This window comes from Musca autumnalis, unplaced genomic scaffold (genome assembly GCF_047663935.1).
Source record: "Musca autumnalis isolate F117 unplaced genomic scaffold, ASM4766393v1 scaffold_2, whole genome shotgun sequence".
In the NCBI taxonomy this organism is placed as follows: domain Eukaryota; kingdom Metazoa; phylum Arthropoda; class Insecta; order Diptera; family Muscidae; genus Musca; species Musca autumnalis.
The window spans coordinates 37475676-37619601 of NW_027411755.1; the positions used below are offsets into that span (position 1 = coordinate 37475676).

The 143926-nt window shown below is 38.4% G+C and overlaps 5 protein-coding genes and 1 long non-coding RNA gene across 11 annotated transcripts in view; 3 read left to right on the top strand and 3 right to left on the bottom strand.

Annotated features, from left to right (window-relative positions):
* Positions 1–16013, bottom strand: part of LOC141392215 (protein dissatisfaction-like) — an 85998-nt gene extending 69985 nt beyond the window's left edge. The window contains exons 1-2 of the mRNA XM_073965169.1: positions 15998–16013; positions 2934–3014 (exon numbers count right to left, since the gene is read on the bottom strand). Of these exons, the coding sequence (XP_073821270.1) occupies positions 2934–3014; positions 15998–16013 (97 nt within the window). The remainder of the gene's footprint in view (positions 1–2933; positions 3015–15997) is intronic.
* A 61016-nt stretch (positions 16014–77029) lies between these two features.
* On the bottom strand, positions 77030–118414 carry LOC141393924 (uncharacterized). Its single transcript, XM_073967554.1, has 11 exons — positions 118308–118414; positions 117215–117497; positions 81848–83325; positions 81711–81785; positions 81531–81641; positions 81204–81464; positions 80232–81149; positions 79596–80171; positions 79270–79540; positions 77520–79213; positions 77030–77450 (listed from the first exon to the last, which is right to left on the bottom strand). Exons 2-11 carry the CDS (start codon positions 117390–117392, stop codon positions 77307–77309), a joined length of 5706 nt encoding a protein of 1901 aa, XP_073823655.1. The 5' UTR covers positions 117393–117497; positions 118308–118414; the 3' UTR covers positions 77030–77306.
* A 12157-nt stretch (positions 118415–130571) lies between these two features.
* LOC141393925 (uncharacterized) lies at positions 130572–135874 on the top strand. 6 transcript variants are annotated; one of them, XR_012410212.1, is made up of 5 exons: positions 130572–130731; positions 130805–130896; positions 131217–132245; positions 132390–132810; positions 135593–135874. XR_012410212.1 is itself a non-coding variant. In XM_073967556.1 (5 exons), the coding sequence occupies exons 3-5, from the start codon at positions 131917–131919 to the stop codon at positions 135601–135603; spliced, it is 540 nt and encodes a 179-aa protein (XP_073823657.1). In that variant the 5' UTR covers positions 130604–130731; positions 130805–130896; positions 131217–131916; the 3' UTR covers positions 135604–135874. The 6 variants fall into 6 exon arrangements, 3 of the variants coding, with proteins under 3 accessions (XP_073823658.1, XP_073823656.1, XP_073823657.1); XR_012410213.1 differs by lacking the exon at positions 135593–135874 and adding an exon at positions 135292–135423; XR_012410214.1 differs by lacking the exon at positions 135593–135874 and adding an exon at positions 135292–135423 and having other exon boundaries at positions 130597–130731; positions 131217–132024.
* A 606-nt stretch (positions 135875–136480) lies between these two features.
* On the top strand, positions 136481–137389 carry Pfdn1 (prefoldin subunit 1). Its single transcript, XM_073967558.1, has 4 exons — positions 136481–136579; positions 136659–136707; positions 136802–136944; positions 137012–137389. The coding sequence occupies exons 2-4, from the start codon at positions 136678–136680 to the stop codon at positions 137214–137216; spliced, it is 378 nt and encodes a 125-aa protein (XP_073823659.1). The 5' UTR covers positions 136481–136579; positions 136659–136677; the 3' UTR covers positions 137217–137389.
* Positions 137390–138563: 1174 nt separating this feature from the next.
* LOC141392713 (protein-lysine N-methyltransferase CG9154) lies at positions 138564–140097 on the bottom strand. Its single transcript, XM_073965598.1, has 3 exons — positions 139604–140097; positions 139376–139535; positions 138564–138947 (listed from the first exon to the last, which is right to left on the bottom strand). Exons 1-3 carry the CDS (start codon positions 139745–139747, stop codon positions 138586–138588), a joined length of 666 nt encoding a protein of 221 aa, XP_073821699.1. The 5' UTR covers positions 139748–140097; the 3' UTR covers positions 138564–138585.
* A 1310-nt stretch (positions 140098–141407) lies between these two features.
* On the top strand, positions 141408–143221 carry LOC141392714 (uncharacterized). The gene is made up of 3 exons (XR_012409859.1): positions 141408–141526; positions 141599–141713; positions 141771–143221. It is a non-coding gene; the product is annotated as an uncharacterized lncRNA (long non-coding RNA).
* The last annotated feature ends 705 nt before the right edge of the window (positions 143222–143926 follow it).

Below are 143926 nucleotides of genomic sequence, written 5' to 3' on the forward strand. Positions count from 1 at the left end.
GGATTTTTAAAGAATAATTTATTAGAGACTATCCATGGGCGTGGATTTTTAAAGAATATTTTTTCAGAGACTATCTATGGGCGTGGATTTTTAAAGAATAATTCTTTAGAGACTATCCATGGGCGTGAATTTTTAAAGAATATTTTTTCAGTGACTATCCATGGGCGTGGATTTTTAAAGAATATTTTTTTCAGAGACTATCTATGGGCGTGGATTTTTAAAGAATATTTTTTTCAGAGACTATCTATGGGCGTGGATTTTTAAAGAATATTTTTTTCAGAGACTATTTATGGGCGTGGATTTTTAAAGAATATTTTTTCAGAGACTATTTATGGGCGTGGATTTTTAAAGAATATTTTTTCAGAGACTATTTATGGGCGTGGATTTTTAAAGAATATTTTTTCAGAGACTATTTATGGGCGTGGATTTTTAAAGAATATTTTTTCAGAGACTATTTATGGGCGTGGATTTTTAAAGAATATTTTTTTCAGATTGCGTTGGCTAGGCCATATCATAAGAATGAGCGATGATGGCCCCGCTAAAAAGGTGTATAAACACGGACCGCTTGGCGGTGCACGCAGAATTGGCAGGCCAAGGAATAGATGGCGCAAACAAGTGGATGATGAGATGAAAAGGCGCGGTATTCCAGAAAGCGTAGAAACAAATAGATAGAATTGGAGATCTTTTCTTAGTTCGGCCTATAGAACAAATGTTCTGTAATGGGCCAGCTAAGTAAGTAAGTAAGTAAGTATTTTTTTCAGAGACTATCTATGGGCGTTGATTTTTAAAGAATATTTTTTTTCAGAGACTATCTATGGGCGTGGATTTTTAAAGAATATTTTTTTCAGAGACTATCTATGGGGGTGGATTTTTAAAGAATAATTTTTTAGAGACTATCCATGGGCGTGGATTTATAAAGAATAATTTTTTAGAGACTATCCATGGGCGTGGATTTTTAAAGAATAATTTTTTAGAGACTATCCATGGGCGTGGATTTTTAAAGAATAATTTTTTAGAAACTATCCATGTGCGTGGATTTTTAAAGAATATTTTTTTAGAAACTACCCATGGGCGTGGATTTTTAAAGAATAATTTATTAGAGACTATCCATGGGCGTGGATTTTTAAAGAATAATTTTTTAGAGACTATCCATGGGCGTGGATTTTTAAAGAATAATTTTTTAGAAACTATCCATGTGCGTGGATTTTTAAAGAATATTTTTTTCAGACACTATCTATGAGCGTGGATTTTTTAAAGAATATTTTTTTCAGGACTATCTATGTGCGTGGATTTTTAAAGAATATTTTTTTCAGAGACTATCTATGGGCGTTGATTTTTAAAGAATATTTTTTTTCAGAGACTATCTATGGGCGTGGATTTTTAAAGAATATTTTTTTCAGAGACTATCTATGGGGGTGGATTTTTAAAGACTATTTTTTTCAGAGACTATCTATGGGCGTGGATTTTTAAAGAATATTTTTTTCAGAGACTATCTATGAGCGTGGATTTTTAAAGAATATTTTTTTCAGAGACTATCTATGGGCGTGGATTTTTAAAGAATATTTTTCAGAGACTATCTATGGGCGTGGATTTTTAAAGAATATTTTTTCAGAGACTATCTATGGGCGTGGATTTTTAAAGAATATTTTTTTCAGAGACTATTTATGGGCGTGGATTTTTAAAGAATATTTTTTTCAGAGACTATCTATGGGCGTGGATTTTTAAAGAATATTTTTTTCAGAGACTATCTATGGGCTTGGATTTTTAAAGAATATTTTTTTCAGAGACTATCTCTGGGCGTGGATTTTTAAAGAATATTTTTTCTGAGACTATCTATGGGCGTGGATTTTTAAAGAATATTTTTTTCTGAGACTATCTATGGGCGTGGATTTTTAAAGAATATTTTTTTCTGAGACTATCTATGGGCGTGGATTTTTAAAGAATATTTTTTTCTGAGACTATCTATGGGCGTGGATTTTTAAAGAATATTTTTTTCAGTGACTATCCATGGGCGTGGATTTTTAAAGCATATTTTTTTCAGAGACTATCTATGGGCGTGGATTTTTAAAGAATATTTTTTTTCAGAGACTATCTATGGGCGTGGCTATTTAAAGAATTTTTTTTTTCGGAGACTATCTATGGGCGTGGCTATTTAAAGAATATTTTTTCAGTGACTACCCATGGCCGTGGATTTTTAAAGAATATTTTTTCAGTGACTATCCATGGGCGTGTTTTTTTTAAAGAATATTTTTTCAGAGACTACCCATGGGCGTGGATTTTTAAGGAATAGTTTTTCAGAGACTTTTTTTCAGAGTATTCCATGGGCCTGGATCTTTAAAGAACGTTTTTCAGAGTCTATCCATGAGCGTGAATTTTTAATTAATAGTTTTTCAGAGACTATCCATGGGCATGGATTTTTATAGAATATTTTTAGTGACTATCCATGGGCGTGGATTTTTATAGAATATTTTTTCAGAGACTATCTATGAGCGTGGATTTATATAAAATATTTTTTCAATGACTATCTATGAGCGTGGATTTGTATAAAATATTTTTTCAATGACTATCTAAGATGTGGATTTTTACAGAATATTTTTTCAGTGACTATCCATGGGCATGGATTTCTAAAAAATATTTTTTCAGTGACTATCCATGGGCGTGGATTTTTAAAGAACATTTTTTTCACTAACTATCCATGGGTGTGGATTTTTAAAGTATATTTTTTCAGTGACTATGCATGTGCGTGAATTTTTAAGGAATTCTTTTTTTCAGCGACTATCAATGGACATGGATTTTTAAATATTTTTTTACTCACATTAGCCAATGAAGACGGGTTTGATTTGGCATTTAGTCTACCAAAGCCAGTGCAGAAAATTTCAGCTCACCTCTTTTACTTCTTCAACGAATACCTTATATGTAAAAGACCAACTTACCATCACAACTGTATATACCATAATGTTTGCCGGAACTGCGATCACCGCACACCTTACAGGGTATATCCAGAAGGCGATCACCTAGAAAATAAAAGAAAAAGAAAAGTCACAAAGATTGTCAAATGTAAATCAAAAGGGACACTAAAAATGTCCTTTGGCAATTTTGTTAAAAGAGTAAACAAAGTCATCAATATCTGCTATCCATTGGAAACCCCTTCGGAAGAGACCGAAGGAGTTAGATTTCATCACGTATTCTTTACCATTTATTTTTACTAATCCATGACAAATTGGTGAGCACGTAAATTCATTTTATTTTTAAAATCTACAAAATTCCTCTATAAACAGTCCGACAATGACGCTGATGTCCTCGTGCCTCCTGACACTTGTCAAAACAACAGCCACAGCAACAGGAAGACCAACAGAAAAATCTTTCACGAAAAATATTTTCGCTTAACAATGTATTAGTGACAATTGACATATTGTTTTTTGGGTGTTAGGAGAACCACTGTTATTGTTGTTGTTGTTGACATGAACCCCTTAACCTTAAACCTCGAAGGCATGCCTGCTAATCAATGACGCGTGCCATAAATTTTCACACCCTGTAAGTGGTTTGGCAATTATGTTGAGGAGGGGTGAAGAAGTGTGTGCACAATTATCCAATATTTGTTGAAATTTACACACAGAGACTTGGCTTAAAAAAGGTACCCTTTTGGTGGTTGGTGTTGCTAGTGATATATAAGGAGTTTGAGTGTGTGTACGAACCTTTGCCTTTTTGCAGTTTTGTTTAGTTTAGAATTTGTTTTTCATTGGTCCTTTTATATTTTTCTAACCTTAGACAGGTTTTCAAGTGGACCCTGTACATTTTGCACACTTTAACACATTCTCCCTCCCCTCCATGATTACCTCACATTGTGGCTTATAATTTTTCTGTGTATGATGGGTGACCTTTTTGTTATAGTTATTTGTTGTTGTAATAGTTTCCTCTCCTTTGTCATCTTTGTTGTTTTTTTCTAAAACAAAAAAAAACTTTTTGATATCTCCTTTGTTTATCTTTTTAAAATAAACTTTGTTGGTGTTTTTGTTTTGTTTGGAACGTGTTGCTGTCCTCATTTCTTTGTGTGAGAAATCCTGATTTTAATATTCCTCACATTCAGATTTTGTTTCTTGTTGTTATTTTTATGATTTTAAAATAAACATAAGGACACATTTTTCCAAATTTTGTTAACAACGCTGCAGGTTTATTTAAAAATTCGAAATTATTTTAAAATCTCAGAGTTTTCAGTGGTCTATTCTCGCCGTGTGGGAAAAGGTAAATGACAATTTCTCATGACATTGTGAGTGTTCTTATTGCACGAAATCGAAGCACAAAAAGTGTTAAGTGTTAACCAAGGCGAATTTGCACCATGGTGTTAATTTTTATACTCTCCACCATGGAAAATTATGAACTAAAATTAAATAAATTGGCATATTTCTGACCGCTGAGAATCCTTATCCTGAACGGCATTAACATGGCAAAGTGCAGGATTTATCTTGGTCCCTCTCTCATCTCAAGTGGACACTGACCTCCCCGTGGTGTCACCTGGGGAGCTGCCTTTAACACTGGTTAAAGGTAGTGAGCTAACATGTGCCGCTCGTTCATCCAGGAAATACGATGGAACGGGAAAGGCGTCACAACAACACCTAAAGGTGACGCACTGAATTATAGCTGTCATGACATAAACCATGAGTTTGGTTGCGGATTTGTAGTTGGTCGGAGGTTAAAACACCTGGTCTCCAGCTTCACATCCGTGAATGAAATACAATTCGAATAAAAGCAAAATTCTTCAACATCAGCTTTATTTGCACTCATGCTCCCACTGAAGACAAGGACGAACAGACCAAAGATATATTTTATGAGTGCTTAAAAGAAACATATGACCGTTGTCCTGCCCATGACATTAAAATTATTCTAGGCGATTTTAATGCCAAAATTGGACAGGAAAATATCTTTGGCCCAACAGTCGGAAAATTCAGCCTCCACAATGAAACATCTGACAATGGCATGAGGCTGATAGACTTCGCAGCGGCAAAAAAAACATGGTAGTTAGCAGCACCCGATTTAAACATCTCGACATCCATAAGGGCACCTGGCTGTCTCAAGATCAGAAAACAAGAAATCAAATTGATCACGTTGTTATAGATGGAAGACATTCGTCGAGCGTGTTGGATGTGCGCTCGTTCCGAGTCTCGGACCACTACCTAGTTGCAGTAGAGGTACGCACCCGGTTAAACGTAGCAAACAAAGTACGAACAGACAAAAGTTAGACATCGGTAAGCTGCAATCACAACAGAATGCCACAGCATATTCCACTCAACTACCCCAATTGCTTAATCAAAGCACTCCTCATCCCGATAACATATGTATCAGCGCAATGGCAAAGTATTGCACACTCCCTGCAAGCAGCCGTAAAATCCATACATGGATACCAGAGACCTCCACCAAGGAATCCATGGTATGACCAGGAGTGTCGTGCTGCTACCGAAGAGAAAAATTCGACATATAGGGCTACTTTACAATCCGTAGCAACGCGTAGCGCACGAGAGAGGTATCGGGAGAAAAGGAGAGAGGAGGAACGTCTTTTCCGCAGGAAAAATAGAGAGATATAAAAGCTGGAGTGTGAACAAATCGAGATGTACAGGAGACAGAATGAAGTCCGAAAATTCTACCAAAGAGTGAAACATCAAACTGATGGCTTGGGATTCCCAAGTTGGCAACTGGCACATCCTCTTGTAGAGATCAGCAAGGTAATCTGGTAACTGATGCAGATAGTGTGCTAAGGATATGGAAAGAGCATTTTTCCAAGCTGTTGGTATTCAATAATAGCGAAGTCGACGAAGATGCCACAGATCCAATCCCAGAAGATGGTATTGAATGTATACCACCCGGCCAAGATGAGGTAAAGACAGCAATAAACCGTCTGAAGAATAATAAGGCAGCAGGAGCCGATGGCATACCAGCCGAGCTGTTCAAAACCTAAGGCGAGACGCTGATAAGTTGTATGCATCAGCTAGTTAGCTCCATCTGGCAGGAAGAACGCGTACCCGACTGTTGGAACCTGTGCAACCTGTGTCCCGTCCACAAGAAAAGAGATAAGACTGTATGCTACAGGGGCATAAGTCTTCTCCCTATCGCCTACAAGATAGTGTCAAGGATATTGTGCGAGCGACTAAAGCCCATGGTCAACGAAATCATTGGACCATGCCAATACGGCTTTAGACCTGGCAAGTCCACCATTGACCAGATATTTACCTTGCGGCAAATCCTAGAGTAGACCCAAGAGATGCAGATCGACACCTACCATCTGTCGTTTATAAAGCAGCCTTCGATAGCCCTCTACGTTCAAAGGTATTCCAAGCCATGTCTGAATTTGATATCGCAGCAAAACTCATCGGCTTTGTAAAATGACTCTAACTGAAACAATATCTTCAGTTAAAATAGAAAATAACCCCTCCGAAGAGTTTTGTACCAAAAGAGGTTTCAGGCAAGGAGACAGCCTTTCGTGTGATCTCTTCAACATCCTGCTGGAAAAGGTTATATGAGCGGCAAACGTCAAAAGAAGTGGCACAATCTACACCAATAGCCACATGTTACTTGCTTATGCTGATGATATAGACGTCATGGGTCGATCAGTAAAAGAAGTGCTAAAGTGGGCCTGGCGGTAAACGGCGGGAAGACAAAGTTGATGGTGTCGACGCGCAATGCGTCCATGGAGATCGGACCAACTGTTGACGTTGGTTCCTATAATTTTGAGGTAGTAAAAGTCTTCGTCTACCTCGGCACCGCCGTAAACACAACTAACGACATCAGTTTTGAAATAAAAAGAAGAATTGTATTGGCTAAGAATTGTATTTAAAAACAAAGCCAAATCTCGTCAAACAAAAATAACGCTTTACAAAACACTAATACTACCCGTACTTGCGCAAGCAGACATGGCTGTGCTTGGTGTGTTTGAGAGAAAAATTCTTCGAAAGATCTACGGACCAATTTGCGTTGACGGTGAATATCGACGTCGCTTGAACCACGAGCTGTATCTGCTATACAAAGACATGAATATAGTTAAACGTATCGAGATGCAACGATTGCGTTGGCTAGGCCATATCATGAGAATGAGCGATGATGAACCCGCTAAAAAGCGTATGAATACATGCCACATGGCAGTGCACGCAGAATCGGCAGGCCTAAGCTTCGATGGAGCATACAAGTGGATGAAGAAATGAAAAGGCGCGGTATTCCAAAAAGTCAAGCGAAAAACAGAGAGGAATGGAGATCTTTTCTTAGTTCTGTCTATGGAACAAATGTTCTGTAATGGGCCAACTAACTAAGTAAGTAAGTCACGAAATTTTGCACGAGGTAAGAGTTTAGGTTGAAGAAAATGCCTATAATTTTGCATGATGATCTGATATTATTTAGCGGTTGACATACACTATTACTTTTGAAATGAAAAAGTATACAAATTTTATTTTTGGTTCATATTTTCATTCCTGGAGGACATATACCGGCAAAGTAGCCTACATATGAAATAATAACTACTGACCTTTCCCCTGATGCAAATTGCAATAATGTGTCTGCTAGATAACGCACCTACTGCCTGGTATATAATGTGTTTGTGTAGAGAACCACAATTTCCTCCCATGCTACAAATTGTCTCGATCATGACAGAGAAATTTTCAGTTTAGTTGTCAAATTGGATTTTTATACAAATATTGCAACATGGGGTCGCCTCACCACCTATTTTATACCTCAGGATTTAGGATAAAGGGGATACAAACAAAATACGACCAAATATGTGTCTCATCGAAATATTGGTTTTAGACCCCAAGTATATTTGGGCGAAATTCGTTTCAGACAATTTGGAGTCTATTTAGCGCTGTCCGTTCATCTGTCTCTCTCAATGTCTAACTGGCTGGTGCGCACGATAACTCTCGAACGGATCTACCGAGTAGAACCAAACAACGTAATATTTTGCCCAAACTTTGTTTACGTTCGAATGTAGGCTATGTCGGCCCACAACTTTCCCAAATAAGTTCAAAATTGTTTTCGAAAAATTGTGTGTACGATAACTGGCGAACTGAGCAATCGATTTGCTCCAAACTTTCCATATATTATTATTCCTTCCAGATATAGATCGGATAAGACTATATCGGTCCTTAGGGTACCTCCCACACAAAATTCGGAAAGGGAAATTTAAGAGTTCTCTCGAATCGTTTTGAATTTTTTCAGCAGATTGTACTTGCGCCGCAAATCCGCAAGATAACTCTCAAGGGGATTTTCTGATTGGTCGAAACTTTACACATCGTACTATTTCATCCACTCATGTGTCAGGTCGGAATATGGACTATATCGGTCCGTCCTTCGAGGATCTCCCACAAAAAATTTGGGAAAAATGCAGTTTGAGGACCCGTATCGGATCTATTTGATCATTATTTTCTTTTTTTTGAAGAAGAATGCTCTTTTTATGGTCCCTGTTCTGGTCCCTTTCGCGGGGTAAGTCATGCTTCCTGAGATTATAGTCCAGAAGTTCCAAAATCCCCTGCCGGCTCCAACTAAAATTACAAATCTGAAAAAATAATTCTCAAACTTTTCCAAAACTCAGAAGTTAGCTTACTAAAATTGATTTGGTATAGCCCCATATTACGATACCTACAGATTCCACGTATTTTGAAGCAAATTCGTGTTACAAACTAAATATATTTTTAGAGGCTGAAGGTATATCACCGTTAGCGCAGCTGACTTATACTATCTTCTTTACTGTATAATTGAACATGAATAATTTTGGGATTTAAAAATTTGTTTGCATGCATGTTTTTGAATTTCTATTCATTGTTAGTTATTTCTACCGGTATAAAATATATTTTTGATATCACAATATATGCCCACAATGAACTATTTTCGAAGCATATGTGAGGTACAAGTGCACCATTTTTGGACGATAGATCTTTAATAAACCCAATTATAAAATATACCAAATTTCATGGTATATATATTTATTCATTTTAGGTGTATTCCAAAAAGGAACCTGATATTAAAAGACAATTTAAAGATGTAGCAGGAGGGGTCATTGGCCGAGTCCGAACGGCGTGTCTTACGACACCACTTGTAGAGAAGTTTTTCATGGCTTAAATACTCAGGAAATGTCGCCGGCATTACTGAGGGGGAATTTTGCCACCGTTAAAAATTTGATGTTGCTTAGCCTGGGATTCGAACCGCAGACCTTCTGAGTGCAAGGCGGACGTGCTAACCATTGCACCTCGGTGGCCCCATGCTTCATCAAATTTGGAAGAACATAAGAAACAGGTTTGTTTCTTATTTGAGCGATTGAAAACTTACGGTCATACCATAAATTCCTCTAAGAGAGAATTTCGTAAGTCAGAACTAAGATTTCTTTGATATTTTGTAACAGCGGAAGGACTGCTTCCAAACCCAGACCACTGCAAAGTGATCAAAAACTATATATGTATTACCCGAAACGGTTTTAGATGTAAGCCTATTTCTTCATCTTATCAATTTCTATCGTCGATTTATACCAAACGCTGCCGAAGCACAAGCGGCTCTTCATGAAGTTATGAAGGGCCAAACAACAAAAAAAGAACGGCAAATGAATGATTTAATGAACTCATGAATGCATTTGAAGAGTGCAAAAATCAACTTGCAAATGCTATAGTTCTCTTCTATCCTGTCCAGGGTGCATCTATGTATCTTTGGGTCGATGCATCTGTCTTTGGTATGGGTGCGGTTATTCAACATTATGTCAATAATAAATGGTTAACTCTCGAATTTTATTCCAAAAAATTTCTTGAAACCCATCACAGGTATAGCAGGTGCCTATTCCAAACTGAAAAATTTTCAATATTTTCTTAAAAGTCAATCAATTTCATTTTACTCCGTCCATCAACTTCTTTCTTTTACATTTCTAAAAAAATCTGAAAAAGCATCGCCAATACAATTGCGGCAAATAGACTACATTAATCAGAATACCACGGACATCCGATTCGATTGATTTCATGCCCAGATTCGATATGATTGCAATGCTTTATTCATTTAAGAGGTTATCCCTAGTTGTGCAGACCAAAAAGCCAATTTTTCATAAATTTTTTCCAAAGAAACTACCAATATTTTTAAATAGTTCTTTCTTTCATCTCAAAAAGCACATTTTATACAACTTCTGAAATTTTTGTTGTTGAAAAATATTGCATAGTTTTGTGGTAAATGGTTAACTGCGAAACCCCTTTTTTGTAAAAGCGTTTTGCGGTGCCAACGAAGCTGGTAAATGACTAAAGGGCCAAGTTCGACCTAATTCAAATGTGATTCTGAGGTCTTTAAGGTCTGAAGTCATATCTGATAAAAGACTAAAGACCAAGTTCGACCTAATAAAAAAATTTCAGAATCACATTTGAATAAGATCGAACTTGGTCGTTAGTCATTTACCAGATATGACTTAAGCAAGAATGCAAATCTGAACAATTAGTTTCCTTTCGTTTATGAAGAAGACTAAATACCAAATTCCAGAAATTTCACTAAAAGAATGTGGGTAACTTTCAAAATACCGAAATTCGGAAAGTACCGTTCTATGGGCGCTATACGAAGGCGTGGATCTGTACGGAAAAATTTCAGCCATTTCGGTGGAATATTGAAGCAACAACCTTCAAAATACCACAAATCGGGAAGTGCAGTTCTATGGGGTCAATATGAGGCCACAACCTTTAAAATACCGAAAATTGGGATGTGCCATTCTATGGGGGCAATATGAAGGCGTAAACTATACCGACAAATTTCATATGGAATGTTGTGTACCCAAATGAAAACTAAATACCAAAATCTCAACAATTTCGGAGGAATATTGAGTCCACAACCTTCAAAATACCGAAAATCGGGAGGTACAGTTCTATGGGGCCTATATGAAGCCGTGGATCTATACCGACAAATTTCATATGAATAGTTTTATAACTCAACTGAAGACATAATACCAAATTTCAGCCATTTCGGTGGATTATTGTGACCACAACCTTAAAAATACCGAAAATCTGGTGGTACCGTTCTATGGGGACTACATGAAGGCGTGGAGCTATACCAACAAATTTCTGGGGGAAAGTTTTATACCCCCAACGAAGACTAAGTACCAAATTTTAGCCAATTTCGGTGTGATAATGAGGCTAAAACCATCAAAATACCAAAAATCGGCTGGTACCGTTCTATATCAAAACGTGGACCGATATAGCCCATTTACAATACCAAACATCCAAGGAGTAATAGAAACTTATATAACAAATTACAAAGCTCTATCTTAAAAATTTCGAGCTATATCTTGATTTAAACAGACGGACGGACAGACGGACATTGTTATATCGACTTAGAATTTCACCCTGATCAAGAATATATATACTTTATGGGGTCTCCGATGAATATTTCGATGTGTTTCAATCGGAGTGACAAATTTAAAAAACTTAGAGTTTTTTGTCCAAAAATCGGGCAAACATTTTTTAAACAAGTAAACAAGTATCAGTCGGCTTTGCCGATAGAGATATACTCTCAGCCCATATATATTTTTTCAAAAATAAAAAAAGTATGTATTTTTGTCGGTTCATACGCCCAAAATTTGAATAGGATTAAAGCTAAAAGGAATTGCGGGGATATCGATAGATAGGGCTTTTTTACCATACTAGCCTACGAAAAACACAATATCGCTGTAAAAAGGGCCACTAGGAAAACCTTCGGTAAAAATGCCCAAATGATGCAGATGCAAGTTTGAACATAAATTAAGTTTCGACAATATTTAGAGATCCAAAGTTTAGACTACGTCTATGAGATATCGCGCGTACCATTTTAGCGAATATTTTCGAATTTTTGTGAGGGAGGTACCGAAAGGAGTGGACCTATACGCACCACCTTCGAATTTCATCTAATATTCGAAGAAATATTACAATATCCAAAGTGTGGACGAACGCAGTATTCGGTTCGAGCTCTCCAGCCACTACGTATGGAGCCATAGGGGTTTTTTACAACTTTCGGGCTGTTTTCTCAAGAAGTATGGACTTGCCCCTGTAAAAACTTATACTGTCGTAATTGAGGCCGCGAATTCAAAATGCTTCAACAAAAATCAAAGTGATTCGAGAGCAGGTCTTTAAGTGAATTTATCCGAAATTTTGTGTGGGAAGGAGTGGAAAGTATCAGTCAGCTGACGGAACCAAAAAAAAACACAAAACCAAACCAAACACAATAATTATGCCATTATCTCAATACTTCACTTACTCCGAAAAAAAATGTACCATTGTAAATGAGGCCGGTCGAACAACCTACTGAAAAAAGAATCAAAACTATGCTAAAGAAGCTCTTAAACTTCACTTTATGCGAATTTTGTGTGGGAGGTATCCGAAGGAGTGGACGGATACAGTCCATATTCCAACCTGATACATGACTGGATGAAATAATACAATGTGCAAAGTCTGCACCAATCAGAAACTTCCTGCGAGAATTATCTTGCGTATTTTCCATTTTGGTTGGTGCCGTCAGGGTTTCTTGGAGCTTTTAGGACAATATCTCAGGAGGTGCGGTCTTGCGCATGAAACAAATTGTACCGTCGTAAAGGGAGCCGCAAGGACAAGTTACTGAAAAAAATTCAACACGATCCGAGGGGAGCTCTTAAACTTTACTTTATGCGAATTTTGTGTGGAAGGTACCCGAAGGAGTGGACCGATATAGTCCATATTCCAAGCTGATGTATGACTGGATGAAATAATACGATGTGCAAAGTTTGCAAAAATCAGAAAATCTCTGCGAGAAGTATCATGCGGATTTGCCATTTTGGTTGGTGCAGTCAAGATTTCTTGGAGCTTTTAGGACAATATCTCAGGGAGTATGGACTTGCGCAAGAAAAAAATTGTACAGACGTAAAGGGAGCCGCAAGAAAACTTACTGAAAAAAATTCAAAACGATCCGAGGGGAGCTCTTAAACTTCAGTTTTTCCGAATTTTGTGTGGGAGATACCCGAAGGAGTGGACGGATACAGTCCATATACCAACCTGATACATGACTGGATGAAATAATACGATGTGCAAAGTCTGCACCAATCAGAAACTTCCTGCGAGAAGTATCATACGGATTTGCCATTTTGGTTGGTGCCGTCAGGGTTTCTTGTAACTTTTAGGCCAATATCTCAGGCAGTATGGCATTGCGCATGAAACAAATTGTACCGTCGTAGAGGGAGCCGCAAGGAAAACTTACTGAAAAAAAATTAAAAAAGTATCGAGAGGAGCTCTTAAATTTCACTTTATCCGAATTTTGTGTGGGAGGTATCAGAAGGAATGGACGGATACAGTCCATATTGACTGGATGAAATAATACGTTGTGCAAAGTTTGCAACAATCAGAAAATCTGTGCGAGAATTATATTGTGGATTTGCCATTTTGGTTGGTGCCGTCAGGGTTTCGCGGAGCTTTCAGGACATATCTCAGGAAGTGTGGACTTGCGCAAGAAAAAAAATGTACCGTAAAGGGAGCCGCAAGGACAAGTTACTGAAAAAAATTCAAAACGATCGGAGGGGAACTCTTGAACTTCACTTTATGCGAATTTTGTGTGGGAGGTATCCGAAGGAGTGGACCGGTATAGTCCATATTCGAACCTATGCACAGTGCGAAATTTGGGAAGTTTAGTGGAACTTTAAGGGATTTTCAAAGTACATGAAATTAATAAAACTTTTATTGAATTCGTTAGCTAAGTACTCCACTGCAAATGGTCCATACTCAGTTTGCCGATTTACTTCACGAAACGACTTAAAAATGCACTTAAAGTTGCACTTTTGTTTTTTATTTTTTTTTTTTTGTAAGAAATGTATTTTTGATTCATTAAAAAAATGGAGTGGCGCGGACAAATGGTAAGTCAGTATGCCATGATTTATTTTTCTTAATATTTTACAAAATAATTATGATATTTTACACTTAAAAAAAATGCAAAAAACCCTTATTGTTTTCGTGCAATTTTAGTCGGAAAGAAGTAATTTTTTGAAGTTTTCAAAATTGTATTTTTTTATTTTCCGTGGTCATTTCAAAGGTGAATTACGTACATTCACGTGTTAAGATATATATAATCTGAAATATTGGATTCTCCTCTGTTCGCAAAGCTATAAAACTGGTGCGGTATCGCGCGGTCTTTGGAGATATTCAAGATTTTCTAAAAAGACTTCGGGTATTTCATTCAGTTGCATTTTCCAAAAGTGGAAGGTAAACGCGACAATGAACGCCATTGTTGACTGTGTTTTGAAGAAATGGACTCACTAATTCTAACAATGATAATTTCTGTAAAATTAAGAAACCTCTCGCAATTTTTCGTAGTTTTGACCTCTAAATGTTGGTGATTTACATATAGTGCAACATTTTTAGATGCTGCGTTGCAAATACCAAAATACGTTAAAAATTGTAATGCAGTGCAGACCTGAACTTGATCTGAAAGACATTATTAACAAAATTAATGGTGCAGATCTGCTGAATGGACCAATAAACATTGCAGATACAAATGAAAACAAAAAAATATTGACATTTTACTCCTTAATAGATGTGTAGGGTTGTGGGGCTTCACCCAGAAGTGGACCTATGTTGACAGCTTTTGTGTGAGGAGGTTTTTTATTCGCTAACATCTTAAAATTTACATTTGCATCAAAATCGGCTGCAATTTTTGTCTTTAACCTTTAAAATACCCAATATGAGGGAACCCGGCATGTGGGGGCTATTCCAAAACGCGAACCTATATTGAAAATATTTTGTACATAAGTTTTCTATCCGCTGAAAACCCAATATACCAATTTGCATCAAAATCGATTGAAAAATGAATGTAAAACGTAAAAACGGCAGCCACCGTTACATGAGCGCTACAGGAAACCGCGGGTCTATGTGGCCCAATTTGAACCCCACACTGTCCACTAATAAAATAAATATTTGTGCAAAATTTTAGGAATCTACACCTTTTCCTTTAAAAGTTATTAGTAAAGTTCCGCTAAAGTGCTCATATTTTGCAGTGTGCTATGGAACGAATAATACGATGTGCAAAATTTGGACCAAATCGATTGCTCCCTTCGAGAGTTATCGTTCACACCATTTTACAGACAAATTTTGAACTTTTGTGCGGGTGGTACCCGAGGGAATGCACCGATATGGCCCATCTTCGAACTTAAACTAAGTTTGGGCAAAATATTACGATACCCAAAATTTGGTTTGAATAGGTTGATCCGTTCGAGAGTTATCGTGCGCACCAGTCAGACAGACGGACGGACATGGCTAAATCGACTCCAAATTGTCTGAAACGAATTTCGTCCAAACATACTTGGCGTCTAAAACCGTTATTTCGATGAGGCACATTTTTGGTCGTTTGAAAGTGTATATACTCTAAAAGCTAAGGGTATAGAACGGGGCGTTATTTCCTAAATATTGTTTAAATTCTGCTCACGACACATCTGGTAGAGAATTTTTACAGACCGACAAATGCATGCCAGTAATTGCTTTTGTCTCGCATGGGAATCGAACTCAAGCATTCATTCACTATGCAAGGAGAGCATGCTAAATTGGCTTCCCAATTTTGAACTGTCCAGTTCAGCCGGCAGAAAAGAAAGTTTATCACGACATGGCCATGTGTTTGAGCGTTACGTTGTAGTCCGTCGGGATGGACAATATCAGCCTTGACTGGTTACCCGATATTTGGTAAGATTTGTAAAAAAAAGTTTCTGAATTTTGTCTGTTAACACAAATTATTGTCAATTCTTCACAGAAAACTTGTAAATATTTGCAGGAAAAATGTCTTTCAGAAACAAAATGGATAGCAAACAAGGTCAGCTAATAATAAGAAAGCGTTTTATAATAATATTTTCACGCTTCGTCATATTCGTTAAAAAATCTTTGCGCCACTATGTTGCTATGTTTAGGATATTTCCGGGAGGAATAGTTGTTATTTCCTCCGTAGCTCCCATAAAACTTTTCACAAAAAATTCTTTGAACGTATAAAAAATCCCGACGGCAGTTATTTTTGTTCTGCCAATACCTACCACTTCCGGTGCCCATCTTTCGCTGATGGAAATATTTAAAACTTAGGGTATCCAGGATGTATGATTTTTTGTTCAATTTTATACTTTAGGTTTAACAATTTCTGCAACACTTGGACAATTTTTTTCACAATCAATAATTTATATTTATTTTTCCAAATTTTTCAAAATTTTAAAACTATTATTTTTTATTAATTCCAGATTTTTTGTTTAATTTTTAAAAATATTTTTTGTATAATTTTTTAGGAATTTTTTCACTTCTTTGATTTTTTCTCTTAAATTTTTAACTTTGTTGCACATCAAATCCCGCGGAGAAGTTAATTTTTTTATCCGATTTTCGATGTTAACGTTACGATTTGCAAATAACAACAGACTTCGATGGAACCTGCAACCGTCACAGATTCCGAAACAGTGCCAAACCGGAGAAGAACAATTTTTTTTTTTGAATATCCGTTTCAAATGTGTGTTTCTTTCAATCGTTTTGTTGTTTTGCAAAGCTCATTCACTCACTGACTAAATGGTCCACAGTCGGTGATGAAGAGGACTACCACGTTGAGATGTTGGCTGACGGAGTGGCTAGATGGCTTTGGCCAAACAATGCTGCCTGCTAAGCGACTATTTGACAGCAGAAGTAGAGCAGAAAAAACAACAACAAGGATGAAAACTTGGATGTTGGATAGATCTTTGAAATTAGTTACGAAGGAAACAACAACAACAAATTTGATATAAAGCCAAACCCACACCACCCTCATCCAGTGTGGAAACCACCACCTATCTTGGCTCACTAACTAACCAAAGCCACCCAATCCAATTACCAACAGCTTTGCAACAATGTTAGTAAGCAACACCATCACCACCACTACAACCACAACAGACTACAAGAGGGCAGCACACACAGGGACACACGGCATCTCAGCTATTCAACGGAATTCAAAATCACGAAAAAAATAAACAAAAAAGTCGACAATTTTCCAAAAGCCACTAAATACATTGATGAGTGAACCGCGTAAGAGAGAGATCGGGGTGGAGGGTCAAAATCCCTTAACTTTTTCCACAAAAATCCCACCCATGCGACGACAGTCAGCAGTTAGCAAAGCGCACCCTTAACAACTTTACGACCTTTGCAGTTGTTTTTTTCTTCTTTGCTGCTGCTACTGCAAGCCTTACAAGCTATTCATGTGTATGTGAGGATTCTCCTTGCTTCATTCAGCCAACCGGAAAACGCCTTCTTTTTTTTTGCAAAACTCACACACCAATATCCTCGCACACACACATATTTACACCCCCACACAGACTGTCTTTTTTTTCGCTCTGCCACCAAAAACCGATTACAACAAATCAAACTTCCGGCCGCACTTACATAACCTCTCTTCTGATCTCAAGAGCTGTAGCCACAATAACAAAGCGACTTGTGAACAGAGAATGAAAATCATGGCTGTGTTTTTAATACAGACACCAAATTCAAGCACACACACACATACTCGCACTCACATATACCCTTAACGACTTTGTTGAAAATGATGGCTTTTAGACAGAAATTCACCACAAAATGTCAAGCATACAGAAGAAGCAAGCAAAAGCTAGAGTAAATGTCATTTCACTTTGGATGTTATCTGTCCCCCACACCCCCCAAACTCGTTGGGAAGGAAGGCTTAAAACAAACAGGCAGACGCCAGCACACCAATATTGAGGAGGGCAATAATAGATTATCATTAAGGTACAGTGGTTTCAGGTGATTTTAAATAAGACCAGGAATCATCAGGGTTTTCTATGAAAGAAAGAATCAAAACTAGGATAACCGGAATCTGGAGAAGCGTGCCTACAGGTCCTTAATAACTTTAAACATAACGAATTTAGTATTCTTTCAAGCAAACCTCAAACAAAGTCATGACTAGCTCACTGATGTTAATGGGAACCAAGTAAAAGAGATGATCAACTTCTCATTCACTTCCTGATTTACACTTTTATATCTGTGACCCAATCAGTCACTTCAAGAGGAATACTTGGATTATTTGAATAATGATACATACTAAGAAAAGCTTGTTGTTGTAACAGTGTTTATTATTATGTTTGTATGTGTATCTCCAGTTCAAGGAAAGTGGCTGCTTCGATGGGATGTAACCACAGATCCACTGGAGTTAGATAAGTAGGTTTGGCGGGGCGGTTGAAAAGGTATTTTGTGTCGTACGGGCCCATGCCGTATACTGAGCAGATGTCTTGCGCGGCGCGATCGATTTCCGCCAAATAAGAATTTAGGCGACTGCAATATCCCGAGCGCATCTGACGCTCCTCAGCCGCGATAGATGGGGGATGTACTCCGAGGCTAAGGACTTGAGGACCTTGTTCCTGCTCTTCAGTTTGTCGCGTGCGCGGACAACTTGAAAGTAGTTTCGATGGTGACCCTCAAAATTTTGGGGCAGTTTATGGTCGGAATTCTGCTACCGTCGACCGATTCAATTCTCTTCCAAACTGCGCTGTCCATGTGGTGAACAGAGTGGCTGTAGATTTTGTGGCGGAAATCTGCATATTCCTTGCATGGAAAAAGGTTGTAAGATCGGTTAAATAGGAGTTCAGTATCTTACAGATGCCATCAGGGTCGTGCAATCACCCACATACGTTACGATCTCGATGCCGTCTGGAGAGGGCGGAATACAGGAGAGGTAGAGGTTAAACAGTTCCAGAGATATCACCTAACCTTGGGGAACTCCCTGTTTCACTCTACGGGGTCTGGATTTCTTGTTCCTGAATTCCTCGTACGACTAGCGTCCACACAAATGGTTGGCTATCCAACGTTTCAAGCTTGGCCGGCTTGACCTTGGGGAACAACCTGTTTTACTCTACGGGGTTTGGATTTCTTGTTCCTGAATTCCATGTACGACTGGCGTCCACACAAATAGTTGGCTATCCAACGTTTCAAGCTTGGTCGGAGGGTTGTCTGCTCAATGTCCTCAAACAGCGTGGAGTGCCTGACAGTATCAAAGGCTTTTGATAAGTCAAGCGCCACCATCACTGTTCTATCACAAGGCGGTCTCTGGTTGAGTCCTTGACAAATATATGTGGAGATAGCGTGGAGCGCTGTTGCCGTGGTGTGCTGCTTACGGAATCCATGCTGGTAGCTATTCCTGATACTGGGGAGGACTAAGGCCTCAAGGTTCTTTGCTACGGGCGACAAAAGCGAAATCGGCCTATACGATTCACTTTAGCTGGCATCCTTGCCTGGCTTACGTAGCGGGACCACCCTGCCCATTTTCCAGACTTCAAAAACAATGAGTGTGGCTAGCGACAGGTTGAGAACTTTAGTGAGATACTCCACTCCCGTCCCATCCAGCTGCTTCAGCATTACCATGGAGACTCCATCAGGGCCCAACGCTTTGGATGATTTAGCTTTCCTGATGGCATTCGCAACATCATCCATTGTAAACTGTGGTGGTTCATCCTCGGCAGGAAGAGATCTGGTGCGACGTAATACTTTACTCTTCATCCTGTCACTCTCGGGGTGCACGAATAACTGTCGATTGTAATAACTTCCGCACCTTTTCGGGTCAGTCAACGTAACGTCGCCAAACGTGACTAAGGTCCTATCTTTCATCCTTCCAGTGTACGAGAGTGACTTAACCGTTGCCCACAATTAACTTATTCCGGCTCCAATGTTGCAACTCTTCAGATGATTTAACCACTTGTACCGCCTATGTTCGCCGACTCTGGAGCCATTGGGGTTGACTCGACGAAGTTCATCACGCTCATTTGCTAATCCCGTCGCCTCTGCTGGGAAGTTTGGTCTTACTTCGAGTATTCGACCAGCAGGGATATGGCGAACGGCTGCATCAGTGATGATGTCTCGGAACGTCCTTTCTGCTACCCGAATATCAGAAAGATTGGGCAGTTCTCTGAAACGGTGATTGGTAAACTCTCTGAAACTGGGCCAATCAGCTTTCCTATGTTTGACGAACGTGCGGCGTTCAGAGGTGATGAAATTGGGTGGTCTGCTAATGGAGACAATTATGGGGAGATCGTCTGATCCAAGGGAAATGACGAGTTGCCAGGTAACGTCATTTGTCAGACCAGGTGACACGATGGTTATGTCTGACGAACTGTGATACTCCCCTCTAATTCAATAAAATGAAATAAACATATTTAGCATTGACTTCATTTTTGTTCATTACGTGAGTATGAAATGATTTCATAACATGAATGAAATCCTACGTTGTATCAATGAAGTTTGTCATTGATTTTGAACCAACGTAAGGTTTCATTGCATAAATGAAGAAGTGTCATTACCACAATGAAAGTATTTCATTACATTAATGAAAAGGTTGCATTGCATCAATGAAGGAATTTAATTGCTTTAATGAAAAAGTTTCATTGCATTAACGGAAAAGTTTCATTGCATCCATGAAGGAGTTTCATTGCATTAACGAAAAAGTTTCATTGCATTAATGAACAATTTCGTTTATTTTACTTCAATGAAACTTTTTCATTTATTCAATGAAGCTCTACGTTGGTTCAAAATCAATGACAAATTTCATTGATACAACGTAGGATTTCATTCATATTACGTAACTTTTTCTTTCAGTGTAAACCCGATACGCGGCACATATTAGCTCACTACCTTTAACGGGTGTTAAAGGTAGCTACCCAGGTGACACCACTGGGAGGTCAGTGTCCACTTAAGATGCGAGAAGGACCAAGATAAATCCTGGGCTTTGCCATTTTAAAGCCGGTCAGGAGCGTTCCTTGGTATCTTTCATCCCCTACGAAGCATTGTTTTTATTAAAGCAGTTTTCAGTCTCTACTGTAGCTCGAAAACGAATAAACCGATCAGCATATATTTTTGTGGGATCATTAAGAACCTAATAGTCTTGTCCTTAAGTGAAATTATGCATTTTTAAAAAAACCAGTAAAAAAGTATCAGTCGGCTTTGCCGACAGAGATATACCCTCAGCCTGTATATATTGAAACAATTTTTTCCCAAAAAACCTATGTATTTAGGGGGTTTTAAAATTTTTGGGAATTTGAACTGACAAAAATGTTCATTAGGATTAGAGATCAAAAGTTTTGCGGAGGAGATACTAAAATAGAGGAGATACTAGGAATAGATCTACATTGACCATTATGGAAGTGGATGTCCAGCCACTACATATGGTGCCATAGGGGGTTTTTACACCCTTCCGGATGTTTGCTCAAGAAGTATGGACTTGCCCCTGAAAAAAACGTTTACCATCGTAATTGAGGCAGCGAATGCAAGCTGCTTCAACAAAAATCAAAGTGATTCGATAGCAGGTCTTAAAGTGAACTTATCCGAAATTTTGTGTGGGAGGTACCGGATGGAGTGGACCTGATCTATATCTAGTAGATATATTAGGATGTGTAAAGTATGGACCAATTCGGCCACTCCCTTCAAGAGTTACCGTATGAACAAATTTTACGAACATTTTTGAACTTTTGTGGGGGAGGTACCTGAAGAAGTGGACCGATATGGCTTATATTCAAACTTAAACTATGATTGGGCAAAATATTACTAAGGCCAAATTTTGGACCGAATCGGCAGATGCGCTCCAACCACCTCACACGGTGTCATAGGGTGTTTTTTGCAACTTTCAGGCTATTTTCTCGGGAAGTATGGACTTGCCCCTAATGAAACTTGTACCGTTGTATGGACGGCAGTGAATACAAGTTGCTAAAACAAAAATCAGAGCGGTTCGAAAGATGGCCCTAAACTCAACTTTTCCGAAATTTTGTGTGGGAGGTACCCGAAGGAGTGGGCCGATTGAGTCTATTTTAAAACATTATCTAAGTCTGGTACACATTTTACGATAGGCAAAGTATGGACTAAATCGGTTTCTCCCTTCAAGAGTTGTCGTGCGCACAAATTTTCCGAATATTTTCGATATTTTGTGGGGGAGGTACCGGAAGGAGTGGACCGATATAGCCCATCTTTGAACTTAAACTAAGTTTGGGCAAAATATTACGAAAGCCAAAATTTGAACCGAATCGGTTCATCCGTTCGAGAGTTATCGTGCGCTCCAGCCAGCCAGGCAGACGGACGGACATGGCTCAATCGACTCCAAATTGTCTGAAACACATTTCGTCCAAACATACTTGGGGTCTAAAACCATTATTTCGATGAGGCACATTTTGCCCGTATGAAAGTGTATATATACGATCAAAGTTGGTAACGAAACCCGATTTGGAATGACGATTTTTTTCTTAATCTATGTACCAAAACTCATAGATGTAGTATCAAAATTTGTTTTGATTTTTTTGAAATGGAAAAGACGATTTTAGAAATTTTTGCTGATATACCCTCGTTATAAACACCAGTCGCTTAATTTAATTGCAATGAACTCCGAGATTAGGTCGAGGATATAGTGGACTTCATATATTGAGGAAGGATCGCACCGGAAGTGGAAGTGGGCGACTTGCTTTCCTGTTGCTCCAGTCTTTGCAATACAGACTTATTTCTCTTGAGTCTGGATCTAATTTCCCGCACGTGGAATGTATGGGGTGAGTGCCAGGAGTGGTACTACCTACATCCCGCTGATTAATACTCCAGGTTATTGACCCACTATTAGCGTGCTTTATGATTGTCGAAACATACTGGTCCTCCGAGAACTTTAATGCTAATTAGAGTTGGATAATATAGTTCCTAGTTTCTTGTACTAGTTCCAAAACGTATGAGTAACATCATTTTTGGAAGAATAAATGAATTGAATTGAATGAGTAACATCATGAAATGTAACATGTGATATTAAGTATACGCAGTTTGTTTAAAGAAAAAATGTGGACCATTGGAACTGTGAAGTGAACTAGATAGTTCCATATAGTTCCTTTGGCACAACTCCAATGCTAATCATGAGTGGCGCCATTCGGTTCTAGACTATGACCGGAGGAGTATATCGCGGGATGATTATATTGATAAATCTGAGTTTTGCACTTTAATGATAACGCCCCTACCAGAATTAGCGCAGAGTGTCACTGGTCGCCATATATAAGTAAACATCACCTGTTGTGACAAATGACGTCACCTGGCAAATCGTCGTTTCTCTTTGAGAGCATCAGAGCATCTCCCAATAATCGTCTCCACCATCAGTACGCCCGACTTTATCACCTCTGAACGCCGCATATTCATAGGAAAACTAATTGACCTAATTTCAGAGAGTTCGTCAATAATCGTTTCATAGATGTTCCCAATCCTTCTTATGTTCCGGTAATTAAATTTGGACAAAATATTAGGAGATCCAAAGTTTGGACCCAATTGGTTGCCCCGTTCAAGAAATATCGTGCATACCATTTTAGGAGGCAGCGAATGCAAGTTGCTTCAACAAAAAATTAAAGTTATTCGAGAGCAGGTCTTAAAGTGTACTTATTCGAAACTTTGTGTGGGAGTTAATTTTCCGAACATTTTCGAACTTTTGTGGCGGAGGTACCTGAATGATTGGACCGATATAACCCATTTTCGTACTTAAACTAAGTTTGGACAAAATATTACCAAAGCTTAATATTGGACCGAATCGGTTGATTCGTTCAAGAGTAATCCTGCAGTTCAGCCAAACAGACGGACGGACATGGCTAAATCAAAATCCAAATTGTCTGAAACGGATTTTGTCCAAACATACTTGAGCTCTAAAACCATTATTTCGATGAGGCACATTTTGTCCGTATGAAAATGTATATACCCTCGTTAGCTTTAATGCTGGGAGTATACAAAATTGTGAAAATTGGCAGGTTCTGGAAGCTTCAGGCCAATTTCCTTCTTTGTCATCTACTACAGGCCTATACTGAGTGCAACGGCACAGTTCCGCTTTCTTGGGGACCGTTGGTCGTGATGCCCTCTTGACGTCCATGTCTTCATAAGTTTGCATCTTAGAGATCTTTCGGTGTAATTTTCTGGATTAGACTAATGCGAATTTTCCTCCTTTCCAACAGTTCATCTGAATGTAACCAAACTTCTGTAATTTTACGTTTGTCAAAGGTCTATTGATTTTGTATTATACGTCGTAAAACTATGTCATATACGTGACACTTTCTGACAGGTCATATTTGGCGCTCACATAATCATCATTGCAGGTGGGGGTGGAGGAGAGTTGGAGCGACGATTTTGTTCTCCTGTGGATATCGTGTCAGCTACTCATGTGGGAGCTTCGTCAATTGTTTTTGTTGTGTTTTCTGTTGCCGCGTTCCCTGTGTATCCTCTGTGCAGTCCGTGAGGATAGCATGTTAATTGTTGGTGGTCCCGTGCTGTATGTTTTTCGCTGTTACATTTTTAGGGTTTCTAGTCTTAGCTTGACTGCAGGCTATATTCTGGTACATCGCGCTGGCTGGATAGAAGACCTTAAATAGTCCTTCAATGGAGAGATGACATTTAACAGGTCTTCTAAGGACAACATTACATTATCAACTGGATGTCTGACCCACAGAAAGCAGAAGTGTCAGATAGGTTCTGTTCCTAACCAAGGTGGTGATTACATCCAAATGCGTGTGAGTGAATTGAAACACGCACTGCAATGAGAGGCCATTGGTAGACGCATTGCACACTGGTCCCAACATGCGACAAAAATCGAAAATTCGATATCAGCAATCTCTGCGACAATTCAGCAAATTGTCTCCCAACATATCATATTCAAGCACTGTTTTTGTAATTTATAACGGTATTTATCAAAACAGAAAAAGTTGACATTTACGTATAATCTCTCACAAACTTTAAAAACATCAGTAAGGTTGTGACTTCTTACAAGGCAAGTATCTTTCGCCACTCTCCAAATTTTTTGAATAATGTTCGAAATAGTGTTAAGTTTACAAAAAATTGGGTCCAGCTGCGTATATTTGCACTTCCGTGTGTGACATTAAAAATACTGTGAATATGCCGTATTACTGTATTCTCAGTTTCTTCATTGTTTTGTGTTTTAATTGTATGTTTTACTTTTTTTCTTTAAAGATTTAGACATTTTTATACCCTCAGCATTTATGCTAACGAAATGTGCCTCATCGAAATAATGGTTTTAGACCCCAAGTATGTTTGGACGAAATGTGTTTTAGACAATTTAGAGTCGATTGAGCAATGTCCGTCCGTCTGTCTGGCTGGCTGGAGCGCACGATAATTCTCTAACGGATCAACCGATTCGGTCCAAAATTTGGCTTTCGCAATATTTCGTCCAAACTTAGTTTAAGTTCGAAGATGGGTTATATCGGTCCACTCCTTCCGGTACCTCTCATACAAAAGTTTGAAAATGTTCGAAAAATTTGTGGGCCTGATTACTCTTGAACGGAGTAACCGATGTGGTCCATACTTTGCACATCGTGAAATTTCTACTAGACTTAGATGACGTTCCAATATGGACTCAATCGGTTCACTCCTTCGGGTACCTTCTACACAAAATTTCGGAGAAGTTCAGTTTAGGACCTGTTCTTGAATCGCTTCGTTTTTTGTTGTAGCAACTTTTATTCATTTCCCCCATACAACGGTACAAGTTTCATAAGGGGCAGGTCCATACTTCCTGAGAAAATAGCCTGAAAGGTACAAAACCATTGTGACACCGTGTGTAGTTGTTGAAGCTCAGGATAACTCTCGAAAGGATCTGCCGATTCGGTCTGTAATTTGGCCTTCGTAATATTTTGTGAAAATATAGTTTAAGTTCAAAGATAAGCCATATCGGTTCACTTCTTCAGGCACCTCCCCACAAAAGTTCAAAAATGTTCGGATAAATTGTGCGCACGATAACCCTTGAAGGGAGCGGCCGATTTGGCCCATACGTTACAAATCGTAATATATCTACCAGATATAGATCATGTCCAAATATGGACTTATTTGTCCACTCCTTCGGGTATCTCCCACACAAAATTTCGGATAAATTCACTTTAATACGTGCTCTCGAATCACTTTGATTTTTGTTGAAGCAACTTGCATTCGCAGTCTCCATTACGGCGGTAAAATCTTTGTCAGTGGCAAGTCCATACTTCTTGAGAAAACAGTCCGAAAAGTGTAAAAAATCCCTATGTCACCATATGTAGTGGCTGGAGCGCATGGCCACTCTCGAACCTTTGAGTATTATCCTAGTCCACATTTTTGTCGGTAAGTTCATACGCCCAAAATTTTGAAACTCCCCTAAATACATATGTTTTTTTTCGAGAAAAAAAGTATTTTAATTCACAGGCTGAGGGTATATCACTGTCGGCAAAGCTGATACTTTTTTTACTTGTTGTTTTGGTATCTACTTATGAGTGCAGTAAAAATATAAAGTTCGGTCGCCAAATAACAAATTACAACCAATTCGAACCGAAAATGTAAATAAAAAGTTCAAAATACCTGAAATAGGGAGGTACCGTAATATGAGGGCTATACCGAAACCTGGAGCTAAGACCACAATTTTTGGCGCAGAAGGTTTTTGATCATTGAGAACTCCAAATGACAAATTCCAACCAATTCGGGCCGAAAATATTGATAAAAATCTTCAAAATGCCTGGAATCGGGAGGTTCCGTAATATGAGGGCTATACCGAATCTGGAACTAAGACCGCATTTTTTGGCGCAGAAGGTTTTTGACATTTGTGGTTCTCAATATGCCAAACTACAGCCAATTAGGGCCGAAAATGTAGATAAAAGCTTCAAAATACCTGAAATCGGGTGGTACCGGTACATGGGGACTATAGGAAAAACTGGACCCATATTGATGATATTTTTTGGCTAAAGTATATTTTACTTATATTTAGCATATTCTGAAAAAATCAGATTGATCCAACGCACCTTCCCATACAAGTGGGAGCACTGTGCATTGTATTCTCCCCGTATAAAAGCACTTTAAGGTGGACCCTATGTTAGGTGCTCACATTAAGCGATGTCTGGACATATGTATGTCAATGTCTAAAAAATATTTCTACACTAGCAGACCCCGGTCCGCGTTGCTGACCCGTCGTAATGAGTTTTAATGACAACTTTTTATGGACTTTATGCTTAACAATTAAAAATAGGTATTTTCTACCTCACTTCTTCGGTACATTATTAAACCGAGGAGGATTTTAAATTTACCAACAGATTTTGTCTGTAATCTTTCTTTTCTCTTACGAACTGGTGGATTTTTTTGCCCATTGATGCTGTTTAGGTTTAGCGATCTAATTATAAAAGTTAAAAAAATGGTTAAGTCGAATTCTCCCACTTATTGAGACTTATATGTTTTAGTTTCTCATGGCTGATGAACCTTTGAAACTCACCATTGAAGGAAATTTATAAATATACAGTTTTTCTTGATCGGGAGCTCAAATTTATTACCATTTAGTACATTTCCTATTTCTCAATAAACCAGCGAGCCCAATTTCAGAATTTGTATGCATTTCAAAAAATTCTTATCTAAACACCAACACAAACTCTTATACAACAATTTAAAATTCCATTTATATCCCTTCATGCAACACCAAACTGGTACCAAATTTACAACTTATAATATGTATAAGTTTCAAAAATTACTTCCGTATATAGAAAACAAACTATATCCAAACCGCGATTTAGTATTTTTCGTATATATAATTTTCAAAACTTTCTCGCTATCTCCTCTATAAACGCCAACTGCTAAACTAATACCGAATTTCACAATTTCAGCTCTTCCCCTTTACACAGTAACAATTTTAACCAAATTCTGTGTCAGTTTCCTTTAATTGCTTTCATGACCATTTAGTAATTTTCGTACACTTGTTGTACGTATATCCACAACCACATTCATATCTCAACCTTACACACCAACAGCGGCTATAATAACAAATTTCCGAATTCCAGCTCTATTCATAATACAATTAATACTTTTCATATAAAAGTACGAATTTCAATTACTATCTCCAACAGTAATTCAGAATTTTTAAGGATTCACCCAAATCCAAATTGAACCAAATATAGCACTATTTAGTACTTTTCGTACCCATAATTACGAATTTCCAATCCTGCACTCCATAAGTAATCTTAATTCCAAATTTCAGGATTCCAGCTTTATCCGTTCACCCAAACTTTTCGTACCCATAAGTACGAATTTCCAAGGCTAACTCAATCCTACAGTCCAACAGTAATCTTAATTCCACTTTTCAAAATTCCAGCCCCATCCGTTCAACCAAATCCAAATTGTACCAATTTTAGCATCATTTAGTACTTTTCGTACACATAAGTATGAATTTCCAAAACTACCCCCATATCTCAATGCTACACTTCAACGGTAATCTAAATTCCAAACTTCAGGTTGTCAGCTCTATCCGTTCACCCAAATCCAAATTGTACCAAATTTAGTACCATTTAGTACTTCTCGCACACATAAGTACGAACTTCCAAAACCATTTCCTTGTAATAACACCATTTCCCAACATTTTAGCGACATCCGTTCAAAATATACAATTGGTACTAAATTTGTTAACTTTTAGTACTTATCGTACACTTATAGGTCGAAATTCCAAAAAACCCTTTGGTGCATCTTTCTAACTCTCCATCAGTGACCCTAATTCTAAATTTCAGAATTCTAGCTCTTCCCGTTTGCCTAATACAAAGTAGTACTTTAGTACTTTTCGTACCCTTTTAGGTTGAATTTCCAAAATCCCAGCCTTATTTCACCCCTACGCGCCGACAGCAAACCACAGTCAAAATTTCAGATTTCTAGCTTCAGCGTTTTCGTCTGGGCGATGATATGTCAGTCACTCACTCACTAAGCTCTTTTATATGTATAGATTTAAAAAGGAGGCGTGGGGGGAATTTTGGCTCGTAAAAAAACAGGCGTTATCGGGTATTTAGGCTCCAACAAAGTACTACACTATAGATTAATCCGTAATTATACCCTCAGCATTTATACACTTTCATACGGGCAAAATGTGCCTCATCGAAATAATGGTTTTAGACCCCAAGTATGTTTGGACGAAATGTGTTTCAGACAATTTGGAGTTGACTTAGCTATGTCCGTCCGTCTGTCTGTCTGGCTGGTTGGTGCGCACGATAACTTTCGAACAGATGAACCGATTTGGTCCAAAATTTGGCATTCGTAATATTTTGTCCAAACTTAGTTTAAGTTCGAAGATGGGTTATATCGGTCCACTCTTTCTGGTACCTCCCTCACAAAAGTTCGAAAATGTTCGGAATTTTTTTTCGCACGATAATTCTTGAAGGTTCCAATATGGACTCAATCAGTCCACGCCTTCGGGAAAGTTCAGTTTAGAACCTGCTCTCGAATCGTTTTGATTTTTGTTGTAACAACTTGTATTTACCGCCCCCATACGGCGGCACAAGTTTCATTAGGGGCAAAACCATACTTACTGAGAAAATAGCCTGAAAGGTTCAAAAAACCCCTATGACACCGTGTGTAGTGGTTGGAGCGCAAGATTACTCTCGAACGGATCTGCCAATGCGATCCAAACTTAGGCCTTCAAAATATTTTGTCCAAACTTAATTTAAGTTCGAAGATAAGCCATATCGGTTCACTCCTTCAGGTACCTCCCCCACAAAAGTTCCAAAATGTTCGGAGAAATTGTGCGCACGATTACTCCTGAAGGGAAGGACCGATTTGGTCCCTACTTTATGCATCCTAATATATCTACCAGATATAATTCAGGTTTGAATATGGACTATATTTGTCTATTCCTTCGGTTACCTCGAATAAGTTCACTTTAAGACCTGCTTTTGACTAACTTTGATTTCTGTTGAAGCAACTTACAATCGCTGTCTCAATTAAGACGGTACAAGCGGTACAAAACAGCCCGAAAGTTGTAAAAAACCCCTATGGCAACATATGTAGAAGCTGGAGAGCACAATAACTCTCGAACTGATAAACCGATTTGGTCCAAAAGTTGGCCTTCGTCATATTTTGACCAATCTTAGTTTAATTTCTAAAATGGCCCATATTGGTCCTCTTCTAAGGATACCTCCCCCACAAAAGTTCAACATTTGTGTAAAGTGCAGTTTAGGTTCTGTTCGGAGATCCTTTGGAAATTTATACCGATGATGTTCTTTGTGGTCCTGTTTACAGCCGAATCATGTTTTCCGTGGACAAGTCCATGCTTCCTGGCATACTGGCCCAACAGGTGTACGATAACCCACTGAAATGAATATGTAATGGCGCTTGCGTTGGCCAAACTGTATATTTAAACTTGTGGTAGTAAATTCAAATTTCCGTTTGGTAACTGCTATCATTCAAGCGACCTCTGTTTTTCACTTTCTTGTATGGCCAAGGTACTATGTATCAGCTAGTTGACGTTTTATTGCATTTTATTGTTATGCCAATTATTGGAAATAAAATGTCAGGAGACCACCATGCCAAGACTTCTTGTTAGCAACACGAAAACCCATCGTCCATTTTGTTAGCTGAAAGCCCTAGAGTCAACATTTAACAGTGCTAAGAAATTCTAGATCTATTTTCCTTTACTGAATTGAATAATTCTCCTTAACGTTCTTTAAAACGATTAACATTCGCGGACTAATAATTAACAAAGTCGATTAACTTTCATGAATATCATAGTTCTTTGGGGTTTTTCCCGTTTCATTACAACCAGTAAGTGAATTTTTGATTTATTCCCGGTGAACCAGTGTCAAAATCAATATCTTTCATATTATTTAGTTGGATATATTGATTGAAGAACCTTGCCGCCATATTCTACTACATAACCATAACCTGCAAGGGGAATTTCATTTTCCACCGGTTACCCTGTTTACCTTTTTCATTTTTTTGAATTTCATACATTTGGTAATTATCTTGGTTATTTCCCACATCGTTCCTATTATAAAAAAAAAACATTTCTGTACATTGGTTGTAAACTAGGTCGTTTTTGTGCCTAAGGGACGCACGTTTAGCAGGAAGAGGGAGGAAAGTTGCCCTAGTTATTGGTGTTTATGCCTGTAATCCAACATTCGATCTCTCTCAGCTGTGCTTATTGTCTTCACATCAAACCAGTGTATGTCTGTCCGCCGCAAGACAAATAATGTCATTGCACACGAAGCGCTCTGAAAGTGAATAAACCAACAAATTTTGTGCGGGAAAATTGATTCTTCACATGATCGGTGATCGAAGTTCCAGCCCTTGGCGTTTTGGTTGAGCCGGAATTCACCTAACCTTCAAATACAGTGAATGTGTCCCGAAAATCCAAGACCTAGTGAGAAAATTCCATACGATCAGTGCCAGTGAAAAGGTAATAAGGTGGAACGCCTCGAAATATTAGAAGTGGTCAATTATACTCTAATGGTTGAACCCAAATCGGTCTAAAGTAACTTAAAATCTATAATTACCTTGCAAATTCAATCTAATTTAATTTGATATAAGTTATTTTGATATAAGTTATCAGGTACCTCCCCCACAAATGTTCAAAAATTGTCGCAAAACTTGTGCGCACGATAACTCTTGCTGGGAATAACCGATTTAGTCCATACTTTGCACATCGTGTAATTTCTACCAAACTTAGATGAGGTTCCAATATGGACTCAATCGGTCCACTTTTTCGGGTACCTCCCACACAAAATTTCGGAAAAGTTCAGTTTAGGACCTGGTCTCGAATCGCTTTGATTTTTGTTTACGCAAGTTGTATTCGCTGTCCTCTATACGACGCTGTAAGTTTCATTAGGGGCAAGTCCATACTTCCTGAGAAAATAGCCTGAAAGTTACAAAAACCCTATGGCACCGTGTGTAGTTGTTGGAGCGCAAGATAACTCTCGAACGGAGCTGCCAATTCGGTCCAAAATTTGGCTTTCGTAATATTTTGTCCAAACTTAGTTCATGTTTAAATATGGATTATATCGGTCCACTCCTTCCGGTACCTCCCCCACAAAAGTTCGAAAATGTTCGGAAAATTTGTGCGTAAGAGTTATGAAGGGAGTAACCGACTTGGTCCATACTTTGCACATTATGAAATTTCTACCAGACTTAGATGAGGTTCCAATATGGACCCAATCGGTAAACTCCTTCGAGTACCTCCCACACAAAATTTCGGAAAAGTTCAGTTTAGGACCTGCTCTCGAATTGCCTCGGTTTTTATTGTAACATCTTGTATTCACTGTCCCCTATACGAAGGTAAAAGTTTCCTCAAGGGCAAGTCCATACTTCCTGAAAAAATAGCCTGAAAGTTGCAAAACAAACCCTATGACACCATGTTTATTGGTGGAAGCGCAAGATAATTCTCGAACGGAAATGCCGATTCCGGCCAAAATTTGGCCTGCGTAATATTGTTTCCAAACTTACTTTGAGTTCGTAGATAAGCCACATCGGTCCACTCCTTCAAAAATAAGTTCAAAAATATTCAGAAAAATTGTGCGCACGATAACTCTTGATGGGAGTGACCGACTTGGTCAATACTTTCCTTTAAGTACGTTTTCCGCAAAAATGTTGAACTTTAATCCTAATCAACATTTTTGTCGGTTCATACGACCAAAATGTAGAAACCCCCTAAATACATAAGTTTTTTGTGAAAAAAGTGTTTTAATTTGCACAGGCTGAGGGTATATCTCTGTCGGTAAAGCCGACTGATACTTTTTTACTTGTTATGACAAAAAATAATATTATTTTCTTACAATAATACAGAACTTTTTAACGGAAGTGAAGTTAGCGTGTGATATGTGGATATGTACTTTAATGAAAAAAGGAGTTATGTTCGGGCAGAACTGTTAAACCCTCCACATCAAAACACTGTATATCTCTATTCGAAATATTCTCGAATGCAATCCCTGTATTCGAACGTGGATCTATTTCCCCATGTAGGTTCTCCCAACAAAAGGATTTCCAAAATCCATATTACAGACGATATTTTTAAAAATTAGCAGCTTCGAATTACAGAAAATCTTTCGAAAGCGAAAACATGGAGCTATATCAGCTATTCTCTGCGGGAGTTAGAACCCAAAATGCCAAAATAAGAGCTAATGCGGTTGAAAATTCTGGGATTCACCAAAATGTAAACTTATATGGGTAATATTCATTTGAAAGCTTTTTAGTTATTACTTCAATTGTGTTGGAGAATTCGGTTAAAAACTTGTTTATGGGGACTATGTCGAACGTGGTATGATATGGTTCATTTTCAATTCTAAACATCCAAATTTCAAACTTGTATCTAAAATATTGTTATCTCTCTCTATTGAATGTATATACTATCTGGCAATATTTCATATAAAATGAACTAAAAACCTTTAAAATAGCTTTACGTAACGCTACACAACATTTTTAACTTTCATGATTTTTTCATGTAACTCCATGTAGCGTTGTTATAATTCCCGATACGATTTGTAGCAAATGAAACTCGGGTTCGTTTAAATTAATATTCTACAATCTTTTACATATTAACATTATTCACTTACTCACACAAGACTTTACTAAGCGTTAAGATTCATTTCCACCGTTTCGGAGACATCACAACTACTTAATCTTCTGTCATTTTACTTTTGTCAAAAATCTATGATTTTGGATAGGAATATGACGTTTTCGACATATGTATATATTATACATCGGAAAAGTATGTCGTATACGTCACACTTTCTGATAGGCCATCTCTGTCCCTCACATAGCCATCTCTGCAGTTGGTCTGTTTGGCTATATTCTGATACTATGGTTGCCAAATGCCCATAGATTATCGTACATAGCCTAGCATTGCAGAAGTGCAAATTAAAACACGCACTTCAGCGAGGTGCCGGTGGTAGAGGAATAGTATTCGGGCTTCGTTAAGAGCACTGTACAATTTATCCTATGTTTGAAGCTCACACTAAGCAAATCGACTTCATGTCATTCATAAGCTCAGAAGACAATATTGTAAATTAAAAAAAATATATATTACTGTATTTTTTTCTTCTTCTGAAACCACCGTACATTTCCCATACATATTCGTAGATATGTAACATTTTCATGAACCCCATACACTGAATTTGATTTTCGTAGAAATTGTGGGTGTGTGCTAATTTTCCTTGGCACATGGATATCTTCTGTGCTTTGGTAGTTGAAGTTGGTAAATAAGCCAAAAAGGACTTTTGTTTCATTATAGCGTTGGTATTTTGTAAGTCTCTATGGATGTGTGTACGTAGGTAGGTCGATAGCATCCATATCACGTTTATGTATTTCCATTTTTGCCCGGTTAGCAGCCAGGATTACCAGTTGCAAAGTCAATTAACAGGGGCGTTGTGCAATTTTCATATCCCTATCTCACAATTATTTGCATGCCAAGGGTAGTTTCGCTGGAGATAATTAATTAAACAAACATCAGGGATATGAATATAAATATGAAATAATTAGTGGGACCTCATTCAATAGAAGACTACCAGAATGGTCTTCTATTCTCCAGAAAAGATATGGAATCTACAGAAGACAACAAGAGTTGTGATTTATCAATTGAAGAACGCTAAAATGATAATTCATCATTCGCATACCGCTGGGGAGCCACCATGGCGCAGTGGTAAACCACTCGGCATTGCCCTCAGGAGGTCTGCGGTCCAATCCCCAATGCAGAACATCAAGATTTTCGGCGGTGGCACATCCCCTCAGTGTAAGGTTGTCTTAATAATTGTTCCACAAACATCCCAAACGGGACAAGGGAGACTTCTCTCATATCAATGAGTGCACCCCGATTCATATTAGCTCAATAATATGGGACCTATAGTTTATCGCCGAGTCCGAACGGCGTGTCTAAGACACAACTTCGCTGTAAGCAGTGTCTTAAGATACGCCGTTCAGACATGTCACTAAAGAGTAGGTCCCAAGGCCAATATGAGTGGTAGCGCACTCTTTGATATGAGAGAAGTCTCCCTTGTGCCTCCGTCTTCTATTTATTGAAGATCACTTGAGTAACCTTAAAAGCACCTTACCTTAGTATAAGTATATCCTCATACGTTCCCTATTATCCTAAGACATCTTCACAGAAACACACGCCTTCCGGCAACCACAACAGCTGTTTATGACAAATTTCTATTAAGTAAAAGGCGTGACATAGAAACTAACCTCTTGACCTCCCCCCATCCCCAGTTTGCCACAACATAACAGAACCAAAAACAAAGTCAAATAACTACAGGATTATAAGGAATCATGGTATGCCATACCCCGTTTATTTACACTAACAAAAAATAACTTATTAAGGACATCAGAGCAGCATCTATGTAATAGTAGTGTGTGTGTGTATGGATGTGTGTTGGTATGTATGCTATGTCAAGGGTACATGGACAATGCAAGCAACGACGTTGACAGCAAACGTTATGTCCTTCTTCACAACGACTGATAGGGGTTGATTTAATGACTCTGTTAAGTTTGGCAGAGGATGGGAGAAATGACTTCATTGCGATTTGTTCAGAGTTTTTTATTCGCTTATATGCCACCCACAGATCGTACAAATGGTATTTTGAATTAAATGGAGAAAAATAAGTCAAAAGAGGAAATAATCGAGGGAGCAGAGGTCACTAATGGGAATTTTAAAAAAAGATCTTTAACAGAGGACCTTCAGCAGGTCTTCTATGGACAGAAGATCTTTAACACATCTTTTATGGACAGAAGATTATTAACAGGGCTTCTAAAGTGTCTAAAGAAGCACCCTTTCATTCAGGCAGGGTCTATAGAAACACCCTTTCTATAGAAACACCCTTCAGAAATGGTCTATAGAAGCACCCTTTCATTCAGAACGGTTCTATAGAAGCGCCCCTTCTTTCAGAGAAGATCTATAAAAGCACCCTTTCTTTCAGAAAGGGTCTGTAGAAGCACCCTTTAATTCAGAAAGGGTCTATAGAACACCCTTTCTTTAAGAACGAGTCTACAGTAGCACCCTTTCGTTCAGAAAGGGTCTATAAAACCATCCTTTCAGAAAGGGCCTACAGAAGCACCCTTTCTTTTAGAAAGGGTCTGAAGAAGAACCCTTTCTTTTAGAAAGGGTCTGAAGAAGAACCCTTTCATTCATAAAGGGTCTGTAGAAGAACCCTTTCATTCAGAAAGGGCCTGTAAAAGAACCCTTTCATTCATAAAGGGTCTGCAGAAGAACCCTTTCATTCAGAAAGGGTCTGTAGAAGAACCCTTTCATTCAGAAAGGGTCTGTAGAAGAACCCTTTCATTCAGAAAGGGTCTGTAGAAGAACCTTCTCATAGAGAAAGGGTCTGTAGAAGAACCCTTTCATTCAGAAAGGTTCTGTAAAAGAACCCTTTCATTTAGAAAGGATCTATAGAAGCACCCTTTCTTTCTTACAGAAGGGGTCTATAGAAGCACCCTTTTTTTCCTACAGAAAGAGTCTATAGGAGCACCCTTTCTTTCCGAAAAGATCTATAGAAGCACCCTTTCTTTCCGAAAAGATCTGTAGAAGCACCCTTTCTTTCAGAAAAGGTCTATAGAAGCACCCTTTCTTTAAGAAAAGGTCTATAGAAGCAATCTTTCTTTCAGAAAAGGTCGATAGAAGCACCCTTTCCTTCAGAAAAGGTCTATAGAAGCATCCTTTCTTTCAGAAAAGGCCCATAGAAGCTCATAGAAAGGGTCTTTAAAACCATCCTTTCAGAAAGGGCCTATAAAACCATCCTTTCAGAAGGGGTCTGTAGAAGAACGCTCTCATTCAGAAAGGGTCTGTAGAAGAACCCTTTCATTCAGGAAGTGTCTGTAGAAGAACCCTTTCATTGAGGAAGGGTTTGTAGAAGAACCCTTTCATTCAGAAAGGATCTATAGAAGCACCCTTTCTTTCTTACAGAAGGGGTCTATAGAAGCACCCTTTCTTTCTTATAGAAGGGGTCTATAGAAGCACACTTTCTTTCTTACAGAAAGAGTCTATAGGAGCACCCTTTCTTTCCGAAAAGATCTATAGAAGCACCCTTTCTTTCAGAAAAGGTCTATAGAGGAACCCTTTCCTTTAGAAAAGGTCTATAGAAGCACCCTTTATTTCAGAAAAGGCCCATAGAAGCTCATAGAAAGGGTCTATAAAACCATCCTTTCAGAAAACCATCCTGTAGAAGAACCCTTTCATTCAGAAAGGGTCTGTAGAAGAACCCTTTCATACAGAAAGGGTCTCTAGAAGCACCCTTTCTTTCAGAAAGGATCTTTAGAAGCACCCTTTCTTTCTTAAAGAAAGAGTCTATAGAAGCACCCTTTCTTTCCGAAAAGGTCTATAGAAGCACCATTTCTTTCCGAAAAGGTCTATAGAAGCACCATTTCTTTCGGAAAAGGTCTATAGAAGCACCCTTTCTTTCCGAAAAGGTCTATAGAAGCACCATTTCTTTTCGAAAAGGTCTATAGAAGCACCCTTTCTTTCCGAAAAGGTCTATAGAAGCATCCTTTCTTTCCGAAAAGGTCTATAGCAGCCTTTCTTTTGATAAAGGGTCTATAGAAGCACCCTTTCTTTTGATAAAGGGTCTATAGAAGCACCGTTTCTTTTGATAAAGGGTCTATAGAAGCACCCTTTCTTTTGATAAAGGGTCTATAGAAGCACCCTTTCTTTTGATAAAGGGTCTATAGAAGCACCCTTTCTTTCAGAAAATGTCTATAGAAGCACACTTTCTTTCAGAAAAGGTCTATAGAAGCACACATTCTCTCGAAAATGGTCTATAGAAGCACCCTTTCTTTCAGAAACGGTCTACAGAAACACCATTTCTTTCAGAAACTGTCTATAGAAGCACCCTTTCTTTTGATAAAGGGTCTATAGAAGCACCCTTTCTTTTGATAAAGGGTCTATAGAAGCACCCTTTCTTTTGATAAAGGGTCTTTAGAAGCACCCTTTCTTTTGATAAAGGGTCTTTAGAAGCACCATTTCTTTTGATAAAGGGTCTATAGAAGCACCCTTTCTTTTGATAAAGGGTCTATAGAAGCACCCTTTCTTTTGATAAAGGGTCTATAGAAGCACCGTTTCTTTTGATAAAGGGTCTATAGAAGCACCCTTTCTTTTGATAAAGGGTCTATAGAAGCTTTCTTTATTTTGATAAAGGGTCTATAGAGGCACCCTTTCTTTTGATAAAGGGTTTTTAGAAGCACACTTTCTTTTGATAGACCCCTTCCTTTTGATAAAGGGTCTATAGAAGCACCCTTTCGTTTGATAAAGGGTCTATAGAAGCACCCTTTCTTTTGATAAAGGGTCTTTAGAAGCACCCTTTCTTTTGATTAAGGGTCTATAGAAGCACCCTTTCTTTTGATAAAGGGTCTATAGAAGCACCCCTTCTTTTGATAAAGGGTCTAAAGAAGCAACCTTTCTTTTGATAAAGGGTCTATAGAAGCACCCTTTCTTTTGATAAAGGGGCTATAGAAGCACCCTTTCATTTGATAAAGGGTCTATAGAAGCACCCTTTCTTTTGATAAAGGGTCTATAGAAGCACCCTTTCTTTTGATAAAGGGTCTTTAGAAGCACCATTTCTTTTGATAAAGGGTCTATAGAAGCACCCTTTCTTTTGATAAAGGGTCTATAGAAGCACCCTTTCTTTTGATAAAGGGTCTATAGAAGCACCCTTTCTTTTGATAAAGGGTCTATAGAAGCACCCTTTCTTTTGATAAAGGGTCTATAGAAGCTCCCTTTATTTTGATAAAGGGTCTATAGAGGCACCCTTTCTTTTGATAAAGGGTTTTTAGAAGCACACTTTCTTTTGATAGACCCCTTCCTTTTGATAAAGGGTCTATAGAAGCACCCTTTCGTTTGATAAAGGGTCTATAGAAGCACCCTTTCTTTTGATAAAGGGTCTTTAGAAGCACCATTTCTTTTGATAAAGGGTCTATAGAAGCACCCTTTCGTTTGATAAAGGGTCTATAGAAGCACCCTTTCTTTTGATAAAGGGTCTTTAGAAGCACCATTTCTTTTGATAAAGGGTCTATAGAAGCACCCTTTCGTTTGATAAAGGGTCTATAGAAGCACCCTTTCTTTTGATAAAGGGTCTTTAGAAGCACCCTTTCTTTTGATTAAGGGTCTATAGAAACACCCTTTCTTTTGATTAAGGGTCTATAGAAGCACCCTTTCTTTTGATAAAGGGTCTATAGAAGCACCCCTTCTTTTGATAAAGGGTCTATAGAAGCACCCTTTCTTTTGATAAAGGGTCTTTAGAAGCACCCTTTCTTTTGATAAAGGGTCTTTAGAAGCACCCTTTCTTTTGATTAAGGGTCTATAGAAGCACCCTTTCTTTTGATAAAGGGTCTTTAGAAGCACCCTTTCTTTTGATAAAGGGTCTTTAGAAGCACCCTTTCTTTTGATAAAGGGTCTTTAGAAGCACCCTTTCTTTTGATTAAGGGTCTATAGAAACACCCTTTCTTTTGATTAAGGGTCTATAGAAGCACCCTTTCTTTTGATAAAGGGTCTATAGAAGCACCCCTTCTTTTGATAAAGGGTCTATAGAAGCACCCTTTCTTTTGATAAAGGGTCTATAGAAGCACCCTTTCATTTGATAAAGGGTCTATAGAAGCACCCTTTCATTTGATAAAGGGTCTATAGAAGCACCCTTTCTTTTGATAAAGGGTCTATAGAAGCACCCTTTCTTTTGATAAATGGTCTATAGAAGCACCCTTTCTTTTGATAAAGGGGCTATAGAAGCACCCTTTCATTTGATAAAGGGTCTATAGAAGCACCCTTTCTTTTGATAAAGGGTCTATAGAATCACCCTTTCTTTTGATAAAGGGTCTATAGAAGCACCATTTTTTTTTGATAAAGGGTCTATAGAAGCACCCTTGCTTTTGAAAAAGGGTTTATAGAAGCTAACTTTATTTTGATAAAGGGTCTATAGAAGCACCCTTTCCTTTGATAAAGGGTCTTTAGAAGCACCCTTTCTTTCAAAAAGGGCCAATAGAAACACCCCTTCTTTCAGAAAGAGTCTATAGAAGCACCCTTTCTTTTGATAAAGGGTCTATAGAAACACCCTTTCTTTCAGAAAATGTCTATAGAAGCACCATTTTTATAGAAGGGTCTACAGGAACACCCTTTCTTTTAGAAAGGTTTATAGAAGCACCCTTTCTTTCAGAAAGGTTTATAGAAGCACCCTTTCTTTCAGAAAGGGTCTATAGAAGCACCCATTCTTTCAGAAAGGGTCTATAGAAGCACCCATTCTTTCAGAAAGGGTCTATAGAAGCACCCATTCTTTCAGAAAGGGTCTATAGAAGCACCCTTTCTTTCAGAAAGGGTCTATAGAAGCACCCTTTTTCAGAAAGGGTCTATAGAAGCACCCATTCTTTCAGAAAGGGTCTATAGAAGCACCCTTTCTTTCAGAAAGGGTCTATAGAAGCACCCTTTTTCAGAAAGGGTCTATAGAAGCACCCATTCTTTCAGAAAGGGTCTATAGAAGCACCCATTCTTTCAGAAAGGGTCTATAGAAGCACCCTTTCTTTCAGAAAGGGTCTATAGAAGCACCCTTTTTCAGAAAGGGTCTACAGAAGCACCCATTCTTTCAGAAAGGGTCTATAGAAGCACCCATTCTTTCAGAAAGGGTCTATAGAAGCACCCTTTCTTTCAGAAAGGGTCTATAGAAGCACCCTTTCTTTCAGAAAGGGTCTATAGAAGCACCCTTTTTCAGAAAGGGCCTCTAGAAGCAACCTTTCTTTCCGAAAGGCTCTTAAGAAGCACCCTTTCTTTGGAGAAATTGTCTATAGAAGCACCCTTTCATTTGAGAAATTGTCTATAGATGCACCCTTTCATTTGAGAAAAGGTCTATATAAGCACCCTTTCTTTCTGAAAGGGTCTATAGAAGCAACCTTTCTCTCAAAAAGAGTCTATAGGAGGACTCTTTACCTCAGAAAGGGTCTATAGAAGCACTCTTTCTGTCAGAAAGGGTCTATAGAAGCACTCTTTCTGTCAGAAAGGGTCTATAGAAGCAACCTTTCTTTCAGAAAGTGTCTACGAAGCACCCTTTCTTTCAGAAAGTGTCTACGAAGCACCCTTTCTTTCAGGAAGTGTCAATAGAAGCACCCTTTCTTTCAAGAAGGGTCAATAGAAGCACCCTTTCTTTCAGGAAGGGTCAATAGAAGCACCCTTTATTTCAGGAAGCGTCAATAGAAGCACCCTTTCTTTCAGGAAGCGTCAATAGAAGCACCCTTTCTTTCAGGAAGGGTCAATAGAAGCACCCTTTCTTTCAGGAAGCGTCAATAGAAGCACCCTTTCTTTCAGGAAGGGTCAATAGAAGCACCCTTTCTTTCAGGAAGCGTCAATAGTATCACCCTTTCTTTCAGGAAGGGTCAATAGAAGCACCCTTTCTTTCAGGAAGGGTCAATAGAAGCACCCTTTCTTTCAGGAAAGGTCAATAGAAGCACCCTTTCTTTCAGGAAGGGTCAATAGAAGCACCCTTTCTTTCAGGAAGGGTCAATAGAAGCACCCTTTCTTTCAGGAAGGGTCAATAGAAGCACCCTTTCTTTCAGGAAGGGTCAATAGAAGCACCCTTTATTTCAGAAAGGGTTAATAGAAACACCCTTTCCGTCAGGAAGGGTCAATAGAAGCACCCTTTCTTTCAGGAAGGGTCAATAGAAGCACCATTTCTTTCAGGAAGCGTCAATAGAAGCACCCTTTCTTTCAGGAAGGGTCAATAGAAGCACCCTTTCTTTCAGGAAGGGTCAATAGTAGCACCCTTTATTTCAGGAAGGGTCAATTGAAGCACCCTTTCTTTCAGGAAGGGTCAATAGAAGCACCCTTTCTTTCAGGAAAGGTCAATAGAAGCACCCTTTCTTTCAGGAAGGGTCAATAGAAGCACCCTTTCTTTCAGGAAGGGCCAATAGAAGCACCCTTTCTTTCAGAAAGTGTCTACGAAGCACCCTTTCTTTCAGAAAGTGTCTACGAAGCACCCTTTATTTCAGGAAGGGTCAATAGAAGCACCCTTTATTTCAGGAAGGGTCAATAGAAGCACCCTTTCTTTCAAAAAGGGTATATAGAAGCACCCTTTCTTTCAAAAAGGGTATATAGAAGCACCCTTTCTTTCAAAAAGGGTCTATAGAAGCACCCTTTCTTTCAAAAAGGGTCTATAGAAGCACCCTTTCTTTCAAAAAGGGTCTATAGAAGCACCCTTTCTTTCAAAAAGGGTCTATAGAAGCACCCTTTCTTTCAAAAATGGTCTATAGAAGCACCCTTTCTTTCAAAAATGGTCTATAGAAGCACCCTTTCTTTCAAAAATGGTCTATAGAAGCACCCTTTCTTTCAAAAATGGTCTATAGAAGCACCCTTTCTTTCAAAAATGGTCTATAGAAGCACCCTTTCTTTCAAAAATGGTCTATAGAAGCACCCTTTCTTTCAAAAATGGTCTATAGAAGCACCCTTTCTTTCAAAAAGGGTCTATAGAAGCACCCTTTCTTTCAAAAAGGGTCTATAGAAGCACCCTTTCTTTCAAAAAGTGTCTATAGAAGCACCCTTTCTTTCAAAAAGGGTCTATAAAAGCACCCTTTCTTTCAAAAAGGGTCTATAGAAGCACCCTTTCTTTCAAAAAGGGTCTATAGAAGCACCCTTTCTTTCAAAAATGGTCTATAGAAGCACCCTTTCTTTCAAAAATGGTCTATAGAAGCACCCTTTCTTTCAGAAAGGGTATATAGAAGCACCTTTTCGTTCAGAAAGGTTTTATAAAAGCACCCTTCTATGTACAGAAAACCTGTTACAGCTCCTCTTTGGACATTAGTCTTTTAACAGGTCTTCTTTGTGTAGAAGACCTCTAACAGATCTTCTATGGACATTAGCCTTCTAACAGGTCTTCTTTTTGTAGAAGGCCTTTAGAAGGTCTTCTATCAACTGAAGACCTTTAGTAGGTCTTTAAGGGATAGAAGACCTTTATCAGGTCTTCTAGGGACAGAACACCTTTATTGAATCTTCTAGGTACAGAAGACCTTTAGTAGGTATTCAAAGGACAAAAAGGACCTTTAGTTGGACTTCCATGGACAGGAGATCCTTCGCAGAACTTAGATGGACAAATGTCCTTTGGCAGACGAACAAATCTTCATTTTAAGCTATAGAAAATCAATATTGTCCTCTCTAAGTATTGCATATACTTATATAGCTTTCATACTGAAATCTCCCCCCAATTTATTACACAGAAGACACGAATCTTCCTTCTTACAACAATGCTGCACAGAAAAAAAAACAACAACACTTGCCCTTTTGTAACTCCAATACCATAAAACATGGCTGTGTGGTTATATTAACCAGTAAGGATGCAAAGTCATTCAGGGATCACAGTCACTGATATGCTCGTTTACGTCAACAACAGCAGCAACAACAACAAGGAATATGGAGGCAACGTCAACCATCTCCATCATCATACCAAACCAAACCCAACGAAATCTCCAACACACACACAGATGCACGTTGGTGTATAGACAACAAAAAGCCAATTTCACTTTACTCAATTGCTTTTTGCCATGGTATGGGATGGTGCACCCCTAACCGCTTGTGGCCACTACAAACTGTGGCAGTTATTACTGGTTGTGATATGTTCACCTGCTCACAATCCTTTTGCGACCCCATCTTATTGATTCTCTACGTGCGTACATACATACATACCCAGCTAACATTTTTTTCCGAATTCGTATCGAATTCGGACAGAATTTCTGAAAAAATATCCGATTCTGATGCCGAATTCGTACCGAATTCGGTACGAAAGTTGTATGGACGTGGTCACCGAATTCGGAAAGAATTTTCGAAGGAAATTCTTAAAAAATGTTAGAGTTTCGCGACGAATTCGGCCCGTATTCGGAAGTAAATTCTTGAAAAATTCGGAGAAAAATTTAGATTTTCTGACAGAATTCGGTCCGAATTCGGAAGAAAATTCTGGAAAATTCGATGAAAAATTTAGATTTTCTTAAGAAAATCCGTCCGAATTCGGAAGGAAATTCTGGAAAAATTCGGAAAAAGTTCAGATTTTCTGAAACAATTCTGAAACAATTCTGACGCTGACGCCTTTGATATTGACACAACACGTGTCGTGCTGTACTGAACAAACCCCACTCAGAGACAATTTTCTTTTAATGTACTATTTATGGAAGATTATAATTTCAAACTTTCTAATGATTTTGTCTGTTGTTATGATTTTATGATTAACAGTAGAACAATGTGCAGAAGTATGTTGAAGCTATCAACACTAGCTTGAATTATTATATGTTGCATTTATATTAAAAAAATTGTAAAACTGTATATGCGAATTTTATGGCCAGTCATTTTGTTCTTCGACATCAACCGAAAAAAAAAATCCTTTAGAAAATCCATTAGAAATCGGAACGAATTCGGAATAACGATTCTTAAGATTCTTTAGAAAATGTGCAGAGATTCTTAAAATAAACTTATAGAAAATCTGTCCAATTTCTAGGAAAATATTAGAGAAATCGGCCACATTTCTAAAAAAAAATCAGAAAAAATCTGATATCAGAGCCATCGGAAAAAATTGTTAGCTGGGTAGGTACGTGTGCTTATTTCATAGTGTGCGGTGCTTTGTTGTGCTTCCTACCATTACAGTCAAGCGAATTTGTGGCATCAAAAAGTCGCTTTTTTATTATGGTCCTTAATATCTGGTTATACAAGGACTCACACCACTTGGGCGCGAACAAGCTAAACAACCACTCACATACTACCTTCTCCAACTAAATTGCCTTTTTGTGCCTGTGTATTAGTTGACTTTAACTCCTCCCATTTTTTCATCAGTATTTGTGTGGACGTCCATTTTTAAATTCCTTTTAGACGCCGACATGCGCCCTACCCCTGTGGTGAATAGGGTGAATTTGTTCACTGGCGAATCCTGTAAGCATACTCATCTCTGGAGTGTAAGAACGTAGAGAGTAAAAGTGAGAGAGGTCCTGTTTAAAATATACATGCGCTCTGTTTGCCCACTGAGAGTTTTGCTATTGAGTTTGGAATTTGGGTTGAGGTTAACGACAGCTGCTGCTGCCGCTTTAATTTAACTTTTTGATTTTGTATCAGGTGCAAAAGTCACGTGATTGACTTTTACGCACATAAATACCTACGCATACAATCAAACACACACACACACTTGCATACACGTACATACTATAGACAGAAGTCCTTTATGTATATTTGAAGGAGATATGAAATTAATATTAATTTAATCTATTTAATTAAACGAACTACGGACAAAATGGGCGTGGAGATGTTTCCCACTTACACTAAGTTCGGTGCTAGTAAACGTTCCAAAAGTGATTCCGAAATTGATGAAACGGAACATTATTTTTTTATATCTTGAAAAGGAGGCATTTTATCTCTAGGAGACGTCGAAGATCATGTTCTGAGGAAGACATAATTAAGGTATTCCTGTTGTAGAGGGATATGTTAAAAATAATTTTGGCAGACTCCAAAGGGCGAGGATTATTTAAAAAATATTTTCAGGGGAATAAAAAGGGCGAGGATTATTTAAAAAATAATTTAAAGGGATTCCAAAGGGCGTGGATTTTTTGAACAATATTTTTAAGCGACTCCAAAGGGCGTGTTTTTTTTTAATATTTTTAGGGGACTCCAAAGGGCGTGGATTTTTTAAAAAATATTTTTAGGAGACTCCAAAGGGCGTGGATTTTTTAAAAAATATTTTTAGGAGACTCCAAAGGGCGTGGATTTTTTAAAACAATATTTTTAGGAGACTCAAAAGGGCGTGGATTTTTTAAAAAATATTTTTAGGGGACTCTAAAGGGCATGGATCTATATAAAAATTATTTTTAGGGACTCCAAAGGGCGTGGCATTTTTAAAAAATATTTTTAGGGAATCCAAAGGGCGTGGATTTTTTAAAAAATATTTTTAAAGGACTCCAAAAGGCGTGGATTTTTAAAAAATATTTTTAGGTGACTCCAAAGGGCGTGAATTTTTAAAAAATATTTTTAAGGGACTCCAAAGTGCGTGGATTTTTTAAAAAATATTTTGTGGGGACTCCAAAGGGCGTGGATTTTTTAAAAAATATTTTTAGGGGACTCCAAAGGGCGTGGATTTTTTAAAAAATATTTTTAGGGGACTCCAAAGGGCGTGGTTTTTTTAAAAAATATTTTTATGGGACTCCAAAGGGCGTGGATTTTTTAAAAAATATTTTTAGGGGACTCCAAAGGGCGTGGATTTTTTAAAAAATATTTTTAGGGGACTCCAAAGGGCGTGGATTTTTTAAAAAATATTTTTAGGGGACTCCAAAGGGCGTGGATTTTTTAAAAAATATTTTTAGGGGACTCCAAAGGGCGTGGATTTTTTAAAAAATATTTTTAGGGGACTCCAAAGGGCCTAGATTTTTTAAAAAATATTTTTAGGGGACTCCAAAGGGCCTAGATTTTTTAAAAAATATTTTTAGGGGACTCCAAAGGGCCTAGATTTTTTAAAAAATATTTTTAGGGGACTCCAAAGGGCCTAGATTTTTTAAAAAATATTTTTAGGGGACTCCAAAGGGCCTAGATTTTTTAAAAAATATTTTTAGGGGACTCCAAAGGGCCTAGATTTTTTAAAAAATATTTTTAGGGGACTCCAAAGGGCCTAGATTTTTTAAAAAATATTTTTAGGGGACTCCAAAGTGTTTGAATTTTTTAAAAAATATATTTAGGGAACTCCAAAGGGCGAGGATTTTTTAAAAAATATTTTAGGGGATTCCAAAGGGCGTGAATTTTTAAAAAAAAAAATATTTTTAGGGGACTCCAAAGGGCGTGGATTTCTTTAAATTTTTTTAGGGCGTGGATTTTTTAAAAAATATTTTTAGGGGACTCCAAAGGGCGTGGATTTCTTTAAATTTTTTTAGGGCGTGGATTTTTTAAAAAATATTTTTAGGGGACTCCAAAGGGCGTGGATTTTTTTAAAAATATTTTGAGGGGACTCCATAGGGCGTGGATTTTTTTAAAAATATTTTTAGGGGACTCCATAGGGCGTGGATTTTTTAAAAAATATTTTTAGGGGACTCCAAAGTGTTTGAATTTTTTAAAAAATATTTTTAGGGGACTCCAAAGTGTTTGAATTTTTTAAAAAATATATTTAGGGAACTCCAAAGGGCGTTGATTTTTTAAAAAATATTTTTACTGGACTCCAAAGGGCGTGGATTTTTTAAAATAATATTTTTAAGCGACTCCAAAGGGCGTGTTTTTTTAAATATTTTTAGGGGACTCCATAGGGCGTGGATTTTTTAAAAAATATTTTTAGGGGACTTCAAAAGGCGTGGATTTAAAAAAAAAATATTTTTAGGGATTTTCAAAAGGCGTGGTTTAAAAAAAAATATTTTTAGGGGACTCCAAAGGGCGTGGATATTTTAAAAACTATTTTTAGGGGACTCCAAAGGGCGTGGATTTTTTAAAAACTATTTTTAGGGGACTCCAAAGGGCGTGGATTTTTTAAAAACTATTTTTAGGGGACTCCAAAGGGCGTGGATTTTTTAAAAACTATTTTTAGGGGACTCCAAAGTGCGTGGATTTTTTAAAAACTATTTTTAGGGGACTCCAAAGGGCGTGGATTTTTTAAAAACTATTTTTAGGGGACTCCGAAGGGCGTGGATTTTTTAAAAACTATTTTTAGGGGACTCCAAAGGGCGTGTATTTTTTAAAAACTATTTTTAGGGGACTCCAAAGGGCGTGGATTTTTTAAAAACTATTTTTAGGGGACTCCAAAGGGCGTGGATTTTTTAAAAACTATTTTTAGGGGACTCCAAAGGGCGTGGATTTTTTAAAAACTATTTTTAGGGGACTCCAAAGGGCGTGGATTTTTTAAAAACTATTTTTAAGGGACTCCAAAGGGCGTGGATTTTTTAAAAACTATTTTTAGGGGACTCCAAAGGGCGTGGATTTTTTAAAAACTATTTTTAGGGGACTCCAAAGGGCGTGGATTTTTTAAAAACTATTTTTAGGGGACTCCAAAGGGCGTGGATTTTTTAAACACTATTTTTAGGGGACTCCAAAGGGCGTGGATTTTTTAAAAACTATTTTTAAGGGACTCCAAAGGGCGTGGATTTTTTAAAAACTATTTTTAGGGGACTCCAAAGGGCGTGGATTTTTTAAAAACTATTTTTAGGGGACTCCAAAGGGCGTGGATTTTTTAAAAACTATTTTTAGGGGACTCCAAAGGGCGTGGATTTTTTAAAAACTATTTTTAGGGGACTCCAAAGGGCGTGGATTTTTTAAAAACTATTTTTAGGGGACTCCAAAGGGCGTGGATTTTTTAAAAACTATTTTTAGGGGACTCCAAAGGGCGTGGATTTTTTAAAAACTATTTTTAGGGGACTCCAAAGGGCGTGGATTTTTTAAAAACTATTTTTAGGGGACTCCAAAGGGCGTGGATTTTTTAAAAACTATTTTTAGGGGACTCCAAAGGGCGTGGATTTTTTAAAAACTATTTTTAGGGGACTCCAAAGGGCGTGGATTTTTTAAAAACTATTTTTAGGGGACTCCAAAGGGCGTGGATTTTTTAAAAACTATTTTTAGGGGACTCCAAAGGGCGTGGATTTTTTAAAAACTATTTTTAGGGGACTCCAAAGGGCGTGGATTTTTTAAAAACTATTTTTAGGGGACTCCAAAGGGCGTGGATTTTTTAAAAACTATTTTTAGGGGACTCCAAAGGGCGTGGATTTTTTAAAAACTATTTTTAGAGGACTCCAAAGGGCGTGGATTTTTTAAAAACTATTTTTAGGGGACTCCAAAGGGCGTGGATTTTTTAAAAACTATTTTTAGGGGACTCCAAAGGGCGTGGATTTTTTAAAAACTATTTTTAGGGGACTCCAAAGGGCGTGGATTTTTTAAAAACTATTTTTAGGGGACTCCAAAGGGCGTGGATTTTTTAAAAACTATTTTTAGGGGACTCCAAAGGGCGTGGATTTTTTAAAAACTATTTTTAGGGGACTCCAAAGGGCGTGGATTTTTTAAAAACTATTTTTAGGGGACTCCAAAGGGCGTGGATTTTTTAAAAACTATTTTTAGGGGACTCCAAAGGGCGTGGATTTTTTAAAAAAAATTTGTAGGGGACTCCAAAGGGCGTGGATTTTTTAAAAAAAATTTGTAGGGGACTCCAAAGGGCGTGGATTTTTTAAAAAATATTTTTAGGGGACTCCAAAGGGCGTGGATTTTTTAAAAAAAATTTGTAGGGGACTCCAAAGGGCTTGGATTTTTTAAAAAATATTTTTAGGGGACTCCAAAGGGCGTGGATTTTTTAAAAAAAATTTGTAGGGGACTCCAAAGGGCGTGGATTTTTTAAAAAATATTTTTAGGGGACTCCAAAGGGCGTGGATTTTTTAAAAAAATATTTTTAGGGGACTCCAAAGGGTGTGGATTTTTTAAAAAATATGTTTAGGGAACTCCAAAGGGCGTGGATTTTTTAAAAAATATTTTTAGGGGACTCCAAAGGGCGTGGATTTTTTAAAAAATATTTTTAGGGGACTCCAAAGGGCGTGGATTTTTTAAAAAATATTTTTAGGGAACTCCAAAGGGAGTGGATTTTTAAACAAATTTTTTGCGGACTCCAAAGGGCGTGGATATTTTAAAAAATATTTTTAGGGGACTCCAAATGGCGTGGATGTTTTAATAAATATTTTTAGGGGACTCTAAAGGGCGTGGATGTTTTAATAAATATTTTTAGGGGACTCCAAATGGCGTGGATGTTTTAATAAATATTTTTAGGGGACTCTAAAGGGCGTGGATGTTTTAATAAATATTTTTAGGGGACTCCAAATGGCGTGGATGTTTTAATAAATATTTTTAGGGGACTCTAAAGGGCGTGGATGTTTTAATAAATATTTTTAGGGGACTACATAGGGCGTGGTTTTTTTAAAAAATAATTTTTGGGGACTCCAAAAGGCGTAGATTTTTTTAAAAAATATTTTTTTGGGGACTCCAAAGGGCGTGGATTTTTAAAAAAAAATATTTTTAGGGGACTCCAAAGGGCGTGGATTTTTTAAAAAAATATTTTTAGGGGACTCCAACGGGCGTGGATTTTTTAAAAAATAATTTTAGGGGACTCCAAAGGGCGTGGATTTTTTAAAAAATATTTTTAGGGGACTCCAAAGGGCGTGGATTTTTTAAAAAATATTTTTAGGGGACTCCAAAGGGCGTGGATTTTTTAAAAACTATTTTTAGGGGACTCCAAAGGGCGTGGATTTTTTAAAAACTATTTTTAGGGGACTCCAAAGGGCGTGGATTTTTTAAAAACTATTTTTAGGGGACTCCAAAGGGCGTGGATTTTTTAAAAACTATTTTTAGGGGACTCCAAAGGGCGTGGATTTTTTAAAAACTATTTTTAGGGGACTCCAAAGGGCGTGGATTTTTTAAAAACTATTTTTAGGGGACTCCAAAGGGCGTGGATTTTTTAAAAACTATTTTTAGGGGACTCCAAAGGGCGTGGATTTTTTAAAAACTATTTTTAGGGGACTCCAAAGAGCGTGGATTTTTTAAAAACTATTTTTAGGAGACTCCAAAGGGCGTGGATTTTTTAAAAACTATTTTTAGGGGACTCCAAAGGGCGTGGATTTTTTAAAAACTATTTTTAGGGGACTCCAAAGGGCGTGGATTTTTTAAAAACTATTTTTAGGGGACTCCAAAGGGCGTGGATTTTTTAAAAACTATTTTTAGGGGACTCCAAAGGGCGTGGATTTTTTAAAAACTATTTTTAGGGGACTCCAAAGGGCGTGGATTTTTTAAAAACTATTTTTAGGGGACTCCAAAGGGCGTGGATTTTTTAAAAACTATTTTTAGGGGACTCCAAAGGGCGTGGATTTTTTAAAAACTATTTTTAGGGGACTCCAAAGGGCGTGGATTTTTTAAAAACTATTTTTAGGGGACTCCAAAGGGCGTGGATTTTTTAAAAACTATTTTTAGGGGACTCCAAAGGGCGTGGATTTTTTAAAAACTATTTTTAGGGGACTCCAAAGGGCGTGGATTTTTTAAAAACTATTTTTAGGGGACTCCAAAGGGCGTGGATTTTTTAAAAACTATTTTTAGGGGACTCCAAAGGGCGTGGATTTTTTAAAAACTATTTTTAGGGGACTCCAAAGGGCGTGGATTTTTTAAAAACTATTTTTAGGGGACTCCAAAGGGCGTGGATTTTTTAAAAACTATTTTTAGGGGACTCCAAAGGGCGTGGATTTTTTAAAAACTATTTTTAGGGGACTCCAAAGGGCGTGGATTTTTTAAAAACTATTTTTAGGGGACTCCAAAGGGCGTGGATTTTTTAAAAACTATTTTTAGGGGACTCCAAAGGGCGTGGATTTTTTAAAAACTATTTTTAGGGGACTCCAAAGGGCGTGGATTTTTTAAAAACTATTTTTAGGGGACTCCAAAGGGCGTGGATTTTTTAAAAACTATTTTTAGGGGACTCCAAAGGGCGTGGATTTTTTAAAAAATATTTTTAGGGGACTCCAAAGGGCGTGGATTTTTTAAAAACTATTTTTAGGGGACTCCAAAGGGCGTGGATTTTTTAAAAACTATTTTTAGGGGACTCCAAAGGGCGTGGATTTTTTAAAAACTATTTTTAGGGGACTCCAAAGGGCGTGGATTTTTTAAAAACTATTTTTAGGGGACTCCAAAGGGCGTGGATTTTTTAAAAACTATTTTTAGGGGACTCCAAAGGGCGTGGATTTTTTAAAAACTATTTTTAGGGGACTCCAAAGGGCGTGGATTTTTTAAAAACTATTTTTAGGGGACTCCAAAGGGCGTGGATTTTTTAAAAACTATTTTTAGGGGACTCCAAAGGGCGTGGATTTTTTAAAAACTATTTTTAGGGGACTCCAAAGGGCGTGGATTTTTTAAAAACTATTTTTAGGGGACTCCAAAGGGCGTGGATTTTTTAAAAACTATTTTTAGGGGACTCCAAAGGGCGTGGATTTTTTAAAAACTATTTTTAGGGGACTCCAAAGGGCGTGGATTTTTTAAAAACTATTTTTAGGGGACTCCAAAGGGCGTGGATTTTTTAAAAACTATTTTTAGGGGACTCCAAAGGGCGTGGATTTTTTAAAAACTATTTTTAGGGGACTCCAAAGGGCGTGGATTTTTTAAAAACTATTTTTAGGGGACTCCAAAGGGCGTGGATTTTTTAAAAACTATTTTTAGGGGACTCCAAAGGGCGTGGATTTTTTAAAAACTATTTTTAGGGGACTCCAAAGGGCGTGGATTTTTTAAAAACTATTTTTAGGGGACTCCAAAGGGCGTGGATTTTTTAAAAACTATTTTTAGGGGACTCCAAAGGGCGTGGATTTTTTAAAAACTATTTTTAGGGGACTCCAAAGGGCGTGGATTTTTTAAAAACTATTTTTAGGGGACTCCAAAGGGCGTGGATTTTTTAAAAACTATTTTTAGGGGACTCCAAAGGGCGTGGATTTTTTAAAAACTATTTTTAGGGGACTCCAAAGGGCGTGGATTTTTTAAAAACTATTTTTAGGGGACTCCAAAGGGCGTGGATTTTTTAAAAACTATTTTTAGGGGACTCCAAAGGGCGTGGATTTTTTAAAAACTATTTTTAGGGGACTCCAAAGGGCGTGGATTTTTTAAAAACTATTTTTAGGGGACTCCAAAGGGCGTGGATTTTTTAAAAACTATTTTTAGGGGACTCCAAAGGGCGTGGATTTTTTAAAAACTATTTTTAGGGGACTCCAAAGGGCGTGGATTTTTTTAAAACTATTTTTAGGGGACTCCAAAGGGCGTGGATTTTTTAAAAACTATTTTTAGGGGACTCCAAAGGGCGTGGATTTTTTAAAAACTATTTTTAGGGGACTCCAAAGGGCGTGGATTTTTTAAAAACTATTTTTAGGGGACTCCAAAGGGCGTGGATTTTTTAAAAACTATTTTTAGGGGACTCCAAAGGGCGTGGATTTTTTAAAAACTATTTTTAGGGGACTCCAAAGGGCGTGGATTTAAACAAAAAAAATATTTTAGGTGCCCCCAAAAGGCGTGGATTTTTTTAAAAATATGTTTAATAGACCCTAAGGACGTGCATATTTTAAACATATTTTTAGAAGTCCCTATGGGCGTGGATTTTTTAATAAATATTTTTAGGGGACTTCAGAAGGGCATAGATATTTTAAAAAATATTTTTAAGTGATTCCAACAGGCGTAAATATTTTAAAATTTTTTTAGGGGACTCCAAAAGACTTGGATATTTTAAAAAAATATTTTTAGAAGACTACGAAGGACGTGCATATTTTAAATAACATTTTAAGGGGCTCAAAGGGCGTGTATATATAAATTAAACAATACTTTTATGGGAATACTAACGGCGTGGATATTTTAAACAATATTTTAGGCGACTCCAAAGGTCGTGGATATTTAAAAAAATGTGTTGAGGGGACTTTAAAAGGGCGGGGATATTTGGGAAATATGATAAGCAAAGGCGAACAACATTGTTCTTGATGGGAATAACCACTTAAAAAGCCACCTATTAATCTTTAATACTTCGATTCAAAATGAACTCACCAAATGTGACCAGTGGCCACTGACCAATCTTCGCTCATGGATAAAAAAATATTTTATTTTATTATTTTTTATTTCAATTTTAAAATCCTCTAATTTTATTTCAGTTCGAGTTCTTTTTTCATAATTTTGGTGTGTCACATTTAGCTCCTGAAAATTTGTCGAAAACTTTTGCCCAGACACGTAAGCAAGCAGTGTATTTTGTTATCCCCAGCAATTAGAACGTGAAACATTATAAATCCATTACGTAAATATTTGTGTTAACGTTTTTTCTCGTTTTTGTGTGTTTCACATTTCATATTTTTTTCCATATTTCATTTTAGCATTTCTATGAGAGTTTTTTTCTGTTCGCCAGTTATTCGTCAAGTTGTTTGGGCTATATTTATTTTATTATAGTGTTGCTTTTTGTATTTGCCGGAACGCATTAATATGCAGTTATATACACTCAGGGAAAATTATGGCGGAGTTTTTCTATTGAGTCATCAGGTATAGGAAAATATTGGGTATTTTTTATAGAAGTCCATTCGGTAAAAAAATATTATAAAAAATACAGCATAGGCTTTGTTGGTCTTAGACATTTCTTAAAAAGATCAATATATTTGCCTACAAAAAAGTTGTCAGCCACAATCGATCCGTTGAGCGTCGCGTTATCGTGTGAAATCTACAAACACATGAACATATCGTCAGTGATGACAAGATCTCTTTGAAGTTTTCCTGTGATTAATGGCACTTTCCGGTTATGGCTGTGCCACATTCAACGTTCTTATTCGATTTTTATCTCTTTGAACTCACATATTTCTCTGAGTGTATTTGAAAAAATAACAATTAAAGCGCTTGCCAAAACAATTGTAATGCCCAAATACATACATTTGGACAATATTTTTTTATTTTTTATTTCCATTCAGAGTAGTTAAACATCATCCAAGAGAAGTGGCAAAACAACTGGCCATTAATTGCCGCTGAAAGCCTTCTATTTGTTAAGGATTTTAGTGGCATGTTTTATGAAATCTTTTTTTTGTCGTAATATTTTGTCCTCAATTTAGATTTATTTCATGACAAAGCAGCAGAATACTTTGAAGAGAGAAGCTTTTAGACAATTGTACTTTAAATTGAGAGAAGTCTCCCTTGTCCCTTCAGGGATGTTGTGGGAACATATGTATGTATGTATGTACTTTAAATTGGAAATAGAAAATCGGCAAGAAGCGAACGCCATAACCTTCAGCAAATTTTATGTTTTTTAAGAGAAATGAACAACTTACGTAGTAAGGTGACTGGGACTAACTAAGTACATGTCCTATGAACATCCGGACCTCAACGGTCGACCTCCAAGAGGAAGTGGTGAATACAAACCTTATCAGCATAAGATGTGACATCAATGCCCACCATTTCCATTGTAAATACAGAGCTGGTCCTCTTCACGAATACGAGGGAAATCGTTTCCTTAATTCAACAAAAGCTATCTAGGCACAATTCTGAACCATGGGAATGAAATGTCGAATAATATAGGTTTGATATCAATGTATACATGCAAGAACTTCAATAGCTAGAGTTGGGGACTGGGCCGTATGTTATACATTGGATGTTTATGTCTATAACATGCAATTGAGCTCTGATTTGGTCGAACGAGGAAATCCTATCTACACAAAAACTAAATACCATCCAAAGTGCGGCATCAATACTCATCATCGGTGCTACACGTCCTGCTGGATCTTCATCCGTTATATATTGTTGTAGGTTAGCAGGCATCCAAGAGGGTCCTTCGACGGTCACTCTGCAATTCTACGCTGAAAATAATTGCTAATTAGCCGGGAGAATAGGTGATAAAATAGCACCACTAATGTACTTCGAACAAACAATTGTGCACTTCCTCAGCACAAAGGGCTGAAACCACAACACTCCACCCCTAGATGGTATAGAGATTTATACCGATAGATCTGAAATGGAAACAGTAACAGGAATAGACATTTACAGCTACGACTTTGAGCGACAATTGCTGTATCTTCCAACCAGAAATCTTTACAATCTGAAGGCCTGGAGAATAGATAAACAATGGAAAACGGACATTGGTGCAAGTTACCGAGGTATATATGGTAGGTAATCTCAGGACATAGAACTGCGTCCTAATCTTGTTAAGTCAAAGGTCATAACTGTTGTACGGGTCATCACTGGTGGCTGCCGCACAAGATCTGTGACAAGTAAATAGGTGGACAACAATATTGAGTACTGCAGACTCTGTGAAGACGAGGAAGAAGCAGAAACGATAGAGCACCTTCTGTCGGTACCATAGTCTTATGAACAAAAGGCGCAGGCAAATTTAAAGTCAAATCTGATACTTCGTAAGGAAGTTATAAAAATTCGTTAAAAAATCTACGCCTAGAATACATGAAGGAAGTTATAAAAATTCGTTAAAAAATATAAGCCTAGGATCTATGAAGGAAGGTTTAAAAATCCTTTCGAAAATCTACGCCGAGGATACATGAAGGAAGTTATAAAAATTCGTTAAAAAATCTACGCCTAGGATCTATGAAGGAAGGTTTAAAAATCCTTTCGAAAATCTACGCCTAGGATCTATTAAGGAAGGTATAAAAAAGTTCTTTAAAAAAAAATCTACGCCTAGGATCCATAAAGGAAGGTATAAAAATTCTTTAAAAAATGTACGCCTAGGATTCATGAAGGAAGGTATACAAATTCTTTAAAAAATCTACGCCTATCGGGAGGTAACGTTCTATATGGGTTATATGAAGTAATTCTTTAAAAAATATACGTCTGGGATCCATGAAGGAAGTTATAGAAATTCTTTAAAAAATCTACGCGTAGGATCCATGAAAGAAGGTATACAAATTCTTTAAAAAATCTACGCCTAGGATCCATGAAGGAAGGTATGAAAATTTTTTAAAAAAATTACGCCTAGGCTGCATGAAGGAAGCTATAAAAATGTTTCAAAAAAAATTTCTTTAAAAAATCTCCGTCTAGGATCCATGAAGGAAGTATAAAAATTCTTTAGAATATCAACGCCAAGAATCCTTGAAGGAAGGTATAAAAATTGTTTAAAAAATCTACGCCTAGGATCCTTGAAGGAAGGTATAAAAATTCTTTAAAAATATTACGCCTAGGCTGCATGAAGGAAGCTATAAAATTTTTTCAAAAAAAAAAAAAAATCTTTAAAAAATCTACGTCTAGGATCCATGAAGGAAGTATAAAAATTCTTTAAAATATCAACGCCAAGGATCCTTGAAGGAAGGTATAAAAATTGTTTAAAAAATCTACGCCTAGGATCCTTGAAGGAAGGTGTAAAAATTGTATAAAAAATCTACGCCTAGGATCCATGAAGGAAGGTATAAAAATTCTTTAAAAATCTACGCCTAGGATCCACGAAGGAAGGTATAAAAATTATTTAAAAAATTTACGCCTAGGCTGCATGAAGGAAGCTATAAAAATTCTTCAAAAAATCTACGTCTAGGATCCATGAAGGAAGGTATAACAATTCTTTAAAAAATCTATGCTTAGGATCCACGAAGTAAGGTATAAAAAATTCTTTAAAAATATACGCCTACGATCCATGAAAGAAGGTATAAAAATTCTTCAAAAAAATCTAAGCTTAGGATCCATGAAGGAAGGTAAATTTTTTTTTAAAAAATCTACGCCTAGTATCCATAAAGGAAGGTGTAAAAATTCTTAAAATATTCATTAAAAAATCTACGCCTAGGATCCATAAAGGAAGTTATAAAAATTCTTTACAATATCTCGACATTTGTATACCCCCAACGAAGACTAAATACCAAATTTCAGCCAGTTCGGTGTGATAATGAGGAAAAAACCTCCAAAATACCGAAAATCGGGACGTACCGTTCTATGGGGGCTATATCAAAACGCGGACCGATATAACCGATTTTCGATACAAAACATCCTAGGGGTAATATAATCTTCTATACCAAAGTATAAAGCTCTATTTTGAAATTAACAAGTAAAATAGTGTAAGCCAGCTTTGCCGACAGAGATATACCCTCAACCTCAAACCAAAAGAAAAGAAGGAAACACAATACTTCTGACGTCTACAGGGGATTTTTGAGCTTCCGGACCAATTTCTCAGGAAGTATGGATTTGCCTACGAAAAAAGTTAGAAACGATCCCGGACCAGTCCTTAAACTGTACACTTTCTCAAATTTATGTGGGAGGTACCCGAAAGAGTGGCCCGATGTAGTCAATATTCGGACATACTTCGAGGATGTATGATATAATACAAGGTACAACGTTTGGACCGAATCGTTTTCCTCCTTCGAGGGTTATCATACGTACTACCCAGCAGGCTTTTTTGGATGTAGAGAGCCATTTTCTAAGGAAGTATTGACTTGCCCCCGAAAAAATTGCGCCGTCGTAAAATGACTCACAAGAAGAAATTTTTGGAACAAATTTCAAAATGATCCGAGATGAGCTGTTAAACTGTACTTTTCTCAAATTGTATATGGGAGGTACCTGAAGGACGGCACCGATATAGTTCATATTCCAACCTGATACAGGACTGGATGAAATAATACGATGTGCAAAGTCTGAATCAATCAGAAACTCCCTGCGGGAGTTATCTTACGGATTTGCCATTTTAGCTTGTGTTGTCAAGATTTTGTGGAGCTTTTAGGTCATTATCTCAGGAAATATGGGCGCCGTCGTAAAGGGGCCACAAGGACAATCTTCTGAAAGAAATTTCAAAACTATCCGAGAGGAGCTCTTAATTTTCACTTTTTCCGAATTTTGTGTGGGAGGTATCCGTAGGAGTGGACCGATATAGTCAATATTCGAAACCGACAATTTTGCGGGGTAGATACTCCAAGGAGTGGACCGATATGGCCTATCGTCATACTTAACTAAGTTTGCGCAAAATATTTCGAAGTGCAAAATTTGGTTCGAATCGGTAGAACTAGCCACTACACATGCTTTTCATAGCTTTCAGGCCATTTTCTCGGGAAATGTGGACTTGTCCCTGAATAAACTTGAACCTCCGTAATGGAGGCAGTGAATACAAGTTTTTGCAAAAAGAATCAAAGCGATTTGATACTCAGTTCGTAAATTAAGGTGTTCATCAGTCAGTAGGTGCCGCTTGGGATTTTTATACCCTCAGGATTTGTGCTCGTTTGTGCTTATCGAAATAATGGTTTTAGACAGCAAGTATATTTGGACGAAATCCGTTTCAGGCAATTTGGAGTCAATTTATACCCTAGACAGCCGGCACCGTTAATTTGCATTAAGATCTGCATTTAATTTTAGCCTGACAGATGACAGGTTCTGCATTTACGAAACAGCTGATTGCTGTTTTGTTGTTGTTTGCCTGTAATTTTGTGTTTTCCTTGTGTCTCAGAGCATAAATATGCTCTCTCCCTCATGTGAATATGGGTCATTGATATCAACGCCTGCACGTTGTCGTAACAACAGAGAATATGGAATTCAAATGAGAGGTACATATGTCAGCCGTTGTTTAACAAAGGGACATTACCCTCCCATCAATTCTCTCTCATTTATTTTGGACATCAATGATATGGATTCTCTTTTACGGTATTGCCATATTTAAATACCTAAATGCACATAATACCCTAGACCAGGGATGGAAAATTCAGTACAATAGTACTTTTTTCAGTACCATTTCATTATAAATAGTACCGAAGTACCCCCGCAGCTAATTCAGTACCATTTCACATACTCTAGTGCCACACGTTGACAACTTTTATGTGAAACTAAAAATGCAAAATTCACACTTTGGTACGTTCCAGAACTACAAGAATCTACACATTTTTACTATTTTTTCGATATCATGAAAGAACAAGCATATTGCTTCTAAGATTGACATTTTTATATATGTATGCAAATTTCTAGAAATTTTAAAAATCTGGATGTATGTACCTTTATATTGGGAATACTCCAGAATATTGACATATATTGATCATTTTCTTCGTCTTCCACCCGATGAGAATCCGAAATACGATGTTACAGTCACTACAGTAGACTTATAATTTACATGTCTTCACATCGAGCCGTATCGTAATACCTTCCAATCTGAGAACCAGCAATACCTCTTCTGGGGGGCCATATTAGTACTGACAAACTATCGATAGTCCGATTATCGTTTTGATTACCGACGTATAACAAAGTTAACATCGGTCTCCAAAACATGCTTTTTGGTACCGTTGTTACCAGGTGGTACCGTTCTATGAGGCTATATCAGAACGTGGACCTGATCAAACCTTCAAAGTACCGAAAATCGGGAGGTACCGTGGTATCATACACAGAAAAAAAAATTTTAGCCATTTGATAAAAAATTCAAAGATTCATTAAAAAATTTATCGATTTTCCGGCGATAAAAAAATTGTCATATTGACAAAATTCGATAAAATTATTTGATCACAAAGTAAAAATACAACTGATAATATGTTTCACATATTGACAAAAATATTTATCAAAATATTCCACATTATCAGTTCAATATGAAAAATCCATAAATATTTTAGTCAATATGTGAAATATTTTATCAGTTGTATTTTTACTTTGTGATCAAATAATTTTATCGAATTTCGTCAATATGACAATTTTTTTTATCGCCGGATTTTTTTTCTGTGTATCAAAACGTGGACCGATTGAACCTATTTTCAATACCAAACATCCTAGGAATAATTGAGATTTCTGTACCAAATTAAAAAATTCTATCTAAAATATTTGCAACATTCTTCAAATTTCATAGATTTGTTGTTGTTTTATACTGAATAAAACTGTTTAATTTTTTTTTCTTAAATATATAATAAAAAAGTACCTTTTCGATGAAAAAAGTACCATTTTAGTACTTTTTGAAATTTTTAATTTTCCATCCCTGCCCTAGACAGACGGCAGCGTTAATTTACACTAAGAACTGCATTTAATTTTACCGTGACAGACAACAGTTTCTGCCTTTACGAAACAGCTGATTGCTGGTAAACAACTGTTTTGTTGTTGTTTACTATGTAAATTGTGTCCCAGAGCATGAATATGAATTTATCTCTTCTACAGTATTGCCATATTGAAATACCTAAATTCAGTTTAAATTAACTTTGATTCTGTGCATTAAGAATGTGGATAATTTTAATTTGAATTAATTTGAATTAAGGCAGTTAATGCAAATTAACGCTGCCGTCTGTCTAGGGTATTAGTCATGTCTGTCTGGCTGGGTGGAGCGCACGATTAGAGATAGGTAATGAAAAGCAATAATCGATTTTGGTCTAAAACTAAAAATGCGATTTTTCGGTCTGGCGAATATTTCAATTGCCCTAAAACTCGACTTTCGACTTTTTGATAACCGCCGAAAATCTATTATAATCAACTATTAGTCGTTTTTCGAGTTTTCTTTTGATCCTTTCACAGATGATTTCAGAAAACTGTAGAACCGCCAAAGTCAACTAAAATCTATGGGCAAAATCGAAAATTGATCACAAAATAATCGATTATGCGATTTTCCCTCCAGTCAAAACTCGACTTCGATTTTTAGATTTTTGACTACAAAAAGTCGAATAATCAAAAATCGACATACCCATCTCCCTACGCACGATAACTCTCGAACGGATCAATCGAGGGCAAAAACGAAAATTGATCACAAAATAATTGATTATGCGACTTTCCCTACAGACAAAACTCGACTCCGATTTTTAGAATTTTGACTACAAAAAGTCAACTAATCAAAAGTCGACGTACCTATCCCTACGCTCGATAACTCTCGAGCGGATCAATCAAAGGCAAAATCGAAAATTGATCACAAAATAATCAATTATGCTATTTTCCCTCCAATCAAAACTCGACTTCGATTTTTAGATTTTTGACCACAAAAAGTCGACATATCTATCCCTACGCACGATAACTCTCGAACGGATCAATCGATCGGGTGCAAAATCTGGCGTTCGTAATACTTTGTCTAAACTTAGTGTAAGTTTAAAGATGGTCCACTCCTGCGGGTACCTGCCTCACAAAAGTTCAAAACTTTCCGCTAAAAATTGTGCGCACGATAACTCACGAAGGCAATAACACAGTTGTTTCTTTATTTGCACATCGTAAAATTCCTATCAGACACAGATTGTGTTCAAATATGGACGCTATCGGTCCACTCCTGCAGTTCAAGGCCTGCTCTCGCATAGCTTTGATTCTTTTTGCAACAACTTGTATTCACTGCCCCCCATTATGAAGGTTCAAGTTTTTTCAGGTCCACATTTCCTGAGAAAATGGCCTGAAAGCTATGAAAAGCCCTATTACAGCGTGTGTAGTGGCTGATTCAACCGATTCGAACCAAAGTTTGCACTTCGTAATATTTTGCCCAAACATAGTTAAGTTTGAAGATGGACCATATAGGTCCACTTCTTGGGGTACCTACCCCACAAAAGTTCAAAATTTTCTGTAAAATGGTGTGGTAACTCTCGAAAGGAACAAACGATTTGGTCCAAACTTTGGACATCATATTATTCCTTCCAGGTATAGATCGGCTTCGAATATTGACTTTATTGGTTGACTCCTTCGGATACCTCCCACACAAAATTCGGAAAAAGTGAAGTTTAAGAGCTCCTCTTCGAAAGTTTTGAAATTTCTTTCAGAAGATTGTCCTTGTGGCACCTTTACGACAGCGCCCATACTTCCTGAAATAATGACCCAAAAGCTCCACAAAACCTTGACAGCACAAGCTAAAATGGCAAATTCGTAAGATAAATCAGGGAGTTTCTGATTGGTCCAAACTTTGCACATCGTATTATTTCATTTAGTCATGTATCAGGTTGGAGTATGAACTATATCGGTCCCGTCCTTCAGGTAGCTCCCACACACAATTTGGGAAAAGTGCAGTTTAACAGCTCATCTCGGATTGTTTTGAAATTTGTTCCAAAAATATCTTCTTACGGGCCATGTTACGATGGCGCAATTTTTTTCGGGGACAAGGCCATACTTCCTGTTAAAATGGTCCACATATCCAAAAAAAGCCTGCCGATACCAACTAAGCTGGGAGGGAGGCTATGTTAGCTCGATTAATTCAAATATTAATTAAAAACTTTCATAAATAATGGCCTTCGTGCTAAAAAGGCAATAATAAAGGAAAACGATTTGGGCCAAACGTTGTTCCTTGTATTATATCCAATGAACGTAAACAAACAAAACGATTCCCGTACCAATCACACAAAGCCACAAACTTTTCAGCTTCTCTGAATCGTTTCGTTCTCAAAACAAAAAAAAAACACAAACTTTTCAATGCAAAATGATGAAAACCGTACGATTGCTGAAATGTACTTTGGTTATGCTTTGCCGAGTTGTTTCATTCACCACCGAAACAAAAAGAATTTTTGGCAAACATTTACTGTGCGAAATGACACATACACATGTGATGGCTTAATAACAACAACAACAACAATTTTAGCACTGTTGTTACCCGCTTGCGCGATGGGCTAGTTCGGCATCGGAAACTCGTCGATTCTCAGCGTTACAGTAACTAGTTCCACTTCTGACCCCTCACAGTGTAATCAACTGTAAACTTTAACATGGGGATGTCATAGGAGGTAACCAATTGACACTCTATGCATTACCTGTAGGTGGTATTGTACTAGTTCCAGGTTTACAGTCATATACCAGTTTATTTATAAACAAGTGAGAAAAGGCTATAGTCGGTACGGGGCCGACTATGTGATACCCTACACCACACCCTCTGTGCATAATCTTTTCACTTGAAAACATTTCTTTTAAGCTGGGTACACATTGTCAGTTTTGAATGACAGCTTTGTTGGTGCTTGCTAGTGTGGCCGTTCATTTTTGTCATTCATCATGCAACCGCAAAATGTTTTGTGGTTGCTGGACGGTTTGACAGTTATCCATAATTGCGAAATATCGACATTCAAAACTGACAATGTGTACCCAGCTTTAGGGAGATACGAAAGTTTTCACCTATCTGGCTTTTATACCAAATGACTTAAGGCGAACTGAACCAAAATAATTAATTATACCCTACACCACTATGTGGAAAGGGTATTATAAGTTTGTTTTGGTAAAAATTCATGTAACACCGCGAAATACTCGTCGGAGACCCCCAATGTGGTATACCAATCTTCATATCTCGGCGAGATAAAGCGATTTTGAGATGTGTGTCCGTCCGTCCGTGTGTCCGTCTGTCCATTATAAATTGTAATCAAACTCCAGGCCGCAATTATGGACCGATCGTCACGAAATTTAGTATGCAGGTCGGTTTCACATCAGAATAGATCGCTATTTTAATTGGTGATGATCGTGAAATATTTAGCGGGCGAAATGGACCAAAAACATAATTTTTATCCGATTTTGAAGCTGCACTTGACCTAAGTGTTACTCTTCCAAGTATAGCTTACTTGCCCGGAATGTCTCTTCCAGGAATAAAGATAAAAGCTGTATATTAAAATTTTTCACAATTTTCACACAAAAGTTGTGGTCCATTTAACCATCTAAATATTATCTGATCGCCATCTCGCATTGCATGCGTCTTCTTTGTCATATACTCTTACCTTATTCAAAATTTCGAGGCGATCGGACTATTATTGCGACCTACAGAGCAGCTTCAATATCGGATAAAAATTATGTTTTTGGTCCATTTCGCCCGCTAAATATTTCACGATCATCACCAATTAAAATAGCGATCTATTCTGATGTGAAACCGACCTGGATTGATGTCAATTGTGTTGGTGTACATGATACGATAACTAGACATCGGATTTTGCATATTTGCATATTTTTTATTAATAAAGATACGAAAATTCTGATTGGACCAAAATTCGTTTTGAAGAAAACTGAATGCAATGACAGGCTCATATTTTTTATTTTTTTGCATATTTGCATATTTTGCATATGCACAAAATATGCAAAAAATATGCAAAATATGCAAAAAATATGCAAAATATGCAAAAAATATGCAAAATATGCAAGTAATTTTTTTGACAAAAATCATGAAATTAAATTTGGAAAGTCATCAAAAAGTGTTCTATATTAAGTTTATTGCCGTTAAACGTCGATTTCTTAGCAGATTATCATGTTATTAGTTATTATTCCGCCACAGCAATAAATCTGGACTAAAAGACTTAGAAAATTTCCTATAACACAGCCTTCTTATTACAACATAAGTTGCTTTCTAATACAAATTTGTTCAAAAACTCAATCAGAAATGTCAAAATTTATGTATCCAAATATGTTGATAGGTTCTGCTCGGCCAAAATTGTCTGACAGAATAACAAATGAGCTAGAAATTAAGGAAATATTGAATATTACATAAAATCTTTCATATTTAATTAAAAACATATAACAAATATATACGGTGCCATCATGAATATTTCCCTCTGAATTTTCCACACGGAAAACAATTTTTAAAAGTGAAATTCTTTTAAAATCAATATTTGTTAAAAGTTGAAAAGTACTAGATTCGCTTCATTATGGCGTATACTAGTCGAATCGACAAAAATATTCCCTTTTTGAGCATAAATACGGAAATAAAAAATTGTGAAATTGGGGAAAGGAAACAAATTCTGCACGGAATTTTTATTCATGATTGCACTGATAACTATATTTTAATACCCTAAGGGTATTATGTCTTAGTGAATGAGTTTGCAACATGCAAAATGAAACGAAATAGACCCACAGTTCCTTTTGATGATCTGCATAGATTCGCACTTATCCATCTCGCCATATCTTTTTGAAAATAAAGCACAGGTCACATTTATAGACCACTTCGCATAAAATTGGGGATTTTTTGGCCCTAGGGCGATCCCTATTTTGGTAAGAATTGATTCAGATTTGGATATTGCTCCCATATATACAGTTGATTCGCGATAATCCCTACACCACAGGTTTCGGCGGTGTCCGAATTATGAAAATGTTCGGATTAACGAATTGTAAGGAAAATAAATTATTTTATATGATTAAATCACTCGTGGAAGTTATATAATAATACTTTTTTAAATTGTAACTGCTAATTACGAACACTTAAATGAAAGTGCTCTACGTGTAAAAACTAGTGAGATTTTTCTACTCGAAAATCCGGAAAAAGAAAAAGCCAATCAGATTGTGAAAGTAGTGCTAGAAATATGGCGTTTTTAAAGTTTACATCAGGATGCAAGCAAACCTAGAGACAGATGCATAATTTCATCGTTTTGTAAATTAATATTCCTTAAAATCATTGCCTTTTAGGTGTATAGTGCATTTGGCAACTTTAATGACAATATTGCGCGAATATTTTTCTTAATATATTTATTTATATCCTATACAACAAGACTAATGTGTCATGAAAGGTTTGTCCTTGTACTCGATAATTTTTACTAAATGTTGCTGAAACAATTTTTTTACCAACTTCTCCATTAAACAACTGTCAAAATTCTAAGCATTGGTAATAATTAGTACAAATTATCGAGTACACGGACAGGTATAAATTAAACAATTGTGTATACAAAAGGGTTATGATTTTTCGACTGTGTTATCAAAATTGTTTTCCTGTAGCAGGAATGAATGAACTATATTTTTTAGTATTCCAAATACTTTTCTAGCAGAAATATGTGAGTGGTTTTGCCATTTTAAAGACAATTCCAAGGTTTTTGACTTATTTTACCACTACCACTCTATTGTTTGGTTTTTCTAAGTGATGTCATATTGCACTAATCATTGGACGTTCTTCATTGTTCTTATTATTCATCGTGGATGGGTATAACAATAATGCATTACTTTTCGCCGAGGAGTGAACATTTTCCAATTCTGAATTATGCGTACAATATAGACCGAAATTATAAAATTATGTATTTTTAGTGCATCAAACTAAAACCATGTCATCAATATTAAAGCGGCAGTTAGAGCATTTTTCCAAAGAAGCTTTTTGACCATAAAGAACAAAAATTGCCAATTTATGTCTGTATAAACTGAATAAAGGACTAAACACTATAAATATATTAAAATCTAATATGTGGATATTCAAAACGTATACTTCTAATTATAGTTATATTCCAGAACCTGGAATCGTAAATGGTACCTTAGTACTTTTTCCCATTTTTCGCCAAAAACTACAAAAAATTGCGCTTTTATCTAAACAAAAATAGCGATGACTAACTCTAGCTCCTTTGTTTTTCTGCTAGACAATTTTGGCCGATTAGAAACTATCACCATATTTGGACGCGTTGATTTTGACATTTCTGATTGAGTTTTTGAAATTTTTCTATTATCTATCTACATTTGTATAGGAAGCAAATTATGTTGTAATAGGAATGCTGGGATATTTGACATTTTCTTACCTTGTGAAAACTGATTTAAGTCTTGTTAGTCTAGATTTATTGCTGTGGCGGAATATCTGGAGAGTCTCAATAACATAATAATCTGCAAAAAACTATGTTAAACGTCAAAAAACTTAATATAGAATGCTTTTTTCATGATTTTCCAAGTTTAATTGACAATTTTTGTCAAAAAAACACTTGCATATTTAGCATATTTTTTGCATATTTTGCATATTTTTTGCATATATATTGCATATTTTTTGCATATATTTTGCATATTTTTTGCATATTTTTTGCATATTTTTGATATGACCCCAAATATCGAAAAATTGACCCTCAAAACGCCTAGATCCAAAATTTGAGTCCAATCGGATAAGAAATAAAAAACATGCTAAAATCCGATGTCTAACGATAACAGAGTTACAGCCTAATACACCCTGTTATTTCTTTGTAGTGTAATCATAAACACGCTAGAGGAAGCAATTATAGCTCAATAATCACGAAATTTTGCACGAGGTAAGACTTTAGGTCGAAGTAGATACTTACAATTTTGGATGATGATCTGATAATATTTAGCGGGTAAAATGGAAATTTCTTTTGTATGAAAAATACAAAAAAAAACTTTTTGGTCTATATTCTATTTCCTGGAGGACATATACCGGTAAAGTAGACTACATAAATAGATATACTGATCTGCGTGCCTGCTATATAACGGGCCTACTGCTTAAAATATAATGGGTTTTGTGTAGAGAACCACATTTGCCCATTCCCAGTTTTTGCATTATTGCAAATTACATGGTGCCCTAACGTTTTAATTGCACAATTGGATTTTTATTCATACATTGCAGCATGGGTAGCTTTGCAACCTTTTTTCAAAACGATTCCCCCGCCAGGCAAAATCAAATTTTTAACAGTGGCAAAATATCCTTCAGTAAGGTTTGCGACATTTTCTGAGTATTTCAGCCATGTAAAACTTCTCTACAAGTGGTGTCTTAGGACACGCCGTTCGGACTCGGAGATAAGCTGTGGGTCCCATATCATTGAGCGAATATGAATCGGGGTACACTCACTCATTGATATGAGAGAAGTCTCCCTTGTACTTTCTAGGATGTTTGTGAAACAATTATCATATTATTATTTAATCTTGGTGTAATACGGTACCAGAATGCACAAAGTTACTTCTTACAATAAGTTTATTTGTTCCATAAAGAAATTTTGATATGTGGAAAGCTAATTCCCAGGAGTAAAGGTGTAGAGTATCACATGGTCGGCCCCGTCCGACTATAGCCTTTTCTTACTTGTATTTAATTTTATATTTGACTACTATCGACATCACCAACAGCAATATGCTTCTATCTCTGTGAGAAAATTTCGTGATGATCCGATGAAAATTCCGACCTGTAGTGTGATTGCAGAAAAAGTGGAAAAGGGATGCATTACCGACTATTGCGATATCTCTATTATTTTACCACCTACGCCAACCTAATTTGCATAATTTTAAAGATGGGATTTTCTACTTTCTTAGTCAGGCTTTGCTTTAAAAAGGTCCCCAACCAAAGGTGTGATATCCGTCATTATTATTAAAATCGCAAAAATGAAAAGTTGGGTTCTATTAACGACTATTGCGATATCTTCGTTGTTTGACCACCTACGACAACCTTCGTAACATGGTTGTAAAGGTGATATTTTCTATTTTCATCGCCAGGTTTTGCTTTTTATATACCCTTATAGACGCTTTGGGTGCCACCGTGGTGCAATGGTATGCACACCCGCCTTGCACGCTGAAGGTCGTGGGTTCGATTCCCCGGCCAGTCGACATCAAAATTTTCAACGGTGGCAAAATACCCCTCAGTAATGTTGGCGACATTTCCTGAGTATTTCAGCCATGTAAAACTTCTCTACAAAGTGGTGTCTTAAGACACGCCGTTCGGACTCGGCGATAAACAGTAGGTCCCATATCATTGAGCTAATATGAATCGGGGTGCACTCATTGAAATGAGAGAAGTCTCCCTTGTCCCGTATGGGATGTTTGTGGAACAATTATATATATATATATATATATATATATAGACGCTGAGATATTTGCTTTGGAATAAAATGTTGACTTTTTCTCCAAATATTTTTTTTGCTCATTCCGACACCTAAATATTATCCGACCATCACCAAAATCAATAGGGTTCTTCCTCTGTGAGACTTCCATTAATCCTCAAAATTTCGAGACGATCCGATCAAAATTGCGACCTGTAGCGTGATTTCCAAAAAAATTGAAAAATGGGATGTATTACGGACTATTGCCATATCTCCGTTATTTGATCATCTACGCCGACCAAGTTTGCATCATTGTGAAGATGGGATCTTCTACTTTCATAGTCAGGCTTTGCTTTTGGAAAGTCTTCAACCAAAGCTGTGATATTCGTCATTATAATTAAAATCGCAAAAATTAAAAGTTGGTTTTTATTTGCGACTGTTGTGATATCTTCGTTGTTTGATAACCTACGAGAACCTATTTAACATCATTAGAATGGTGATATTTTCTAATTTCATTGGCTTGGTTTTGCTTTTGCTATACTTCTTATAGAAGCTGAGATATTCGCTATAATATAATATACGACCCCTAAATATTATCCGACCATCACCAAAATCAATAGGCTTCTTCCTCTGTGAGACTTCCATTAACCCTCAAAAATTCGAGACGATCCGACCAAAATTCCGACCTGTAGCGTGATTTCCAAAAAAATGGATAAATGGGATGTATTACCGACTATTGCGATATCTCGGTTATTTGGTCACCTACGCCGACCGAATTTGCGTCATTGTAAAGACGGAATCTTCTACTTTCACAGTCAGGATTTGCTTTTGGAAAGTCCCCAGCCAAAGCTGTGATATTCGTCATTATAATTAAAATCGCAAAAATTAAAATTTGGGTTTTATTTGTGACTATTGTTATATCTTTGTTGTTTGATCACATACGAGAACCAACTTTACATCATTAGAAAGGTGATATTTTCTATTTTCATTGTCAGGTTTTGCTTTTGGTATATTCCATACAGAAGCTGAGATATTCGCTTTGGAAAAAACGTTGTCTTTTTATCCACATAAGTTTTTTGCCCATTCCGACCCCTAAATAACCCAAATCGACTCAGCTCGTCGAGACATTCATTTTGGTATATATAAGTATGGGTCTACGACCATTACTTCGATGCGTTACAAACTTTTTGGCCAAAACCAACTTATAATACCCTCTCCACATAGTGGTGTAGGGTATAAAAAGTGGCGGGAAATAGTCACAACTGACGCTTCGTCGTTTACTTGGGGATATATAGGTGTCAATTGGTTCCCTTCGCATTACTTATGGGTCAATTGTGAACTAGTACTACTTACCTCTAGTTTAGGACTATTTAAATTGCGACAAATGGAATGGAAAGAAGAGGGCGATTTGCATATTTCCTTCGTATTCCTTTTTTATACCAGAACAATATGAATAATATGTACGAAGATATTCAATCCATCAACACTAGCTTCTGTTATTGGATGCTTCATTTATATTAAAGTTATGAAGAAAATGTAAATGTGAATTATTTATACAACTCGTCGTTTAAGTTAAATTAATTAAGTCGCAACTGACGCACAATGTCGCGAGTTCATATTAACTGTGGCCAAAAATAGAAGGAGTTGTCGTAGGTGCATCAATTTTGGTACAAGCACCTATTATTGACTTACAATCTTCAGGTCGGTCCACGTTTATATATATAGCCCCCATAGAACCGTACCTCCCGATTTTCGGTATTTTGAATGTTTTAGACACAATGACCAACCGAAAGTATTTAAATTTTGTGGTTAGTCTTCAGCAGAGGTATTAAACATTCCAACAGAGAATTGTGGGATTAGGTCCACGTTTCGATATAGCCCCCATACAACGGTACCTCCCCATTATCGGTATTTTGAAGATTTTAGCCTCATTATTACACCGAAATTGCTGAAATTTGGTATTTAGTCTTCGTAGGGGGCATTATATCTTCACCTTGAAATTTGTCTGCATAGGTTCACGCCTTCATATAGCCCCCATAGGACGGTACCTCCCGATTTTCGGTATTTTGGAGGTTTTAGCCTGATTATCACACCGAAATAGCTGAAAATTGGTATTAAGTCTCCGTTGGGGGACTTATAACCTTCCACCAGAAACATGTCGGTATAGGTCCTCGTCTTCCTATAGCCCTCATAGAACCGTGCCTCCTCATTTTCGGTATTTTGAGTGTTGTGGCCTCAATATCCACCCGATATGACTGAAATTTGGTGGTTAATCTTCATATTGTTTGTGAGCATATTGAATATACCAAACTCTTGTCTTTATATATGAGAATTTTCCTTTAAAATTTTTTTTTGACCGATTAGTGGTCAAAAAGCGGTCAATTTTTTTGTAAAAAATAGAATTTTGATTTTCGCTGTTTACAATTTTTTTAAAAATTGAAATTTTTAAAATTTCTCTCGTCTTAAAGCAAGATTATTAGGTACTTAATAAGTCCACAAAAATATATGATGATCGGTTCATTCGTTTTCGCGCTATAGCCAACACCGCAAAACGATTTGTTTAAAAATGGGGTATCCTCTCAGTAAGGTGGTCGCTGAAAAAGAGAAATGACACATTCGTCTGCAAACCTCTGCAGCTGGGACCTTGATATATTTGAAGTACTCACTTTTTACTACTCATACAGCAAAAAATATCGATATACACTTTTATACAATTTTTTTCCCACTCCACTCAATTTAACATTTGCTTCAGAAAAGTAATAAACTTAGTAATACATGTTTGGGTAAATGTAAACACCATATGATTAATATTTACATGCAAACAAAAGTGTAGCCAAGTTTATTACATCCCAAGAGAACTTAGGAACCATTTTTGTAGCGACCGTTATTTTTAAATTTTAAATATTAATGCATAATATAATTTATTAATTTTAGAAAAAAACACACAAAAATACGTATTAACTAAAATTGTCGGATTTAAATCCTCATATAGCAAAAACTACTTCACGTATCAGTACCAAAATTCAGATTCTTCTTAATTAATATGTTTTCTATCACTCCCCATCTATAAATTTGTTCAACGAAGCATTTAGTTTTTACCATTTTTGGCCACGGTCGTGACACTGTGTGACGCCTCCTCGTTTACTTGGGGATAAAAAGGTGACAATTGGTTCCCTTCGCATTACTTAAGAGCCAATATTTGTACTAGTACTGATTAGATCTAGTTCTGGACTACTTAAATTGCGACAATTGGAATTTTCGTCGCAATCGGGTAGTGCATGGTTTTTCAATTAGTGAATGGAGAGAGAAGCTCTATTTGCTTGCTCGCTAGTAAAGAGCCGCGGAATGTTGTTTTTCAACCACCAAACGAATCATTCATGTGTTTTGAACTTTTCCGTTTTCCATCTGTTGTTGCGGAATTGAAAACTTTTCGCTATTCGTTTTGTTCGCACTCACGAATGTAAACGAAACAAAACTAAACAGCGAGTATGGTCAACGTGGGTTATGTTTCGTTTTGTATTGTTCGCATGGAAAATACGAAACGAAACCATTTGAAATGTTTTCTAAAGTATTTTTACGTACGCTGATCAACAAAAAAGATTTTGGATATGCAGTATCTGCTTGGGTGTTACCGCCGAGAGCATCCCTGCCACGATCTAGAGGACAGGCTTCTCCCACCCAAGCAAATCAGGCAAGATCTTGCCTGGATAGAGAGAGGTCCAAAGCTAAAAGCGATAACCTCTAGATCACCGAGCTTATCAGGCAGGCTTGAATATCATTCACACTGAAGTACTTATACCCATCCATCGCAGCAGAAGAACGCCAGCTACCAAGGCAAACACGAGTGACTTTAGCTCAATAAGGATCCGGACGATGGAGCCCGCTGAATTCATTTTTGGCGCGAATTAATGGCAGAATACCCAATACACCACGCACTGCATTTGTGTTGCTGCCCAGCCAACCCCACTCACCGGACTCTTGATTCTTTGTGGACAAAGTAGTCCAGTTAGATAGAGTTGCTTAAAGTATACATCTTACCGGTAATGTATAAGCTCCTTAGGGGAGCCTATACATGAGTTGGCCATTCGGTCTTAGGTAATGACCATAGATGTATAGTGCTGGCTGATCATCATGTCACCTGCTCTGACAAATTAAGTTATCTGGCAACCCGAAATTTCCCTTGGGTCAGACATATAAATGTCTTCATCAGCACAGAGAGTTTCAGAGAGTTCACCAATCATCGCTTCAGAGAACTGCCCCACTTTCTGGTGTTCAGTTAGCAGGATGGGTGTTCCGCGTCAGTAAATGGGCACAGAGGCTATGTACAGTAGGGTAGAGGAGCTCAGATGCCCTTTACTGTGCATCCTAGGCGTAGATTTTTTAAAGAATTGTTATGCCTCCTTCATGGATCCTAGGCGTAGATTTTTTAAAGAATTTTTATAACCTCCTTCATGAATCCACGGCGTAGATTTTTTAAAGAATTTTTATACCTCCCTTCATGGATCCTAGGCGTAGATTTTTTAAAGAATTTGTATACCTTCCTTCATTGATCCTAGGCGTAGATTTTTAAACAATTTTTATACCTTCCTTCATGGATCCTAGGCGTAGAATTTTTAAAGAATTTTTATACCTTCCTTCATGGAACCTAGGCGAAGATTTTTTAAAGAATTTGTACACCTTCCTTCATGGATCCTAGGACTAGATTTTTTAAAGAATTTTTATACCTTTCTTCATGGATCCTAGGCCTAGATTTTTATACCTTCCTTCATGGATCCTAGGCCTAGATTTTTATACCTTCCTTCATGGATCCTAGGCCTAGATTTTTTAATGAATTTGTATACCTTCCTTCATGGATCCTAGGCGTAGATTTTTTAAAGAATTTTTATACCTTTCTTCATGGATCCTAAGCGTAGATTTTTTAAAGAATTTTTATAACTTCCTTCATGGATTTTAGGCGTAGATTTTTAAAGATCTTTTTTACTTTCCTTCATAGATCCTAGGCGAAGATTTTTTAAAGAATTGTTATTCCTTCCTTCATGAATCCTGGGCGTATATTTTTAAAGAATTTTTATACCTTCCTTCATGAAACCTAGGCGTAGATTTTGTAAAGAAATTTTATACCTTCCTTCATGGATCATAGGCGTAGATTTTTTAAAGAATTTTTATTCCTTCCTTCATGGATCCTAGGCGTAGATTTTTTAAAGAATTTTTATTCCTTCCTTCATGGATCCTAGGCGTAGATTTTTTAAAGAATTTTTATTCCTTCCTTCATGGATCCTAGGCGTAGATTTTTTAAAGAATTTTTATTCCTTCCTTCATGGATCCTAGGCGTAGATTTTTTAAAGAATTTTTATACCTTCCTTCATGGATCCAAGGCGTAGATTTTTTAAAGAATTTTTATACCTTCCTTCATGGATCCAAGGCGTAGATTTTTTAAAGAATTTTTATACATTCCTTCATGGATCCTAGGCGTAGATTTTTTAAAGAATTTTTATTCCTTCCTTCATGGATCCTAGGCGTAGATTTTTTAAAGAATTTTTATTCCTTCCTTCATGGATCCTAGGCGTAGATTTTTTAAAGAATTTTTATTCCTTCCTTCATGGATCCTAGGCGTAGATTTTTTAAAGAATTTTTATTCCTTTCTTCATGGATCCTAGGCGTAGATTTTTTAAAGAATTTTTATTCCTTCCTTCATGGATCCTAGGCGTAGATTTTTTAAAGAATTTTTATTCCTTCCTTCATGGATCCTAGGCGTAGATTTTTTAAAGAATTTTTATTCCTTTCTTCATGGATCCTAGGCGTAGATTTTTTAAAGAATTTTTATTCCTTCCTTCATGGATCCTAGGCGTAGATTTTTTAAAGAATTTTTATTCCTTCCTTCATGGATCCTAGGCGTAGATTTTTTAAAGAATTTTTATTCCTTCCTTCATGGATCCTAGGCGTAGATTTTTTAAAGAATTTTTATTCCTTCCTTCATGGATCCTAGGCGTAGATTTTTTAAAGAATTTTTATTCCTTCCTTCATGGATCCTAGGCGTAGATTTTTTAAAGAATTTTTATTCCTTCCTTCATGGATCCTAGGCGTAGATTTTTTAAAGAATTTTTATTCCTTCCTTCATGGATCCTAGGCGTAGATTTTTTAAAGAATTTTTATTCCTTCCTTCATGGATCCTAGGCGTAGATTTTTTAAAGAATATTTTTTCTTCCTTCATGAATCCTAGGCGTAGATTTTTTAAAGAATTTTTATTCCTTCCTTCATGGATCCTAGGCGTAGATTTTTTAAAGAATTTTTATACCTTCCTTCATGGATCCAAGGCGTAGATTTTTTAAAGAATTTTTATACCTTCCTTCATGGATCCTAGGCGTAGATTTTTTAAAGAATTTTTATACCTTCCTTCATGGATCCAAGGCGTAGATTTTTTAAAGAATTTTTATACCTTCCTTCATGGATCCAAGGCATAGATTTTTTAAAGAATTTTTATACCTTCCTTCATGAATCCTAGGCGTAGATTTTTTAAAGAATATTTTTTCTTCCTTCATGAATCCTAGGCGTAGATTTTTTAAAGAATTTGTATATCTTCCTTCATGAATCCTAGGCGTAGATTTTTTAAAGAATTTTTATATCTTCCTTCATGAATCCTAGGCGTAGTTTTTTTAAAGAGTTTTTATATCTTCCTTCATGAATCCTAGGCGTAGATTTTTTAAAGAATTTTTATATCTTCTTTCATGAATCCTAGGCGTAGATTTTTTAAAGAATTTGTATATCTTCCTTCATGAATCCTAGGCGTAGATTTTTTAAAGAATTTGTATATCTTCCTTCATGAATCCTAGGCGTAGATTTTTTAAAGAATTTGTATATCTTCCTTCATGAATCCTAGGCGTAGATTTTTTAAAGAATTTGTATATCTTCCTTCATGAATCCTAGGCGTAGATTTTTTAAAGAATTTTTATATCTTCCTTCATGAATCCTAGGCGTAGATTTTTTAAAGAATTTTTAAACCTTCCTCCATGGATCCTAGGCGTAGATTTTTTAAAGAATTTTTATTCCTTCCTTCATGGATCCTAGGCGTAGATTTTTTAAAGAATTTTTATTCCTTCCTTCATGGATCCTAGGCGTAGATTTTTTAAAGAATTTTTATTCCTTCCTTCATGGATCCTAGGCGTAGATTTTTTAAAGAATTTTTATTCCTTCCTTCATGGATCCTAGGCGTAGATTTTTTAAAGAATTTTTATTCCTTCCTTCATGGATCCTAGGCGTAGATTTTTTAAAGAATTTTTATTCCTTCCTTCATGGATCCTAGGCGTAGATTTTTTAAAGAATTTTTATTCCTTCCTTCATGGATCCTAGGCGTAGATTTTTTAAAGAATTTTTATTCCTTCCTTCATGGATCCTAGGCGTAGATTTTTTAAAGAATTTTTATTCCTTCCTTCATGGATCCTAGGCGTAGATTTTTTAAAGAATTTTTATTCCTTCCTTCATGGATCCTAGGCGTAGATTTTTTAAAGAATTTTTATTCCTTCCTTCATGAATCCTAGGCGTAGATTTTTTAAAGAATATTTTTTCTTCCTTCATGAATCCTAGGCGTAGACTTTTAAAGAATTTGTATATCTTCCTTCATGAATCCTAGGCGTAGATTTTTTAAAGAATTTTTATATCTTCCTTCATGAATCCTAGGCGTAGATTTTTTAAAGAGTTTTTATATCTTCCTTCATGAATCCTAGGCGTAGATTTTTTAAAGAATTTTTATATCATCCTTCATGAATCCTAGGCGTAGATTTTTTAAAGAATTTTTATATCTTCTTTCATGAATCCTAGGCGTAGATTTTTTAAAGAATTTGTATATCTTCCTTCATGAATCCTAGGCGTAGATTTTTTAAAGAATTTGTATATCTTCCTTCATGAATCCTAGGCGTAGATTTTTTAAAGAATTTTTATATCTTCCTTCATGAATCCTAGGCGTAGATTTTTTAAAGAATTTTTAAACCTTCCTCCATGGATCCTAGGCGTAGATTTTAAAAGAATTTTTAAACCTTCCTCCATGGATCCTAGGCGTAGATTTTTTAAAGACTTTTTATACCTTTCTTCATGGATTGTAGGCGTAGATTTTTTAAAGAATTTTTATTCCCTCCTTCATGGATCCTAGGTGTAGATTTTTTAAGGAATTTTTATACCTTCTTTCATGGACCCTAGGCGTAGATTTTTTAAAGAATTTTTACGCCTTCCCTCATGGATCCTAGGCGTAATTTTTTTTAAGAATTTTTATACCTTCCTTCATGGATCATAGGCGTAGACTTTTAAAGGAATTTTTACACATTTCGTCATGAATTCTAGGCGTAGATTTTTTAAAGAATTTGTACACCTTCCTTCATGGATTCTAGGAGTAAATTTTTTAAAGAGCTTGTATACCTTCCTCAATGGATCCACGTCTTCATATAGCCCCCATAGAACAATACCTCCAGATTTTCCGTATTTTGAAGGTTGTGGCCACAATATCCACAAGTACAACCTACCGATAGTGCAGACAAAGCAGGAAAACAACAACAAAATTTATAAAAATTAACGTAATTTTTATTATTATTTTAATATTTTTTTACGTTCGACTACAAAAAATATTCGTTTAATGCTCTTACAACCTAAAAAGACTCTCTCAGCTTACGAACTAAACTTAAGGTTATGAACTTATGTTACAAATTACAAAAACAAACAATGAAATAATAAACACATGACGTTACACGATGGCAGTGAAAAAAATAGCGGTCAAATTTTCCTAATTAAATTTTTGGCATACAGACAGGGGTGGGTAGGGTGGTACGGACCTCAAAATCACTGAAAGCACACTGGGCCAACCTTAAAACCAAAGGCTTGATTCTCCTTGGCATAGTCGAGGGGCAGGAAATCATTGATGGGCAGGTAGTTGAGACGTTTGGTGGTGACCACCAAAACTGTGGAACCCGCAGCGTGGGTGTTCTGTAAAAGAAACCAAAATACAAATTAAATTCATGTCCTTACTAGGAAATCAACCCTCTTACAACTTACCGCACATTCATCCTGCACAACATCCACTCGCACAGCCTTACTATCCCGTCCAATTTCCATTTCATTATCACCCAAGAACGACAAAGATTTGTCATAATTGTTACCAGCACGATCCAGCCATGCCACTGAATTCCGACAATAGTATGTGAAATTTTGGCTAGCCTCTTGGTAGGACATTTTCAAGAAGGTCAGTTGAACAGTACCCACACCATCATAGGTAATTTTGGAACCTCCCTGAAGTTTTGAGAACCATGGCTTTTCTTCACCAGCATATCTCCATGGTACCAGCGGCATTTCGGCCGTATGTACATCCGGATAGAGGCAGGTCTCACCATTATTGGTCATGTTGCAGTAGACGTGAATGGCATCATCCGGCATACCACCATTCGGATCAATCCAATACCAATCGCTTTCAAAGTGGGGATGGGCAAAATGTAAATCTCTACAAGTCCTTCCGGGATTCTCTTGGGTGCCGGTCGGCTTACGTATCTTATCCATTTCTTGGCGTATCGAATAGATGGCATTATACATGTCGACAATTTTATCCGTGGCTTCCGAAATTTCTTGCTTTTGCTTCTTCTTTTTACGCCTGAGTTTCTTACGTTCTCCGCTGTCTTTGCTGTGCTTGGTCACAGTGGGATCCACACCCATCAATTCATTGAAATCATCGTCGTCCTCAGCGAATGCTGCGAAATCCACATCTCTTCGGCGTCTTGTTTCCGCTTTCGTGCTGGAGAATTGCTGCATTTGGAACAGCAATTCCGGCGGTATCATTGGTGCCTCTGCCGGAGCTCCAGGTGCACCGGGTGGACCTGGGGGACCCATTTCTCCTCGATCGCCAGCTCGACCATCCACACCCTTGGGTCCGGTTGGGCCATGCATTCCTGGCAGGCCGGGAGGACCATCATTGCCTTTGGGACCAATAAGACCTCTTGGTCCAGGATCACCCTTAAGACCCTCGGGGCCTTGGGGACCACGTGGACCCCTATCACCCTTCTCGCCTTGTTCGCCTTTCATGCCCACCATACCAAGTTCTCCTCTATGGCCCTTGGGACCTCTTCTACCGCGATCACCTTTGGGGCCAGTTGGACCAGGCAAACCAATTTGTCCTTCTTTACCTTCGGGACCCACAGCTCCTGGGGCACCTGTTTCTCCCACAAGTCCCGGCAAACCTCTACTACCGGGTGGACCTTGCAAACCAGCTGGGCCAGGAGGACCAGACATGCCAATAGGTCCCACTGGGCCCAAATCACCTTTGTCGCCTTTTTCACCTTGCACACCGGCAGGACCCTGCATTCCAGCCGGGCCTTCAGGTCCCTGTTTACCTGGTGGGCCTGTCTCACCCATTCTACCTTCAGGGCCTTGTTCGCCGGGAGGTCCAGGCTCACCTGGTTTTCCATCTTCACCCTCGGGACCAACATCTCCTTTGGGGCCAACAAGTCCGGGCTCTCCTCTTGCTCCAGGGAAACCTCGGGGTCCCATTTCACCCTTTGGTCCCTCAACACCTTGTATGCCTGGTTTACCGGGGGCACCCATGGGACCGGATTTTCCTTCTTCACCTTTGGGACCCACAACACCTTTTTCGCCTGGTCTGCCCATGGGTCCAACGGGACCTGGAGGGCCGGGTGGTCCATCAGCGCCCGTCAAACCTGGAGAGCCTCTGGGGCCTGGTTTACCCTGGTGGCCATGGGCACCTAAAAATACGAAATTTAAGACAAAAATTCTACAGTTAAATTTTCTCAGCGCTTACCTTTAGGGCCCCTTCTTCCCTGATCTCCTGGCGGACCTGGAGGGCCAACAGGACCCATCAAACCATCATCACCACGTTCTCCCTTAACACCGGCAGGACCTGGTAACCCCTGCAAACCTGGTTTTCCTGGTAGACCCTGAATACCGGGTGGGCCATCCTCACCCTTAATACCTCTGTGGCCTTGGTCACCTGGTGGTCCTTTTTCTCCGGGAGTACCGGGGACTCCAGGCTCTCCTCTTGGTCCCTGGGGACCTGCTGGACCGGCGGGACCCTGAAACACCGCAACTCTTAATATTTCTCCTCTAAATGTTTATTCCCCTACTTACCGTCTCTCCCTGATTACCCTTGAGACCCTTTTCTCCTGGCATACCAGCATCACCCTTATCACCATCTTCACCTGGGGTTCCTGTGGGACCTGGTGGTCCTGGTAGACCTCTTAAGCCGGGGCTGCCATCTCTTCCTATGGGACCAATGGGACCCTTTTCACCAACTTCTCCTTTTGCGCCTGGAGCACCTGGATTGCCTGGGGCACCTGTATTGCCTGGCGGTCCTGTTGGACCCATTTGTCCTGGTGCACCAGCCTGACCTTTGTCGCCTCTTAGACCTGGTGGACCCATTAGCCCCTGTTCACCCTTTAATCCAGGCAAACCTGGTTGACCTTGATGACCTCTTTCTCCAGGGAAGCCGGGTAGGCCGGTGGGACCTTGGGGTCCGGGATTGCCAGTTGGTCCGGCCGGGCCCGGAGGACCCTCTTTGCCTGATTCTCCTGGTAAACCAGGCTCACCGGGCTGACCAGGCAAGCCAGGTATGCCAGGTTCACCAATTGGACCCATTTCTCCGGGAGCACCTCTTGGGCCAATGACACCAGCCTCACCCATGGGACCGGGTTTTCCAGGTTCACCCTGTGAAAATGGGAAGAATTAATATTTTAGTTGTTGCTGTAATCGTTTTTTGGTACTTACCGGTTGCCCCCTTTCTCCGGGCGGACCTGCTGGACCAGGTTTTCCATCTGCCCCTGGACTGCCAGGCATGCCAATAAATCCCCTTGGACCCTCAGCACCTTGGGGACCTCTTTCACCCTGTGGCCCGGGAGGTCCTGGCTGGCCAGAATCACCTTTGGGGCCGGGATTGCCGTCGCTGCCTCTCCTACCTCTTGAACCCCTAAAACCTCTGGGACCCATTTCTCCTCTTGCACCCTGTGGCCCTTGGGGACCTCTTTCCCCTTTTATTCCCACTGGACCCGCTGCACCTGTAGCTCCCTTATCACCCTTGTCACCAGATGGCCCCGGATACCCTTGGAAACCTTGGGGACCTTGTTTGCCTTTTTCACCCGGAAGACCTGGTGGTCCTGTTTCTCCACGGGGACCTTCAAAACCTTTGGGACCTTCGGGACCCTCTGGACCGGGAGCACCAGCCTGTCCTGCTGGTCCCCGCTCTCCTGGCGGACCCATTTCACCTTTTTCACCATCCATGCCACGATCACCTGCATCACCTTTGTCACCTTGTGGTCCCCTAGGACCTTCATCACCTTTTGAACCGCGTGGCCCGGGAAAACCAACAGGACCTTGGGGTCCTTGGACACCTTGATCACCCTTGTGGCCAGCAGGACCCGGCAGACCTGGAACACCTGGAGAACCGTCGGCACCAGGAAGACCCGGTAAACCAGGTTTACCACTGGGACCAGGAATGCCTGAAGGACCAGTTTTGCCTTGAGGACCAGGGGAGCCGGGGGCACCTGGTGGTCCTTGCTGTCCCGGAGCTCCTGGTTGGCCGGTGGGACCTGTGTTGCCTTTTGGACCTGCTGGACCCTCGTTGCCTTGGGGACCAGGATTGCCGGTGGGACCTGGAAAGCCGCGAGGACCAGGAAAACCGCGGGGACCCTAAAATGGGGTTATTTTTAATCCGAAATAAATTTGAGTTGTGTTGGAACTTACCAATTCTCCGGGTAGACCAGGTAAACCAGGAGGACCATCCTCACCAGGATGTCCCTCTACACCTTGTTGGCCCTTCTCACCCCTCTGACCAGGCGAACCACGATGACCTTTCTCTCCGGGTATACCCATGGGACCCATGGGTCCTACTTCTCCCTTAATGCCTTGGGGACCCTGGGGACCACGTTCACCATCTCGACCCGAACGACCGCGTCTGCCTTCACGTCCCTGGGGACCTGTTGGACCACGTAAGCCACGCAAACCCTGTCGCAAATAAATGTTCTAAATGAAATTCACTAATTTGATGGAAGGTCCGAATGTTAGACTTACTGGTTCACCAGCATCACCGGGTTCACCTTTTTGACCTCTAGGTCCGGGGGAGCCTGGAGGTCCGGGAGGGCCTGTCAAACCCATGGGACCTTCAGGACCACGTAAGGCTGACTAGAAACATGCAAGGAATAGAATGGAATTGAGATTCAAAATTTAGGGGTTAGGGGAGGTTGGACCTACCATATGTTGGGTAATCATTTGCCTTAATAGATCTGCCTGGTTATCGGGACCCTTTTCATTGCCATTGGGAAGAGTCTGCAAAAAAAAGTAGGGGTTAGGGGAAATGCTGAGGAGCACATCTTTATTTCCAAACTTACCGGCACCACAAAAACATGTCCCGGTGGACCTTGTATACCATCTGTGCCAGATAAACCATCACGTCCAGGTTCTCCTTTGGGTCCTCTCTCACCGGGTGGTCCTGGAACGCCTGTATAACCTCTGGGTCCTGGATAACATGGTTGGCCACCTGTTTCATAGGGCCTGTTGTAGGAGGTTCCATTGGCATTTGTGATCACCAAAGGGTCGGTAGTGACACCCGGTAAATTTCCCGAATTACTGTCCTTCGAATTTTTTGTAGTTTTATTTTTTCTTTTGGGATTTTTCGTTGAGGTTCCATTTTTTCCGGGTATTTGTTCGGCATCCAAGTCCTCGGAATTGCTGTCAGGTTCAGTTTCTCCAGAATTTAAAAGGGAGCCATAATCCATGTCTATGCCACCTGAGATTTCGAATTCCGAACCTCCTCCATTGGTTAGAGTCAAGCCAGGACCTCCAACGATGGCACCAGCGCCTAGCGCACCAGAGCCTAGCGCACCAGAGCCTAGGGAACCAGAACCTAACGCACCAGAGCCTAGAACACTCGAGCCTCCAGTACCAAAGGAACCACCACCAGAAATATGCATACTTCCACCACCAATTCCTTGAGAACCGAACCCTCCTCCTCCACCACTTATGTGATAACTTCCACCACCAACTTCCAGAGGATTTAGAATACCAGCACCATTCAGGTCACCACTTGAACTTCCACCAGAGACATGAAAACTCTCCCCACCCGTACCTCCTCCAGAAATAGAAAAACTGCTACTCGAACTGCTACTATATCCCGGCCTCGAAATTACAAATTCCTTATCGAAATTTCCCAAACCGAAGGCATCAAAATCCTCTTTACATTCCGGGACATATTTGGTACAAACATCATAACCCGCCTGAGGAGTATTCATAATCGCCATCATTTGAACATCACCAATAAAAAATCCATCATCATTACTCATCTGCACCCCAGTTAGAATCAAGCCATTCGTTGCAATTGTACTACCCAGAGAACGTTCAATACGCCTTGTCACCTGCTTCGTACAATCCAAATTCAAAATGGCCGAAGTACCCTTAACACTCAAACCGATACGATGCCATTTATTATCGTCGATGCCAATATCAAAACTTATGTCATTGTGCTGATTGAACCCAGCATCGATTTGTTCATAGGCCAACTTAATTTCGGGGCCAATACTCAGGGACAGTACCTCCTCACTTTCATCGGAATATATTGTAAATATCGGGGCTTTCGTTGTATTCGATCGTTCGTTACGCAAAGCTAAGACTATGGAGAAATCCGAAGGAAATCCATCGGGAAATACACTCGACGTTTGTACTGTCAGTATGGCATCTTTCGTTATGCTATAGGCTGGAGATGCATGCGTCTGATAGGCATTCTTCTCATCACCACATATACCAGGAACGGCTTTAATACCCGGCGGAAGATCAGGCAAACCAAATTCCTTTATTAGATCCACATATTTTTCTGTAAAGAAAGGAGAAAATCGGAATTAAAAATGAAGCCAAAATGATAAAGGCCGACGAGAGAGTAGATCAGGGAGGGAGCTTAGATTTGGTGAAAGATATTCTGGCGGAACGAATCAGACAATTTCTGGCCACTCTGAAACAAACGGTGGCCCGAGGTCGAACTTGATACCACAGTTATCAAAGTGACTAGAATAGAAGCTTCCTACGGAGGTCTTTTATACTATAGAAGACTCCTACGGAGGTATTTTATCCTATAGAAGCTTCCTACTGAGGTCTTCTATCCTATAGAAGCCTCCTACGGAGGTCTTCTATACTATGGAGACCTCCTACTTAGGTCTTCTATTCTATAGAAGCCTCCTACTTAGTTCTTCTATTCTATACAAGCCTCCTACGGAGGTCTTCTATTCTATAGAAGCCTCCTACGGAGGTCTTCTATTCTATAGAAGACTCCTACGGAGGTCTTCTATTCTATAGAAACCTCCTACGAAGGTCTTCTATTCTATAGAAGCCTCCTACGGAGGTCTTCTATTCTATAGAAGCCTCCTACGGAGGTCTTCTATTCTATAGAAACCCCCTACGAAGGTCTTCTATTCTATAGAAACCTCCTACGAAGGTCTTCTATTCTATAGAAGCCTCCTACGGAGATCTTCTATTCTATAGAAGCCTCCTACGGAGGTCTTCTATTCTATAGAAGCCTCCTACGGAGGTCTTCTACTCTATAGAAGCCTCCTACGGAGGTCTTCTACTCTATAGAAGCCTCCTACGGAGGTCTTCTATTCTATACAAGCCTCCTACGGAGGTCTTCTATTCTATAGAAGCCTCCTACGGAGGTCTTCTATTCTATAGAAGCCTCCTACGGAGGTCTTCTATTCTATAGAAGCCTCCTACGGAGGTCTTCTATTCTATAGAAGCCTCCTACGGAGGTCTTCTATTCTGCAGAAGCCTCCTACGAAGGACTTCTATTCTATAGAAACCTCCTACGGAGGTCTTCTATTCTATAGAAGCCTCCTACGGAGGTCTTCTATTCTATAGAAACCTCCTACGAAGGTCTTATATTCTATAGAAGCCTCCTACGGAGGTCTTCTATTCTATAGAAGCCTCCTACGGAGGTCTTCTATTCTATAGAAGCCTCCTACGGAGGTCTTCTATTCTATAGAAGCCTCCTACGGAGGTCTTCTATTCTATAGAAGCCTCCTACGGAGGTCTTCTATTCTATAGAAGCCTCCTACGGAGGTCTTCTATTCTATAGAAGCCTCCTACGGAGGTCTTCTATTCTATAGAAGCCTCCTACGGAGGTCTTCTATACTATAGAAACGTCCTACGGAGGTCTTCTATACTATAGAAACCTCCTACGGAGGTCTTCTATTCTATAGAAACCTCCTATGGAGGTCTTCTATACTATAGAAACGTCCTACGGAGCTCTTCTATACTATGGAAACCTCCAACGGAAGTCTTCTATTCTATAGATGCCTCTTACGGAGGTCTTCTATATTATAGAAACCTCCCATGGAGGTCTTTTATATTACAGTAACCTCCTACGGAGGTCTTTTATACTATAGAAGCTTCCTACGGAGGTCTTCTATACTATAGAAGCCTTCTGCGGAGGTCGTCTCTGTTATAGACATTGTGTTTTCATCATCCCAAACACACGCAATCCTAGGCGCTGTCCCCTATATGGAAGTCATAGTTATCTGCTGTGAGAAGATGGAACACTTGGACTTTCTTATTAACATAGTAGATGAACTCAGGGAAAATTATCAGCCGCAGTCTGGGGGTCGTGTCATTAGGATGTCAATTGACACTTTCGGACAGGAGTATCTGAGAACGCGCGAGGACTAGCTGTTCAAACTCTGGTCTATAAACCCTTGATCTCTTAGCTAGTTTCCATAGCGCTCCAATAGCATACAACCAGGCCCCGGTAAAGATAGCGTTATCGAGGAAATCATAAGTCGTCCAAAAATTGCATGGAAAATAAACTCCTTCAAATCTTTTAATCACCCGGACCAGATGGTATCATTCCTGCAATACTTCATAACGCATCCAAGGCATTTATTCCACATGTGGAACAAATTTACAGAGCTTGTCTGTGTTTATCGTTCGGGCTCTATGTAGGGAAGTTGCTGTGACATACATCCCCAAAACGGGGAAATCAAGTCACTCACTTCCAAAAGACTATAGACCGATCAGTTATAAAGGTCGATATGTGGAAGTCTCGAACTATACGTTCTCGGGATTTCTGGACATACAAGGACGTACCAAGAGAGGTCTAATATATATTTATTCATACAAGAATGCCATCGGCAAAAGCTGCGGACTAAGACCACCGGTCATCCATTGGATTTGCATAACCATCGTACCACCAATAGTTCTCTATATGTTGGAATGCTATGAGCAAGGCATGGTATCTTCGTAAGTTAAACAAACTCCAAGGAGCGGCATCAATACAAATCACCGGTGCTATGAAGAGCACTCCACAGGTGGCCCTCAATGTACTACTTGATCTTCGAAAAGGGTCACGATACAATTCTACAGCGATCAGGGCTGGCACTGGACTCGGGGAAAAGCAGTTATTACTTATCACCACAATTTTACTTATGCCGATCACTCTAGCATGTAAACTGCAACAGTAGCTGCCTATAGCCTACGACAATCATATAAGTTCAACAAACAAGTATTGTCTTCCAAGCTGAAGTTTTTTTTCAAACAAAATGGATGCTAAACTGATAGACAATAGGAAAAGGGCATTACGGCGACGATCTTCGTCGATAGTCTGGCGGACGCTTAAATCACTCAGGTCCTACTCCATCAAGTCTGCGGTAATTTTAGATTAGAAGAACGCCTTAAGGACCCTAAGATCAATCGTAACTTTATGCTTGTTCCAGGGTCATAGCAACATGAAAGAACAATAAATAACGGATTGACTGGGCACCGCGGTTCGGAGTCGGATGTTGCAATCGATAACTTGAACAATTGAACATTGTCAGGCACGTTGTTCTACACTATCGGGATAAGGTTAGCCATATTTGCCACAACAAACCCAGCTGCAAGGTTGCCAAGGTAATCTGACCAAGCCTCTCCAAACAAAGAAACACCTCTCTACTCTCCCAGAAATAGTCTAATCCGAAATTATCAGTAAGAATAATCACGGACCACCGCAAAATTAGATTTAAGTCTTGCGTATGAGATTATAATAATTGTTCCACAAAAATGACGAAAGGGACAAAGGAGACTTTTCTCCTAGCAATGAGTGCGCCCGATTCAAATTAGCTCAATAATTTGAGACCTACTGTTTATCGCCGAGTCCGATAAACATTACGTTGTGGGGTATTTTTGCCACCATTGAAAATGTGATGTTGCCTTACAAGGCCAGAAATTCGAACCCGTAGAAAATGATCACTGACTACAGTGCCCCAAATCTTTGAGATTTTTGAGAATATTTTTCAAAAAGTGGTTCATCTATTTATGTACATCTACCAAATGAAAAATCTGACTGAGTACACACGGTAATACTAAATGAAAATAGTCACTATGTTCAATACTTGGAAGTATCTAAAAATTTTTAGACCTTAATGGATACCAATTGAAATGTCTACGCACTCACCTTCAAACATATGGTAATATTCAAAAAAGTTTTTCAATCGTTGAAGTTGAGGTTCGCCATTTAATAAGTCGCGAACTGTTAAAATATTTTATAAAATATGAATATATTTATATTAATTGAAGTGTTTTAGCCACGATCTCATAATATGGACCATAACAAATAATTTTCGTGGAAGCTGCGTTGGTGGCAATATAAAACAAGTAAAAAAGTATCAGTCGGCTTTGCCGACAGAGATATACCCTCAGCCTGTGTTTATTGAAACAATTTTTTCCCAAAATACGTATGTATTTAGGGGGTTTTAAAAATTTTGGGCATTTGAACCGACAAAAATGTTGATTAAGATTAAAGATCAAATGTTTTGCGGAGGAGATACTAAAAGGAATGTATCGTCATTGACCGTTATGGAAGTGGATCTCCAGCCACAACATATGGTGCCATAGGGGGGTTTTTACACTATACGGGCTGTTTGCTCAAGAAGTATGGACATGCCCCTTAAAAACTTTTACCATCGTAATACAGGCAACGAATGCAAGTTGCTTCAACAAAAATCGAACTGATTCGACATTAGGTCATAAAGTGAACTTATCCGAAATTTTGTGTGGGAGGTACCGGATGGAGTGGACAAATATAGTCCATATTTGAACCTGATCTATATCTGGTAGATATATTAGGATGTGTAAAGTATACACCAATTCGGCCACTCCCTTCAAGAGTTACCGTACGAACAATTTTTCCGAACATTTTTGAACTTTTGTGGGGGAGGTACCTGAAGGAGTGGACCAATATGGCTTATCTTCAAACTTAAACTATGCTTGGACAAAATATTACTAAGGCCATATTTTGGACCGAATAGGCCGATCCGTTCGAGAGTTATCTTGGGCTCCAACCACCTCACACGGTGTCATAGGGGTTTTTTTTGCAACTTTCACGCTATTTTCTCAGGAAGTGTGGACTTGCCCCTGATGAAACTTGTACCGTCGTATGGGGGGCAGGGAATACAAGTTGCTTAAACAAAAATCAAAACGATTCGAGAGATGGCCCTAAACTGAACTTTTCCGAAATTTTGTGTGGGAGGTACCCGAAGGAGTGGACCTATTGAGACCATATTGGAACCTCATATTACTCTGGTAGAAAGTTTACGCTATGTAAAGTATGGACCAAATCGGTCACTCCCTTCAAGAGTTATCGTGCGCACAAAATTTCCGAACATTTTCGAACTTATGTGGGGAAGGTACCGGAAGGAGTGGACCGATATAACCCATCTTCGAACTTAAACTAAGTTTGGACAAAATATTACGAAAGCCAAAATTTGAACCGAATCGGTTTATCCGTTCGAGAGTTATCGTGCGCTCCAACCAGCAGGACAGACAGACAGACGGACGGACATGGCTAGATCGACTCCAAATTGTCTGAAACACATTTCGTCCAAACATACTTGGGGTCTAAAACCATTATTTCGATGAGGCACATTTTCATCGTATCAAAGTGTATTTACCCGCCTTTAGGCTAAGGCTGAGGGTATAATAACAAACTATAATAAAATTATAATTACAAAGCAATAGCAACAAAGGCTATCGGATTATGAAAATTAATTATTTCGCCTGAAATAATTAATAATTTAATATCCGTTATGCCTACAAGATGTGAGTGTGTCATTCAGAATAAAGGATAAGCAACGAAATATTTTTTCATCAGTTTTGTTTTTTTGTTCCTTAAATTGGGGGGTGCTTTAGTTTTGTCCACACATGTTTGTTACTTAAAATGTTCCTTTGAATTTTAACTTTTTTATTCCTTAATTTTGTGTTTTTTCATTAATAAGGTTATAAATAAAAAGAAAAATACAATCAAAAATTTACAATCCTGTCTTCTTAAAAGATTATCATTTTAAAAAAATGTACTGAGCGGGTGCTTTAGTTTTGTCCGACACTGTATGTACCAGGGACGTACGCAGGGGGGGGGGCACGGGGGGCCCGGGCCCCCCCCGAAATGGTTTGGTCGAACAAAATTTTTTAAGCTACTGAAACTAGTTATTATATTTTTTTCTCATAAAAATGTTTGTATATTTGAAGATTTCAAATTAAAACTTATATTTTCTTAAGTTTCTGAACAGAAAATGTACATCATCAACAAGTTTAGTAAGAAAATATTTTAAAAATTTTTGTTTTTAAGCTGTTTTTGAGAGAAGCTTCCAATAAAATCTGAATTACTTCTTCATGTCATATCATACCACTATCTTAAGCTAATTCCTTAATGAATATACCCCATGTCTATTATTTATTCGGACTGTATAGAGCTCTCGAGGCTTAAAACTCATCCGCTTATGACAAAAATAACGAGTTCAGTATTATGGGAATGGAAATATATAAAAAAATCTATTGAATAAAATGTATGAAGGGTCGGTCCTTCGTGGACTACATATTGAAAGCTAATTAGAAATTTGTTTTACTGCCATCGCCAAAATTTTGTTATTCTGTTTTAGACAAATTTGCTGCTAAACAGTATGAGAAAATAACGAAGACAAATGAATTTTTGTGCGTCACTTGATTTTTACTTATCATTACCGAAGTATAATTGTAACGTCAGACTTTAGATTAAGAGATTATATACACTAAGATTGTATAGATTTCATCAAAATAATGATTTAAGACTTCACATATGTTTGGACGATATTCGTTTCAGCCAATATGGAAGTACTTACCACCGTCCGTCCGTCTGTATCTCTGTTTGTCTGGAACTCATGATAACTCTCGGTCCAAGTTATGGATCTCGTAATGTTTTGTCCTAATTAAATTTAAGTCATATCGGTACCTCCGCCATAAAAGTTCAAAAATGTTCACTAAAATGGTTGAAGGGACTAACCGATTCGGTCTAAAATCGAACCTAATATGGTTCGCAAGATTACTTCCAAAAGTACATCAAGGTCCAAGAGAATATGTTTGGACAACATCTTCAGGTCTTTTATACAAGTCTAACATAACTGCAGTTTAAGACTGTTCGATGATTCTTTGGACATTTTGTAGTCTTGTTTACAGCGATATCCTACTTTTCGTGGACAAGTTTATGCTTCCTGACAAAGCTCTAAATACTACGGTGCCAACTAAAAAGCTTATGGGCGCGGTAACTATCGAGAGGAGTGTCTCTCAAATAATTATTAGTGAATAATTATGTGGGGTTCAATAAGGATCGATTGTTATTTGTCAAAACTATATAGAACTAAGTCCATCAAAGTGTTTGTCATCGAGTCCAAAAACTTCTAACCATACAATTAAGAAAACAAATTATAACGCTTCTTTTGTAACATAATATTAAAAGTAAAACAAGTAAGAACAGACTATAGTCGGACGGGGCCGACCATGTGATACCCTATACCACTAAACGCGTCTTCTTGGGATAAAGTTATAAGATGTGCATTAGAAATTTTACCAATTTTCACACAAAAGTTTTGATCAATTTAACCCGCTAAATATTATCCGATCATACCGTTGACTTGCACGCTACTTCTTCATCTCAAACCAAAACTACGTTTAAAATTTCGCGCCGATCGGACTATTATTGCGACCTACAGAGCGGCTACAAAATCGAGCAAAAATTTTGTTTTTGGTCCATTTCATCCCTTTAACATTTCACGATCATCGCCAAAAACTAATCAGTTCTATTCTGGTCCAAACCCGACCTCCATACTAAATTTCGTGACAATCGGTCCATAATTGCGGCCTCTAGCTTGATTACAATTTTTAATGGACGGACAGACGGACGGACGGACGGACGGACACACATCGCTAAATCGCTTTATCTCGTCGAGATATGAAGTTTGGTATACCACATGAGGGGTCTACGACGAATATTTCGCGGCGTTACATGAATTTTTGGGAAAACAAACTTATTATACCCTTTTCCACATTGTGGTATAGGGTATAAATAATCCTGGTATCAGAACCTATCTCTTTCGGTAAAAAACACTGTGCAACATTTTTAAGGTAATCTTGTGCAAATAATTTGAAGTGAGGATTTTTTGAAAGTACAGACCCAAAGTACAAAAGCTCTAGTTCCGTTTTGTTGAGTCAGATACAGCTTGAATTTTATGGCCCCATCTAAACATTGTTAAATATCGATTTTTAAACAACTCGGGGCTGTATCTCTGAAACCAATGCAAATCTTCTTCTGACCTTTGCAGCAAATTTGTAGATAAGGGCCAAAATAAAATATTTGGAGAAATGAAAAAAATAAATAAATTTTATAATATATCTAAAAATTCCATAATTTGTATACATTTCGCACCATATCTCCAAAACTGTTAAATTTTTCTTAATGTTTTCATTTGGAAACATATCAACGACAACGACAGCCGATATTCTTAAAAATTAGGCTAAGATCATCGAAATAGTGAAAATCTTGCTATAGCAAAGACAACGGCAATTCTTTGTTGTTGTAAAATTCTGCGATAAACCATTACGTAGACCTGTGTGATTAAAAACTTCAATATACTTCAATAAATTTTACATGGCGACATTACCGAACGTGGTCCGATATTGTCTATTTTCAAGTCTAAATATCCTACTCTGTAAATATTTAAAATTGTATCCTTAGTCCCAATTTACATTAAACGATTTTTCTCGCGGCAATTTTTCTCGTTCTCTTTTAAACTTGCCTCTTGCGTTTATACAGGCAATTCTGTTTCTGCAATAATGTCAAAAACGAAAAATATAAAAGGAATTGCCTGAAAATTGCCGATACGAGCAATTTTTTCCCATTTCCATACCCCTTACGTGTCTCTCCTACAAACTGAGACTTGCCGCAAGTAAACTCGCCTAATGTAAATTGGGACTAAATATTATGAATTCTTTCTATTGAATTTATATACTTTGTACCATTATTTCATATAAAATATAGAATAGATTATAGAATAGAATCACGGTGTGCCTTAACCTTATTTAAATGGAAGGTGCTTACACTTGGGAAGTTTTTGCAGATTCTGATACTACAATGCTCATAGATGAGAAATATCAAGAAACAAAAACAATCGCCGGAGGGATTTTCAAATAAATCGCGATTTAAGTTCACATTTTGAGGGGTTCTTTAGGTTTTCACGATTTTGCTTGGAAACCGCGAGTCCTATGTAAATAGCCCTAAAGAAAATGTTGTAGCTTTCCACAAGATTGACCTTTATGAAATTTTCGTAAGTTTTACCGTTTTTTGAGATGTAGAAGTTCAAATTGAAAAAATGAACTGACTGTATCGCCTCCTTATAAAATAATATCATGCTCAGTGCGCCTTAACTTACTTTTGCTGAAAACCGCTTACACATGGGAAAATTTCGCGGATTCTGAAACAGCAAAATTCATAGATAAGAAAAATAAAAAAAAACAGCAAAAAATCGCCGGAGAGATTTTTAAATAAATCGCGATAAAAATGCACAATTTTAGGGTCTTTTCAGGTTTTCACGATTTTGCTTGGAAACCGCAAGTCGTATCGAAATTAGTCTAAAGAAAATGTTGTAGCTGTGAAAATTCTCTACAAGACTAACCTTTAGGTTTTTCGTAGGTTTTACCATTTTTGAGATATAGAGGTTCAGTTCAAATTTTTAGGTTTTTATCTTAAGTCTTCAAGATGTTGCTTGGAAACCGCAAGTCATATCAAAATTGGACTAAAGAAAATGGTGAATCTGTGAAAATTCTCTACAAGATTGGATGATTTTTTTCCTAGGTTGTACCATTTTCAAGATATATAAGTTTAATTTGGGAAATTACAGTAATGACATTGTTTTATAAGGAGGCGATACAGTCAGTGCATTGTCTCAATTTGAACTTCTATATCTCAAAAACGGTAAAACCTACGAAAATAGAACAAAGGTCAGTCTTTCACAGCTACAACATTTTTTAAGCCCATTTACGTAGAACTCGCGGTTTCCAAGCAAAACCGTGAAAACCTAAAGAACCCCTAAAAATGTGAACTTAAATCGCGATTTATTTAAAAATCCCTCCGGCGATTTTTTTTTGTTTTTTGATATTTATCATCTATGAGAATTGTAGTTTCAGAATCTGCAAAAACTTCCCAGGTGTAAGCACCTTCCATTTAAAATTAGTTAAGGCGCACCGTGAATATGTGCCAAAATTTCCAGTCCTTCGGACAAAAATTTACCGAGATATGAGCTTTCGAAGGGAAACATTTATTGTGTTTTGTATGTAGCATAGAAACTAAAAACGTCTTTTCCTCGAAGTGGCACTTTATATGTTTTTGTGGGACTATTGTACACATAAATCATGTGCTAAACCGAGAGAGTCTTAAAAAAAACTGCTGACGGAGTCAGAAAAATATCAATTTTGTTTTGTTTTTGTTAAAATCGAAATTTTGATTTTAACTGTTCAAAATTTTTAAAAATTGATTTTTTAATTGCTTTTCGATAATGGACAAGATTATTAGGTTCGTATTGACCCACAAAAATATATGCTGATCGGTTTATTCTTTTTCAAACTACAGTGGCTACCACAAACTGCTTTAGTAAAAACAGTGCTTTATAAGCGGGCATTTGAATGTAAGATTTTTCAAAAGAAAAAAAAAAATAGAAGTTAACTTAAGGTTTAATAGATTTTTTATAAAAAATGCATGAAAATAGTTTTTCTCATGCTTATAAGTGGCCATAACCCCTTAAAATAGCTTTACGTAACGCTACACAACATTTGAATTTTTCATGATTTTTGGTCAAGTTGTGCCCCCCCCGAAATGAAATCCTGCGTACGTCCCTGGTATGTACACTTCTTCTCCTATTCGATTTGCGAAAATTGGCGACCAAAATGAAAATTCAAGAATATTACAGTTACAATAGTTTTATAGGTATGAAATATTAAATTAAGTATGTGCACTAGACCGACCAAAAAAAAAAAAAAAAAAAAAATGATTGAAACTCCTACCCGTGTGATCTTTGTTTCCATAGTAATTTGTTTGGGGCCAAATGTGCATTCTCACGAAAATTCTCTAAATGCCGCATTTATGGTCGAATCGATGAACATAGTTTTACCCGTTCATTGTTGTGACTAAATTGTGACGAATTCTGCAAGAAATTGTGAAAATGTTTTTTTTTTTTGGTTCGGTACACTCTTAGTTTCTATGAGAGCTGTCTGCAACCTATTTTTGCTACTTTCCTTTTAATACTCAACAATTGTATTATTAAAACCTTCAGTTTTGACGCACTATGTACGTCATATCATAGCTTGAAGTCCAACTCAGTACTATGTCGGTGTCTTAGCAGACATTTTTATGCAAACTATAATTGATTATTTATAGTATGCATGTGAATATTACATACTTTTGAAGGTGAGTGTGTAGAAATTTCAATTGATAGCCATTAGGCCATGTTTATATTAAACGCCGTACACATTAGAGCCTCTTTGCCGGGTTAACCTTGTGTTTTGGTACATTAAAAAACAGGCTGAGCCCGGCTGGGATTTGAACCCACGTCCTTGAAAAACATATCAAAAAAATGTTGTCATGGCGTGTTAGCGTTCAAAGCCAAAACTCATAACTTCAAAGTCAGCGCAAAAAGCGTTTGTCGTGAAGAAAATACATTTCTGTGGCCAAGTATCCGCGTTAATGTACAAAAACTCATTTGCATTTGAAAAACGATAAGTTCTAGGACAGAGAAGCCATTACATAGTCGATACGTCCGAAGATTTGCTTTACCACCAATGAAACCAGGTAACGTAATTTGGTGACTATGTAGGTTCGAGTCCTTGGCTTTCCTTTTTCACTGGCAAATAATTTCAGATCATCAAGCTTAACTCTAAACGAGAAAATTAACAAAAATCATTAAAAATGGTCTTCGCCCTAAAAAGGCAAAATTTCAAAAAAAAAAGAAAAATTGTTGATTTTTGTATGATTTTTCTATGACAGGATGAATAGCTTTTATCTCCGGTGTTTGTCATAGTGTTATATGACAACAAATATGTCAAAAATCCTTCAACAGCTCTCAAATTGCACTCAATCCACAATTTTGATTTTTTGTGAAGAAGCTACCCGAAATTGTTTTACACTGTTCACAGATTCGGCCAAATCGTACTCATCAGTCATTTGATTGGACCAGCAGGATTTTTTAAAACTTTTGGGCCATTATCTCAGGAAGTATAGAAAAAATATTACAGTCGAAATAGCTGTCCCGAGGACAATATTCTGCAAAAGAAACAGTAAGGAAAGGATCAAAGTCGGGCAACTATATGATACCCTACACCACTATGAATATGTAAAATATATATGGGAGCTATATCTAAATCTGAACCGATTTCGATATAATTAGGCACAATTATTTCTAGACCGAATTCTGCAACACATTCCAAATTACATCGAAATCGGACATTTATAGCGTGTTTGGTGCAGCAAATGTGTGAAATCGGCCTGAATATATATGTTGGAGCTATATCCAAATCTGAACCGATTTTGATATAATTTATCACATTTATTTCTTGGCCGAATTCAGTAACACATTCCAAATTTCATCGCATCAAATACGATAAATTCAAAAAACCATATTTTGTAAACAGCTAACCAGATATCAGTTAAGTTAATTAAGTCGCAACTGACGCCTCCTCGTTTACTTGGGGATAAAAAGGTGACAATTGGTTCCCTTCGCATTACTTAGGGGCCAATATTTGTACTAGTACCGATTAGAACTAGTTCTGGACTACTTAAATTGCGACAATTGGAATTTTCGTCGCAAGCGGGGAAGTTATTTTACAAAATAAGTCATTTTCCATAATTTCCCGCTTGCAACGAAAATTCCAATTGTCGCAATTTAAGTAGTCCAGAACTAGTTCTAATCAGTACTAGTACAAATATTGACCCCTAAGTAATGCGAAGGGAACCAATTGTCACCTTTTTATCCCCAAGTAAACGAGGAGGCGTCAGTTGCGACTTAATTAACTTAACTTAAACGACGAGTTGTATAAATAAATCACATTTACATTTTCTTCATAACTTTAATATAAATGAAGCATCCAATAACAGAAGCTAGTGTTGATGGACTGAATATCTTCGTACATATTATTCATATTGTTCTGGTATCAAAAAGGAATAGGAAGGAAAGGAATTTAAATAGTCCTAAACTAGAGGTAAGTGGTACTAGTTCACAATTGTCCCATAAGTAATGCGAAGGGAACCAATTGACACCTATATATCACCAAGTAAACGAAAAGGCGCAAGTTGTGACTATTTCCCACCACAGTTTTTAAAAAAAAAACTGGTATATGGCTGTAAACCTGGAACTAGTACAATACCACCTACAGGTAATGCATAGAGTGTCAATTGGTTACCTCCTATGACATCCCCATGTTAAAGTTTACAGTTGATTGCACTGTGAGGGGTCAGAAGTGGAACTAGTTACTGTAACGCTGAGAATCGACGAGTTTCCGATGCCGAACTAGCCCATCGCGCAAGCGGGTATTTTAATAACCAAATGTTTGTTTATGTTTTTGCCAAGAATTGCAAAGTCCGCCACAAAACATTCGAAATTAAATCAGCTGATCAAACTTGCAAATTCTTACAAGGAAAATTTTGCTTGCAAAAACTTGTAAGTTCTCAGTAACAAAAGTTTCCAAAACTCTCCAAAAATTCTCTCACAATTCTCTCCAAATTAGCTCTCTTTTACTTTACAAGTTAGTTATCGAACAGCATTTTGTAAAAGTTTTTACAAATTTTTATAAACTTTTGGGTTATCGTACAGACCTATTATTAAGTTGGAACGGAATAACGTTACATTTAATCAGCCATGCACGCGTCGTTACGAAAAAGTTAACTACAACTCTCTTTCCCATACAAAAATCCAAAATAGCATTCTCTTCTTGTGCACCATTGCATTTAATATAGAATTTTTTTACAGTGTTCACGGTGATGTTTTTATACCCTACACCACTATGTGGGGAGGGTATTATAAGTTGGTTTTGGCCAAAAAGTTTGTAACGCATCGAAATAATGGTCGTAGACCCATACTTATATATATCAAAATGAATGTCTCGACGAGCTGAGTCGATCTGGCTATGTGTGTCCGTCCGTCAGTCCGTCCGTCCGTCCGTCTGTCCGTCTGTCCGTCTGTCCATCTAAACCTTGTAATCACGCTACAGGCCGCAATTATGATCGGATCGTCACGAAATTTTGGATGTTGATGGGGGTCCTGGAGGGGAAGAAGCCTATTGATTTTGGTGATGGTCGGATAATATTTAGGGGTCGGAAAGGGCAAAAAACTTAGGTGGATAAAAAGACAACGTTTTTTTCCAAAGCCAATATCTCAGCTTCTATATGGGGTATACCAAAAGCAAAACCTGACAATGAAGGCAGAAAATATCACCTTTCGAATGATGTAAAGTAGGTGCTCGTAGGTGATCAAACAACGAAGATATCGCAATAGTAGCAAATAAAACCCCAATTTTCATTTTTGCGATTTTAATTATATTGACAAATATCACAGCTTTGGTTGAAAATTTTCCAAAAGCAAAGCCTGACTATGAAAGTAGAAGATCCCGTCTTTACAATGATGCAAACTAGGTCGGCGTAGGTAACCAAATAACGGACATATCGCAATAGTCAGTAATACATCCCATTTTTCTATTTTTTGGAAATCACGCTACAGGTCGCAATATTGATCGGATCGTCACGAAAACTTCAGGGTTAATGGGGGTCTCACAGATGAAGAAGCATATTGATTTTGGTGATGGTCGGATAATACTTAGGGGTCGGAATTGGCAAACACTTATTTGGAGAAAAGTCAACATTTTATTTCAAAGCCAATATCTCTGTTTCTTTAAGAGGTATATCAAAAACAAAACCTGGAAAGGAAAGTAGAAAACATCACCTTTACAACGGTGTAAAGCAGGTTGTCGTAGGTGGTCAAATAGCAAAGATATGGCAATAGCCGATAATGCATCCCATTTTCCGATTTTTTTGTAATCACGCTACAGGTCGCAATTTTGATCGGATGGTCACGAAATTTTGGGAGTTAATGGGGGTCCCAAAAAGAAAGAAGCCTATTGATTTTGATGATGCTCGGATAATATTCAGGGGTCGGAATGGGCAAACACTTATTTGGAGAAAGGTCAACGTTTTATTTCAAAGCCAATATCTCTGTTTCTTCAAGAGGTGTATCAAAAGCAAAATCTGGCAAGGAAAGTAGAAAATATCACCTTTACAACGATGTAAAGTAGGTTGTCGTAGCTGCTCAAACAACAGAGATATCGCAGTAGTCGGTAATGCATTCCATTTTCCGATTTGTTTGTAATCACACGCTACAGGTCGCAATTTTAATCTTATCGTCACGAATTTTTTGCGAGTTGATGCGGGTCCCACATAGGAAGAAGCCTATTGATTTTGGTGATAGCCGGATAATATTTAGGGGTCAGAATGGGGAAAAACTCATTTGGAGACAAATTCAAAGTCTTATTCTTTGTGAATATATTGGCTTCTAGTAGGGGTATTCCAACGACAAAGCCTGTCAATGGAAGAAGAAAATATTACCTTTACATTGGTGTAAAGCAGGTTGTCGAAGGTGGTCAAACAAGGGAGATACCACAATAGTCGGTAATGCATCCAATTCTTCCATTTTTTTGCTTATTTTGGTTGCTTATGGCGGTCCCAGAGACAAAGAGGGATATTATTTTTGGTGGTAGTCGGTTTATATTCCCTAAAAGAAATGTTTACCAGTGAAAAGTTTATGCACAGGGGTAGTGGTGTAGGGTATCACATGGTCGGCCCCGTCCCGACTATAGCCTTTGCTCACTTGTTAGTTGTAAAATTGTGTTGTAGACGTATGCAGTCTCTGAATAGTATTATTGTAGAATCTTTTGTATTTATGATTTATGGTAAAGGTATTTAATTAAATTAATTAGTTTTATAAACCATAAGTTATGCTAATTTAAATTAAAATACGGATTTAGTCATGGTAGAACAAAGAATGTGGAGTAAATACTACAACAAATACAACGCAACAAAAACCACAAAGGATTTTTTTTTTGTAATTTTAGTGTCACCAGTAAATGTAAAAAAAAAAAAACAAGGAAATGTCTATAAATTATTGGGATTTATAAAACTAATATTTTTTCACATTTGATTGTATATTTTGAATAACATGAACGAAAAATCGTTACATTTTAGGCATTTTAATTTTAACGATTTTTGTCGGTAACTCAAAAAATGTATTCTCTAACGCAACAACAAAATGGAAAAGTCCGTCCTACGGTTCCAAAGATATGGGTGGAAAAGTAAAATCCATGAAAAAAATGTTGTATTACTAAACAGTACAGGATGGTATGACTGTGAACTTGTTATACCCTCCACTATAAATTATGTATATTCAAATCGGATTTCAGAATAATATGGCTTAAAAATACCGAAAGCGGGGGTAGCGTCCTACGGGGGCTATATCGAAACGTGGACCTAAATACACTATTCTATGTGGGAATGTTGTATACCCCTATAGAAGGGTAATACTGAAGTTTCAGGCATTTCGTTTGGGTAATATGGCTTCATAATACGGAAATTCGGGAGGTACCGTTATATGGGGGCTGTATCAAAACCGTGGACCGTGTTGTATCCCCAAAGAAAACTAAATTCACAATTTCAGCTATATATGTAGGTTGGATAATGTGTTGGGGTACCACCGTGGTGTAGTGGTATGCACACCAGCGTAGCCGACAGTTTTTGATCGGAAATCGTAAAAAAAATCGTCAAATCTTCAACAAAATTTGGAAAATCGTCAAAAATCTTCAACATGGTCCAAAATTAGGTTTGGTTACGGTTAAATGCGCTAAAAACAGATTTCACAAGATTATAGTTTTCCCTATGGTTATCCCATTTGCAGTAATGCAGCAAAGTACAGCTGGGTACATATTGTCAGTTTTAAATAGCACTGTGCAACATTTTTAAGGTAATTTTGTGCAAACAATTTGAGCTAAGGATTTTTTGAAAGTGCAGAACCAAACGACAAAAACCCTAGTTTGGTTTTGTTGTGTCAGATCCAGCTTCAATTTTTTGGCCCCATCTAAACATGGTTTAAATATTGGCTTTTTAAAGGTCCACTCCTTCAGGTACCTACCCCACAAAAGTTCAAAAATATTCGGAAAAATTGTTCATACGGTAACTCTTAAAGGGAGTGGCCGAATTGGTCCATACTTTACACATCCTAATATATCTACTATATATATATATATATTAGGTTTAAATATGGACTATATTTGTCCAATCCATACGGTACCTCCCACACAAAATTTCGGATAAGTTCACTTTAAGACCTGCTATCGAATCACTTTGATTTATGTTGAAGCAACTTGCATTCGCTGCCTCAATTACGATGGTAAACGTTTTTTTTTCAGTGGAAGTCCATACTTCTTGAGTAAACATCCCGAAGTGTGTAAAAAAACTCATATGTAGTGGCTGAAGATCCACTTCCATAAAGGTCAATGTAGATCCATTTCTTTTAGTATCTCCTCCGCAAAACTTTTGATCCCTAATCCTAATGAACATTTTTGTCGGTTCAAATTCCCAAAATTTATAAAAACTCCTAAATAAATTGTTTCAATATATACAGGCTGAGGGTATATCTCTGTCGGCAAAGCCGACTGATACTTTTTTACTTGTTCAACGACGATTTAATAAATATTTCAATAATGTGGTGAAATCCGAAATGACAAAATATACTGTTGGTGTGAACTGTGTTTGAAATACGTGTTGTAAAAGATACGATACAAAATACCGCTGAAACAATATGACGTAAGCATTTTAGAGTTTCATGTATGTTCTGAAGAATTGATGATACCTATTTTTGGAAGATTTTAGCAAAATGTTACTTGGTTCAACCCCCAATAGTTTAGCTAATACTGACCAGAATTTCAGCAATTATGGAAAATTTTGTATATTTATCGATTTGAATTCCCTAGGATTTTTCTTTATGTGGTTTTTGCACAAAATAAGTTCTACAACTTTAGGGCTACAATATTGCCAAAGACAGCAATGCCAAATTCCTAATAATTCCTGAGATAAAGGCCCGATTAATTCAAATAAAGTTTTAGCCCGGTTTAATTGAGACCATAAAATCTGAACTGGGTGTGACTGGATAAAACCCTACTAGTGTTTTTGTAGTCTCAATATGTGTGTTCGTTTACTCAAAATTCGTACAAATTGTTACTGGATGTTGTTCGTTTACTCCCCAGTACAATGCAAAAGACTTTGGCCGTTTACAAGAAGTTACTGGACTTGTACAAATTTGTACAAATTATTGAGTAAACGAACACACCTAATATGTACTTTCAAAAAATGCATACCAGAAGTTATTTGCAATTTCAGTGTTGCATAGTGTAACAGCTTGGCTCAAATACTGCTTGCTTGACAGTTTGAACTTCGGTAGACGCACATTTTTGATGTTGGGCAATGGAAAATCGATAAAAACTGTCATTCAAAACTGACTGAACGTTTAAGGGCATTAGTTGGAAGTTAAGAAAGCTGGTCTCATATGTTTTCATAACGAGTTAGATATTACTCTCGGAAACTTCTCAAGGAAGATTTTAAGACTATGTTTACATTTACGAAATCCACTCGATTTCATCTGTCAATTCCTTTGTGTATACATTAAATGAAAACTCATCTGAAATCGATTGGATTTCATTTGACGTTTGAGCAATGGAATTGACAGTTGAAATCGAGTGGATTTCGTAAATGTAAACATAGTATTATCCATTAAAAATCCTAAAAAATTTTCATCTGATATACATAATTCGAAGATGAGGCAAAAACTATGAAAATACTTGTATTCACGAAATATCTGGAAAGAAGCTCATAAAATCAAGTTTGCAACATTGTTTTTTATGTCTTTCGTGAAATTTTGGTCAAAATAAAGTTATCGTCTTTTATTCATGCAATTTTGGTTTAGTTGAAAAATCGTCATTTTGGACCATAAAATCGTCAAATCGTCATTTTGACGATTTTTTGACCCAAAATCTTCAAATTCGGCAACGCTGATGCACACCCACTTTACACTCAGAAGGTCTGGGGTTTAATTCCCAGGCCAGGCAACACCAAATTTACAATGGTGGCAAACTACCCCACAGTAATGTTGGTATCGTAAGACACGCCTTTAGGAATCGGCGATAAACAGTAGGTCCCATTGGGGTGAGAACACAATGGATTTTTGTTGCTTATTTTTTCGGCCTCGCTTCAAAGCGCAAAAGTGAAATTGTACTGTTTTCAATAGGAAAGGCCACAACGAAGCGAGGCTTCAGGCCACAAAGTTGAAAATTGTTGAACTTTTGAATTCTTCGCCTGGCTTCATTTTTGACATTTCGTTTCGACATTCAATTAATTTTTTAATTAATTTTTAATTATTTACGAACAATTCATATTAAAAAATTGAATTTTATTTGATATATTGAAATAATTATGTTTATAGCGCCCATGAATTTTACGCTTCGATGTGTGATACCAAGAAATACCCGGCCTATTGAAAAAATAAGCTAAACAAGAAAAATTAAGCTAAGAGCTGACTGTTTTCTCACTTTTAGGGTTATGACTTTTTGAATTTTTTTTTTCAAAAATGATTTCCTGCAGAGAGAATGAATAAACGTTTGCCTATTAATGCCTAAAATAACATTCATTTCACTTTATTATAAAAAAAGGTTTCGCACAAAACAACTTTGAAAAAAAATGTTTTTGAATAAATTATATGAAATGAAAAAAAATCTCAAAAAATTATTTTCTGTTGCACGAATAACTAAAATAACTTTTATTCCACTTAAATTTTAAAAAAGGTTGTATGATATATGAAATAAAATTATATATAAAATAAAATGATATATGTATATGGTACAATACGATGATAAAATTAGTGAGAAACAAACGGGTATGTCATTTAAGTTAAGTCGTGTGCCTTCAGTTAAATATCTGATTACTGTAACTTCAAAAATTTTTCAAAAATAAAATAAAAACGTTTTGCGCGGAATCTTTTTTGGAATCACTTTATAATTAATATTTTATGTAATCTTGTAATCTTAGGTAAAACTCCTCAAAATATCATACAGGGATATGATGTTATAAAAAAGTCATAACCCTAAGGTTCCATATCATTGAGCTAATATGAATCGGGGCGCACTCATTGATATGAGAGAAGTCTCCCTTGTCCCTTCTGGGATGTTTGTGGAAGAATTACTATTATTATAGTGGCACAATGGTGGATTAACGAAGTTATCGATGGCAATTTCGATTGACTCCGATCTGCAACGTTCCAGTTCATCCGTTATTTCATTACCTTCGATGTTGAAATGCCTTGCTACCCAGTACTAAGTGATGATAAATTTTAGTATCTCCAACGCCTACTTGCGGCTTATATCAGCCGCAAACTTGATAGAGTGAGATCTGATTGATATGAGCACCGCTTGACTATCAACGTAAATAGTCTCCAGTCCAACTACATCCCTTTCCATATTCATTATCAGTTCTGAGGCTTTTTTGATCTTAAAGACTTCGACTTGGCAGACCCTACAATTTTCGTTCAGCTTGAATGAGAGTCGTAAGTCGAGGGAATTGTTAAAGGCGCCTGCTCCAGTATCTGCTTCAACCGTAAAGCCGTCGTTTTAGATCTCTATAGTATAGAGTCTATACCGCCTAGAGGTGGGCAGTTGTTTGTCTAGTCGTCCCTTAGAGGTATGTGCACTTTGGTTGCCTCGAATTGCATTTGTGGTGAAATATCAATCACAGACCATACACGGAACTGCGCCATGAACCTAACTCTGTGATCGGTACTACGAAATTTAATGTATGGAGATCAAGTAGCACATTTAGGGCAGCCTGTGGAGTCTTCATAGCACCAGTAATTACTATTGATACCTCTACTTTAACGCTGTTCAGTTTACTTAAATACGTTGTCTTGCTCAGAGCACTACACTATAGTCTTATGCCATACGGTGAAACTTGCACTAAAAACTTTCCTATTTTAAAGGCGCTCTTAGATCGAGTTCCCCACTACAATAATTTCATAAAATTACTCTAGCCTGGAACTCGATCTAAGGAAGCATAATTTGATGAAATTTATTTCATCGTGTGGCAGGGGGCGTACTAGAGAACCATAGCAAAGAATTGGACCTACAATGGTCACAAAAATTCAGTATATGACCTTTGGTCTCAGTCACCAGCTCTTGCCAATGGAATTCTTGTAGTAATATAGAGTTATTAGACCTCTCTCCAAACGTTCCTCGATATTCCATGTTAATTGGTGGTCCAGGATGATGCCGAGATACTTGGCTTCCAAAGATAAATCAAGGGTGACTCCATCCTACACTGGAAGGGCAGAAAATGGACTGAATGTCTTCTTGTTTGTGAAAAAACTAGCTCAGTCTTCGATGGATTCCGTTCCCAAGGCCATTGTTGTGTGCCCATCTCTATAATTTTACTAGAACTCTTTACATAAATTCCGATAGAGTTTGTGGAAACTTCCTACTAAACATCATGACGACTTGGTCAGCATAAGCGCTTGTATTAATTGGTAGTTTAAAAAATTACTTATGTCACAGTTGTGGTAGAACACCCCTTTTGGTGTACCAAATGTGACATACTTCCGAATGGAACTACCACCGATGCCTGAATTGATTATTTGGTTGCTGAGCACACAAAAGGAGTAACTGCCAAATTTAGAATCAGAGAATCATTCAGACCCCCTACTTTCCCCTATTCTGGAAATTAACCTATTTCCTATATTACATAATGTTGAATATGGACTCATCTCTGTTAATGGTGTTGAATTATTACCCAGTGAAAGTGATGAGCATTTGGATGACATTCCACGATTATCCTTTTTGTTAGTTTAGACATTTTCCTAAAGGTGTGAACAGAATGAAATACGCCGCTTCTTTCACGCTCAGTTTTATACCAAAGATTAAAGGCCAAGTACTACCTAATTAAAATGCTGCCTAACTAATTTGAATTAGCTAGTACTTTGCCTTTAGTCTTTTACACGGAACTGAGCGTGATAAAGCGGCGTATGTCATTGTGTTTCTACCTTAAGCTCTTGTAATATTTTTTTCTAGATTAAAATATTCACAAATGCGAACATTTTCTTAAACCAATTTCCAGCGCACACGCACACAACCACTTGTGGCAATAACAATGAAAATGTCATCGATTTAGATTTACAACAATGTTGCACATTGACGACAATGACAGCAGAGGAGACTGCACTTCGATATTGCAATGAGACAAATGCGTATTCACATTTTCATTTAAAGACTGTGACGATCATTGGCGTTCGGTTGAACTTAATTATTAAAACATGTTCGTTTGTTCGATTAATGGGAACGCACATAAAGAGCCTCCTCAAAGACATTTGTACATACAAACATATTTTGCAACAAACATTCCCTACCCTAATAAACAAAAAGTTATTCTAAATGTAAGTCACCATCATTAGCATCGCCGCTGGTCGTCGTCATTTGATGTAAGTGCAACAGTGACCGCCAGCGTCACTGCATCTGCAATATTCAGATATATGAAAATTTATTAAAATCAAGTCAAATGCCATCGAAAAAACAGTCCAACGTCAACATCAATGAAACTAGGAAACTGGGTTTCAGGCGAACAATGTGCAAACGAGCTAACGAAAGACGACCATCCAGATGACAATGTTAATGGTCGCTTTATGACGTTCGATGGTTTTTTGTTTCTTTCTTGGACAGTAGTTTGAAGTTGTTTGAACACAAAAATTATTAGAACCAATACAAAGGCAATGATGCTGCTTCAGCTTTAGAGGAGGTTCGCCAATATTGTCATATAAGACGGAATTTACTCATTATTTTTGTCTCTAACAGATGTAGGATATTGTGGAATTCACTTAAAACGTAGCTGAGGAATAAACAAATTTCTGAATATGGCTACAAATAAAAAAATAAAAAACTCATCATTCATAAAAACTGTCATTAAAATATTTTATGTTGACTTTTCATGTTTCCGATTTCCGCACAAAAGACTGAAATAGGATTATTAAGTTTTGTTGGGTACCAGAGGACCATAATGTGGAGAGAAATAACAAGTAAGAAAGTATCAGCCAGCTGAGCCGACAGAGATATAACCTTAGCCACGTACCCGAAGAAAAAAGTTAACACAATACTTCTGTAGGTTTTTTAGCTGTTGGCAAAATTTTCCAGGATGGAAAGGGCCGCAAAAAACTACATGTTTAGAATGATCCAAGACGAGTGCATTTTTTCCAAACTTTGGGTAGGGTGTACCCGTAGGAGTGATCCGATGTAGTACATATTCGGACCTAATACAAATCTGTAGGAAATAATTTTTTTCTTTATTAGTCTATGGATGTTTTCCTTACAGACTATATAATTAAAAATGTTGTACTTAATTTTCTGAATTTAAATATATTGGTCGTATCAAAGTGTATATACCCCGTTGATGAGCTATGGAAACGGGGATCTATATTTTAAATAAATTCTTAATAAATTCAACGCTATGAAATCTTTTAGGACTTGGCAGGGCGAATGCAATGTATCGACACCAGAAATCTTAGAAAATCGGAGAACACAATTTTTCTGAATTCCAGTGATGACCCCACCCGCTACTGGCACATAATATACATGAATTGCTCTGTGAAGACGAAAAGGAAACTGAGACAATTGAGCTTAGGATGTTCTATTGGTAGCATTATTCCCAGTACTCTACTACATTTCTTATAACATCCCTTCGGAGTATAATTGTACCTTGTACACGGTGCTCTTGAACCAACTTTAAATGAAAGGAGTTTACAACTGGAAAGTTTTTGCAGATTCTGAAACTACAATGTTCATAGATGAGCAAAATAAAAGAAATAAAAAAACAAACAAATTGCCGGAGCGCTTTTAAAATAAATAAGATTTTCTCAGGTCCCATATCGATAAGACTTGCCGTATTCAAGCAAAATCGCGAAACTCTAACAAAAAGCCCAAAAATGTGACCTGCGCTGCTTTATCTCAAAAATGGTAAAACGTGGGAACAAATCATAACGGTCAATCCTCTAGCTACAACATTTTCTTTAGCTCCATTTCGATAGGGCTTGCGGTTTCCAAGCATAATCGCGAAAACCTAGAATAAAACTAAAAATGTGAACTTTGACCCGATTTATTTAAAAATTCCTCTTGAAGCAAATTTAAATGGGAGGTGCTTGCACCTGGGAAGTTTTTGCAGATTCTGAAACTACAATGTTCATAGATGAGAAAAAACAAAAAAATCGCCGGAGCGCTTTTTAAATAAATCGCGATTCAAGTTGACATTTTTAGGGGTTGTTTAGATTTTTTCGATTTTGCTTGGAAACCCCAAGTCCTATCAAAATGGGAATAAAGAAAATGTTGTAGCTATGATAATTTTCTACAAGATTGATCTTTATGGCATTCTCTTCGGTTTTATTGTTTTTGAGATATAGCTGTTCAAATTGGGACAATTCAAATTCAATTCAATTATGTATCGCACCCTTATAACACAATGTCATGACTGCAAATTCCCAACTTAAACTTATATATCTAAAAATTGGTACAACCTCGGAAAAGTTAAATAAGCCAGTCTTGTAGAGAATTTCCACAGCTTTAAGATTTTCTCAGTTCCCATATCGATAAGACTTACCGCATTCAAGCAAAATCGGGAAACTCTAACAAAAAAAAACCTAAAAATGTAACGTTTAACCTGTAACCTTTAGCTTCTTTATCTCAAAAATGGTATAACCTGGGAACAAATCATAAAGGTCTTTCCTCTAGAGAATTTTCACAGCTTCAACAGTTTCTTTAGCACCATTTCGATAAGACTTGCGGTTTCCAAGCAAAATCGCGAATATCTAGAATAAAACTAAAAATGTGGACTTTGACCGCGATTTTTTTAAAAATTCCTACAGCGATTTTTTCCTGTTTTTGGATTTTTCTCATCTATGAACATTGCTGTATCAGAATTCGCAAAAATTTTCCAGATGTAATCGGTTTTCATTTGAAGTTAGTTAGGGCGCACCGTACATGACATTGTTTTAAAAGGGGGCAATACAGTCAGTGCATTATCCCAATTTGAACTTCTATATATCAAAAATGGTAAAACCTACGAAAATAACATTAAGGTCAATCTTGTAGAGAATTTTCAAGAGTTTTCACAGCTACAATATTTTCGCTAATCCCATTTCGATAGGACTTGTAAATATGAACTTCGACAGCGATTTATTTAAAAAGCGCTCCGCTGAATTTTTTGTTTTTTTTCTCATCTACGAACATTGTAGCATCAGAATCCGCAAAAACTTCCCAGGTGTAAGCTCCTTTCATTTAAAGTTGCCAGTTGTATTAACCATCGGAAAATTGTAAAGGAACAAAAAGTTATACAAGGTATACAAGCGATTTCAAATTAGAGGACTCCTCATGCCGAGGTGGACAATGACTGCATATCCTACTACATTTGCAGAAAAGTAGCGTTTGTTTTGTATTAACGAGGTTCCGGTTAATACCTTAGAGCCTAAACGATTAGCAGCCTTAGTTGCCAAATTAACCCTGCGTTTACACATGACAGGACAGTTGAAAATTTGTTAACCCGACTGTCTATGAAAAAGTGACGGACAGCTGAGGACAGCCGACAAATGTATGTATGTGTTAGTAAATCAGAGTTGTATTTGAAGACAAACTGTCTGGTGTAAACGCCTACTAATTTTGTTGGAGAGTTTCGCAATGTTGAATGGCGCTCAATCTTAAAAACTATTCGTGGTAATGTGAACGATTTTATCTAATCTCAGTACGCAGAACACGAACCCTATTATCGCTTTATAAATCTGTGATCAGAATTTCGGTACAGGTCGTACCTGGGCGCTGCCTCATGAGAACTATGACATGTAATTCGAAGCACAACAATATTGTGTACTGTAGGCTACGTGAAGACGAAGTGGAAACTGATGATGGCCTTGTCTTAAACACATGGGTTCGAATCTCTTTCATATTTCTCTTCCATAGAACCTATGGCCTTGGTTAAACAATTCAAGAACCTCAATTGGCTTTTACATAAGAGGACCGATGATCTTAGTATCATGGGAATGTTTCTGTAGCAAATGGCGCTCAACATTTTATACTGTTTGCGGCTGACTATTGGATGGGCTTTCGACGGATCAACTGCCACAAGAACAATAGTTTCACCGAATTCGACGTTTAATTTGGCAAATGGTCATATCGGAGGGCTCCAACAGCTAAAATATCACGAGAATCGGCATGTAGCAGCAGTATCACCGAAGTTCTTCGTATGGCATAAGCCTCCATACCGACTAGGACGTTGAATTGTCGATAGGTAAAATTAAAAGAGCAACTTTCTCTTAAAGACTTAAGCTGAAAACACATCCAAAGTTTGGGTAAAGTTTTGTGTCGTTTTAGCCGTTTTTAAACTGTTGGGCATGATGCCAAAAAACTTAAATTCATTTGAAATATATGCCGGCAACCAGATCAACTCTGGACTTTGGTGTCGGCGTCGCCCTATTGTTGTTGTTTTTTTCTCAACGCCCAACACAAACCTTTGCTCAAACGTTGGATGTGTTTTCAGCTTTAGTTTTCAAGACAATTGGCGTCCGATGTTTCATATGAAATGTGGATCAAGTGGTTTTGGAACCCTGATGGCGAAGGCTAATTGCGTAAGCAGCAGAGGCAACACCAACCACCAACACCAAGTGCCCAAACAATGTTTTGGAAGCCTTATGGACCATAATATCAGCAGTTTAATTCGAAAGGTAAATTAATGTCAATGTTGCTAGTAATACCCGATCGTGATGACTTGGCAGGCCATAGAACTAACTCTGTTTTGTTTGTCATAGGTCAATTTCTGCGAGAATCTCTAGGTATCATGATCATGGCAAATGGCGCCCAACACTTTGTACTGACCTCGGCTGACTATGAGAAGGTGATGGATCAAGTGGCACAAGGACTGTAGAATCACCGGTCTCATGTTGATGAATATTATGTTTCATAAATAGCGCTCAATATTTCGAAATACGTCAAAGGGCTGCAACAGATAATATGCCTTGAGAACAGATAAAATGCCTTAAAAGTCAGACGTAGTATTATAGAACTGCTTCTTATGTCAAATGGGCCACTACACCAACGATATCGATAAATAAAGTTCAATAAGGAATTTTCTTTCAACGGAATGGCTTTAATAACAAATGACACCTAATGTTTCGTATTAAACGCGGATCAAATCTTTTTGGATGTCTTACGGCTGGATCATAATATAATAGGCTAAGTTGAAGTTTTAATTTCAGGCGAAGTTTGTAGCAATGTGTGGACGAGAGCAGGCAGGTCATAGGTAAAGTTCTATCAAGAAATTATTATCATGAAGATGATGGCAAATAGCTAACTATGGGAAAGGGATTCGATGGATCAAGTCTCCCAATAGTGTACATTCATCGATCTCATGATGATGACTTGATATTTCACAAATGGCGCCCAACATTTCAAATGGTTCTTATAGTAAATGAAGCCGTTACGCCTACTATGTATTATTGTGTACAGCTAAAATTCCAGGAGGAACTTTCTTTCAACGACACGGTTATGATGAAAAATGGTGCCTAACGTTTAGTACCACAATATCGGATGGCTAATTCTAGCAAAAGATGATCGAGAATCAGCAGACCAAAGAACTAAGCTCCGTTTTACATGATTCGGCAAATCCGACTGATATTTTCTAACTCTTATTTTAGTAGGATGAATTTTACATTAAGTTGAGTAAACCTGATATTTAGTTGCCTTACTCGGGGTCCTCAAATCTTACTTTAAGGTCTCCTAAAGTAGGTTTTACGAGGTCAAATATGCAAATGATTCTGACAAAATGGTTCAAATGCACTTCCGCTGAACGTCTTGGGCAACAACTATAGGTTCAAAGAACAGGCGGATTCTTTATGAATCCTGTTCTAAGGTTGTAAGTACTCAGTCGATCAAACCCCACTCTAAACCAGGGTAGTCTTAACTTTATAAACGGACGTTCAAGCTTAATTTTGAAATTTGTATAGAAGTCCTTGTGGACCCGATTACCACAATTTATTTTTTCTTAAATAATCAGGTGTGACCAATTACATAGCGGAATGCCTGCTCCGAGTTATTTTGTTCTGTTCCGGGATAGAGAAGAACCCCGGTCCATGGATTTGTTCCGTTTGCCAGATATGCATCCACCACTAGACTTGTGTCGTTCATGAACGAACCAAATTTGCACACACAAAACAATCAATGATTCAGTTAGTTATGGTTCATCTCGTTCTTTTAGCTTCTCTGGTTCTTTTTGCTTCTTTCGTTCATATTCAAAACAATCACCACCATAATTTTTTGCACACAGACAAACTCACACAAGCTGCGTCAGCGCTAGCATCGCAAATTTGCACACACACAAAACAATCAACGATTCAGTTATTCAGTAGTCACACGCGCAAAATTTGCAGTTAAGAAATTGAGTTTTTGGGAGAGAGCGGAGAGGAAAGAGCACCTCTCTATCTTTTCCTCCCCGCTCTCACCCCAAAACTCAATTTTCTTTACAGCAAATTTTGTTCTTCTCGTTCTTTCATTCAGTGGCTCATATCGCTTCGTTTGAACGAAAAAGAGCCAACGAACGAAGTGAACGACCCGGATCTTTTTGGTGAACGGAATGAAAAAGATCGCTCCGTTCAATGAACGAGATAGCCCAACACTATCCACCACATGTCAACATCTATAAGGTGTAATTGATGCAGGGAATGGGTGTACTTCCGAGACTGTTCTGGTCTTAACCGCTTCCAGGACTACTGCAAAACGAGTTCTGTTGGTCTTTGCTGCGCCAGATCATCTTCTAGCTTATTTCCAACTACGTCGTCGAAATACGAGACACCTTCGCAATATTACCAACAACAACAAGCCCATATTATTATATTATTGTTCAGCGGAAGAACAACAACAAACACCTCTAGATTGCAACGTTGCGATGATTACAACGTTTTCGGAAAGGATCTGTCTTCCTTCCTTATACACCAGTCTGTCTAGTACAGACCTATCTCCCTTGTGATAGACCCTTGTGATTGTGAATTTATGGGCATAGCAGTAAAGTGTGGGACTGCCGAAGTAGAGGTACTTAATGTATACATACCGCCGTCGAATTGTTGTGCACTACATTTTGTGCGCCTGACATTAGTTCGCCGTTGAAGGGCAATAACCGTCTGATGCTAGGGGACTTCAATGCAATGCAATCCACATTTTGCACGGTGAACGAAGATGAACCTAAGAGGAGATTGCCACAGCTCATCATTTTGGCATACGGTCTGAGGTGTCCTGACAACCATAAGAGGATTCACTTGGCTCATTTCCGTTAACAGACCACCCAACTTCATAACCTCCGACCGACGTACTTTCTTCAACCATGAGAAAGTTGGTTAACAAGAGTTCAGGGAATTTCCCAATAGCCATTTCAGAGAGCTTCCCATTCCCTCAGATTCTCGGGTAGCTAAATGAAATTTCCTGGATATCATCAAAGCTATAGATGCTCACTACATACCTACTTGTCGAATACATGAAATCGGACCGAATTTCCCAGCAGAGAAGAAGGGACAAGCAAATGAGCGTAATGAGCATTGTCATACGAATCATGAGGACCCAAGAGTTAGATAACATACAGGCTAGTAGGCAATTATAAGCGGAAAAGGTAGCTAGACCACCTAAAGCAATGCACCATTGGTACAGGATTAAATAATTAAGTGGGTAGCTGTTAAATCGCTTTCGAATCCGGGAAAGAAGGATATTGAATGACTGCTACTTCTAACGGCGTGACACTGGCTAATTCGAAGAGCTGAGCGTGTCAGTAGAGTTGCCACAATTTACGATGAGCGTTGTTGCAGATGTCATCCGAAACGCAAAATCATCCAGAGCTTTTGGGCTCACAGGGAATCTCAATGGTAATGCTTAAACAACAGGATGAACTCGGAGTTGAGTTTTTCACAAGTGTCCTCAATATATCGTTTGCGACCCATATTATAGCAGAAGACTGGAAAGTTGGAGGAGCAGTCCCGCTACTGAAGCCGGGCAGGGATGGCAGCAGGGGAGAATCGTACATGCCGACCCCCTCCCTCTTGTCGCCAGTAGCGAAAATTCTAGAGGCACTACACCTCCCCATGATGATGGATCCTCCCATAGTCATCGTGTGCAAGCTTTTCTAAGCTTTGATGAAGGTGTGGAAAGCCCATTTTCGAACTTGATCAAAATATACATATGTACATATGTTCCTACAAACATCCCCAGGGGTACAAGTGAGACTTCTCTCATATCAACAAGTGCATCTCGATTCATTTTAGCCCAATGATATGCGACCTATATTTTATCGTCGAGTTTGAACGGCGATGCCTACTTGTCAAGAAGTTGTATATGGCTAAAATACTCAGAAAATGTCCCCAACATTACGCCAAGTGGACACTGACCTCCCCGTGGTGTCACACCCGTTAAAGGTAGCGAGCTAACGTGTGCCGCGCGTTCACCCATAAGAACGTTAAAAACTTGGGTTTGGGCGTCGGTTAGTAACGCTCCCCTAGAATAAAGCAGCCTACTATGAAAAAACGAAAGAAAAGAAAAACAAATCCCTCTAAAGTTACCGACCCCCCGCAAACCTTCAAAGGACCACGATCTGCGAATCTGCACCTGGAATTTTCCCACTCTTTATAGAGAAGGTGCAGTTTACCCATTGGCAGATGTCCTGGGAAAGTACAAGGCCGACATTACTACGCCACAACAACACCCAAAGGTGAAGCACTGTATTATAGTAGCCATGACACAAAGCATTAGTTTGGCTGCGGATTTGTAGTTAGTCGGAAGTTAAAACATCTGGTCTCCAGCTTCACACCAGTGAATGAAAGACACTAGCTTTATCTGCGCTCATGCTTCAACCGAAGACAAAGACGAACAGATCAAAGATATATGAGCGTTTAGAAGAAACATACGACCGTTTTCATGCCCATGACATTAAAATTATTCAGGCGATTTTAATGCCAAAATTGGAAAGGAGAAAATCTTTGGCCCAACAGTCGGGAAATTCAGCCTCCACAATGACACATCTGACAACAGTATAAGGCTGATAGACTTTGCTGCGGCAAAAAAACATGGTGGTTAGCAGCACCACATTTAAGCATCTCAACATTCATAAGGGCACCTGGCTGTCTCCGGATCAGAAAACAAGAAATCAAATTGATCACGTTGTAATAGATGGGAGACATTCATCGAGCGTGTTGGATGTACGTTCGTTCCGAGGAGCAAACATAGACTCGGACCACTACCTTCTTGCAGCAAAGGTACGTACCCGATTAAACGTAGCGAATCAAGTACGAACAGAGACAACACGAAAGTTAGACATCTGTAAGCTGCAATCACAACAGATAGCCACAGCATTTTCCACTCAACTGTCCCAATTGCTTAATGGAAGCACTCCCCGTCCCGATAACATATCAGCACAATGGCAAAGTATTGCCCATTCCATGCAAACAGGTGCAAAATCCAAACTTGACTACCTGAGACCTCTACCGAGGAATCCATGGTATGACCAGGAGTTTCATGCTGCTACCGAAGAGAAAATGCGGCATATAAGGCTACACTACAATCTGTAGCAACGCGTAGCTCACGAGAGAAGTATCGGGAGAAAAGGAGAGAGGAGAAATGTCTTTTTCGCAGGAATAATAGAGAAATGGAAAAGCGAGAGTGTGAAAAGTCGAGATGTACAGGAGCCAGAATGAAGTCCGAAAGTTCTACCAAAGAGTAAAACATCAAACTGATGGCTTTGGTACAGATACAGGTACATCCTCCTGTAGAGACGAGCAAGGTAATTTGGTAACTGATACAGATAGTGTGCTCAGGATACAGGTACATCCTCCTGACGAGCAAGGTAATTTGGTAACTGATACAGATAGTGTGCTCAGGATATGGAAAGAAGATATTTCGAAACTGTTGGTGTCCAATAGTAGCGAAGACGACGAAGATACCGCAGATCCAATCCCAGAAGATGGTATTGAATTTATACCGCCCAGCCAAGATGAGGTAAAGTCAGCAATAAATCGGCTAAAGAATAATAAGGCAGCAGGAGCTGATGTCCTACCAGCCGAGCTGTTCAAAACCGGAGGTGACACGCTGATAAGGTGTATCTGACAGCACCATCTGGCAGGAAGAACGCGTACCCGACGATTGGAACCTGAGTAACCAGTGTCCCGTCCACAAGAAAGGAGACAAGGCTGTATGCTCTAACTATAGAGACATAACTCTTCTCCCTCTTGCCTACAAGATAGTGTCAGGGATATTATGCGAACGACTAAAACCTATGATGGGTGAATATGTAATATGTAACAAGTAAAAAAATATCAGTCGGCTTTGCCAACAGAGATATACCCTCAGCGTGTGTGGATTGAAATACTTTTTTTCCCAAAAAAAACTTACGTACTTAGGGCGGTTTTCAAAATGTTGGGGTATGCACCGACAAAAGTATGGATAGGATTAAAGCTCACTTGCGGAGATATCGATAGATAGGGTTTTTATCACACTAGCCTACGAAAAACATAATATCGCTGTAAACTGGGCCACTAGGAAAACCTTCGGTAAAAATTTTGAACACCTGTGTGGGTGGTACCGCAAGGATTGGACACATATGGCCAAAATTTGAACATAAACAAAGTTTCGACAATATTTAGAGATCCAAACTTTGGACCAAGTCGGTCGCTACGTCTATGAGAAATCGCGCGTATCATTATAGCGAATATTTTCGAACTTTTGTGGGGGAGGTACCGGAAGGAGTGGATCTATAAGCACCACATTCCAGTTTCATATAATATTCCAAGAAATATTACAATATCCCAAGTGTGGACGAACGCAATATTCGGTTCAAACCCTCCAGCCACTACATATGGTGCCATAGGGGGTTTTTACAACTTTCGGTCTGTTTTCTCAAGAAGTATCGACTTGCCCCTGAAAACACTTTTACTGCCGTAAGTGAGGCAGCAAATGCAAGTTGCATCAACAAAAATCAAAGTGATTCGAGAGCAGGTCTTAAAGTGAATTTATCCAAACTTTTGTGTGGGAGTGGACAAATATATATATGGCAAATATAGTCCATATTCGAACCTGATCTATGTCTGGTAGATATAATAGGATGTGCAGAGTATGGATTACATCGGTCACTCCCTTCAAGAGTTATCGTGCGCACAATTTTTCCGAACATTTGTGAACTTTTGTAGGGGAGGTACCTGAAGGAGTGGATCGATATGGCTTATCTTCGAACATAAACTAAGTTTGCACAAAATATTACTAAGGCCAAATTGTGAACCGAATCGGCAGATCCGTTCGAGAGTTATTTTTCGCTCCAACCACTACACACGGTGTTGTCATAGGTTTTTTTTGCAACTTTCAGGCTATTTGCTCAGGAAGTATGGACTTGCCCCTAATGAAACTTGTACCGTCCTATGGCGGACAGTGAATACAAGTTGCTACAACAAAAATCAAAGCGATTCGAGAGCATGTCCTAAACTCAACTTTTCCGAAATTTTGTGTGGGAGGTACCCGAAGGAGTGGACCGATTGAGTCCATATTGGAACCTCATTTAAGTCACGATGTGCAAAGTATGGACCAAATCGGTTACTTCCTTCAAGAGTTATCGTACGCACAAATTTTCCGAACATTTCCGAACTTTTGTGGCGGAGGTACCGGAAGGAGTGGACCGATACAACCCATCTTGGAACTTAAACTAAGTTTGGACAAAATATTACGAAAGCTAAATTTTGGACCGAATCGGTTGATCCGTTCCAGAGTTATCGTGCGCTCCAACCAGACAGACAGACGGACGGACATGGGTAAAACAACTCCAAATTGTCTGAAACACATTTCGTCCAAACATACTCGTACTTGGGGTCTAAAACCATTATTTCGATGACGCACAGTTTGCCCGTATGAAAGTGTATATACCCTCGTTAGCATAAATACAGAGGGTATAAAAATTACATGTAAATCGTTGGGCGCCACTATGAGTTGGATGGAAGTAGAAGCCACATGCAGAGGGTTTTAGCTTTCGGCAAAGCTGATACGTTTGTTTTTCTTGCAGTAATTTAGATTTACGAAATCCACTATATTTCAAATGTCAATTCCATATAGTATACGTCACACAAAATTCGCTGGATTGATGACGAGGATTTAAATGTCTTCGTAATTCTAAACGTAATATTAACACACATTTTCTAATTATATGTATTTCAATATAATTAACATTTATCTAACGTTAAAACAAAAACCAAATAAATCAAATTATATCTTACCTGGTTTAGCCTCTACACCTCCAAATATTGTTACACTCCATATTGTGTTCACTAATATTAATATAAATCCAAAATGTAACATTTTCCGAATGCTTATTCTACACATTTTTTGTAATAACGGTGGCCAATATGTGCCTCCTTTCATTGTTGCCGTCGTTGTCGTCGTTGTCAAGACCATAAGTCATATGCACACGAGTTTTCAATTGTTAATTATTATAGAAAAAATTCCAATTTATTTTACAATAAAATTGTTTTCAATTAAAAATGCATTGTGGAATGTAAACTAAATGGGGAAAAAATAAAATAACAAACACATTAAAAAAGATTTGTTAAATAACATTTTAATAAAATGTTTAAAACATTTGTTTTGATAACAACAATTACAAAATAAAAGGGCATTCCAAACCCCCGCCTTTAAAAGAAGGGCTTCTTATCAACTTTATTTGTAAGTGATACTCAAAATTCACCACTTTTGAGTACTTTTCAGGCCGGCTGGAGCCTGTTTTTTTATTATCAGCTGTTTTTGTTAATTTGTCTCAATTTCTTCACTATGAAAAAAAAACAATAGCATAGATTGACCCAAAACCGGGAAGCCAAAAATTGTGTTCAATTCACTTCTATTTCATTGCTCTGTTTTTTGGTTGATAACATTTTGAACTCTTTAAGAGAGAGGAAATAGTGCAGCAAGTTATCACTTCAAATTTTGAATTTTTTAGGTTGAAGATTTGGTCACTATGATGAAGTAAAATATTTTTTTTTTTCATTAGAGGAAAAATTTAATTATATTAATATTTTTAGTTAAAAACAATTGATTTATCTTCTTTTTATATATCAAACATATTTTTTCATAACTATTTCCTTTTTTCATTTCCTCCTGTATATTTCAAACTTTTAATTGATTTCCTTGATTTGTGCACTGATGACATCACTTCCGGTTTCTAAAATCTTTTCAAATTGCACAGTTCTTTTAATATTCTTCTATTTTTTTTTAATTTTATTTTATATTTTTATATCTAAATTGATATTGTTTTTAGTTTCAATTCATTTCCTTATTTTTAACATATTTCACACTTATTTTTTTCCTTCAACCCACTTTTATTATTTCACTCTTTTTTTCTTGTTACACTTTTCTCACTTTCACTTTATTTTTTTCCGAATTTTCGAACCGTCACCAACCGCCGCCAAACAGGAACTGAAACTTTTTCTTCAAAGCGATCTTTCAAATAGTTTTCAATTCTTTTCTCACCACAGCTTCAGTTTTTCATCTTTGGTTATCTATCAATGAAGCGTAAAGAGTTTCATTCATTCATTGATGACAATCATTATTAAGTTTTGGATTTATTAAGAGAGGGAGAGAGGAATGCAAAATGGGGAAAAACATTTGAGTTAAAAATATGAATTTTATAATTAAAGAGAAGATTACATTTAAATTAACTTTGCAAGTGTTCGATCTAAAAATGGTCCTAGAAATAGCTCCTCAACACTGATCTTCATTTCTTCGATACCGGGTCGACGCGGGACGACGCATCACCCGTGTTCCGGCCATCGGCTGCCACCTCAGTGTACACATGTTTGTATTTGTATCGTTTTTAAGTGTTAGGAGCATCATATACCCGAAAACCCGGCTCAGGATTCTTTTGGTACGTGCGGGAAGGAGGGAAATCCAGGACCAATATGGATGTATTCAGTTTGTCACATCCACCACCACACTTAAACTTCGGAAAGATGGTGAAAGAAGGTTTGCACTAGAAATTGGGAAACTGGCCTTCCTATTGCATCAGTGTATTCAATACAGACCTATCTCGCTTGAGCCTATCTGGCTCTAATGACCCGTACATGGAATGTAGGAAGGTAGCAGTCAGTTGTGAAACTGCGAAGTAGAATTATTTAACGTATACATCCCGCCGATAAATAGCTGTACTCCAAGTTATAGGCCCAACGTTAGAACTCTTTAATGATAATCATTAGTTGTGGCATTCGGTCCTAGGTAATGACCAGAGATGTATAGTGCTGGCTGAGTAGATTGATGGTTTTACGTTTTACACGGTTCATCAGGACGTCTCTACCAGAATAAGCGGAAATTGTTATAGCTCGCAAGATATATCCATCGTGTCAAATGACGTCACCTTGCAACCCCTTGTCCCTCTTAGGTCAGACAATCTCTCATAAGTATCTTCATCGGCAGACCGTCCAAATTCATCACCCCTGAACGCCGCACTTTCACCAATCATGGGAAAACTGATTGGCCTAGTTTCAAAGAGTTCACTAATCACGGCTTCAGAGATCTGCCGAACTTTTCTGATGTTCTGGTAGCAGAAAGGACGTTCCAAGACATCATCACTGCTGCAGCCGCACGCCATATACCTGCTGATCGAATACCCGAAGTGAAACGAAACTTCCCAGCACATGCGGAGGGACTCGCAAGTAAGCACGATGAGCTTCGTGGAGTCAACCCTAGTGACCCCGGAGTAAGAGAGATGCCGCTTGAAGTTAATATGTTGGTCGGTGAGCATAAACGGAATCACGTTTGGCGACGTTGCGTTGACTGATCCGAAGAGGTAAGCAAGTTACTTTACTAGGCAGTTTGTCGAGCATCGCATAATGGTTGATGTTGCGAATGTCACCAGGAACGCTAAATCATCCAAGGCGTTAGGCCCTGATGGAATCTATAAGGTAATGCTGAAACAGCTAGATGTACCGGCAGTGGAGTATCTCACTGAAGATCCCAACCTGTCGCTAGCCGCCCTTATCGTTCCCGAAGTCTGGAAAATGGGCAGGCCCCACTACTGAAGTCAGGCAAGGATGCCACTGGAGGTGAATCGTAAAGGCCGATCTCCTTCTTGTCGCCAGTAACAAATATACTAGAGGCACTACTCCTCCCAGATAAGATGATGAGAAGCAGTTTTTCCAATTCCCCATCATCAGCACGGATTCCGGAAAATGCACAGCACCTCAACCGAGGAATATGAAAATATTTGACACTATATCCACTGTTCACCACCTGGATTGTGATCTTCGGTGCAAGCCACAGCTATTTGCGACAAGATCAAAAGTAGGCACAAGGTTTTCAAGTCGCTGGCCGGCATCACTTGGGATGCTGAGAAAAAAACGATAGTATGTTATGCAAATGTTAGCGCTACGCATTGTCAGAATATCCGAACCTGCCAGAAATCCGCCCTGAGGACTGCAACAGGGTGCCTCCTCATGACACCAGTGGACCATCTTCATGAGGAGGCGAAGATTTAACCGGTACATAAACACAAGATGTTGTCGTACCTGTACCTGCTTGGTCAGGCTTCTCCCACCCAGTCACGTCAGGAGAGATCTTCGGAGACCATCTCTCATCCATCGCAGCAGAAGAACTCCAGCTGCCAAGGCTAACACGAGTTAAGAACCAGTTAAAATCATTAAGGACGATGTTAAGGCCTGGGTACATAAGCTACCTCCCCTGCAGTTGGCACTGGTCACATTCCTCCCGGACTAAATTGCGCGTGATTCGTGTATGACACACTGAACAGAATGTGGTTTCGCTGGAAGTGGGATTCTGCTCAAAGCCAGCACTTATTATTCTGAGAAAAAAAACGGATTTGTACAACTGTCGCTGAGTTGCCAATCTATGGCCGAGTTGGGCTCGGTTCGTTCCGGATCAAATTGTCATGAATGCAGTTCTAGTGTTGTGTGAAACCGCCGAAATAGAATTGCTGAATGTGTATATACCCCCAAAGAACTGCTGTGTTCCGCGTTATTCGCCTTACATCAGACCACTGCTGGAATGCGATAATCAACTGTTCCTAGGAGATTTTAAAGCGAATCATGAGCTAAGGCATTTAGTATTGGCTTAGCAAATAGATAGCTCCGAATTTTGCACCGTGAACGAGGACGCTCCCACTAGGATTAGAGGAGACTACCATAGTTCCCCTGACATAAACATCGTGTCGTCTGGTCTGACGATTGACATGACTAGACAACCCGTCATTTCCCTTGAGTCGAACCATTTCCCTATAATAATTACCATCAATAGACCATTCCACTTCACTACCTCTGAAAGACGTATTTTCATTAACCATTGAAAAGCCAATTGGCAAGGTTTCAAAGAACTCACCAACCAATGTTTTATACAGCTGCCCAAACCCTCTGATGTTTCGGAAGCAGATAGTCATCTGAAATGCCGCAACATTGGAACCGGTAATAGCATAATCGATTAACAGCGTGTTTGTGACAGATCGGAAATGGTGCCCAGGTTATTTTAGCCCACAATTTATTTACACCGTTTGTCTCTTCCAACCGAGGAGCCAACAACCACCGAAGTTCACCTGAGTGATGTTGCAAATGTAATCCGAGGCACAAAATCATTCAGTTAGGTTACTTCACTCGGACAGCTTATGGTCCATTGCATTTATCCTAATAGAGTGCTGAAAAAGAAATTATAGAAAATACATAGTGTGGGCAGAAGGAAGATATTAAAAAAATTGAGAAAAATAGTTCCTTCTCGCTACAGCCATCTCAGACCATCGGCAAGGCGAAGCAGAATTGTTGACTCGATTTGGCAAGAGTTTGTCAGAAATTGTATCGTATGATTCGCAGTCTTCGAGTCGTGACAATAGGGCATAGCCTGCAGCAATTCATCAGTATCAGCAATTTAATCTCCTTCCCATTTGCAAGATCTATATTTAATTTTGCAGTGACCCGCGTTTATTCCTACTTCTAATTTCAAGTCGGACTTCTTCAGTGAAAATTGAGAGGTCATTATTAATTTGGGGAGAATCGGCCAGATTGCCTTGGAAACATTGCCGCTGGGTTCTTTGTCCAAATCTGGCTAGCTTTGTATATGGTGTTGTTCTACCAGCCGCGTTGGCTCCGTCGAATTATCGAATTATACATCGGTGCACTACGATCGGCGATGCGACATTCTATTCACTATTTCTATTCCTTCAACGCTGCAAGGAATCGGGATTGAACTTAAAATTACGATACTACTTAGTTCTGTAACCTTTTTAACTGCAAAGATTTCGGCTTGGAAGACACGAAAATTTTCGTTCAACTTATATGAGAGTCGTTAATTGAGCGTATCGCCATAGACGCCTGATCCTGCTTCAGTTTCCAACATATAACCGTAGGTATAAACTCTATACTTACTAGAGGTGGCGACTTGTGGGTCCAGGTCTAAATGTGGGATAGGTGTATATTTATTGGTCCGAAGTTCAATTATGATGATATATAATCGCTGATTTCCTCCGAGCTCGTTCGTAGTTCCATTAGCGACAGCCTTTGCACCGGTAGTATTCGTGTACAGTGGTTGTAGATCCTAAAGAGGGCTCAAGGGAGACTCCGTTCAACATTGGTTGTTGTTGCTGTAGCAACACGAAACCTACGTTAAAGCATAGGTTTGATTCTGGGCTGGCAGCCGCTGGCCGAAACACAATGGTTTCGGGTCAATCCGGTACTTAAGAACCCGCTGCCGTGGGATTGTCCAGCATTTGTAGGGTGAATGGATTGACTTCCCTCTTGTTCGTAAACAGAATCAGCTCTGTCTTTGATGGGCTCACCCAAGACGTTTTTGTTGTGTCCATCTAGATAGTTTAACTAGAGCTCCTTGCATAAGTTTCAATAGAGTTTGTGGGAACTTTCCGCTAATCATGATGGACTCCCGATGTTTGAATTATTTATCCTGCTGCTTAGCATTTCATCAACCCAGTTGATCAGTGGAGGAAACACCTAATTTTTTGAGTAAATTATGGATAGACTCAAGCCTAACGTCTTTGAAGCCACCTTTTATGTGAAGAAAGACTGCTAACGTTTAGTTTAGGACTTTTTTATTTTTCTCGGCAAACCCTAAGATCTCATTCAATGCTGTTTCTACCGATTTACCTTTGATGTAGTCACGTTGGGCAGGACTTATAGCAGTGCTTCTAAAGTTGGCCATGATTTAAAGTTGCAACAACCTTTTCACGGATTTTAATAGAAATGAAGATATGCTGAACGGTCTATAGCCTTTTATGAAATGTATGACTTGACATTATACGCTGCCCCCGCCGGGGATAACAATCTTGGCGCGATGCGGAGGCTTGACGCCACAATCTGCTCATTAAAATTCTTTGAGTGTTGAACTGGGGGGTTGTGACTGACCAAAGGTTATCCAATCCTTGTCGAAGACCTACACAATACACTGAAATCCTACAGTGTATTTTTGGGGTGAGTGACATATATTTGGTTACTGATCTCCTACCAAAATAATTCGAGATCCCCTAACACTGGGGTGTTAAGCGACCACGTGCCCATCGGTGTTTAAGGTTTGCAGTCAGGGTACCGACTCTATTATAACGGAGCCTCGTTGATACCTGGGCACCTCAACGAGTAGCAGGCTTAGTTGTCAAGTTCCAATCATGGTAGTGGAGGGCTATGCCATGGTTGTACTCAGTTTCCCCATCTAAAAATCTCTCTATGGATGAAAAAAATTTTAAACAACAAAAACCCAAACCCCCTTGATAACGACCCCCCGCCCAAATTTGGGCGGTGTTCCACACCGACACTGGACAGAGTTAGCGACTCAATAAACTCGCAGAGCAGGGAATTGCTCAATCTCCTGAGGGAAAGTGCGTCCCTTCACCTGAGTCGGGAATGTTCTCCCATAAGCAACTGGGAGGACATCCCCCTGTCTGATGACGAGATGGATACTACGGTCATCCCATCTCAGAAGGACAATGAGATGGCCCCTTCGGTTGCTTCTGGGAGCACAAAACCGGATGGGAAGGGAGTAACTCCGTCAGGGGATGATACGTCGGTCGCGACCGATAGACCCAGTCTTCCCAGCCAGGACGCCTTGATGGATGAGGCTATGGATGATGAGACTCGAAATTCTCTCACCTCCCCATCCATCAAGAGTAGTAAGGCCCGGGAAAGAAAGGACAAACATGGCTACAAAAGAGCAGTTAACTACTGCTCTAGATTTGTAGACAAGTCTCCAGGTGAGGTCTCCCCGGCGGAATTCCGGGAGATAAGGTTGAAGCTCCGCTTTTTGAGGCGTCTTGAGAGGAAATACCCTCATTTTGAGAAGATTCCACTTCCAATCGACCGGATTCCGAGGCCGGATCCGGAGGTAGGCGCCAGCCCAAAGACTGGTTTGACTTCCCCGGAACCAGCCATAGAACAAAATCCAGTAGTGCCGGCCTGTTCGAACCCTTTGCGGACACCTAATGTGTCTGCGGTAGGGGAAGACACCCGGACCTCACTGGCCCCACCGACACGGTCCTCGAAGTCGGAGAAGCAAACTGTGAATTCACGGGAGGAGTTGTCACATCAGCCCCCAGCTACTGTGACACAAAAGCTGCTGGGGAAAACATGGGCGGGAAATGCTCTGAGGCCGCTGATTTGCGGAAGCCTGTTAAACAGGCATCTGCGGTATCGGTGACGAGGAACAAATCCGGCCCACATCACTTGTCTTCCACACCACCAATATCTTCACACACTATCATCATCTGAAATAGCCACGCATCATCATCTACAGATATATAACATATCTTTTTGCACAGTCATCACCTGAATGCACAAATCACCATATAGCCATCAGTTACACATCATCACCATCTACAAGCACAAAACACCATATAGCCGTACTACAAGTAACCCATGCATAACCATCACATCTCTCATACACCATCGCCCAATCAACATCAACACACATAGCCATATCCATCATCTACAATCAAATAGCCCAAACCACACATCACTACAACATCTTTCACCTCTACAACACACACAATTCAATAGTTTGGATGATCACAATGGACCTCAAGGACTCCGAGTGGAGTAGCTACCAGCATGGCAGTTACGCATCCTTAACCTAACCTTATACGCTTTGGGAACGTATGCCACCAAGACCTTATCACTTCGATAAGACTCACTTAACAAATGGCATAGTTGCGTGTGATTGGAACGCTTTGGCGATCTGGTACGTCCGTGCAGTTGAGGAAATGAGTGTACCATCTTCACGTTTTTACTACGAATGAATTTGGGATCCAGTAACTCCATCCATCGACTCGCTGTTGTACTTTGCTGAAAGGCTTAGTTAAGTTAGATCCGTTGAGCACCATACAGACTGACATCTCCCTGCTGGGCCTCATAGGCCTAATACGCTCAGCTGGGAGATGTCATTCTGTATGGTGCTCAACGGATCTAACTTAACTAAGCCAACATAACGATGTTGTTCACAGATTAGCAGGACTATAAGGTGCCTTCCAACAAAGTACCACAACGAGTCGATGGATGGAGTTACTGGATTCCAAATTCATCTTTGTATCGCTGCTTCCCCAATAAAAATGACCTTCTAGCCTGAGAAGACAAAGTCTTCAAAAAATTTAAATAATGAAAATTGTGAGCATTGGCTTCACATCCTGTAATTATGAGACGTGTGCTCCCTATTTCTTTGATGAGCCTCTCCAGTTATTGGCCTGGTGGGTCTGGGCCTTTAAAAGGCGTATAGATGGATGCTCCCATCCATATTCAAATTAAGTGATATATAAGTTTAAAATTCTTTTTGGCGACTATCGAATTCTTTCCTTATCCACCTTGGAGGTGGCGAAGATGGTATGGTTCCCATCTTTTAAAGCAGCAATCCTATTTTTTATATATATATATATGGCTTCGTCAACGGCTAGAAGAAGTTCAGCAGCCGTCGCTTTGTAGTGATGCATATTGATCTGTATGATGCGAATTGGTTGCTGCCTACGGCATTCTACTGCCTTTGAGATAGACGGCCCTCACGCATCTTTAGATATTGTCCTGAGATATTCAACCTGTTAACAAGACCCCCCATTTCCTGATCAGTTTCAATGAGCTGGCCGGGAGTTTGAGATTCTGGCTACCTAGTTTTGTCAATATGCGTGCATAGTCCACAGAGGGTGGTTGCACCCGTGCTGACAATACTATTCTACAGGAGATTTTTTTATGATCAAGACCGCCACTTTGCACCCTTCCCAGAGTTTGAAATTTAACAAAGAAATAGAGGGCGGCACTACCGAACAGAGTCGAAGACGATCTTTGCTATCTTTTTACCATAACTGCAACTGGAAGTTCGTCTGGAACCATCGGTTCTTTGGTGCTCTTTCCTGCACTGTCTCCCGCGAGAAGAAATCCGGAAGATATCTTATGGTTTTGGTTAGCTTGTGAGGCTATAATGACAGTGGTATCTTTCCGGCTCTCAGTCTTTTCATAGCAGGTAGAGAAGGTTTGGGGTCTTGACTCGGGATGGGTCCTTGGCCTTTGGGTGTGGTTCTCTCTCAGCTTGTTCTTTAGGGAACTGGGTCCCACATCTCAGCTAGTCGCAGATAGCTTTGGGGGCGCAGACGACGTGAACATGCTGTCAAATGTGACTCCTAGAATCTTGCGGTAGTTGGTGGTAGGAAATCTGCTACCATCGGCCATGACATTCAACTCAGTGTTCTGCAGTCCATGTGATGAATAGAGTGCCCGTAGATTTAGTGGCGGATATATGCATATTCCTCGTGCGGAAAAAGGTGGTAAGATATAGCAAATAGGAGTTTATCCTTTCACTAATAACATCAGGGAAGGTACCTGATGCCAAGATCGTAAAATCATCCGCATACGTTACGATCTCAATGCTGTCTGGAGGAGGTGGCTACAGGAGAGGTAGAAATTAAAAAGTACCGGAGATATCACCCCACCTTGGGGAACTCCCTGTTTCAAGCGCCATTAGCACTGTTCTATCACACGGCCTTTCCTACTTGAGTCCTCGACAAATATGTGTGGAGATGACGTGCAGAGCCGTTGTCGCGCTGTGCTGCACACGAAGGTTAGGTTTAGGATGCGTAGCTGCCATGCTGGCAGCCACTCCACTCGGAGACCCTGAGGTCCATTGTGATCATCCAGACTATTAACTTGTATTGATTGTAGAGATGAGGCTGTTACTCTGATGAGATGATGTGTAGATTGATCCGGTTATTGATTTGTGCATGTAAATGTATATATGGTGATTTGTGCATGTTGGTGTTGAAGGTATGTTACTGACTGGGATGTAGTGTTGTATGCATACTGATGATGGTGATTGTAGTGTAGAATGATTTGTGCAAGCGGATGGTAATGGTTTGTGATGATTATTAAGGTTGATTAAGAAACAAGTGACGTGATGCCTGTCATAGCTGAAGCCGTAAGGTGTTGTATGGCTATGGCTGATAGCGTGTGACTGTAGTTGCCGGTGTGATGTGCTATATGGGGGAGGTGGTGGATTAGGTTGAAGGGGTTTGGATAGGAAGGGAAGTGGAAATTTGTAGGACAGGAGAAGAGAATAAGAATAAGTTGAGTAGTTACGTTGAGAATAATTAGTGATTGTAAAAGAGAGAGCACATTGTTCGAGAAGAAAAGATTAATTCTTTAAATAGAATTTAAATAGAATTTATTTACTAATGGTTCTAAGTCTGAACTGACCTGCCCCAGAGCCACTTAAGGCTCTTGCAGTAAGATACCAGTAGTGGAATTCTGTAACTCATTTTTCCAGCTACCGACAAATATCGGTAAAATTAAAATGCTTATAATTTCGGTAATTAACGAAATTTTTCGGTAAGTTAACAACCAAAATAAAGCTGTTGCAAAATCCTACCGATAGCAAGAGTGTTGTCAACTTTTATTGATACTTTTCATTCATAATTCGGAGTTTTAATTTTACCGATACTTGTCGGTAGCTCAAAAAATGAGTTACAGAATTCCACTACAGGATTGTGGGATCAATAGAAGATAAGTAGGAAAGAGATTCAATCACATGTACACCAAATAGTATATGCCTTTTGACCATCAGTCTAGGACATTTGCATAGAAGGTGCTCGATTGTCTGTGTTTCCTCCTCATCCTCGCATAACCTGCAGTACTCAATGTTGTTGCCATCTCACTTACATGTCATAGATCTAATGCTGCAGTGGCCAGTTATGACCCCTGTAGCGATTCTGATCTCCGACTTGCAAAGTGAGAGAAGGGACGCAGTTCTACGGCCTGAGATTGCCGGCCAGATTGACTTCGATACCTTACAACCAGGTACGTCCTGCCAAATCCTTACGGTTTTCTCTGCATAGAACTGACTGAGTTTGCCGAGGAAGTAGCAGAGCGGTGGCTTGACATAGTCCTCTACCGTAAGGTCAGAGGACTGGGAGCGACGCCTTGCTAATTCGTCAAAAATCTCGTTTCCTTCAACATTGCAGTGTCCTGCCACCCAACAGAGGTTAACGCTTAAATTACATGTTTTTAAGGTGGACCTACAATTTTGAACGATCCTAGATTTAATATTATATGACCCTAGTGCCTTAAAGGCAGCCTGACTATCTACGTAGACTGTGACTGTCCTACCTACTTAGTCCGTCAGTCCTACTACCAATTCTAAGGCCTTCAATACTGCGAAGACTTCCGCTTGAAAAACACTGCAATTTGTATTAAGCTTATAAGAACGTCTTATGTTCAGCTCCTCACAGTACACCCCCGCTCCAGTACCTTCAACCATCTTTGAACCATCAGTAAAGATGGAGAGGCTATCGGGTAGTGGCCTGCCATGCTCCCATTCACTTCTGTCAGGGATAGAGACCTTCGCTGCATCGAAATCCAGCGAAGGCGAAATGTAGTCAGTTACACTCCCTCCGTCACTTAGTCCGATCTGACTGCTAAGCTGGTGTAAAATACTAGCATGCCCAGACCCTGAGGATCGCCATAGATTAAGCTCCTTGAGCCTCAAGGCACTACGGGATGCTAGATACTGAACAGAAATGTCCAGAGACTGGATGTTCAGTATTGCACTCAGTGCTGCTTGAGGGGTGCTCCTCACTGCTCCTGTAATAAGAACTGAAGCAGATCTTTGCACAGTAGCTAACCTAGACAAATTGGACTTATTATTCAGGGCCTGCCACCAAACAAGACACCCATAGGTCAAAATGGGGCATACCACTGTCAAGAACAGCCAGTGTATGACATGTGGTCTCAGACCCCAGCTCCTACCTATTGAGTTCTTGCAAGAATAGAGTGCAATTAGACCCCTCTTAGTACGCTCCTCCGTGTTCCTTTTCCATCTAAGTTGATGGTCAAGAATCACTCCCAGGTACTTCACCTCTGTAGAGAGATTTAGCTGCACTTCATCTAGTGTTGGTGGTACGAACTCGGCGGTCTTTCTTTTTCAAGTAAAGAGCACCAGCTCTTTCTTTGCCGGATTCACGCCAAGTCCGTTGGTGTGATCCCAGCGTGAGAGTTTGGCATATCCAGAAAGGCAGCCAAGTGAAATTCGATTCAACCATATTCTTCTCTATATAACCCACGACACAATGTAGCGCGTGCTGCGAAACCCATGCTAATGATCGGCAACTGGATACCTAATTCTAACACCGGGAGGAGTAAAGCCTCAAGAGACTTTGCTACGGGTGACAAAAGAGAAGTCGCTCTGTACGATTCACTTTGCTGGTGTCCTTTTCTGGCTTTAGTAGCGGGACCACCTTGCCCATTTACCAGACTTCGGGCACGATGTGGTTGGCTAGCGACAGGTTGGGAATTTTAGTGAGATACTCCACTACCTGCTCATCGAGCTATTTCAGCATTATCATGGAGATTTCATCAGGGCCCAAAGCTTTGGATGATTTAGCGTTAATGATGGCATTCGCACCATCATCCATTGTTAACTGCGGTGGTTCATCTTCGGCAGGAAGAGATCTGAAGCGGCGAAGTAGTCTTCTCTTCGCATGTAACTCCCGGCGTGCTCGACAAACTGTCGATTAAAATAATTTGTGCACCTCTTCGGGTCAGTCAACGTAACGTCGCCAAACGTGACTGAGGTTATATCTTCCTTCTTTCCAGGGTTCAAGTGTAAATTTACCGTTGCCCACAATTCACTTATACCGGCACCAATGTTGCAACTCTTCAGAAGACTCTGGGGTCACTGGGTTTGGCTCGACGAAGTTCATCAAGCTCATTTGCTAATCCCGCAGGGAATTGCGGTCTCATTACGGGTATTCGATAATCATGTATAGAGTCCTTGCAGTAGTGTTGATCTCTTCGAACATCCTCTCTGCTACCAAAGCATCAGAAGTGTTGGACAATTATTGAAGCGATGATTAGTGAATTCTCCGAAACCTTAGCTTTCCCGAGAGTGCGGCGTTTTCCAAAAAATCTACTCTGACCATAATCGACTTCACTGCCAAAAACTGTTCCACAGTTTCATAACTCCTTTCAAAATCAAATTAAATGCTCTTCATTCCGAAGCACCATCGAAAATTCATTTATACCAGATTCAATACTTTTCATAAACCCCTTTAGAAAAACACATTAATTTCGAACGAAAACTTATTTTCCATTCAATCACATTGGCCTTGAAATATTTGAGGAAACTATTTGGAAAATTTTCCAAATTTTTTCATTCATTTCAAAACTTTGAACAAAGAAAGCTGCAACTAAATTTTAAGTACCAAAAAAATTAAAAAAAAAAACTCAAATCCCTTGCAAATTATTATCCTTCTTCTCAAGAAAAAGTTAAAAAAGATGTAAGTTGCAGACCGCAGAATACTTAAATAAGAGGAAAGTTAATTAATAATTATTTTCTTCATTTGTTTGCAGATACAAATTTAAAGATGTGTGATCCTTGCTGCCCTCCATGTGGACCTTGCGGACCCTGCAGTCCTTGTGACCCCTGCTGTGCTCCTTTTGGGGTAAGGCTTTTCTTCTTTCTGTTCTTTTTTCGCTGTTTCACAAAGTCGTATCTCAAGCGAATTTGTGAAACAGGTCCATAGCTTCTGACCTCTTAAAAAATACAAATGCAATAGCCCTATATTTCACCTTTTCAATTTATATTTCGACTTGCGAATTGGTTTGGCGAACTCTTGCTTCAACAAACATTTGATGGCATTGCAACAAATATCAACACAACTCGCATTGAATCCATCCTCAATTGGTGAATCCTCCTCATCGGCAATTCGTTTGACGAAATCTGCTGCTCCTGCCCGACCGTCTCTGCAAATCCCCCTTTTAGTGCTCACCCAAATGTTATACCGGAGCGCAATTAGATGCCATACCACAATGTGCCCCCCGGATACCACCACCAGTACCCAAATGTATCACAGTTCAACAGCCACCACGTTTGATATGCAAAAAACGGGTAGTTTTTACCGAAAAAGTTGTTCCCGAGCCGATGGTGGTGAATCGTTGCCGCCAAATCACCATTCCCAAAGTTGTAGACACAACTCGCGTCATAAAAGTTCCAAAATTGACATGGGTTTCGCAAATGGTCCGTGAACCAAGAGTTATTTATTATCCATCAATGATTCCCGATCCATATGTGGTGTGTTATCCTAAGCGGATTTGCGAGCCGCGTGAAGTTTGCCAGTCCATATTGTGCCAGCCGAAACCACAAACTCTAGATGTTCCCCCAGCAAGAGAATTTTGCTGTTATCCCACCGGACCAATAAACTACAAACCAAGTGCTGCTTGTCCACCATGCCCCATGGGGCCATCATCACCTTGTGGACCATGCGGGCCCTTGCCGTGTTTTTCAACCAGTCAATATCCGTTATGTGAACCTTGCGGGCCATGTGGACCTTGCGGGCCATGTGGACCTTGCGGGCCTTGTGGACCTTGCGGGCCATGTGGACCTTGTGGACCTTGTGGACCATGTGGACCATGTTTGCCTCCTAACTGTGGACCTTGTGGTATGACGATGCCATCTGGACCTTATGTTCCAACACCTTGCGGCCCTTGTGGACCCTGCGGTCCTTGTGGACCCTGCGGCCCTTGTGGACCTTGCGGCCCCTGTGGACCTTGCGGGCCTTGTGGACCCTACGGTACGTGTGGACCCTGCATTCCCGGTTGTCCTTATGAAGCTCCCGAATGTGGTCCCTGCTATCCCTGTTCTCCTACACCGTGGAATACTCAATGTGGACCTTGTGGTCCTTCTGGACCTCAAGTGCCATGTGGTCCCTGTGGACCTTGTATGGGTCCCTGTAATCCTTGTGGACCCTCATGTTAATCCATATATGCCCCTATTCCATTGTATATTCTCAAGGTGAGTTTCATTCAAAGGATTCGCCTTGATTTGTTATTCAAGGTGGGTCCCAAATGAGACTTCACCTTGAAAATATACTCAAGGAAAACCCCATCACAAGCACATTCAACTAATCGTTCCATTCCCCTACATCTCTCTTTTCAGCCTAAATCTTGTCGCAGTCATGAGCTACGTTCGGGCATTATGTACACCACCTGTGATTGTATTAAACGTAACGGGCTGCAGGATAAATGTCCACGTTCCCAGTGTCAGGGTCGTTCAGCTTGTATGTGTCTGCCAACACCGAATTGTTGTCCATCGGCATTTCCATTACGTTTCGCCAACATGACAATGGGTGTGAAGAAACGTCGCGGCGGTAGTGGAGGTTGTTCCCAACAATCGAATCCCTCATGTCCTCCTCCATGTGGCCCATGTGATCCTTGTTGTGGTCCATCAAATCCCATGGGTGGAGCCCCATCACCCATACCTTGCTCACCATCACCACAATGTTGTCCACCCTTGCCAGAAGCTGGTATTCCCGATCCAAGGATATGGAATGTCTGCAATACACCACCATGTTATCCATGTAAGTTGAAGTATTTTTTATAAACTTTACAGGTATTGGAGGAATCATTTCCATTCAAAGAGTCATCTATAGATAGAAGACATTTTCAGGGGAGTCCTCTATAGATAAAAGACCCCTTAAGAGGGTCCTGTAGAAAAAGAAGACCATTTCAGGAGGTCCTCTATAGATAGAAGACCTTTTCAGGAGGCCCTCTATAGATAGAAGACCCCTTCAGGGGGTCCTCTATAGATAGAAGATCCCAAGGTAGTCCTCTATAGATAAAAAAACCCCTTGAACTGGTCCTCTATAGATAGAAGACCCCTTGAACTGGTCCTCTATAGATAGATGTCCCCTTCAGGGGGTCCTCTATAGATAGATGACCCCTTCAGGGGGTCCTCTATAGATAGATGGCCCCTTCAGGGGGTCCTCTATAGATAGATGACCCCTTCAGGGGGTCCTCTATAGATAGATGGCCCCTTCAGGGGGTCCTCTATAGATAGATGACCCCTTCAGGGGGTCCTCTATAGATAGATGACCCCTTCAGGGGGTCCTCTATAGATAGAAGATCCCAAGGTAGTCATCTATAGATAGAAGACCCCTTGAACTGGTCCTCTATAGATAGATGTCCCCTTGAACTGGTCCTCTATAGATAGATGTCCCCTTCAGGGGGTCCTCTATAGATAGATGACCCCTTCAGGGGGTCCTCTATAGATAGATGACCCCTTCAGGGGGTCCTCTATAGATAGATGACCCCTTCAGGGGGTCCTCTATAGATGGATGACCCCTTCAGGGGGTCCTCTATAGATGGATGACCCCTTCAGGGGGTCCTCTATAGATGGATGACCCCTTCAGGGGGTCCTCTATAGATAGATGACCCCTTCAGGGGGTCCTCTATAGATAGATGACCCCTTCAGGGGGTCCTCTATAGATAGATGACCCCTTCAGGGGGTCCTCTATAGATAGATGACCCCTTCAGGGGGTCCTCTATAGATAGATGACCCCTTCAGGGGGTCCTCTATAGATAGAAGATCCCAAGGTAGTCATCTATAGATAGAAGACCCCTTGAACTGGTCCTCTATAGATAGATGTCCCCTTGAACTGGTCCTCTATAGATAGATGTCCCCTTCAGGGGGTCCTCTATAGATAGATGACCCCTTCAGGGGGTCCTCTATAGATAGATGACCCCTTCAGGGGGTCCTCTATAGATAGATGACCCCTTCAGGGGGTCCTCAATAGATAGATGAGCCCTTCAGGGGGTCCTCTATAGATAGATAACCCTTTCAGGGGTCCTATATAGATAGATGACCCTTCAGGGGGTCCTCTACAGATAGATGACCCCTTCAGGGGGTCCTCTATAGATAGATGACCCCCTCAGGGTGTCCTCTATAGATGGAAAACCCCTTCCGGGAGTCCTCTATAGATGGAAAACCCCTTCAGGGAGTCCTCTATAGATGGAAAACCCCTTCAGGGAGTCCTCTATAGATAGGTGGCACCTTCAGGGGTCCTCTATAGACCCTTTCCAAGGGTCCTCTATAAATAGAAGACCCTTTCCAAGGGTCCTCTATAAATAGAAGATCCTTTCCAAGGGTTCTCTATAGATAGAAGACCCTTTCGAAGGGTCCTCTATAAATAGAAGACCCTTTCCAAGGGTCATCTATAAATAGAAGACCCTTTCCAAGGGTCCTATATAGATAGAAGACGCTTTCCAATGGTCCTCTATAGATAGGGTTCTCTATAAATAGGAGACCCTTTCCAAGGGTCATCTATAAATAGAAGACCCTTTCCAAGGGTCCTCTATAGATAGAAGACCCTTTCCAATGGTCCTCTATAGATAGAAGACCCTTTCGAAGGGTCCACTATGGATAGAAGACCCTTTCAAAGGGTTCTCAATGGATAGAAGACCCTTTCCAAGTGTCCTCTATGGATAGAAGACCCTTTCCAAGGGTCCTCGATAAATAAAAGACCCTTTCCAAGGGTCCTCTATAAATAGAAGTTCCTTTCCAAAGGTCATCTATAAATAGACCCTTTTCAAAGATAGATAGAAGACCCTTTCAAAGGGTCCTCTATAGATAGAATATCCTATCTAAGGGTCCTCTATAGATGGAGGACCCCTCTTAAGGGTCCTCTATAATAAAACAGCCTTTCAAAGGGTCCTCTAAATATAGAAGAGTGTTTCAAAGGGCCCTCTTTAGATAGAAGAGCCTTTCATATGGTCTTCTTTAGATAGAAGAGTCCTTTATGGGGCCCCCTATAGATAGAAGATTTTTTCTAAAGGTCTTTATATAGAAGGCTTTTTCCAAATGACTTCTTTATATAGAAAACTTTCCAAAGGCCTTTTCAAAGGCCTTCTGGCTTTTTCCAACGACAAAACGTCTGGTATACCGCTCTTGGAATGTAGCTCAATTCCTGTAGCATTTTAGGTGTAGGTACTATCGCACTTCAATAGATTTTTCTCCACTTCTCACTATTTACTTTCGTTTCTTTCTTCAATGTCATGACAAGGTCCTCCATCCATTTGTCCGGCACGTTATTTGAAAAGTGATTTCCAAGCGTGTAAATGGAAATGTGCTTGCAAGGCTCACTGTTATGATACACCACCAAAACCATGTTGTTAAAAAATGTCATCTAAAAGAAGGAGAAGGAGGGATAACAGAAGTTAAATACAAACTTAGGGAACTCTTTTTTTCTTGAAGATATGAATCGCTTATTCTTACCAAAATTAACATACAATTCCTTAATTGGTAAGACCTGTTAACTTCATGGTAATTAATAAGTTTCTTTTGTCTACCTTTTTTTGTTGCAGGTGGCTTTTAAGCAATAACTCATCGGCTGAATCACATTTTCCATAACTTCCAAAGTTTACACAAGGAACAAATCGTGTACAAATTCCAAATTTTTTGTGTAATGATGACTATTAAGAAATTTAAAAGTTTTTTTAATATCTATAAAAAAGAGAAAAAATAAGAAAAAGAAATTTACAAGTTTTTAATAATGTGCAGTTTTTTATTTAAAAACGTCTATTTTTTATTTTTTCTTTTCTTTTTTTAATAAAAAGAGGATACAATGTGCTTATATTTTATTAAAACTCAATGGGTTTTCATTTGGTATTTCAAGAACTGGGGGACAGGGCACATTGCAAGTTCGATGGCGCCGCAAGAGAACCATATCTGAAGAAGGTATACGATGAACACATTCCCACATGATCCTGTAATCGTATATACCTTTTCTGTTATTTTGTCTTTGTATTTTGATTAAAGAAATTAATTAAATGAATGAACGACATTATTCAGTCTAATGCACCCTTGTTGCCGCCTTTTTGCAGCTTTAAGATAACACATATGAAATACATAAATATGCGGTCAAATTTCAAATAAAATATACTGTTTATATTGGTTAGGTGTTCATTGTGCTTCTGAATGGCCTTGCAATAGGGAAATATTCCCTTTTCATCATATTTCCGTTGTTTTCCCATCAATTTCTAGTGCGCTTTTTGCACAGCAACATAACCAAAAAGATATATGCACCCATATATTATTCAAAAAGGATTTTTTTATTATGTACATGAGTCCATTATTTATTTAAAAAATTATCCTTTTCCATTTTCTCCGTTATTCCTGCAAATTCTTTCTACTTTTTCCCACCTTGTGTATAGCCTACGGCCAATGTCGCGTTTAGTGTACCCTTTCACAATACAAAATTGACGTTTTACAACACTGTTCTTGGACATGCTACGTTCTGTCAAATGAAATTTTGACAATCAAATAAAAAATCTCTTTGGTCTCTGGAAAAGGTAATTATTCTTGCAGATGTTGTATTTTTCATAAAATTAATAATGAAAACTAATAAAATTCTCTTGGAAATATTTACAGAACACAAAAGCACAACAAAATGGAACAAATGGATATGGAATTGAAGAAAGTAAGTAACCAAATAGGCTAAAAAACTAACATAGCCCCCAATCAATGTGAGTCATTGGATGCAAGTAATTTATACATTTCTACTATCCTTTCAGGCATTCACCGAAATGCAAATCAATAAAATTGAGACCACCAAAAAAATCAACATGATCGATATGAAATGTGATATGGTTAAGAATGGCAAACAAAAATACCAATTGACAGAAAAGGGTACCAGCGATTTAACAGATGACACAAGGTATGTAGGTGGTGGGGTAATATGCAATTGGAATCATAATAATAATTTATGCCATCGTTTTCTCTAGAGTTTATTTCTCAGTGGGTCGCATGTTTGTCTTGACCAATGTCACAGATATGCGTGGAGATCTCAAAGCCAAACAAGATAAATGTGATAAGGCAATTGATTTGCTTAGCAAAAAGAAGGAATTCTTGCTGAAATCATTAAAGGATCAAGAGGATGGTTTACGTGAACTGGTACAACAACGCAAAGAAGCCGAAGCAGCCAAATAGATATGTCTACATTACCCGGTCTACTCATTAATTACATTGTCTTGAACAAAAAAAAAAAACAAAATCAAACAAATTTTCTTTTGCATTTAGCTTTAACAAAAAACAATGAACAAGATAAATGTTAAACACACACAAAGTATCCATTAAATTATTTAATAACAAGAGAGGAGTGACATTTTGGTATATTTAGAGGCGAGATGAAGGGAAGAAGCAAAATTGTACCTTTTTAAAATTTTGATATTGGAATGGGAACAATTATTTTGGAAGACCATCAGATGAGGTGCCAACGATACCATGGATGTTATGAAGTAACAGTACCGAATAACTTACCACAATCCCAGAAAGAGGTCTATAAAATCACCCTTTCCTTCTGAAAGTGTCTGTAGAAGCAGACTTTCTGAAAGTGTCTGTAGAAGCAACCTTTTTTCAGAAAGGGTCTATACAAGCACCCTTTCCTTCTGAAAGTGTCTGTAGAAGCAGCCTTTCTTTCTGAAAGTGTCTATAGAAGCAACCTTTTTTCAGAAAGGGTCTATAGAAGCACCCTTTCCTTCTGAAAGTGTCTGTAGAAGCACCCCTTTCTTTATGAAAGAAGCAACCTTTATTTCAGAAAGGTTCACAGAAAGCACCCCTTTTCATAAAGGGTCTATAGAAGCACCCTTTCCTTCTGAAAGTGTCCGTAGAAGCACCCCTTTCTTTCTGAAGGAAGCAACCTTTATTTCAGAAAGGTTCACAGAAAGCACCCCTTTTCATAAAGGGTCTATAGAAGCACCCTTTCCTTCTGAAAGTGTCTGTAGAAGCACCCCTTTCTTTCTGAAGGAAGCAACCTTTATTTCAGAAAGGTTCACAGAAAGCACCCCTTTTCATAAAGGGTCTATAGAAGCACCCTTTCCTTCTGAAAGTGTCTGTAGAAGCAGCCTTTCATTGAGAAAGGGTTTATAGAAGCACCCTTTCATTGAGAAAGGGTCTATAGAAGCACCCTTTCATTGAGAAAGGGTCTATAGAAGCACCCTTTCATTGAGAAAGGGTCTATAGAAGCACCCTTTCTTTCTGAAAGGCTCTATAGAAGCACCCTTTCAGAAACGGTCTATAAATGCACCCTTTCTTAAAGAACGGGTCTATAGAAGCATCCTTTCTTAAAGAACGGGTCTATAGAAGCATCCTTTCTAAAAGCAAGGGTCTATAGATGTACCCTTTCATAAAGAACGGGTCTATAGAATCACCCTTTCTAAAAGAGAGGGTCTATAGAAGCACCCTTTCTAATAGAATGGGTCTACAGAAGCAATTATTCTATGTATTTACAATTATACGAACCGGCTTTCTATTGTTCTCAATTAAAACTATGCTAAATTTCAACTTTTTACAATTTTTATTACGTCTTTATAAAATCATCTAAATTAAAATTTGCGTAGGATACAAATTCATTTCCCAAATTACGTTCATGTTCTGGATGATAATTGCACTTTTTCACACCCGGCAGACTGGGCAACAACCACTGCTCCACCACTTCGCCTGAACAAAAAATGATTTTCGCACTTGGTTTAAGAAGATTTTTAATGATTTTCGATATTTTTGTTATACATTCTTCGGAAAGAAAGGGAGGATCTGCTATAATTAGATCATAACTTTGCCACAGATCTTTTAGATAGTCAGGTACATCGGCATCATTGAAATCATAGAATACAAAATCATCACCATAGGCTGAAAAACGTTTGTCATATTCAAAGATATTCACTGTAAAGAAAAGGAAGATTAATTATTCACTGATGAATTGGGAAAACGCCAGCATTAAGATTCCAATTGGATCGTTCAACTTCTTTTGTGAATAAGATGTAAGTTTCATATCTTTATATTGTTGCGCTCTAAGTGGTCCTTAAACCGGTCTTAGACAATCGGGTATGTTCTGAGACACACTTCACCTCTCACTTTACGCCTTCAGCATTTTGTTCACCTCATTTACGCCTATTTTTCGAGTCTTTTATGAACGGACTAGGATGTACTCTTCTTTTTAAATATCCTAATGAATATTAGCCCCAAGGAATTCGCAAAAAATAGGAATAAATAGGGTGAACAAAATGCTTGTAGCGTGAAGTGAGAGGTGAAGTGCGTCTCAGAACTTACCCGAATAAGTTTTGTTTTTCCTCTCGTAAAATCATGCTTACCATTATAATGTATTTCCTTTATTGTTGCATACAGCGATGGACAAGACAGCAAGGCAATTTTATATTCTTTTGTGTTTTCGTTGCTTGCCTCCAGCAGTTGTGATACCACAGATCCCAAGTCCTGCTTAGTTTTACTACTGTACCAAAATTGACTCAGTTGCTGGAAATAATGACAATACATTGTTATTGTAGAAAAGAATTACAAAAGTCTCTGTCTCTGTTGCATACCCAATCTTCCTCGAACTCAACATCCTTGCCTGCTTTTTGTTGAACTTTCTCCGCTTCTTCTTGTTCCCGTTGCGCTTTTTCAGCTAGAAACTGTTGCAATATAGCCATCGTATCGGCGGGTAGGCAAATATCATCATCGTCCATATTTGTTAATTGAGTTTTAAGGATAAATTTATATTTTATTGTTGCTTTTAATTCAAGTGTAAAAATCACGTTTTCAGAAAAAAAAAACAACTGATTTGTTTTGATTATTATTGTGAATGATTCTTAATTATTATCACCTTATAGCCTGTTTATATTATTATAGCTTTTGCAGGGTTAACCTTCTTTAAGTCAAAACCATGGTGGAATAATAAGGTGTAACGCCAAAAACAGCTGATCTTCATACCAGTTGTCAAAATGCGTTATTGTGAATAAAATCACACACAAAATGTAAACAAGCAATTCACCTTCTTATTCCACCATGAATCATACCAAACGTCAAATTTGGTCACAATAATGTATTATTGTGAATTGCTTGTTTACATTTTGTATGTGTTTTTATTCACAATAATGAATTTTGACAACTAGTGTGATAACCAGCTGTTTTTGCCGCTGCGCAATAATACAGGTACAAGGAGAAAGTTCAACAAAAAGCAGGAAAGGATGTTGAATTCCATGGTAGAACAAATACAAGGTAAAGTTAATACTACAACAAATACAACTCGAACAACAACCACAAAGGAATTTGTTTTTGTTTGTAACGTTACTGTCAGTTGTATTTGTAAACAAAACAAGGAAATGTCTATAAATTATTGGAATTTAAAAAACTAATAATTTTTCACATTTGGTTGAATATTTTGGAAAACATGAATGAAAACTCGTTAGATTTTCAATTTGAATGTTTCCATATCATTCCACTAAATGCATAACTTCTCGCAGAAAGTAGAATTCTTGCAAAAATGTTTGGGGTCGCTGGTAATTCATTGAAAAAAGAGAAGCTGCTTCAATAGTTTGCTTTTGAAAACAAAAAAGCACATGTTTATTAGGGTTTTATTATTTTCAAGTTTAACAAAACACCACACATGTCGTTCGGACCTGTAGGAGGTTACATGTCAATGATATGAAGCCGTCTTTATGGGAAATAGTTTTTTTTTCTGATTAATAAATTTGTTCTTCAAAAATATATATCCCTAATATACATCGAACATAGAAATAAATACATAAAATGTCGTATGGAATTTGACACTAACACTACAACCCAGTTCAGTCAGCTGGGTATTGCTGCTACCTTTTCTTGTTCTACCATGGTTGAATTCATGGCGCAATTATAGGTCCTCCGGCAAAATTAGATGATTTCGATTTGAGCTGTCAAAATTCATATTCGTCATTTGAATTCGCTGTGAGGTATTGAAATGTCAAACTGTACAGAAACAGGTAGATGTATCTCGAAAAAAGAAAACAAATTAAGGTAATGTTGTACACGTAAAATGTCAACATTTGCTGTGTTTTTTATGAGAATTTTATTTACAATAACTTATTTTAGCAGTTCAAGTTCGATCAGCTGGTATTTTCTGTTTCGTCAAACAAACATAACTACGGTAACAACTTTTTCTCGGAAAATATTTTGTATGTATCTACCCATGGCAGAATAAGAAGGTAATCTCATTTGAAAAAACCGTCCTTGAGCTGCCAAATACAACCATGTATTCAAAACGAAATGAAAGTTGTTTTTGTTATTGTATGTCAATGACAACAATAACAACATACTATCGTTTGTTTGCATTTCATTATTTTATATGATTTTTCTTGGAACAAATAAATACGACAATCATTGGCACAATTTCAGGAGAATACATATTAAGTTTTTTTTGGCGCTTCTCTTGGTTAATGTAATTCGGGCTGCAGAATGCAATAATTGTTGCAAAATTTTCAAAAAAGATGGTAAGCAGCGTGCAAAAAGAATTTCTGTGAAAAATACCTAAAAACAATGTTTTTCTGTATCACGGTCCTCAGGGCACACTCGGAAAACAATTAACAAACAAAACAAGATTTGCCCAGCCGTGATGTCGTCAATCAATTGGTGGATTATCCTGATACCAAAAGCGTTTCGGCAACAGACAACAAGTCGGTAAGTAAATGGGTTGGGGTGATGATGAATTGATTTAATGTGTGTTCCTTGTTATAGGTCACCAACCCTCTACGGAATCTTGACAAACTCGTCGTGCTCTGATCAGTTGGTTTTGAAAACACAGGCTTAACTCTAGTTTAGTAAAAACTCTCCGATTTTTGTGAAATTTTTTCCAGAGGTAGATATTGTTGCGCTGATCACAGAAATGTATAATTTTCTTGGGGGACGGACCCGGTTATTGGACCCAAAAGTCCGGGTACAAAACCCGGGTTAGACCCGGCTCTACTGAACCTATTGCTACAAAATGGTTATCATATCATATTATGGAAATACCTATCTAACAAGTGGTAATATGATGGGGATAGTTTCTGGTGGTCAGGTGATATAACCCAAAAACTGATTTTTGGACCCGGATTTTTCCATAAAACCTTTAAAAAGTCGAAAATGGGCCCATTATGGGTTCCCATTTAATGTGAGCCAGATTGTAGCTCACACTTTAACCTTTCCAAAATGGTGCTATATGTTGTAATACCTCCCCTGGATCCAGAGATATGACTCTTAGAATCTCGACAACTGTTTTCTCTAAGTGGCTATTTATAGAAAAAATTTAATTTAAAAGAACATTTTGTTCTCGTTTTCGAGATTTGCACCTGTCCATAGGAGAAAATATAATTTAAAAGACAATTTTGTTCAATTTAGAACATTAACTTTTTCCATAGACACCTATAATGTAAAGAAATGAGCCCTGCAGAACCGAGTTCTCAAGATTCTAAGGGCCATATCTCTGGATCCATAGAAGGTATTACAAAATATAGCACCATTTAGATTTAGCGGGCACCCATAATGGGCCCATTTTCGACTTTTTGAGGGTTTTATGGAAAAATTCGGGTCCAAAAATCAGTTTTTGGGTTATATCAGCTGACCACCTGAAAATAACCCCATCATATGACCACTTTTTGCATAGGTATTTCCATAAGCTTTCCAATGATACCCATCGTAATCGGTTTAGTAGAGCCGGGTCTAAACCGGGTTTTGTACCCGGACTTTCGGGTCCAATAACCAGGTAACCGGATCTGTCCCCCAAGAAAATTATACATTCCCATGATCAGCGCAACAATAACTACCTAGGGAAAAAATTAAAAAAAAAATCGGAGAGCTTTTACTCAACTAGAGTTGTTCCGAAACACATACCTTGATAGTGGTGGCCTCTACTGAAGATCTGGACTGAAATCCAAAAGGTGAACAAATACCAAAGATGCCGTGCTGGCCTAGGCACCATACGCGGTCGTCGTGGATGAAGGTTTTTTTGCAAAAAAAGTTCCACCCACCTTGAAGAACCTTCCTCAACTGAAGATTGCTAACACCTATTTGTATAGAATTTTTAAATCTGAAGAAATCCGCAGGTACTTCAGCCGTGTTCGTCGTCGCAATCCAACAACCACCCCCCTCTCAGGAAGATGTACACTTTTCAAATCTTATAAACATTGTTAGAATATTATATATTTTAATGCTGCAAAATGTATGATTTTATATAATATTTAAGACTATGTATACATATAAAAATAACTTAAGTTTTGAAGCCTTATCTGTTTACAGCATATATTTCCTGGGAGACCAACATCTATGTATGTTTGGTCTTTAAAAAATAAAAACTTCCCAAGGGGAAAATACGATATTGTAGTAATGATTATAAACGCTGCATCTAACTTGGGTAGCCATTTCAACAGTTATCGTGCCAAACATCCATTTAAGTTTGTCACCTTAGGATTTTTTGAGATTTGGGTCATTAGGAACCATGCCCATGTTTGAGAGAACTATTCCGATGTGCAAGTGTTGGACCAATGTAAGTCACTGGCTGACTTCCGTAACGTCATAAAACTGCATTGTTTCAGTAAAAGTGCATTGTAAAAGTACTTTCAAATGCACACCATTGCACAAACTACCACAGTTTTGTACCTGTTGACCATTTTGTGTGTATTCTGCGTTTCAGTGACTGCGCATCAGTGACGTCTTGGATTGCAATACTTCACACTAATTCTGCATCACAGCGATATGAATAGGATGTTTGACATTAACAAGGCAACTGTCTATAGGGATGTCGGCCACTCTTTAAATTTTTGTGAGCACCAGTCATTTATGTTGGTCGCTATAGGATTTTTTAAGCCTGAAAGCATGGACTTGATCACGAAATACATAATATCACTGCAAACAGG

What these genes read in the sequence shown, in the direction of transcription:
- LOC141393925 (XM_073967555.1), top strand. Translation starts at nt 130,819, where the DNA reads ATGTGTGATCCTTGCTGCCCTCCATGTGGACCTTGCGGACCCTGCAGT. An exon ending in CCTGCTGTGCTCCTTTTGGG is followed by an intron (nt 130,897 to 132,389) that starts GTAAGGCTTTTC and finishes CTCTCTTTTCAG; the next exon opens with CCTAAATCTTGTCGCAGTCA. An exon ending in TACACCACCATGTTATCCAT is followed by an intron (nt 132,811 to 135,291) that starts GTAAGTTGAAGT and finishes TGTCATGACAAG; the next exon opens with GTCCTCCATCCATTTGTCCG.
- LOC141392713 (XM_073965598.1), bottom strand. Translation starts at nt 139,747, where the DNA reads ATGGACGATGATGATATTTGCCTACCCGCCGATACGATGGCTATATTG. An exon ending in TTGAGTTCGAGGAAGATTGG is followed by an intron (nt 139,536 to 139,603) that starts GTATGCAACAGA and finishes CATTATTTCCAG; the next exon opens with CAACTGAGTCAATTTTGGTA. An exon ending in AAAGGAAATACATTATAATG is followed by an intron (nt 138,948 to 139,375) that starts GTAAGCATGATT and finishes TTTTCTTTACAG; the next exon opens with TGAATATCTTTGAATATGAC.
- LOC141393924 (XM_073967554.1), bottom strand. Translation starts at nt 117,392, where the DNA reads ATGGTCTTGACAACGACGACAACGACGGCAACAATGAAAGGAGGCACA. An exon ending in GACATGTTTTTGTGGTGCCG is followed by an intron (nt 81,786 to 81,847) that starts GTAAGTTTGGAA and finishes TTTTTTTTGCAG; the next exon opens with ACTCTTCCCAATGGCAATGA. An exon ending in AGGGTAATCAGGGAGAGACG is followed by an intron (nt 79,541 to 79,595) that starts GTAAGTAGGGGA and finishes GCGGTGTTTCAG; the next exon opens with GGTCCCGCCGGTCCAGCAGG.
- Pfdn1 (XM_073967558.1), top strand. Translation starts at nt 136,678, where the DNA reads ATGGAACAAATGGATATGGAATTGAAGAAA. An exon ending in TGGATATGGAATTGAAGAAA is followed by an intron (nt 136,708 to 136,801) that starts GTAAGTAACCAA and finishes CTATCCTTTCAG; the next exon opens with GCATTCACCGAAATGCAAAT. An exon ending in GATTTAACAGATGACACAAG is followed by an intron (nt 136,945 to 137,011) that starts GTATGTAGGTGG and finishes CGTTTTCTCTAG; the next exon opens with AGTTTATTTCTCAGTGGGTC.